A 144,179-nucleotide genomic window follows, 5' to 3' on the forward strand; every position below is an offset into this window, starting at 1 on the left:
TAGATTTAACAGCATCACCATAGTAAAATTCAGTAGTTAGCAAGAAAGTCCTGCCACTTCAATATGATACATACAGAAAGGCCAGTTCATAACACAGAACACAGTGGGGTTTGCATTACAACCTTAAGGCCTATGCTACATAAACAGTGTAAAGTCGATTCACAGTTGCCTTGTTCTTTGTCTCCTTCTTGCAGAGCCTTACCGCCTTCTTTCTTCTTGACAACCCCCACCCCAAGTTCTGACTTGTTCTCCATGCTTTCCACACATCGACTCCTGTGCCTATACCTGTAGCTGTTTTCACCCATGCCTCAGCCTGCACACTTCTTTGAAAGTCCTCCACATTTTCCCCCCACCCTCTACTGTCCTCCACTGCAACATTTTCACCATTGCACCCACAAATCAGCTTTGTTCCTGGTGCTTCTTATCTGCAGGTAGCCGACAAGAAGGATGCCTACCTCATGGGAGATCTGCTTCTCACTACTGCACTGCATCTCCTGCTTCTCCGGGCATCCCTGCAGGCTGAAACACCAAAAATGCTCTCCCCCAAATCACTCATACACCCTCGCTCATGGATGGAGAATTTGGTCCAAGAACCCATTTTACAGATCTGCTCATCATAGCATTTCCTTCCTCACATATCAAACTGCACTTCATTCCAGTATTAAACTCATAAATGCTCCGCTAGCTTGTGAGGGACTGATCTAGCCATCGAACACAGGCCCCAGAATGTCCATTTGCGTAACTGCGTCCTCCGTTCTTCCCACCTATTCTATAATTGACCACCCTTCTCAAAATGGACTTGCCTGATCTCATCATGGTTGCCCAGTCTGCGCTCCCTGACTGGTGGTTCCTGCTCCCACTTCCTGCTGAGTAATGGCAACAGATGTTTTCACTCCAGATCACCTTCCACTGTCCCCAAAACTGTCTGTGCCCGTTCCATGCTGGGCCCCAGTAACATACCCCTTAAGGAAAACCTATTATATTTTGAGGAGCACCTGTACCCGCGTGTCCACCCCTCCACCCTCACTTGCACCCTATCATGTCTAACATTTCTGTCTGATGCCCCATGTGCCCTACACCCAAGGCATATGGTGGAGTAATGTTGACCCAGTTGTCCATGCATTGTTAATTTCCACCATCACCTGGATGTGAGTGTTGACACCGCAAAGCTCCCTGCACAACCGTCTGTTAAGTGAGCATAAAATAACTGTCTGCAGTGCTTTAAATGGGCAGGGACTGTCCGGAACTGAGTACCTGCACTTCTTTAATTTTAAAGGGAGAGTACCTGCACTTCTAAGCGCTGCTGCAATACATTTAAAGGGAGAGTACCATCAGTTCCCAGGAGCAAACAGGTACTAAGGGCTAGCGAGTACTAGCACTTTGTTTCCATTTTAAGCACTGATGCCCATATTTATACTTTTTGACGCAAACCTGCATTAGCGCAGGCTTGCGTCAAAAAGTATAGCACCATTCCAGGACGCCAGCCGGGCGCCATATTTAAGGAATGGCCCAAGCCAGCGCTAAGGCCTGGTTAGTGTCAAAATACATGACACTAACTGGGTAGGGGAGGCAAAGGGAAAACTGAAGGTTGTGCGGGAAAGAATGGTGCTAGTCAGGTTAAAGTTTAAAAAATGACTCTACCCTGACTAGCATCATTTTTTTGATGCACAACCCCCATTGACATGACTCCTGTCTTAGTAAAGACAGGAGTCATGCCCCCTAGCCCAATGGCCATGCCCAGGGTACTTATGTCCCCTTGGCATGGCCACTGGGCACAGTGCCCTGTAGGGGGACCCAAGTTAGGTCCCCCTATGGCACATTTAAAAAAATATATATATACTTACCTGGACTTACCTAGGATGGGTCCTCCCATCCTTAGGTGTCCTCCAGGTGTGGGTGCGGGTGGGTGGGGGTGTCCCTGGGGGCAGGGAAGGGCACTTGGGGGCTGTTTCCATGGTCTGTGACCATGGAAAAAGGTCCCCAGGTCCCCTAACATCTGCCCTGACCCAGGTGTTAAATTGTGGTGCTAAGGAGGCTTAGCGCCATTATTTAAGGCAACCCTCCTCCTGTGCGTCATTTTTGCACGGGAGGATAAGGCTCTAGGGCCTTTGAGTCATTTTTTGCCCAGGAATGCCTACCTTGCATCTCATTGACGCAAGGTAGTTTTCCACAGGCAAAAAAATACGTTAACTCCAATATTTTGCCGCTAGACATGTCTAGTGCCAAAATATAAATATGGAGTCAAGTTTGTGCTCGATTTGCGTAAAATACAATTACGCAAATCCGGCGCAAACAGTGTATAAATATGCCCTGAGTATCCGGCAAGAAATCCTGCAAGTGCGGCAATCTTCTAAAATCCCTTAAAGCACCTCCACCGCAAAAACTCAGCCCTATCGACCTCCAATGGGAACCACATAGCTGCTTCCACAAACTTTGGACACCATAGCACTGAGCCATAAATGTCATTTTCCCTCTGTGTTCTACCTATATGCAAAAGTTCCAACTCAACCTACATGTCTCATTAACACAAATAAAAGGGAAAAGGTCAGAAATCGGAAAGGACCTTATATGCAAACCCATGACAAACCAGTCTGCCTACAAAGCTCCTCAGCCAGTCTCCTTTGGTCTCCACCCCCCAACCATCCACCCATACGCTCGTGGAGAGGAAAAGTGCAGTTGTCATGTCAGAAAGCATATCCTGTGCGCAGAGCATCGCTCGGTATGACATCACCGCGTGTCACCTCCGGCTCACTCCAGACACAAAGGACGCGCTGTTGTATTATTAACCCCATGGCAGCTGGCACACATTTTGTGGATTACCTGCAGAAACTATCCGGGCCTCGAAGCCTTATCTGCTAATCTAGGAGTTCTCGTAGCTCATAATGACAGCTTTATGGAGTTTGGCTGGGTTACAGCGGCGGCTCTCTATTAAGCCCCTCGGTCTTTAGATGTAAAGTAGCTACGCAGGGAGATAAAGTCTTCACCATGGTGACACTGATAAATATTGAACACATGCAAAATTATTTATGGGTCTGCCGAGATGCCTCCTTTAATGAATATTTCACGAGCTGCTGGCTTTATTGTAAGCCTCCAAGGGAAAGAATAACAAAGGCGGTGGTCCCCAAAGAGTTAGAGAATATTAAAAATGAATAAGGGTTATGAGAATTTTACAACTTCTATATCATCAATTTAAATTCTGAACACGTGTAAACAGGGATGGGACGAATAGGATGTAATTGGTTAGCACAGCGCTTTCCTGTGCGCCTTGAAAGGTCACATGGCTGTGCCTGCTATTGTCTTATCCACCATGATGGAGAGAAGAAACAAATCTCCCTCCAAGATGTAGAGTCTCATCCGGGCTCTCTCCTACAATGTAGCAGCGTTTTCACCCTGGAGGCCGGGCTTGGTCCCAGGTTATAAATAAAGGAGTGTGCGACTGCTCGTGGCTTGCGGCTCAAGTATAGTGTGTGGTGTACATAGTCGTTCGCGCAGAAATTCCCTGCTGCGCGGCGGCCTGCGCTTAAAGGGCCAGCACCCCTCGACATTGGCGATTAGGGTGGAGCACCCGCATCGCCACTGCCACCTCAGCAGACCCTGGTGCGCTGCGACATCATGCCTGCACTCGCTAACCTATTGGAGGTGTGGTATATCACCTGATCCCGACACAACAAACCGAAATACTGTGATGACAACCCAGAGGCTGCGCGCCGGGCCGCACATGTCACCGCACCAGGTTACGACTGCTCCCTGTGTGCGCAAGCCACGCGCCACCACAGCTCTGCCACTCTACGGGGCACGCAAGGCCTCCAACTCAGCTTGTGCCCCCGCCATGTATCCTGCGGCCCCGCCCTCATCATCGCTGCTCATAGTGGGAGCGGAGTGGTCATGCTATGAAGCGGCACCTCAGCTCAGGCCCCCGATGGCCGATAGCCTGTAGCGTGCACTCCTCCACGGACTGCCTCTGAACCGTAGGCTCCCAGGGCTGCCCTTAGCTGCGCCTTCCTGAATGATGGTACGTGAGACGTGAAAAGAAAAACATAATCAACTACTGCATTTCAAAAGAGACAATCATAATGTGAAGTGATACAACGAGTGGGTGAAAGGGGCAGTCTAGGCTGAGGGGAAAGAAGCCAGAGACCCACCCTTCGACGCGTCTGTTGAAAAAAAAAAAAGATAATAATGAAAAAGAAACAAGAACAACAAAGGGGATGTAGAAACAAAACAAGTAAAGCAACGCACAGACAAGCAAGGACACGCCACCATGAGCTCATCAACCCAGCACGACCAACCACGCCTGGCACCCAACCCAGGAGCCCACTCATCTGTCACAGCGCTACCCCCATTCAATCAACTGGCAGACCCTGCCAAAGCTGCGCCATGATGGTGGCATTGGCTCGGCAGGCTGGGACCCTACTTTCACAAGGGAGACAGATGGCACCGTTCAAAGGTCCCTCATGATACATTTTGGTGGCGACGAGCTCTATGAGCTATTCAAGACTTTACCAAACGCCGGCAACAATGACAAATTCGACACAGCAGTGGCTTCCCCTTAACCAGTACTTTGACCCCCAGCTCAATCCAGGCTATGAGTGATTCAAACTGCATCAGGCCAAACAGACAGACACCGAGTCAGTGGACATGTTCTACGTGTGGCTGAGACAGCTAGTGAGTACCTGCATGGGTCTCAACCAGCACAAAGAAATACGCGCCCAGATCATCCAGGGGTGCTGCTCCAATCAGCTGCGCAAGCTCCTGCTGCATCAGCCTGGCATCTCACTTGATGAAATCCTGATCTTGGCCAGATCACAAGAGCTATCAAACAGCTCTTCAGAGGACATGGCCGCTGCGCTAGGACAACTCTCCTCGGCCCCAGGAACTTCAAAACAGGCTACAGTAAAACAGGAGCAGGTGGACGCCCTTCAGGGCCTCCAGAATCCCATGCATGCGCCACACTCCCAAAAACGGGAAGGGCCAGGGGTCTGTCAAGTGAAGGGAAAAACCTGCTCCAGGTGTGGAAAGCTAAACCACTTTGCCATGGCCTGCAGAGGGGGGAAGCCCAGGCCTGGTGCAGGACAAGCTAGGAAGGCAGTAGTACAGCAAATCGTGTCTGATGACAGCACCAGAGCAGTAGCCTCGGAGGTCTGCCCAGGGGGTGCCCAGTATGAGTATGAAGAAAACAAAGACATCTTTGTTATCTCCTTCACAGGGAGACCAGAGCAGAAGTGGCGGCTGCCACCCATGTGCACAGTGAGCATTAATGGTGCCCCAGTGTCAGCACTCATCGATACAGGTGCTTCCCTGAATGTAAAGGACACTGAGCATTATAACAAGCTGTTACCCGACTTTCCCTTGTACCATGCAACACCAAGCCACATCAAGATCTACACTTATGGGGGCCAAGAACCATTGCCCCTTCAGGGGCGATGGAAGTGAACGTCAACAGCACGAACCGCTCGATGAAGGGCAAATTCCACATTGCCGAGGGAGACAAATGAACTGTGTTGGGGTGACCCACCGAGAACCTGGAGCTCATATTCTTTGCATGGCAAGTCCACGACTCACCATCTTGACCCTGCAGTGAGGCTGATCGCGCTGAGACACAGGCGAGTACTGTTCCACCTGAGACCTTTGGTGGAGTGAGAACTACAGACCCTTGAAGAGCAGGGAGTCATTGGAAAGGACCCTTCACATGACTGTCTCCCCTTGTGATCTCTCCGAAGCAACCTGGCACTATCTGCCTGTGTGTGGACATGTGATGCCCAACGGCGCCATCAAGCTGGAGTGGCACATCACCTCCACTATGGACAACATCATTGCGAACCTCAACGGGGCCCAGTGGTTCTCTGAGCTGGACCTCAACTCCGGCTATCATCAACTGGAGCTGGCACCAGAGAGCCACAACATCACCACGTTCTCCACCCATGGGGGCCTCTGGCATCTCAACCAGCTCAGCTTTGGGGGTCTCGTCATCTGCAGAGGTATTCCAGAACACGATCTGCAAAACGTTGTCAGGCCTGGTGGGCATTCTAAATCTAAGGAACAACATCTTCATCTTCTCGGAAACACTTGAAGATCACAACCAACATTTGGGAGAAAGACTCCAATGGCTCTCTGAGGCCAACCTCACCCTGCACAAGAAGATTTCTGCCTTCTATCACAACTCTGCTGACTTCTTCAGCTACAAATTCTCCCAAAAGGGTTGTAGGTTGACCCAAAAAATGGGGATGCCACCAGGAATGCACTGATCCCGTACAACCCCACTGAAAAAAGAAGCTTTGTGGGTAGGGCAAGGTACTGCAGTAGACTCATTCCCTGTCTTGCCACCATGGTGGACCCCCTGGTAGCTCACACGGACAGACGCGAAGTGGAAATCGGGCCTGAGGCCGACAGGGCGTTCCACACCATCAAAGGGGCACTACTAGACAAAGTCACAATGGCTTACTCCCACCCACGGAAAATAACTGAAGTTGTGGTTGATGCCAGCCTCGTCGGGCTCGGAGCAATCCTGCTGCTAGAACTATATAACGAAGAATGGACGCCTGTGTCCTATGTGAGCAGGATCCTCTCTGTGACCGAGGCACGCTATGCCCAGATCGAGCGCGTGGCCCTCACCATCCGATGGATCTGCCAGCACTTCCACTTGTACCTGCATGGACACGAATTCCGGGTGTTGACTGACCACAAACCACTAGTCTCTCTCTTTGTTGGCACCGCCCGACTCGCTCCCCCTAGGATAGGATGCTGTGCAGTGTTACTTCAACTGTACCGATTTCAGATCCTCTATCGCCTAGGGTTCAACAACCAGGCTATCTTTCACGTCATCCCCTGCTGCAACCTCTGTATGGAGCCATGGAGGAGGAAGAGGAATGAACAGAGAGTTTTGTTAACATGGTAGTCCAGGTAATCTGCCCCATGGCTGTGACGGTATCCAAAATTGTGGAGGCCACCAGCCACAACACTGTCATTCAGAAGGCAAAAGAAGCACTGCCGAAGAGGCAGTGGAAGCTCTTCCTGGAAGGAGCAAAGGCACTCAACCCTGAGGAGCGCATTGCCATGCAGCTATAGTGGAGGGTGAGGAGTGAACTGTCAGAGAGCAACTAAGGTCTCCTGTTCTGCGGACAGAGGATAGTTATACCGCGCAGTCTGTTGGATCGCGTGGCCAAGCTTACTCACCAAGGGCACCAAGGAGCAGCAAAAATGAAGGCTTGCCTCAGGAGCAAAGCCTGGTTGAAGGGGATGGATGCTATAGCTGATGAGGGAGTGAGGAGGTGCCATTCCTGTGAAATCATCGCCCAGGACCTCCTTCCAGCCCCTGTGATAACCTAGCCGCCAAGCACTCTGCCCTGGTCCAGGCTGAACATGGACTTCTGGAGTTTCCCTGACAGCCGGTTGATGGCGGTGTTGATTGACGACTGCACTCGTTTTCCTGTAGTCGAGCTGTTCACGTCCACGGTGTTTGAACATGTCAAGCCAGTGCTGGAGAAGATGTTTGCCCTGATGGGCTTCCCTGAGGAGTTTCAAACTGACACTGGTCCACCCTTCCACGGGCAGGAGTTTCAAGAGTAAATGGCCTCACTAGCCATACAACATCACAAGATCACCCTGCACTGGCCCAGGCAAAGGGGGACGTGGAAAGGTTCATGAGGACACTTAACTGTGCCTTACGGATAGGAGTAGACCAAAGGGGCGATACAGAGTTGTACCTTCACAAATTTCTGCGGGTCTACCAGCAAACACCCCATAGCATGACGGGTTGTGCTCCAGCCGTGTTCCTGTTCAAGCAGTCCCCGTGTGATTGCATTGTGGCTGATGCGCACTGGCAGCCACATACCCTGGAGGACAAAGCACCCCAGGAGAAAAGATGGCAAACTAATCTAAAAGCCAGCAAGAAATGGCAGACGAAGCACCCTAACCTACGAGTAGGAGATTCTGTCATCCTGAAGGACCGCAACACAGGGTGGAAGTTTCGGACACCTTATGAACTGGGCGTGTGGGAGGTAGCCCGAGTGGATGGGACTATGGTCACCCTCCAGAGGAACAGGTTATATGTCACCCTCAATGCTTCCTGGTTCAAGCGAGTAGTGTCGGGGGATGAGGGATGCAGAATACACTCCTGAGGGGTGAGAGTAAGGTGAGACCTTTTGGCAACCGTCACTGTTGGACGAGACCCGGCCATGGCTCATTGTCTCGCTGCCACCCAGGAGTCATGCCAGGCAGGACCCCGAGAACCCCTCAGCGGGGTATAGGAGGAACCAGTTGGCTGCAGTGAGAAGTACAATCTGTGTCCCAATCCGACTCCGGGTCAACGACTCAGAGACTTTGGCCCTCATTATGAACATGGCGGGTTGGCCCGCCATGCTGGCATTGGCGGCTGAAACCGCCAGCCGGCATGGCGGGCAAACCCGCCATATTCTGAACATGGTGAGGGCCGCCATCGGCAGCCTGGCGGTGAGTGGAAACACTATCTGCCAGGGTAGCTGCGCTACCCTGAGGATAATGTTCCCATTTCCACCTGCCTTTTCCTGGCGGGTTCACCCGCCAGGGAAAGGCTGGCGGAGGGGGTGCCCCTGCACTGCCCATGCACTTTGCATGTGCAGTGCAGGGGCCCCGGTGCAGTGCCCCGTCGCGCAGGTCGGGCAGTGATCTGCGCGAGGGGTGCAACTGCACCTGCCACACAGAGGCATTGACGGTCAATGTCCTGGCCTGGCCTTTCTGTGAGCCGGCGGGCGGAATTTCCGCCCGCCAGCCCACAGAAATGTTCATAATGTGGCTAGCAGGGTTCCGGGGTCGGTGACGGTCAGTGTTTTGACCACCAGCATGAACACAGCGGTTGTTACTGCCGTGGTCATAATGACCACCTTTGTTGCAATAAAAACGCTGCACAATGTGTTTGGTCTGTTATGAATTTCTCCTTCATCGCTCCCTCCATCTGTTTGCTAAAATGTGTGTGTTGTTTTTTCAACTAAAACAAGGGAGGGATGTAGAGGGCCACCCGGACTCTCTCCTACAATGTTGTACATTTTCCACCCTGGAGGCCAGGCTTGGCCACAGGTTATGAATAAAGCAGCGCCCTGCCACTCGTAGCTTGCGGCCCAAGTATACCAAGTGTGTGTTTTTTGAAGTGTTTGCACAGCAATTCCCCGCCACGTGTACGGCCTGCACTTTGAGGGCTAGCACCCTTTGACACAAATCTTCTGGAAAATGTGACAACTATGAGGGCCTTGCGCCTGACTTCACCAGCTGCTCTTCAACTGGCCTCCATACAGGACCAATTTATATGTCCTTTGGCAGGAATAAGTATTATCCACCTGATTATGGAAACCTCATATATAAAATTCAAAACTATGGCCCTCATTTTGACTTTGACGGCCTTTTGCAAAGATCGCCAATGCTGTGTGCGCCAGAAGACCGCCAGTGCTGGTGCTCTCCCGCCCACCAGATCACGAATACTGAAGGACTTCCTCCACATTTTGGGTGGAAATCCTCCAGTAATCGGAATGTATGTCGCAACAACGCATGCTGGAACCACGCATGCCTAAACAACGCGGTCGGAACAATGACGCGTTGTTACCACTAATGCCTTTACCACCATTCCTGGTAAAGGCATTAGTGAACGGCATGCGTGGTTCCAGCATGCAACCCCCTGCCCCCACCCCTAAAAATTACTGCGACCCCCCACAGCCTGCCCCTAAAACCACTCCAACCTCCCACCCCGCCCCTAAAATTACCCTGACCCTGACCCTCGCCCCTGAAACCTAAAACCACCCCAACCCCCGCCCCTAAAATTACCGCAAACCCCCACCCCACCCCTAAAACTTAAAACCACTCCAACCCCCACCCCGCCCCTAAAATCACCCTAACCCCAATTGCCACCCCTAAAATTACAGCGGTCCCCACCCCTGCCCCTAAAACCACCCCAACCCCAACCCCCACCCCGAAAACCTAAACTACCCCAACCCTCCACCCCAAAAAGTAAAAATACCCCAGAACCCCACCCCGCCCCTAAAACTAAAAATACCCCGACCCCTCACCCCGCCCCTAAAACTAAAAATGCCCCGACCCCCCCTAAACCTAAACCACCCCCACCCCCAAAAACTAAAAATACCCCAACCCCCCACCCCTAAAACTAAAAATGCCCCGACCCCACTCCCCCGGCCCTAAACCACCCGACCCCCAAAACAAAAAATTCCTCGAGCCCCCTCCCCTGCCCCTAACTCACCCGACCCCCATCCCCCAAAACTAAAAATACCCTGACCCCCCACCCCCGCCCCTAAACCACTCTGACCCCCACCCCCTAAAACGAAAAATACCCCGACTCCCCCACCCAGCCGCTAAAACAGCCCCAGTCCCAGCCCCACTTACCTCCTTATTGATCGCATCCTCCTCCTCATCTGACTCCCTTCTTCTGTGCCTTATCCACGCATGTGCATGGTTAAGCACAAGCGTGGTTAAGGCCCCGAACAAGGAAGTCGTGGATAACGAAAGCGTTGATCCGCTTTCGTTTCCACGACTTCGTTGATCGGAAGGTGTGCTTCAGGCTGCTTCCCCCAGTAATCGCGCTGGCTGTCGGAGGCGCATGAGTGTTTCCACCACCAGCCCCGCCCAAAGTCTCCACCAGCCATATTACGAGCAGTAATAGGGCCTGGAGGTGTCTTGATGGTGGGGCGCTGCTGGCAGTGGAAGCTCCCGTTCCCTGCCGGCCGCCCTCCTTGCCGGACAAGGTAAGTCGGGTGTCCAAAAGGGGAGGGGGGCGGGAGGGTGGGGGGGTGTTGAGTTTGCATGTGTGACTGCGTGTTGTCTGCATGTGTGCATGTATGTGTGTGTGTGTGTGTGTGTATGCATGTGTGTATGAGTGTTGTCTGCATGTGTGTATGACTGTGTGGGTGTGTGAATGCATGTGTGCATGAGTGTTTGAATGTATGTGTGTATTCATGGTTAAATGCGTGTATGGATGTTGAAGTGAGTGCGTAAATGGATGCTTGTGAGTGAATGTGTGTATGTCAGTGTTGGTGTATGAGTGCATGCGGGGTGCGTGTGGGTGTCTGTGTCCGTACATGCGAGGGGCTCTGTACTAAAGGGTGTGGGGTGCTGTTCTGGTGGGGGGGTGGGGTGTTCTGGTATGGAGGAGGGTGGGGGTATTGGGCTTGCAGGGGGAGGGGGTGCGGGAATCATATGCCAGTGACAGAAAGAAATTTCCTGTCACCTGTAGCCTTTCTGCCAGGGTTACTGTGGCAGTGCTACTCCCGCGGAAACCCTGGTGGAAAGCCGGCTCCTAATACCGCTAGCGGTCTTCATTGGACGCCAGTTCAGAGATGCTATAAATTCCAGCCCGGCAGGTCCAACCGCCCTGGCGGTACAAGTGGGGTTGTGGTGGGTTGGCAGAGGCCAACCCGTCACACTCATAATGTGGCAGTCTTTACCGCCAGCCCATTGGCGGTGAAACGACCACCTTAGCCCTGGCGGACAGAAGACCGCCAGGGTCATCCTGAGGGCCTATATGTCCCCCAGCAAAATAAACTGAATCAGAATAAAACATGTTCTCATTACTGCCTCATGCTGGCCTACTCATCCTAGTCCTAAACAAATAAGATGCCCCACCTCCCAGACAGTTTATTTACACGCTTTATATGTATCTACATTTTCTTCCAGTAGGTTGTGTGCATATGTTTTCTATCTCTATTACATGCACCATATAAATGATTCCTCCCTGTACCTACCCTCCTCCTGTTGCTTTTCTGTCTCTGAGCCACAGGGGTGGGGTGGAGATTGGAAGAGGAGAGAGTGCACCTAAGTGTGCATGTGTGTTTGTCCGTCCGTCTCAGCCCGGCCAAACACACATGCACACTTAGGTTTCTCCAAGCTGGCTGTGTTGAACAGTAGGGTTGGAGAAACTGCACAGACCTCGGGCCGTGTCTGAGCGGCAGTCCAAGCCATACAGACCAATCTTGAAGCTGCTTTCATGCCAGGATTGCTGGGGAGCCTGTGCTGGTGTCTCAGTGAATGGAATCTCCAAGTCAGCATCTGCTGCCCTTCCCAGCTCCTCTGGCTGCTGCTGCCTTTTGCCTGGGACGAATTGAGAGCCTTCTGACGCTCAGTTCGAGGCCCTCCTCCACCCGCAGGCTCGTCCCTGCGCCTCACCCCTGGTGGTCTAGTGGCCATCACAAGTAAGCATTTTTTCTCTGTCTCTCTGCCACTCTTGCTTTTCTGCCTTTTTTCACTTGTTTTTCCTTTTCTTGTCCATCTTCCCTCCTTTCCTCCCCCTCCTCCCTGCAAAGCACCTTTTGCCCTCCCACCTCCCAGCTGACCGCTCCCCTGCACTCCTCCCCTTCTTAATGGCGGCTGCAGTGCATTTGCGCCGCTGGTGCCCCAAAGACGTACCAAAGGGAAGCCCGTCTGCGCCCGTCTGCCCCCAGACCGCACCCGGCGCCAGGAACCCTGGATCTCTGTTAAACCACCCCCTGGCCTGCCTCTTTAACAACGCCAAGACCCTCCTCTACCTCAACACCAGACATCTCAGCAACTGCTGCATCATCTCCCACAAGGACACCCACAGACCTTTCACCTGCAGGAACTGCAACTTCAGTGTCAGCCTCAACAAGCTGAAGGTACTCGCCACACATAGAGATACCAACAACCTCCACAACCCCATCAACTGCCTGCTCCTGAACATCCGCTCCCTCGACAAGCAAGCCACCGATTTCTGGGATTTGATTGACACTTGGGCCAACCCCACCTCAGGACCAGATATCGCCATTCCCGACGATACAGCATCCTAATGAGGGACCAGCCCTCCTGCCCATGCGGAGGACTCGCCATCGTACACAAGTCCTCACTACGTGTCAAGGCGTCCCAGAAGAACAATGCATATACCTTCACTTCCTGGTCCACTCCAACCACAACTCCTCCAACCATGGCATTCTGGTGTACAGGCCATCCGGCCCCCTCCCAGCTTACATAGATGATGTTCGCTACCCCCCCGGGCCCTGGCGTCAGATGACTAGCTGTTTCTCAGCAACCTGAATTTCCACCTCGAGGACCGCGACGATCCAAACACCACTGCTCTACTCGACAACCTCGCCACCCTCGGCCTCAGACAGCTGGTCTCCGCACCCACACACATCGCATGACACACACTGGACCCCATCTTCACCTCAAGCAGCCATTTCACCATCAAGATCATCTCCACCTCAGACTGGACCGACCACTGCTGCATGCACTTCACAATCATCAAACCCAGCAGCCGCACCCATGCCCCAGGACCCCCTACAGGAAATGGAACGAAATCACCAACGAGCAACTCACCTCATCACTTGCCAAAACTCTCCCTCCTTCTTCTGAGGACGCCAACACAGTAGCACGCAATCTCAATGCATGGATCACCGAATGCGCCAGTACTATAGCCCGCTCCGGCTGATGTTGGCCAAATGCCAACCTAAGAAAGCCAGCTGGTTCACAATGAACTGCTCCATCAACACTAGCACCTTCCAAGAGGACTGAAAAAAACACACCGAAATACGCCCTCTCCTGAAGAAACCTTCGACCCATCAGAACTAAAGAATTTCTGGCCCATCTTGCTGCTACCCTACCCCATCAAAGTACTGGAGAAAGCAATCAACGCACAACTAGGGAATTTCATCAAGGCCAACAACTCCCTGGACAGTTCCCAGTCTGGCTACCGCAGCAACCACAGCACGGAGACAGCCCTCCTGGCAGCCACCGACGACATCCGATTACTCCTAAACCACGGCCACACCACAGCGCTCACACTCCTCGACCTCTCAGCAGCCTTCAACACGGTCTCTCACAGCACTCTACACACCAGACTCCACAACATTGGAATCCGCAGAAGAGCCCTGTGATGGATCCACTCCTTCCTCTCTGGGAGGACACAGAGGGTCAGACTCCCTCCCTACATGTCCAGACCAACAGGAGTCAACTGGAATGGATCCACTCCTTCTCTGGGAGGACACAGTGGGTCAGACTCCCGCCCTACACGTCCAGACCCACAGGAGTCAACTGCAGAGTCTCCCAAGCATCCCTACTGAGTCCCACACTGTTCAACGTATACATGGCCCCTCTCGCAGCCATCATCAGAAGCCACGGTATCAACATTGTGTCATATGCCGATAACACACAACTCATAATTTCCCTCACCGAAGTCCCAGACATGGCCAAAAGGAACTTCTACTCAGGATTGGAAGCCATTGTCACCTGGATGAGAAAAAGCTGCCTCAAGCTCAACTCCAACAAGACTGAGCTCATCATCTTCGCAAACTCCACCTTCGCTTGGGACGACTCCTGGTGGCCCACATCCCTCAGCTCCCCCCCCTGCACCAACTGAGCACACCCGCAACCTAGGCATCATCCTCGACTCCTCCCTATCAATGACCCACCAGGTAAACTCAGTCGCCTTCTCCTGCTGGCACACACTCCGCAAACTTCGGAAGATCTTCAAATGGATCCCAGCAGACTGTCGCAGGACAGTCATCCACGCCTTAGTCACAAGCAAGCTTGACTACGGCAACACCCTCTATGCTGACACCTCGAATAGAAACATAAAAAAACTACAACTTATTCAGAACGCCGGCGCCAGACTCATCCTGGACCTCCCACGCAAGAATACATTTCCCAACACCTGAGGACCCTCCACTGGCTCCTGGTCGAGAAACGAATCATTATCAAGCTACTCACCCACACGTACAAGGCCATACACAACGCAGGACCAGCCTACCTGAACCACCCTGTCTCCTTCCACACACCCACCAGATCCCTCTGCTCCACCCAGATTGCCCTGGCCACCATCCCTCGCATTTGTAAAACCACTGCTAGAGGACAATCCTTCACCTACATCGCAGCAAAGAGTTGGAACAACCTCCCCCTGCACCTCAGACAAAGCCCATCACTCACCGTCTGCAGGAAGAACCTCAAGTTGTGGCTTTTCAGATGAGGCCCTTCCCTTCCTTCCCAGCACCTTGAGACCTCACGGGTGAGTAGCCGTGCTTTGCAGAAACTGATAGATTGATTGAATGCTGGGACACCAGAAGAGGAGCGAGGTGGCAGGAAGCAGCGGCGGCAGCGACAAGAACGATAAGTGTTTTTTTTTTTGTTTCCCCCATCCCCATTGCCCCCCCCCCCTTTGACATTTGCGGCAGCGGCAGCTACATCACAACCCATGACTTCAGAGGAAGTGACATCACAAGAAGTAGTATCAGATCTTAAGATCACACACATATGTTTAGCAGATCTATCATGAGTACATATGAGCAACATTTGAGCATGTTACAATATTTAACAAATTGAGATATTGCATTGCGGTTTTGCCAAAAAAGTGATGCATCCCCAACACAATCTGGGTCTTATACATTTTTTAAAACCTTTTTTTTTTAAAGTGACCACAAGCAGAAACATCCCATTAAATCTGTTCCAACAAAATAGTAGTATTTAAATTGTTATTTGTGTAAATGCTGGGACAGACCAACACATCTGATATTGTTACAGTGTATGCATATCTCTTATATACAGGGACTAAACAAAGTGATAAGCGGGGTGCCTTTGTTTCCACTCCGCTGCATTTAGGTGTGAGGATCCCAATTGCTCCTAGCCAGGATACTCTCTCAGAAGGAGGCCTGATAGCCCCTTAACTTTGTCAATTGTTATGGGCCCAGCTGAAAACTGATAAGCTCTCTCCCTGCCTGCATGGCGCTGCTTGAAACAAAAGCAGACAATGTGCTGGCACTGCTGAATGTGTCCTCGTATTTGAAAATTACACTGGGACAAGTTTACCTTCGTGGCATTGTAGACGGTGTTCATCTGTGAAAAGGGAAGGTAGATGCTGTATACCCTTGTGTACCCTCGACTTGTTCCCTGGATTTAGCATTTCTGAGGCTCCGTAGTATGTGGCATTCACGTGTGAGATGGAGGAAGCAACAGAGATTGTTGGGCAGCCAGATCTTGTGGGGCAAGATTTGGTTGCCCAGCAACTGTATTTAAACAGGAACTGATCGCTGCTTTAGCATGTGTCTGATTCCTAATGGTGGCCACAAAAAGGGTATCGGCTAAGCAGCATAATCTGCAGTTTTCTGAACATAAGGAGGAGGAGGTACTGCACATTTCTTTAGCAGATCTCCAGCCTCTTATTAAAGACGCAGTTGATACTGCCATGGCAGAGGCCCAGACAAAAAGACCAGCAGCTGCCCATCCTTTAGGGAGGAGGGCCACCCCCCCCCCCACCTTCTGCCCCTCATGAAGAGTGTCTGTCAGGCTGAGCAAAGGTCAGCCTGGCAGACACTCTTCATGTTTAGCTCAGGAAGCCAGGAGTGAGACATGCACATTTTACGCAGACTCCTGGCTGTCGGAGCTGAACTTTGCTGGGCTGAAGAGGTCACAGCTCCTATAGGCGTGACCTCCTCAGCTCAGCAAAGGTGCCTTGAGGCTCTTCCCCTCGGTGACATTGACTTCAACCTTGGCGCTTCAGGTTTAAGCAGTGCTTAATTTGTGCTTGTTGTTTCCGGTGCTGAGCACCAGCACTTATTTTTGAGGGCCGGGGCTTATTCTTTAGCCTCAAGCATTTTCTGCGAGCAAAAGACTCATATGGGAAAGACGGAGGAAGGGAAAAACAAACAAGCGTCAAAATGGGAGAAAGCAGAAAGCTGCAGGAGTGAGCTGAATGGGCAGGGATTGGCTTTATATGGATTGAAGATGCTCGAGGTGGCTTCAAGATTACTCCGCCTCAATATTCCGTGCTGGCAGATTTAATTGCAGCAGCCGCATGTTTAGGAGGAAGGCTTTGGGCACCGGCACATTTTTATTTACAAATTAAGCACTGGGTTTAAGCCCTGAAGCGCCCAGGGCGAGTGTCAATCAGTGACACCTCGTCACAAAGTGGGGTGGGGTCAGAAGTCTCACTGACCCAATCCCACTCTGTGATGAAGTTGGGACTGCTGCCTTCCCTCACTGGCTGACCCAGGGTCAGCCAGTGAGGGAAGGCAGCAGTCCCAACCCTCCTGGGACCTTGGAGCGGAAGGTAAGTGTGTGTGTGTTTTTCTTAAATGAATGTTTGGTGCGTGTGTGTATGTTTGAATGTTGGTGAGTGTTGTGAATAGATTTGAGTGCATGAATGTGTGAATGAATAAGTGTGGGTGTGAGTGTGCTTCTCGTCCGCCCCCTCCCTCCTAAAATTACCGGCTGCCACTGAAAACGACTGAGAGTGCATGTGAGTGAGTGAGGTTCTAAAGAACATACGGTACATGATTGGCTTTGAGGAAACATCACAGAATGAGGCACTGCACATAACAATTGTCTTCCTCTTCATTTTTTAAACCAATTTTTATTGTTTTTTTTTTTAGCAGTGCAAAACACAGTATAGCCAGGACAATATACTTATGTACCAAACGTCTATGCATGCGTTCCCAAAAGGCCCAATTATGCTATACAACAGCATTTGCCGTAGGAGGAGGCATTGGTTCAGTTTTTACATAATCAGCAAACATTACTTGAAACATATGAAACTGGCAGGTCATAAAAGAGCCAATCAGACAAGATCTTTGCATATACCACATTAAAGCAGTTCAGCACCGGTAGAGAGCATCCAAGCAAACAATTCTAAGATGCAGAAGCGTAGTTCTGCATCCATGGGAGGGAATGACTGACAGAGGAACTTAGTCAATTCTCAATGGGCATATATTATGGTAGAGAGACAATGGGGGGGCACAGTGGGGAGAGAAAGGGAGTATCAATCATTGCTCTAAGCAGATTGCACAGTGTTATTCGGTCACGGATACACGGCCAATGAGGCAGCTCAGTGTTCTTCAGAGAGCACCTGCATCTCGTGCAGGAGCGTGTCCCACTCCAATGTAGTGGGGGATCTGCAAAAGCCTCTAACCTCCCCTCTCCAGAAGGCTAATAACTCAGCCTTGCCCCACTTCAGAGTGGCTGCAAACCAATCAGATAGGTCAGGAAGATGAATATCCTTCCACTTTATGGTGATGGGTCTTCAGGCTATGAGTAGGACCAAATCTATAAATTGATTGGTGGCACTTCCCACCTTATTACTCTTAAATAATCCCAGGAGGCCAATTTCCAAACAGCATAATTTTTCCTAAAGCGTGACAGTTGTCATGGTATCTGTGACCACCTTCCATAGTGATTGTGCTTCTGAGCAGGTCCAGTACATTTGTGCCATATCGGTCCCTGGGAGCCACATCTGTGGCAATTTGTTACAGTGCCATATATTCTATTCAAGAGCCCAGGTGTATGGTACGCTGTGTGTAAAATGTTGTGCTGAATATACTGGAATTTTGCATTGAGTGAAACTTTGCATGGGTATATAAGGATCTTGTACCACTCTTTCTGCATTAGGTCATGACTAATGTCGTGTTCCCATTGTTGCCTGATGGACTGTAGCACGACATACAGCCTTTGAGCCATCGCGGGCATGAACCACATGATTAGGTGTCTCTAATCTGCCATTTGTGCTGCAGTTCGGCCAGCAGAGCCCAATAAGCTGAGAAGTGGCCCAATGGCAGATTATGGTCCACACTAAGCTGCTCGAAAGACATTAAGCCAGTGTTTTGGAACAGTGCTCCTAGGGTGTCTACTCCGTCCGTATCCCAGGGCTGTATCCCTTCCCTTCCAAGAAGTTCCCTGAGGGGGCGTATAGAAGTAACAATGCTCTCTGGAGAGTACGGTGTCTGTGTTGTGGAGAGCCAGAGACTTCTTGTTTAGCTGGTATATGCAATGGTCAGGAGTTGGTTGGATAGTGGAGGGAGCTTCCCAGTTGCAGCAACAGCTCATGGATCATACGGCTTACACGGTTGGACGTGGGAAGACCCAATTCTGTTAAGTGTCATCTCGTTAGCCACCGGGCTGCGCTGCCAAATAATGTTCAAAGTTAGGAGCTCCTAGTACACTGCCCCATTCCAGATAAAGATCCATAGCATACTATGTAGTGTGCAGACGGTGGCTTTCGGTATGAAAACCAGTAAAATATGAAAATAATAAAAGAGCCGGGGAGCATTACCATTTTAGACTACAAGACCCGGCCCTGTACTATAAGTGGGAGGGTGCTCCAGAATGCCAGTTACAGTCTCTGGGAGGCAATGGCCCAAGTGAGATTACCATCTATCAAATCCCAGGAATCATGATAGATTTGAATCCAAAGGTAATGAAATGTGTGAGGCTCCCATCTCACTATGTGGGGTCCCACCATTAGATGGTGGTGGGGCAATCTGGGTACACAGCGAACAGGCACATCTTTGGCCAGTTCACGCCCAATCCACAAGCCTCTTGAAACTCAGCAAGGGCTGTACCTATTCTATCAAGTCCCTGCCTGATGTCGCAGATGTCAATTAGGACATTGTATGCATATAGGCAGACAACGTGCAATTCACCCCCTAATCAGATACCCCAGTCCTCTCCATCGCGCTGCAAGCACTGGGCTACTGGCTCCACTGCCAGCGCAACTATGAGCAGGGACAATGGGCATCCTTGATGCGTACCCCGCCTTATCCCTTTCGAGGCAAAAATGAGTCGACCTATCCTAACTTGGGCTGTAGCGGCTATGTAAAATAAGCGAATGAGGCGCCGCAAGTTCACTGGGATACCAAACCATGAGCACACTGTGAACATATAGGGCCAGTTCATGGTATCAAACACTCACTTCAGGTTGATCACTAAGCAAGTAGCCTATGGCCAGTAGGGCGGGGCAAGTTCCAACACTCTATGGAGCCCACTGATTTTAAGAGTAGTGGCCACCTGATCCCACTCCAGCAATTTTTGGCACTACAATATCTTCATAAGCCTGATAAAACTCAACAGGAAGTCCATCCAGGATGGGAGTTTTACCTGTGGCCAACCCCCTGATAGATGCCCTAAGCTCCTGTTCTCTAAGGAGCAGCAGCAGGTCCTTTCGGGCTGACTGGTCTAAAGTGGGCAACACTAGGTCCCCTAAGAAGGTCTGTATGTTGATAGTCTGATCAGTAGCAGGTGGGTCATAGAGTGCCTTATGGTATGATATGAAGGTGGCATGAATATCCGACTGACTAGTGACGGTGCAGATCGGGGATTGATGAATTATAGTGACTGGTGCAATTGAGCACACACTACGGAGCAGCCAGTCCAATAGTCGAATAGACTTGTCTCTCTCGGCATGCATATTAGCCTGATAGGCCCCGAAATCAAAACATCACAGTTTGGCTAATAGTTGGACATGTTGTTCCCTGGCATTCGCAAGTGTGCGGTGACCTGCTTAGGTTGCCTGAGATTCCATATCTATTGTCCTGAGAGACTGCTCTATGGTTGTTAATTCTCTGTGTACATCAGCCCGCACTCCCACCACAGCATTAATGCAGTGTCCGTGGAACACCACTTTAAGTGCCTCCCATTCTATGGGCCTGGACGTTGCTGTACCCCAATTTTCTGCCATATATCAAGTCAGTATTTCCCATGTTGAGGCTCGAAACACACTGTCCTCTAACAGCACTGACTGAAATGGCCATATAGGAACAGGCGGATGAGGGGTTTCCCTGCCCAAATGCAGCTGCAACAGGTTATGGTCGGAAAAGGTCTGACAAAGATATTCTCCATTCTTCAACCTTGCATGAATGACTGGGTGGCACAGAATATGGTCCAGTCTCACATATAAGTCGTGGGGTGGGGAATAGCAGGAGTAGTCCACCCGGATATAATACATGCTAGAAGTCCAGAAGCAACCAATGGGCAAGCCACTGTGTGAGTCTCGCCTCAGTCGCTACTACAGAGGAGGTCAGCAGTGGGGGTTGTGAACGGTCGAGGACAAGGTCAAGTATGCTGTTAAAGCCTCCGCCAATGAGCTATGGAATATGTTCCCACTTCATCAGGATAACTGTAAGGTGGGTCAGGAAGGCTTGCTGGGCTACATTTGGTACATAGATGCTGCCCAATAGGAGCAGGCGGCATCAAGCTGTCCCTCAACAAATACATACCTATCATCAGGGTCTATTTCTGTGGCAGTGCATTTGAAGGGGACAGCGGGATGTACACAAACAAAAGCCCCATGAGCACACTCAGAATGTGTAGTGCAGTAACACTGCCTGTGCCATCTCTTTTGTAACCGGATAGCTTCACCCCCCCACATATGTCTTGTGAAGAAATGAAATTTAAGTGTTATGCCGTCAAATGTATTGCTAGACTGAATGTTGATTGCGTGCTTCCCCATTCCCTGTATATTTAATTAAGTACTTGTAATTTAACCTTGACGCATTAGAAGTGCAGGGTACATGCAGTGCCAATAAAGTGTGTTGTTCATGACCTGCAAACAGAAGCAAAATTAACATTATCCCCAACTCCCCTCCCAGGGTAAACAAATACACAAACATTGACCAAACAGACCCATAACATGGGAGCTCGAATACCAGGACCTCATACAGGTCTTCAGCTAACAAAAGAGAAAAGTAGTCTAGTGAGGGGTGGTGACCGATAACGTGAGCCAATACTCAATCTATCAATATGGTAGAGTAGAGATTTAGAGCTCAATAAACAGGTGGGCGCCTCTAGGCCTGACTGACCCATTCATACTATATGGAAAGAAGGTTGAAATGTGTGCCAGTGTTAGTGTATAGGTAAGCAGCCCAGAGGGAGGGACCGGAGTGCATTCTCATTTGGCTCACAAGAACGTTTCTGTTGTTTGTCACAAAGCTATAAGAACAGCCAGGGTTGTTCTCTGCCCGTGCAACAGCAATATTGCATGATATTGATCCTGAGGCATTGTCCTATGTGGATCACATCTATCTCACAGATGAGGACATCAACATTCATCTTGCCAGGGTCGATGGGATCGTTCTGGGTTCGCAGCCCTTGGCTAACTATTTAATTTTAGGAATACTAAAATAGCCTTTCTCAGTGTATTGTTCATAGCATACGAGCTATCAAATGAAGGCAAGTTCCTGGCCCCACAATTTTTATAAAAATTTGCTCAACTGCAACCACCAAACACTGTCAAAAGACTGCAGTCATTACTTGGTTTCTTTAACTTTGATAGAACTTACATTCCAGACTATGCACAACGCATCAAGCCACTCTATGATTTAATTTGCCCAGATTTCTCAAGCAGACAATGGACAGTTGAACACACATGCATCCTTAAAGGATTGCAGCAAGACATGCTAGAAGCAAAACATACACATGTAACAACAAAACAAATTTGGTCATCAGAATAATTGCTGGTCCCATTGGGTTCACCTACGTCACCATTAATGAGGGCACATTTATACTCCAACACAAAACAACGCTTTGCACCAACAGAAAACACCAACAGAAAAAATCAAAGAGAGACCACTTGCCCAAGAGAAATACATTATTGTTGTTACCCTGGTGCCAGCCTTAGGGGCTGTCACCAAAGCAAGCATTCCCAACACTAAAGCATTACATCCACATTTGATTCAATGGGCAACATCCCTGACTGTCACGGATGTTGATTACATCTTTGACCCAAAACTTAAAACACAGAATTTCTCTAATATGAACAGGAGAACCCCGCACCTCTTAACATCTTGCCACTTGACAGATATCAAACTGTAATTTACCCTGATGGTTAAGCACAACCAGCTGTAGGTACAAAACATCAATACTCAGCTGCTCGCGCAGTCATGTGTGGAGTCATGATGATTGGTGTATTCTACTCTCAGAATACCTACACGCAGACCCCAGGGGACTGCACAGCACAGTTGGCTGAGCTTAAAGCTCTTATTCTGGCACTGGAACACATGGATCCAGAACAGCTCACATTGATTGTGTGTGATTCGTACTACTGGGTCCAGTCCTACAAACATTATCTTAATCATTGATGGTTGAACAGGATCAGAGACTCAAAGGGGAATACCATTAAACATAGAACTCAGTGGGGAGGGTGGCTGATCTTAAGGATAAGCTACATGTAGTCCATGCTTTGGGCCACCAATGTGTAGGTGTACATGTTATTGGTAACACCTTGACTGATGAAGCATGCAAATCTGCAGTAGCTATGGCTTCTGTGGCTGCAGTGACTTGTTCCCACACGAGATTGGATAATGAAATTCTGGCTGCCGTGAAAGCTTCGGTTGAAGGCAAGCCACCCCCAAAAGCATATCCTACTAAATATTCATATCATTCATACCATTCGTTTTAAATCAGTGATCCCCAACCAGGACCAGAGATTAGATCTCATCAAAGCAGCACATGAAGTGTTGTGGCCACATGCCATTGTCGTGGCCACAATAACACTCTTACAGAAACGCTTCTGGTGGCCGGGTCTATACAAACAGACCAAGTAATATGTCCTTTGCTGTGACATTTGCTAGCAGATAAAGTGCTCAATCATCAAACACTCACTGCAGACATCCCTCTTACTGTCCAATAGGCCACTACAATATGTGTAAGTGGACCATTGTGGTCCCTTACAACCTGATGGTGCACACAAATACATCTCAGTCGCTGTTGATTCTTGTTCTAGATTCCTGTGGTTATGGCCACAGTGGTCAGCTGATGCTCGAACTGTTATGAAAGACTTGCTGGTCTTTATCCGAACACAGGCAGTTGCAGCATTCCACTCAGACCAGGGACACCATGAGGATGATGGGTGTTGAACTCTATTACTCTTCCCCATATCATCCAGAGGGAAATTCTTTTGTGGAGAGGAGGAATCGTGGCCTAAAACAGTCCTTAACAGCTACAGCAGTGGTTTCCAACCTTTTGACTTCTGTGGACCTCCACTTTACAATAACTGGTGCCCAGAGATCCCCACTGAGTCTTTACTGGAATCTGGGGGCCCCCACTGAGTCATTACTGAAAGATGGGGACCTAAACAGTTAATATTATCTCATTTTGAAAGCAGTCGCAGAACCCCTGCGGAGGCTTTGCGGACACCCAGGGGCTCCCAGATCACAGGTTGGGAACCACTGAGCTAGAGTATTAGGTTCAGGTTTCATTTGGCCTCTTCACCTATATGGGGTCCAGAGAGCACTGAATAATTTGCAAAGGCGTTCCTAGGGAGGACGCAGTCCCTACGAGTTCCTCTTTGGGATACCAATGTATGTCCCAGATCTAGAGGGCACTGGTATGGTGGAAGCAGACACACTTTTTGACATAAATGAACATCTCATTGTCTTACAGGAGCTTTAGTAATTTTTTGATGATAATTCATCTGCCAGTGCTGCCACCTTAGGAATAAGGGATTTGCCAATGACTTCTACAGGCTGCATTCCTAAAGTTGGAGATCTGGTTAGTGAGAAGATTGCTGTGAAGCGGGAATTCGGACCATCTTACGGAGCACCGGTTCCAGTCCTCGAAATACAAGGCACCAAAACTGGCATTCTACCATCGTTGCCAGGTTCCAAAGGAAACAGATCTATCTCCATCAACAACATCAAATTGCATCATGTGGCCAATCCTGTAAGGTAGACCCAGAAGTCCCTTGGGTAGTCCCCAGTCCCCTCTCACTACCCAACAGGACATACCTCTACAAAGAAGAAACAACAACACTTCTGAATACTCAATCATCGACAACAATGCTACAAATGCCTCCTCGAGCATGGGGAGGGTGGAAAATGAGCTCTTGCTGATTCCTTTTACCACTTCACAGACAAGAACTGTCCAAGATGTGGCTGTTTTCTACTCCAATGCAACTCATACTGATGACACTGTCTAATATGAACCTCCACGTGAAGTGTATCCATCTGCCAGTAATGCACTGGCTCCTGTGTTCGCACAGACAGCTTCTAATAACATCCTCGACCAAGGTGACTTCTCTACAACTAAGTCTACATCTGCAACATAAACTGTTTCAAAGACACGTAAACTGTACATATGGCTTACAAATTACTATTTGGTTTACCCATGGTATTATCTGTGGATATTTCTGACATTGCTAGCCTTTCTGTTATGGATTGGTTTTGTGACTGTTTTCGTTCTCTTGAAAAATGGTCATTATCTTCCTGAACACTCCTCTCTCAAGCCAGTCAATTAAGTTTTAATGCCCTATCTTTCCTCACATAAGGTCTGAAGAGACTTGTCCCTTGTGAACATTTTAGCAATGGCAATTGCAGATGGGATTGTTTGGGATAAAGTTTTGAGGTTATACAAATTCAATTTGTCTTAAAAATTTCAATGACTGATGTAATTTCACCTGGTGTTGTTTCTGATGGCTGGGATGTTCAAACAGTTGATTCTATGGTTGCTGAGCTGCAGGATTACATTATATTTGAAAGAGATGATGTATATATGACCACAGCGATTTATAGGGAAATGTTCTGTTATAATCATTGGGGACATTACTATCTGCACTAAGCAAATAGTCATAGATCAGTATTTACCTACACTCAGTGGGAACACTCTTCAACTCCACCTCTGGGGAGCCCCAAAACATATGTCGACAAATTTGCATGCTTTTCCGGGCTTGACACTACAAATGCAGTCATATTACTTCAAATGAATACCATCCATAATGCAGAAAATGTTGCTAACGGACACCAAATTAATCTATTCAGATTCCTTTGTTTCCTGACTTTCTGTAGATGGTTATGAATACTGGAAGAGCACTATCGCTGTGAAAGGTGTATGTGGAACACAAGATTGGCAAATTCATGGTAGGGATGCTTTGTTTAGAGCATGCCTTATTTCTGCCCAGATGATATTTTTTAAATGACACAGTTCAACAAACATCGTGCCTAGGGTTAGCAAAAATAAAGGAAATTAATGCACCCAGTATCCCCACACCACCCAAATTCACCAATTGGCAATCATTCCTAAATGTTACTGAGGGAGAACTAAATGCTTGGTTTCAAGATGGTACCTATAATTCCATACTTTCAAGACCTGGCGGGTGATTATTGTGGCCAATAGACCCAAAACAGTGTCAGGCGTGTTTTGTGAATTCCTCAGGGGATTTCAAGATTGGCCGGCCGGACCCTTGCTATATCTCGGGTCAACACTCAGGTATAGTTACCATGTACAGTGTGGGTAGACTGTGCCAACAATGGTTACAGACTAACACCTTAGCAGCAGTTAAGGAACATTTTAATCTCATATCAGATGAAGTAGACTTGCAAGTTTTTTTGCTAGGTCCTAGAAAGCCATGCTCTAAACAATTCCTGAATGCCATATATAATGAAATATGGAAGCTTTCTCAAATGGAAGCAGCTGCACATTTAAGGCAGGTAGATAAGAAAATATGGAAAAGGATTTACCTGTTGTTGATAATGGCATGAATACTCTGTCCAACAGAATATGCGCACTTAATAACAATGTGTCTTCGGCAATTGATATCATACAGAATGACTTGTCCCTATTACAACATGGGTAAAGTCAGCTAAGTTCTATCATGCAGTTGGGTTGGACACTGCAGATTCTAAAAAATGGCCACGTCCCATGGAAATACATTAACAGTAGTGACTTTTTTGCTGCTTTTAATTTGTCCAGGGAGCAACTGACAAAGACTAAAAGGGAAACAAGTTACACCATGCTCGAAAGGGAAAACATTAGAAACACTGCCTTTCACAGTAGCAAAAAGTCCTTCAACAGTATAGCTTGTACATGGCGTTATAAATCTGCCAATATCCACCTTTCATTTCACAAAATGTTTGAAATATTTAGCTGTAGGCAGGTACAAGTGCCTGGGAGATAGCTTTGTTAATGAAGAGTGGGAGTTGCCTTTCAAGTTCAAATGTCTTAACAGTGAAAAAGAGGTCTTTCTGAGTGGAAGTGAATGTGAGACCACTGTTAGTCATTCCATCATTTGCAAGCAGGTGTCACTTCAATGCAATGCGGGGCTCATGATCTTGGCATGCTTTCTGAAGGGTACTCCCGCCCCCTTGATTCGTCCAGCATTTCATATACTTTTGAATGGAAGTTATGTGGTCCTGAATGATCAGAGCTGTTGCGGAATTGCAGACGCAATTTTGGTGTCTCAAATTGTAACTTGTTGTGGACATGTTCTATTCCTTCCACACAAGAGATAAGAGTACCAGAAATGTGGCTTCACATTGATACTACTACTGTTAATTATGACAAGCTGAGCAGACTAAAGACGCTACTGTTCTAAAAACAAGTGCCGTTGACATTTGCCAGAGAGATGTATTTTCTCCAGATAGCAAGATCATCAGCTGAGATACAATTTCTATTGAATACCAACTTCCCCAAGCACTTTGGAGAGCTGGTTTCCAGAATATTTAACACTTTGAGCAATACTGGGATTGTACATTTCTTTAAGGCTGTTGAGTCAGGATTTATTTCCATCTTCCAGACTGTCTTCGGAGCAATTCCATCAGCTATCCATTCACTCTTTTCAAGTGTGTTTGGCAGCTTTCCTGATAGGTGAGATATTGCTGCTGCTGTTCATAATACCCAGTAGCTGTGCCTCCTCAGATAAGCAGAGTGATGGAGCTTCTACCACCAGCTTTGGTACAGTTCTTTGGTGCACAGTTGCTGGAGGAATTGGAGCAACTGGTCATTATCATTCTGACCAGTCCTGTGATGTGTGCGACCTGTCTTTCATGCACCTGGTACCTCTTCGAGTGTCTACCATCAATGTGTCCTGCTGTCCTCCTGTGGACAAGGAACTGCTGATGTTCCTGATGAGGGCTCATTCATGGTCGTGCCCCATGAGACTGAGGCTGATTCGCGAGGCCACCTATGAGCCACCTCTTGTGAACTATTTGGCTCCACCAGGCACTATGGATGATGATGCCTTCATGGGTGATCCTGTGCTTGAGACTTCTGCTCACTTCTGCTCCGTGGATCCGTCTGCTAATCCTGTCATCGATCTGACGATGTGGAGTTATTCCTGGATGCACTCCCATTCGATGACTTCGGATACATTCTTCAAGATCGCGATTATTGTTAACTGATTTGACCATTGGCTTTACTCAAAAGTGAAAAGTTCTCGCCAAATTGCCTTATTAGTTCAATTCGCATTTGGCCTGCTGTGCTTGTCACAGTCTACATTTTATCACTTTGTATGTTTTCAGCTAATTTTGTATTAGATTTTAGCATGTTTTTAGCTCAGAGCATTTTCAGCTTGGACATGTGCACCTTCTATGGCATCATCTTTATGGTATTATCCTTGTTCCGGCAATGTTGAGGATGTAGTGGATCCTGTTCATTTTATTGGGTCTCAGGAGGTTATCTTAACCTTTTGGCTTGCAGTTCTGTGCCTCCGTCACCTAGTGACTTTTAACCTACTTAGTTTGCTCCGTTTTAGCCCATTTATTTTATTATTTATTTTAAATGACTGCCATTTTATAGTTAGAAAAATGTTTTGATTTTGCATTATCAGTGGCACTCTGTGAAGGCGTCACTATCAGTATCATAATCAAGTAATGTACGTAGGTAGGCACATCATGTCCCCTTCTCACTTATGGGTGACAGGAACATAATGTACACTTGTCTGGGATTGATTACATAATTGCCGCCACAAGTATGCCTCCTTATGTATTGTTTTGAAACATACCTGCATCAGGGGTCCTACATAGTCTGTATAAATACACCTCACACAGACGGGGTTATCAGAGGGATTCCTACCAGATGCCATCAATGCCATCTATGCTGCACGTCACCTTGCTGCAGAACTCCACTTCGTGCCCCCACGGAGTCTGACCTAGAGACCTAATTCCAAGGTTACGAGGGTGGGGGCGCTTCTCATGGACATAGTACTGGCAGATTAGGTTTATCACACCTAGCTCTCATTAGGTTAGGGGTTAGGTTCTCTATGCTAGGGATTTTACATTTCATATTTATTGCATTATGGTGGGGGGGTCTTCATATTCACGACTCTCATCTTTACAATCATGCTTCTTTTACTATGTGTTATCCTAATCATTGCAGCTCATGCATTTTATATAGATTGCAGTCTTTTCAATAAACCTATTGAAAACTTTCATGCATCTCCTTCATTGCCTGTGTGTAACTGAACCCTATTCCTAACATGAGAAAAGGGTAATTTCCATTCCACCAAGATTCCCCTGAGATGTTGCATTCTACAGTCCATGCGTAAGGCTGCCAGAAGTCACCTTTTACTGTTTGGGTTTTTGGTGAGGTACTGCTTGTGAGTTGGGAGGGTTGGGCCTACAGTTGTGACTTGTTGTAGGACTGGCTTTATCGCCTACAAACAAAAGTGCTGTCATCCCTAAACTACCGGTTTTGCCTAGGAGTGAGGGTCCAAATATGACCCTACTCCCTAGTCACGTAAGAAAGACTCTGCCAGCCATTTCAGGGCCCCATGTCAATACAGAGTGACCAGGGGGTGGGCAGGAACACTTCTGACAGACATTTTCTCACCTCTCCGCACTGGCTAAAGGTTCACTTCTGGGAGGGGGGCATGAGCAGTCCGGTCTCCCCCCATAGTCCAATGAGGAGGAATATTATTTTTAGATAATCTCCCTTCCGAGGGGTGTGTTTGCTTCTGCTGCACGTTGCCTCCCACCTGCTGTCTCCTCACTGTATGTGTCCCCTCTGCCATGCAGGTCTAGCCCCAGGAGATGAGGCCTACACCCAAAATAGGGGGGGTGTTCTTTGAGCCCCCCACTATGGAAGTGGGGCCTCTCTTCCCTGCCGCTGTTGTGATACAGGGAGTACGAAGTTCAGCCACAGTCCTCCTTCGCTCCTCAATCAGCATCTCCAGCGCATATCTGCCAGTACTCACCACCACTACCATGTCCTAGTCCACCCAGACCTACTGGGGAATCCAGCACTAGTGAGCAGCTCCTTGTCGCAGGTACTGAGATCATCACCAGCAACGGATCAGATGCGCAAACAGGGCAGGGCATCAGGCGACCTCCGCCCAGGTCCACAGTCCCACCTGGCAAGGTCCCACACCCGGCTCTCCATGCGGGCTCGCTCACCTCCTGAACAGTCAGCAGGTTGTAGCAGTTTGCTGCGGCTCTTTGGACGGCAAAAAAGATTCCCAGAGTCCTTAGGCTCCACTCACTCCTCCTGTCCTACAATGGCGGTAACTCAATGCCAGGATATGGCAACGGATCATGGGTCGGGGCTAGGAGCTACCCTAATTTGCATCCGCCATCTTGCCACGCCCCTATTACTTCCCTCTTTATAATATGATGAAGGCATTCATTGTGAAAGAGTGGAAGGAAGTGGACAAATTGGCAGTTCTAAGATTTTGCAACAAGAAATATGCTATTGATGGCTTTGAGTAGAGATTTCCGCAAACTCCCAAAGTGATTACTTTATTAGCATCATTGGCCTCTTCATCATCACTAGCATTGGAGGATTCAACTTTGACGGATGGAGTGGATAAAATGGTGGACACTTTGCTAAAGTAGTGCAGTGCTGCATTTTGTTATGCAACTAGAACCAATACGTGCACAGCTCACCCTACACAAGTCCTAATGAAATACTTCCATGTTCTTTCTGAATGTTTACAGGCAAGCACTATCAAATGGCTCCTTAGCCAATATGAATTCTAAGTTTGAAAGTCTGTAGGCTTCTACTTTGCTGGCACAGTCATTGATTGCTGGAAGAAGAGCTTTATGGTTAAAGTCATGGAAACTGGAAAGAGATTTACTTATAAGCTGCCTTTCTTGTGTTAAAAATGACTTGGACCTGAGCTTGATGAGATAGTCCAAAAGGCAGTGGATGAGAAGACAATATTATAACCACTTAAGCTCATTTTGAATAAGAAATCGTCCTTTCCAAAGAAATGTGCTTTTAATAACCAAGATAAGTCGTTCTTTCGTGGATGGACCCGGGTCAGGGGCTGCGTTTTATAATAATCACAGACCAAATACCTCTCAAGCTTAAGACCACACACAGCAGAGATGACTATATGAAGGTGGGAGGGTGGTTTACACTTTTCTTTCATCAGTGGACTAAAAAAATAACTGATCTATTGGTCCTTTCAAAAGTTCATCATTTTTATTAGATCAAGTAAAAGAACCTCCCTGCCCTCTTTAATTCAAAAGTACTCCTTTAAAAAGGACATTCTAAAACATCTATATCTCATTACAAGAGTATAAGCTCTGCTAGCCATAGGTACTGTACTAATACTGGTACAGCAAAGAAATACTGGATTTTATTTGATTCAGTTTTTTTGGACTGAAACCAGATAAAAGCTATTGTCCAATCCTCGATCTGATGCCTTTGAACAAGTTGGTCCTGGTGGAACCATTCAGATGTCATGTTACAGTCCATCATCTCTCTGGCCAGGAAGGGCAACCTCCTGGTGACGTTTAACTTCCAGGATACCTACTTTCATGTGTCAATACAAATCAACAGTCAACCCTTCCTGAGATTTGTAGTGAATGGCTACAATTTTCAATTTCAGGCTCCCGTGTTTGCTCTGGAGACACCACTTCAGATATTTACAAAGGTATTGGTACCTGTTTGTTGCAGTCTTACATCTAAAAGGTATTGCTATATTTCCATACTTGGATGAGCAGTTCAAGAAGACGTTTCCAAGGTAACCATTGTGCTTCAAGACCTGGGGTTACTATCGGATCTTCAAAAATCACAACTGTATTTTTGTCAGGCCAAGACCTGATTGGAGCCCCCTTTAACACACATGTGGGGGACGTTTTACTATCACACAACAGGATGTTGTCAATAGAGGCCTTTGTTTGGAGACTAGCAGGACATTCTAGGGTAACAACGTCATTTTTTCCCAGGACACAGGGGCTATTAGCGGCATATACCACTCTGGTGCCTTAGGCAAGATTTCACCTAAAGCTTTTGGTGAATCATATTCTGTCACATTGATGCCCTAGCGCTGCAGATTATGAGCTGTGGGTTCCAGTGACTCCTCAAATAGTCTAGGACCTGGCATAGTGATTGGAAGAGCACAACTTGACAAAGGAAGTTCCATTTCAATATCACAATCCAGTTCTACTTATCACAGATTCCAGTCTTTGGGGCTGGTTGGGCAATCCTGGAGGATCAAGAACAGAAAGCTCTGTGCCCCCCCCCTCCTGAGAGAACATTCCATCCTCAAACTGGAGGGAGTTGTATGTGGTGTTAGGATCCCTCTTGGTGTTCCAACCTCAATTGAAAGGGAGAATGTGGTAGTCATAATCAAGTGGCAGGGTGCTATTTGAATCATCGGGTGGGGCGAAGAGCGAGTCTCTGAATCAGGTTGCATCTCAAATATTTGCATGGGTGGAGACACCTCTCCTAGCTCTGTGAGTTGTTCACATTTAAAAAAAAAAAAACAATTTTATTAACATTTTATTATTTAATAAACAGTATTATGTTTACAGCACCATCTTGTTTGCTTCGTGTTAGTGTATAACAGTGTTAATATCACTACTGTCTACATTGTTTGAATGTTCTACTTCATTAATTATTCGATAACCTTTATACTTTAACCTTATGCAAGAATAGAACATCAGTGGCGCTTCTTCTCGTATGGGTTGCCCAATTGGCCTGGTGTAGCAGAGTCATGGTTTCCTAGCTAGTATACAACACCTTTAACTCGTTTCAAACATTAATCAACTTAAACTTAAACACGATGGCAATGTGGGGGGTGGAGGCTGCTAATGCAGGGGGATGCCATTTCTTGGCTTTTCCAGTATGTATGGTGTCATTACTCATAGACTTGTCTAGTTTCAGGTGGGTGGGGCGTCTACCGGGTCCAACCTGTCTGTTACTCAATGTCCTGGGCTCTGTCCCCTGTTGTCCGCCTTTTGTTCAATCTCAGCCTTATCGTGTCTTCCCTTATCATGCCCTAGAGGGCGAGGCAACATCTCCTCCCTTCCTATGTTTGTCCAGTCTCCACTCCTGTTGGTGTGTCTGCGTCCGCTGTTCTCAATATATTGTCCCAGCTTGTCATTGCTACTTCCCATTTCTGTGCTATAGGGTGGCGACGCAGTCCCCTCCCCTCCTCGCTCTTCAGGACCTGGAGTTCGGCTCTAGCCCATGTTGTAACGTCTTGTCTCCACCCAACCCGGGGGGGCCGAAACTGTGCCTTCCAGTTCTTTGTGATCTGTCTCCTATATAATACCAGTGCCAGACTCAGAAATCGGGTCTCCACTCTTCCCCGCGGCAACCCATCCCCAAAGCCCATCAAACATCTGTCAGGGGTCGGAGTCAGGTTCATATTAAGGAGTCTCGATAGGTCGGACATCACCTCTTCCCACCCCAGTTGGATCTCTGGACAGGTCCATACCATGTGGTCAAAATTTGCATCTACATTTTTACATCTGGGGCACACCCTAGGAACTCCCCCATAGATTACTGTTAGCCGATGTGGGGTGAGGTACGTTCTGTGGAGGTAATTATATTGTATATATCTCAGTCGCGTGCTGCGAGCGACGGTCCGGGGGTAAGCCAAAGCTCTGTTCCATTCCGCATCTGACGGTTCCCTACCGACTGTCCTCCCCCATCTCTCTCTCAGTGGCCGCAGGGAATCTAGTGCATCCTCAACTTGAACTCGGTATAATTTAGATATCAGATGGGACTCATCTCCTGATGTCAATAGGAGATGCAGCACCCTGTGGGTGGCTGGTTCCGCGTTGACCGTGATCCAGTGCGTTTTCAGCACATGTATCAGTTTATGATACATAAGGAACTGACCCGGGGAGACTCCACTGTCAACAAGATTAGTGAAAGACCTCAACACTCCCTCCTGAAACAGGTCTCCCACCGTTTCTATTCCTGCTCTCCTCCAGGTTCCGAGGCTCATGCCTCCCAGGTTCCTCTCACCAGCCTCGATCGTAAGTACCGCCAGGGGTAGGGCCGGAGAGTACGGGGGGACAGTGCCATCCCTTTTCACGCACCTCTTCCAACATGCTGACGCCACTTTTGTCATCGGGCTGTGCATGTGGGGATTAAGCTTCCTATTTGTCATTCGAGCAATGAACTGATTTATGTCCTCCTCTACTTGGTCGGTGTACCTCTCCAGGTGACCCTTACCTGTGAGCCACCCGGCAACCCATTGCAGCTGGGATGCCAGGTAGTAGGCTTCAAAATCTGGCGCTCCTAGACCCCCCTTGTTAGTTGGCCTGCATAGTATCTGGAGCGAGGTGCGTCTACGACCATCATCCCATATAAGTTCTCTGAGTAGGGTGTTTAGTTCACGAAACCACGCTGTTGGAATCAGAAGGGGCAGGTTAGCGAAGTAGTATAGAAGCCGGGGCAGCATGACCATTTTGGACAATGCTACTCTGGCCATTATCGTCAATTTCAGCGATCGCCAGAACCCCACCGAGGACTTTAGAGATCGTAGAGCTCTGCACCAGGTTACCCTCGCGCAAGTCTGCCCTGTCGTGAAACACCTGTATGCCCAAGTACTTAAAGGTTCGAGGGGCCCAAATCATATCCCCAGGGCATGTTGTCAGGCGTTCGCCGCCCGGAGCCATAGGGAACACGCATGTCTTGCTACGGTTGAGGCAAAGTCCAGATATGTTCCCATAGTTCTCCAGCACTCCCAGCGCCCATGGAAGATCCTTCTCTCCGTCCCTAAGGTAGACAAGTATATCATCAGCATATAGCGAGATGATATGTTCTTGGTGTCCCCATTCCACTCCTCTACCCACGCCCTCCTGCCGCATCTGGGACGCCAGCGGCTCGATGGCCAGGGCGAATAACAGTGGGGACAATGGGCAACCTTGTCTGGTTCCCCTGTGAATTGGGTAAGTTCCGGCCACTGTTTTACCTGTTCTCACTCTTGCCAGCGGTGACGTGTACAACAAGTCCACCCATTTGACCCAATCTTCACCCATTCCCATACGGAGCATCACTGCTCTCAAGTAGTCCCATCTGATCGAGTCAAATGCCTTCTCAAAATCCACCGCGAGCAACACCCCTGCTGCAGGTTTCGTGTCGCTAGGCATATTCAGGACCGCAAAGAGACGTCTCAGGTTTAAGGAGGTGCTGCGATTCGGGACGAAACCATTCTGATCTACATGTATCAGAGTTGGTACAAGAGGGAGTAAACGGTTGGCCAAGATCTTGCTTAGTATTTTAAAATCACTGTTTAGCATTGACAGGGGGTGGAAGTCAGTCACCAAAGGTTGCCTAGATTTTGTCTTAGGGAGTGGGACTACCATTGCCTCTCTCATGGTGCACGGCAGTATCCCATTCTGTAGCGATTCTGTATACATCTCTACCAACTGGGGGGTCAGTTGCTTCTCGAATTTTTTATAAAAGTCCATGGGGAGGCCGTCTGTTCCCGGGGTCTTCCCTGAGGCTAATTGAGCTATAGCTTCACTGACCTCCGCCACCGTCACTGGGCCCCCCAGCCTATCCCTGTCTCCGGCCATCCAGCTCGTTATAGGTATATGTTGTAGGTAATTATCAAAGACCTCCGTACTGATTTCAGCCGGTTTTCCATATAAAAAGGTGTAATATTCCTTGAATGCATCATTTACAGGGCCTGGTCTACTTCTGCATGACCCTTCCTTATCCAGCACATTTGTGATGGGCTCAGCCTCTCCACCCGGCCTCACCAACCAGGCTAACATTTTCCCAGACCTACCCTCTTCAGATTGTAGGGAGGCAAAGTATTTTTGTGTGCTGTGGCATCTGAGTTGTTCTTCGATCTGGGAATGGTCCCTCTTTGCCTGATTATATTTCTCATTTACTAGTGTGCCAGCCCCCTGAGTAAGTTCTTCCTCATGTATTATCTTCTCTAGCGTAGTCAGCTCCCTTTCAAGTGTGCGTCTCACTCCGGCCGATTGTCCAAGACAAAAACCCCTTGTCACCACCTTGAGGGCCTCCCATTCCGTAGATCTAGAGGTGGTGGATCCACTGTTAAATTGAATATGGTCAGTCAGGTGCTGTCTCAGGGCGTCTCTATATGCTGGGTCCTCAAGTGCTGTAGGGGACAATCTCCAGGCCGGAATGGGGGGCCTAATCTCTGCTGCCATCCATGTTACCAATAGAGGGCTGTGGTCGGACAGTGTACGGCCCAGATATTCTGAGTGAACCATCCCACGTGCAAGGTCTGCCGTACACGCCACCCTGTCGATTCTGGTGTGGAGTCGGTGAAGGCCCGAATAATATGAGTAATCCCTGTCGTGTAGGTGTTGTTCCCGCCATATATCCACCAGCCCCCAGTAGCTCATCCATTCACTAAGTTTCCCAGCTATCTTACTTGACATTGCACCCTGCAGTGGGGGGGAGGATCTATCCAAGTCTACATCTAATATACTATTGATGTCCCCTCCAACCAAAAGCTCTCCTCTCCTCTGGCGGGTGAGGTGGCTCGATAATTTCGTCAAAAAGGGGATCTGGTCTTGATTTGGGGCATACAGGCAGCATAGGACAATCGGTGTGCCGTATAGCCTTCCCTCCAGAATCACGAACCTCCCCTCACGATCTATGTTGGAAGCTTCTATCTCTAGGGGAACCCCTGCACGGATCCAGATCATTACTCCCCTTGCGTACGCTGAGTACTCTGTTGCGAACACCCGCCCCCTCCACCTACGTCTCAATCTCTCAGGTTCACCAGCCGCCAGGTGGGTCTCCTGTAGCATTGCTACCTGTATATTCCTCCTTTTTAAATAAGCCAGTATTTTGTGTCGCTTGGCCGGTGACCCCATCCCTCTAATGTTCCACGTTAAGAAATTGTATTCTGCCATGTTGGTGATTTTTAAATTTACATTGGCTACTCTTTGCTACTCTTACCGTCTGCTGTCCCCTGGTCATTAGTGAAGCACTGTTGTTACGCAACCATTCACCACCCCTTGCCATCCTAACTTGTAACTGCTTATCCCAACTCCCCCTCCCCAGGGCACCTCTCAAACAGTAGGCTGCCCAAAAACAGAAAAAACACCCGTGCAACAGTGCAGCATGTTTCATCTTTTAGTTGCAGTTCTCGCCAGTCCACCTGTACAGGCGAGATTCCAGTAGGGGGGTGGCCCTGCACGGAGGGGCCATTAGTGCACCATTTGCGCCCGCCCCAGGGTGTCCGGTAAGCCTCTGGGCCTCAGAGGTCATCTGCAGTTTGTGGGGTCACTACCGGGGCCTGCACCGAGCTGCTCGAGCCCCCCGCCGATGACATCACAGTCTCGTCAGATTCACCGCCAGAGTCCTCCCGGGGGGTCCCCTCTCCGTTCACATGGGCCGCTGCCTCCAGTGCTGCTCTTCTGCCACTTTCTTTTTGGTTCCGGGATGGCGCCAAGCGTGGGCGACTTCGGGTCCGTCTTCCCCTGGGGGGCCGGCGCGGTCTACCCCCGGTCGGGCCCCCCCTCACTAGCCGCTGTGTCTGGGTCCCATGAGCTTCCAGCCATTCCCATGCCTCCTCCGGGGATTGAAGGAATGTTGTTTTACTGTCAAGCATTACTTTCAGTTTAGCCGGGTACAGCAACGAATATTGTATACCTTCTTCCCTTAGAGCCCTTTTAACTGCCATGTATGAGGCACGCTTACTCTGTACCTCTACTGTAAAGTCCGGGAACAGCGTGACTTCGCCATTTGCTACCTTAAATGGGCCCTCTTCTCGCGCCCTTTGTAGCAAGATGTCCCTGTCTCTATAGTGCAGTAATCTTGCGATCACCACTCGGGGGGGCCTGCCCGGCGCCAGGGGCCTCGCAGGCACGCGGTGTGCTCTTTCCAGAGTATAGAATGAAGTCAGCCGGCCCGGTGCCACCACTGTGCTCAACCATTTTTCCAGGAATTCCACCATATTTGATCCTTCTGCCCCCTCCGGGAGGCCCACCACTCACACGTTATTCCGCCGGCTTCTCCCCTCTGCGTCCTCAGCTCTTCGCTCTAGTCGCATCACTCTATCTCTGAGATGCGACATTTCGGCCTGCAGGTCTTTTTGTTTTGGTGCGATGTCGGCCAGTGTGGTTTCTGTCTCTTTGACTCTGTCCGATAATTTGTGATGGACAGCCCTCAAGAGGCCCAGTTCGACCGCGACCTGATTGATGTCGTGTTGCAGTGTTAACTTAGTGTCTTCTATCGCACCTAATATTTTGTCCAGGGTGTCCTGTACATCGACCTGCAGTGGACCCTGCACGTCCCCCCCCCTGCGCCCGGGGGTCGCTGTGCCGTCCATGACTTTAGCCCTGTGGCGGTTCTTAGGGGACATCGATTGCGTAGGAGATCGTCCCCCCCAGTGGCGAATCTGACCACGGTACGTTAGCTCAGGGGATCCCCCATCTAGAACTTCCGTCTCAAGCGCAGTTCAAAGCCCGCATGGGCCGCCAGGTAGAATCCCAACAGCACCAGAGGCCCGTGCTTTCTCGCTCTGGATCTCCGTGGACTCGGGGCGCGTTGCACCAGGACACGAGGCACCACACCAGTTCAATCACAGTAGTCGTCACTTCAGGGGCCGGACCGGTCCGGTCCGGTCAGGCAAGGCGCCCACTATCGACCATCCCCCGTGGTGGGCCACTGCGCGGGGTACCGCGGACCGCTCCCATCCCGTTTCGGCAGGCGAGCCCTGCTAGGCAGTTCATCCACTCTTAAGGAGGTGCCGCGTCGCTGTGCCTTACCCCCGGGCCATCGGCCGTCCGCCGATACTCAGTTCCTCAATTGGCATGCCCCAGTCGGGGTCACCCCGGGATTCCCGTCTCCCCAGATGCAGCCGGGCGATCCTTCATGCTCTGTGGCCCGGGGCCCACCATGCTAGTCCCAAGCTCAGGGGCCAGCGCTCCGTTCACGCAGTAGGCCACCACGGGCACGACCATCCAACAGGTGGCCCCTCTATCCGATCTCGCTCGGCCGAGGGTCCGGTACTTTCCTCCCTCAGGGCGGCCCTCCCGGGGCCCGGCCTGTTCCGCAGGTGTGTGCCGGTGTTCAAAGTGGGTGTCCGCTACACTAGAGGCCCCTTCCGCCAGACACACCGTGCCGCATGCAGGGTCGGCGCCACAGCAAGGCTCCCGGCAGCCGGGCCCCCGTTCTTGTTGCTTCTCCTTACTTGCGAGGATGGGGACGGAGGGCCCGCACGCACCCCCGGTCACCGTCACACCGTCCTCCGCGGACTCGGAAACACAAGGCTTTCCACGATCAGCCCTGCAGCAACCCCCAGGCAGGAGGGGGGGGGCCCCCGTCTCCCCAGCCGCGGTCGGCTGGCTCCCCGTCAAACGGCGCGTGGTCCAATGCCCAGCCACGTGCCCGCTCACTCGCTCAGTCCGGCTCCCGGCATTAACGCGGCGACAGGCCCCAGGCCGTGGGGCTCGCCGGCCGTAACCGACGGGCTCCGCCAAGCTCGCTCTGGGCTCCACTGGTGCTCGGGTCACCCACACGGGTCCCTGCACTCGCTCCCCGTCAATTTGCCCCGGGGGGTGGCCCAGGATAACAGGAGAAGTTTAGGCCCCTCCGGAGCAGACGGATCAAGCGTGCGCCATCTATGGCTTCGTGGCCACGCCCCCCTGTGAGTTGTTCACATTAACATTGATTTTTTGTTCAGACAGTCTCAGTCGCAATTTTACGCCTTCAGTGATGTATCCTCTGTTACAACAAATCATTCAGATATATATCAGGTTCAGGACCCCATCGTTGGATCTGTTCTCTTCCTTGACCAATGCACTGCGTCCATACTTCCGCACTGAAATGTGGTCTCCCCAACCATGTGCAGTGGATTCCACATCAGTACTTTAGCCCCTGAGGTTTGCTTTATGTATTACCTCTGATCCCTCTTCTCCTGACAGTCCTTCAGAAGGTTTATGAGAGGGTGTACTCGTAATTCTGATTGCTCCTTATTGGCCAAGACGTCCTTGGGTCTCTCTTCTCCTGGCAATGTTCAAAGGCGGATACTTTCACCTACTATTCAGTGCATCTTTGTTGCAGTTCCCGAGTTTGACACATTCTCACTACCAGCATCTCAGGCTGACGGCTTGGTTTTTGAGAGGTTAGGTCTGGAGAGTTTGGGTTGCTCAGCATAGGAGTCTCTAGAGCTCAATCTTCAAGAAAAAAATCAACCCTGATCTCATATAAAAAACAGTGGTCTACCATTTCTAAGTGGTGTATGTCTAAGTCAGAAGATCCTACTTCAATTGACCTCTTTCAGATTTTGGATTTTCTGAGAGATCGTTTTGTTAAAGGGTTGGCTTCATCCAAGTTAAATACCCATTGGGCCCTGATAAAAGTATTTCACCAATTTTCAAGTGTTCTCTCTAAGATTTGTCTCTTGGCCACAAGAGTTTTAAAGAGTTTTAGATTACAGAAACCCACCGTTCATAGCCATTAACCTTTGTAGTTATCTTGTACTTAAGGGTTTGCAGGGGAATCCCTCAAAGCCTGTAGAGGAGGCAAGTTTTGATTGGCTACCAGCGAAGACACTTTTTTAGTTGCTATACCTTCAGCCTGGAGATTGGGTGAGCTGTGAGCATTAACTATTTGTCATCCATGCCATAAGGTTTTTCCCTCATCAAGTTGCTTTACAACTAAATCCTAAACATATTCCTATGGCTTAATCCCCTTTTCATTTTGCTCAAGATGTTGTTTTATCACTCTTGCAGGATGACACAATTTTTCCATTCCTTCTTGTTTGAATGTTAAAAGAGCTTTACTCATTTATTTGGAACATACAGAACCTTTCAGATCCTCAAATTCTATCTTTATTTTTCATGGATCAGTAACAAAGGGTACAAAGGTGTATCCGGTAATATGAGTGGTGGATTCACCAGGTGATTTCACAGGCATACACCACTGAAGATGAATCTCTTCCTGGTAATGTCCTAGGAATCCAAGGTCGTTAACAGAGTGGCATAACAAAGGCCCCCACAGCTCCTGGCCTGTGAGCTCCTGACTGAGTTCAGAGGAGGATCTCCTCCGTGTACTTTGCAGGGTAGCCTCCTCAAGTTTCATTACACCACTGGTTCAACAAGAGAAGTATCAGCCTCGATGACTGAAGCAGAGGCTGTCCTTTACTAGAAATATGTAGAGCAGCCACCTGGATGTCACATCACACCTTTTTTTTAATCACTACCACCTTCATGTTTCTGATTTTGTGCACAAAGGTTCTGGCTCTGGAGTTCTTTCTTCAACAACGAAGTAATTGTTGAATGGAAATAAACATATCTTGCATCTTGAGTTGTTGGTGTACAATTTTTAACTTCGGGAATGCCCATTTCTTTATGACTGTGATGAGGGGTAATGAACCAATTAAATCTTTAATCCCCCGATTAGGAGTATTCCTTGTCCCAGAACCTTTTCCTTTCTCCCTCCTATAATGCACCTTCATATATTAAGGCTTGGTAAAGTGACAGGAGGAGTGTCTGGGAGGGATCACTTATATGGTGTGTCTAATAGAGAGAAAATATACTCACTCAACCTACTGGAGTATGTAAAAAAAACAATATGTAGATATATCCACAGTGGGTAAATAAACTGTGGGGGGGCAAGGTGCCTCATTTCATTAGGACTGGGGAAAGGTTGACTCCTAATCAGGGTAATGAAGTTCACCGATAAGTCATACCTTCACTCCAGCCTTGACCCTAACTCCGGAGTTTCTTATTTTCAGCAATGCTCAAGTTCAGGGAGAGCCAATTCCACAGGGATGTGCCTTCCACACAAAACCTCTGCCCCCAAAGGAAGGATCTCTTAAGAATCAGAGAGTCAATCAAATTCTTCTGGGATGAATGTAATCATTTGCATATAGAATTAATGTATAGATCATCTCATATATATATTTTTGGATCTTTTTTCTGTAGGATTTGTGGATGCAATTGAATACATTCAACTAGCATCACTTTTCAATGTGGATCCCAGTGGAGGTTTTAGGGCTATTCTCATGCGCAGTTTTAGGAGTTACAAACTAATCTTGAAGAAAATGTTTGCAGTATCTAGATTATTTTAATGTGGATACTCTCACAGCCAATTATTATGAAGCTATACTACTACAGTTCAAGAGTGACTGTTCTGAGAGAGAAGCTGGAAAAGCCTTGTTTCATATTACAATTTGGCTCAGTCTGAGTTTTGTGGATGAAATTGTCATATTGATACTAGAGCCAAATGATAACTGTATGTTTAATAATACATTAAGGGCCTTATTTAGAGTTTGGCATACAGTGTACTTCATCACAAACTTGACCAAGTACCCTATCTACTAAAACCTTGCTCTGCCTGCCTTGTTTAGAGTTGGGTAGATCATATCTGGTTTTGGCTCCATCGACTGAATACTTCCACCGATGTCCCAATGTAGTAGGAGTCATTCAGAGGAAGGTCTTTACACCATCTATCCTGATTAGAGTGGATGGTGCAAAATCTTCTTTTCCTGCCCATCACTGCTAGGAGAAATCTGGTAGTAAGCATAAGGAAAACACTATCATACACCCCACGACCTGGAAAAATGCTCAGTGAGCATTACTGTTCTCTTACGCTGTGCTGGTGTACAATTGGCTGCTGTGCGTCAAGGTAGGTATGGTGCAAGGGTGTCTGCGTTGTAGGTATGATTGTTTTTGTGTAGGAAGGGACACCATCCTGCACAAAAACAATTAATGGAGGTGATTGTTTTGTAGGATACTATGTGTTGCAGAATGCAGCACACATAGTAAGAGGAAAGAATGAGGAGTACTAATGTTATTTCTCCTTGTTGTGCCTCCCTTATGCCTCCCCTGGGAGGCCCAGGGTTTTGACACATTCCCAGGTTTACAGCATGTTGTAAATCAGGGAATGTGTCAAATGCCATGGTTGTTGAGTGGGAACACCCACTGCAACGCCCATGGTACATCTCCCTATTACAGTGTGAGGCAACGCAGCGACTTGCGTTGCGTTGACTCACTCCATATCTACAAAGCCATGAAGAGCCACACAGGGTGACTATGTGGCTTTGTAGATATGACTCTGCAGTGTGTGCCACAGGAGCATCTGTGCCTGCAGCCTAAGGAGATGGAGGAGCGGTGTCGTGGAAGATTTTGAAAAATATATATTTATTTTATTTTACTAATCATGAGCCCCCACCCACCCCGCTGGATGCCCGTCCCCTCCCTCTGTACCCCCGTGAGCCAGCTCACGACTGATATCTGGGTGTATGCACTACTGCTGGTACTGGGCCACCTTATTGCCTTTGTCTTTACACTCCATTGTCAGTTTTACAAAATTAAGTTTATTTCTGATTTCAGGTCATGAGTGAGCGCGGGATGGGGGCAGATGGTTTTGCCCAACATCTACCCAAAAAAGGCCGATTTCTAGGTCTTGCCTGCATGCAGCGTACACGCGCTGTCGCTATGACAACGATCTTTTGAGTTCAATTTAAAAGAGAACTCTAAAAAGGGGATTTTAGCCCACCCATTTCTTACCATTCATCCTCTCTATTATAAATCTTCTTTGCTGCCTTCTAACTCACAGGCGTCACTTCCTGCGTCACTTTCTTTTGTTTCAGAGGCATATGGACCAGTACAGGGAGTGCAGAATTATTAGGCAAGTTGTATTTTTGAGGATTAATGTTATTATTGAACAACAACCATGTTCTCGATGAACCCAAAAAACTCATTAATATCAAAGCTGAATATTTTTGGAAGTAGTTTTTAGTTTGTTTTTAGTTTTAGCTATGTTAGGGGGATATCTGTGTGTGCAGGTGACTATTACTGTGCATAATTATTAGGCAACTTAACAAAAAAAATATATATACCCATTTCAATTATTTATTATTACCAGTGAAACCAATATAACATCTCAACATTCACAAATATACATTTCTGACATTCAAAAACAAAACAAAAACAAATCAGTGACCAATATAGCCACCTTTCTTTGCAAGGACACTCAAAAGCCTGCCATCCATGGATTCTGTCAGTGTTTTGATCTGTTCACCATCAACATTGCGTGCAGCAGCAACCACAGCCTCCCAGACACTGTTCAGAGAGGTGTACTGTTTTCCCTCCTTGTAAATCTCACATTTGATGATGGACCACAGGTTCTCAATGGGGTTCAGATCAGGTGAACAAGGAGGCCATGTCATTAGATTTCCTTCTTTTATACCCTTTCTTGCCAGCCACGCTGTGGAGTACTTGGACGTGTGTGATGGAGCATTGTCCTGCATGAAAATCATGTTTTTCTTGAAGGATGCAGACTTCTTTCTGTACCACTGCTTGAAGAAGGTGTCTTCCAGGAACTGGCAGTAGGACTGGGAGTTGAGCTTGACTCCATCCTCAACCCGAAAAGGCCCCACAAGCTCATCTTTGATGATACCAGCCCAAACCAGTACTCCACCTCCACCTTGCTGGCGTCTGAGTCGGACTGGAGCTCTCTGCCCTTTACCAATCCAGCCACGGGCCCATCCATCTGGCCCATCAAGACTCACTCTCATTTCATCAGTCCATAAAACCTTAGAAAAATCAGTCTTGAGATATTTATTGGCCCAGTCTTGACGTTTCAGCTTGTGTGTCTTGTTCAGTGGTGGTCGTCTTTCAGCCTTTCTTACCTTGGCCATGTCTCTGAGTATTGCACACCTTGTGCTTTTGGGCACTCCAGTGATGTTGCAGCTCTGAAATATGGCCAAAATGGTGGCAAGTGGCATCGTGGCAGCTGCACGCTTGACTTTTCTCAGTTCATGGGCAGTTATTTTGCGCCTTGGTTTTTCCACACGCTTCTTGCGACCCTGTTGACTATTTTGAATGAAACGCTTGATTGTTCGATGATCACGCTTCAGAAGCTTTGCAATTTTAAGAGTGCTGCATCCCTCTGCAAGATATCTCACTATTTTTGACTTTTCTGAGCCTGTCAAGTCCTTCTTTTGACCCATTTTGCCAAAGGAAAGGAAGTTGCCTAATAATTATGCACACCTGATATAGGGTGTTGATGTCATTAGACCACACCCCTTCTCATTACAGAGATGCACATCACCTAATATGCTTAATTGGTAGTAGGCTTTCGAGCCTATACAGCTTGGAGTAAGACAACATGCATAAAGAGGATGATGTGGTCAAAATACTCATTTGCCTAATAATTCTGCACTCCCTGTACAGATTAATTTCTCTTAATTGTCTCCCTCTGCCGATCGCGCTGGGATCGAGGTACTATTCTTTCCTTTTTTCAACATTTGTTATGTAGTAGCACTCGAACCGAAGGTAGCAAAGCTATCTGCAAAAGCGACAGTAACATTATATAAATTCACATGCACTTAGGCATGAGAAGATTACTTGTTTTACCCGTAGGATGCTGCATATTCTGCAGTGGTCTCTCTTGTACAGCACGAGGGTGCAGAGAAGCACACGGTGCTTCAGAGTGACACAGGGAGAGTGGTGGATGGAAGCATACAAGTGAGACCACTGCAAAACATGCGACATCCTATGGGCAAAACACGTTGAGGGGGGAACGAACACTAAGCAATGGGGCAGCTTGACAGAGAAGGTATTTGATGAGCGGGAAAGGCTTTTGCTAACCAGCATCGGCAAAGCCAACAAGTCTCGCCTTTGTAAAAATCTATTGGTTATGTCGGTGTTTTGTTTAGCCATGTTGCACAGCAGTCGCACTGCTGTACAACATGGCTGGAAGTAAAGGAAAAGAAAGTACTATGGAGTGGCCACTGCTGACCGCGTCATAGCGCTTTTTATTTTCTTTACTTTCAGCCACTTTGTACAGCAGTGCTACGGCTGTAAAACGTATCTAAAACACATTGACAAAGACAATAGCTATTGCCTAGGCGAGACCTATTAGCTTTGCCAATGCTTGTTTCTTTTCTGTTTACAAGTGCAGTACAAACTGTTGGAGTGTGCCTGGATGAGGAATGGCATTAGGCGGCTATTTATGATTGGATTAGGCGGCTCCCCTTCTGCACATGTGGCTGCACCACTCTCACCCAAAAGTGCTTTCCACACCCATAGTTATCTTGTTTTTCCTTTTGCCATCGGTGAATGGGAATAATTATTATTTGTGAGCACGGGTAGATCAGCTCTTTGCCATGAATTTATCCTCTCACTTTTTTGTCTTGAAATGTTTGGTGAAACCATGTAGGACCTTTTCAAATCAGTTAATTGGGTAAGGGTGCTAGGATTTGCCATGTCTTGGGTGACGGTGGTTTGGGGTTTGTGAGTGGCTCACGCCCACCAATTGCCAACTGAGAAATCTGTGAGAGAGGATGACGACATAGAGGGTGATGGAAGAGTGATGGTTCTGGCCTTCGTCTACTTTTGGTTCTTACCAACGAAACTACATCACATACTTCAGTATTTCCTTCTTTCGTGATGTCAGATTGTTTTACATCCGTTTACTTTTCGGCCGAACTTCTCCCCCCGTCCCCGACATAATTCCATGCTAAAATATCTAATTATGTGAATTTTTATTTCTGTGTGGATCACAACAGATAGTTGATGCAACTATTTCCAAATGATCACTTTTATGACATTAGTATCCTTGGCTGGCATGAACCATGTAAGCCCCTGGTTCTCCGCTGGTGTCAAACGTGGCTAAATCCACACCTGCTCTCTCTCCTGCCACTTGTCGCGAGATTTTCCTAAATCCCGGATGGTCTGTTAGTTTGCTGCTGGAAGAGAGCAGCTCTTTGTTTTACACAATCGCAGGGATAAAACAGCAAATCTCTTATTACATGAACAAAAGAAAAGGCAGCTGTACGGCAGCCCTCAGCTGCTGTCATGCAGCGCAAGCAGTCTCGTGCAGGTCAAAGGGCAAGCCCATCGGAAGGTCGATTTGTTCATGGGATTACTATCAAATAAACCGAGAATAAGAGAGTTTGTCTGCAGCAGCGACACACTTGTCAAACCTGTTTCGGGAGCATGTTCGAAAAAGCAGAATCCTTTGTGAGTCTCACCTGTCCTGGCCCAATTTTGGAGCTCCTAATTGGGAGCCTCAACTGTTGATTACGCTTTTTGCTCTCGCTAAACTTGTTTCTGATCTATTAATTTCAGAGGCTCCGCTTTCTGATAGAAATTCTCTTCCCTTTGCTTTCTCCTGTTGGGGAATGAGATACCATCGGATGATCCAGCTCAGGCAACAGCAGGGGCAGACTGCCCCCCTACAGAACAATCTGGCAGTGATCGAAAGGCTGGTCTGACAGACAAGTTTTTGGGCTTGTTTTATGGTTTTGTGGGCCGTTTTCAGGTCGAGCATAGGCAGAGCACAAACGCTGTCTCTCTACATGTTGTAATCTACACATGTGGGCTTTAACCACGCCCATCTGAGACCCATCACTTTCATTCTTCCTTGGCCTGCCTTTCAAAATTTCCTTGATTTTGTTGCTTCGTGTTTGTCCTGCCTTGAGGCTGCTTTGTTAATGCCTTGCAGACTCACCCTGTTACTTGGATGATTGCACAATCGGCCATGTAGCTTAGTGTGGCGCACTCTTTTTTCTTTTGCTTCGCTCTGCGTAGCTGTATTTTGTTTCTTCCTCTTCCTTGTTTTTGGAATGCCGCTGTTTTTGTGTGGCATCGGTGCACTTTAAATGAGGATGTGAAGTTTCATATAGCGCGAACTCGATCAGAAGAGCGCTTTACATGACTACACATGTAGCGCAAACTTGATTGGAAAAATGCTTTAAATCACCAAGTGAAGTTAGATATAGCACAACCTCATACTTATTTTTATTTTCAAACAGCATATTACTCTTGTCTCCACTCCCTCATAACCTGAATGCACATCATAAAACTTTTATCAAAATGGGAGGCACGCATAATTTTTCAACATGGTGCCTGAAAGTCATTGGGGATGTGTTTAATTCAAGATTGCAGGGTGCAGTACTTTATGTGGCCAAAAGCGGTCCCAAGGGACACCTAGAGACAGTCTGTGGTACTGCACCCTTTCCCTGCTTCGTGCACATTACAACAGTAAATGCTGCAGGCTTTTTGCAGCCAGCATTGAGAAGTCAGAGGGCGCCACTGGGTAAGTAGGCAAAAGCGCCCACAGTGTATTCTGCAAACGTAGGAGGACAAAATGATCCATGTATGTGGCAGATTCAAAACAACTGTCCTCAGTTCGCGAGAATATATGATCTTGCAGGAAGAGATCACCAATAGTGGAAAGTGAAGGGAGCACAGTGTATGTTGCACCAGCTTCTCCGTCGTATGGGGGAGCCATGAATTGTTGCCCAGCGGGAGTGCTGCCGAGTATAACAAGTTACAACACAGAAGGCCGGCCAGTTGACGCCAAGCCCAGCACGTCGTGGCCAACGCCTGGCCATCTGCAAAATCCAACAGATGGCCGAGTGGTAACAGCGACTGTAAACGGATAGGGAACACAGAATCCCTTTCTGGTATTGTATATGGCAGCCGGGCATCCAGATGATACCAACAGTATGCATAGAGGCATTGGGCAGCTAGGTAGTATAACTGAAAATGGTGGACCCCAAAACTTCCACGCTCATACGGAAGTGTCAGTACTTCCCAACACACACAGGGGTGGGCTTCCCGACCTAATAAACTGCGTCAAAGAACTCTGTATAGTAGTAAAAAATGTATTGGTGAGTGGGATCAATATGTTAACAAAGAGAGATAGAAAACGCAGCAGTACCACCATTTTAATTAATGCAGTGTGACCAGCCATTGATAAGGGGGAGGCAGATCCAGCGGTCTATCTATATATTTAGTCTTTCCACTGCAGGTCCAGAATTTGTGCTTCTTCTCCCGATGTATATGGATACCCAGATACTTAACCTAGTGCTCACGCCAGGAGAGAGGGAACTCACAGTTAACTAGGGTAGTTACCTCTGTGAGGGGAAACAGCTCAAACTTATGCCAGTTAATCTGCAAGCCAGAAAATTCACCAAACCGAGCAATCTCCGCCATCAGTGGGCTCAGATTGGTGATGGGGTGGTGGAAAAACAAGTGGATGTCATCCGGGAGGCCAATAAAGGTCCGGTCTTGAATTGCAAACCTCTTTGTATGTGTTTTTTCTGAAGGTGTCGTACCAAAGGGTCCATCGCAATTATGAAAAGGAGGGGTGACAGGGGTCACCCCTGCCGAGTTCCCCTGGTGATGGGAAAGGTCTGTGACAGTGTGCCGTTAACTTGAATATGGGCAGTAGGAGAGGAGTACAGCAGCATTATCAAAGAGTCGAATCCCCGGGGCATACCAGGCTTATGGAGAGTGGCTTCCAAAAAGGGCCACTCTAAAGAATCAAAAGCCTTCTCTGCGTCCAGTAAGGCAACTGCAGCCGGTATCTTAGGGGAAACTCTATGAAGGGACGCAAACACTGAATGCAAATTCAGCGACGTGGACCTGTGCGGCACAAATCCCGATTGAGCTGGTGAGATTATCTGGTCCAGCAATAGAGACAGCCAATAAGCCACCATCTTCGCCAGAACTTTATTATCAAAATTCAGAAGTGACAGCAGTCGGTGTGAGCCACAGAGGGTGGGGTCCTTGTCCGGTTTTAATAACAAAGTGACCACAGCCTTCCGGAGGGTGGGTGGGAGCACTCCCTCATCCATGGCCTCCTGGTACATGTCCAGAAGGTGGGGGGCCAGGATGTGTTTATATGCCTTATAAAAGACACCCGTAAACCCATCCATGCCTGGCGCCTTAGAGCCATTTAATGAATTGATTGCCAGCATAACCTCCTCGGACGTGAAGGGTTCGCTTAGATACTGCTGCTATGGCGGACTCAGCCACACTATGGCCACCTCTTCCAAAGACTGCACCATCTCGGGGGAGTGGCTCTGTACGCGGGTGGTATAAAGTTGCTTATAATAGTTCAGTAGTAGTGTCTGAACATCAGAGGGTGTCGAGGTCTTCGAGCCGCAGGGCCCTTGCAGCTCAGGGATATAAGAGATCGACCTAGTGGGGCGCATAAAGCATGCCAGGGTGCGGCTGGGCCTCTCGCGCTCACCATACCGGCGTGTCCTGGTATATTTACCCAAGAAGTTGGCCTTGCGTTCTGCCAAGTCCCGAAATATGTCCAGCAATTTAGCTCGGGCAAGCAGATCTGCTCCCGCAGGTTGCGAGGCCGCCCGCTGTCCGCCTCTGCCAATGCAGCTTCAATATGGCTAATATACCGGCGGATAGCTCGCAGGACACGTGAGTGCTTAGCTATAGTGATCCCTCTAATGTACGCCTTGAACGCCTCCCATAGTGTAGCTTTGGATGTAACCGAAGCCACGTTAATGGCAAAGCATTCTATAATAGCGGTGCGGAGATCCGAGCGAAACACCTCATCATGTAGGGCCACAGTTGGGAAGAGCCATGGGTGTTCAAAATAGTCCGTGCAAGGGATGCATAGGTCGAGGCAGACTGGAGAGTGGTCTGAAAGAGTCCGAGAAGGTGGGATACAGAGCAAAGCCAGAGCAATGTCTGTGGTGACATAAGCCAAAAATCAGTGCAGGACCTGGTATCATGAGGAACAGGATAAAATGTATAGAGTAGTGTGGCAGTGGACGAGATCCACCAGGGGTCCCTCAAGGAGTGGCCATGACATATCATATATCGTGTAGTGCTTTCAAAGATTAGGCTTTATTTGCAGGATGCGAGGATGTGGTGTCCAGGTTTGTATCTTGGAATAGATTAAATTCACCCCAAGTATCAGGTGGTCCGCGGGTTCCCTGTCTATGTGCATTTGGAGCGTGGACAAGAAGTTGGGGTTGTCTATATTATGGGCATATATATTAAGTAGTGCGATCCTACGGCCGGCCAGCTTAGATACACCAAAATGAATCTGCCCTGCGGGTCTGCAAAAGTATGCTGATGATGGAAGGGTAACATTTTATGGATCAATATGCAGACTCCTCGGGAATAGGAACTGTAGTTTGAATAAAATCTTTGGGTGCCCCATTGTTTAGCAAATGCACAGCTAGAAGAGGGCGCTAAATGAGTCTCCTGCAGGACAACTATCTGTGAGCCCTATCTGGTTAAATATTGTAAACTTGGTTTCCTTTGCGTGGGTTATTTAAACCTCTAATATTACAGGACATAAATGTAACATTTAAAGGCGGTCGCTCTGTAGTTTGTGTAACAGTCATCGATTTGAGGTGATAAGGTACAAATGCGTCCCGTGGGCGTGCACATAAAAACAAACTAACAACAGTCGAACAATATCAAAATTACCTATATACCAACTGTCCCATGTCCCCCCACCTGGCAGAAGTTTCCAAGTGGCCCCCTTGGTGAAACAAAAACAAAACCACCCCATTACAACATACAATGTGGTATCAACCATGCAGGGGTGACAACGCATCTGCTGGAGGACCCCCTATGGCATAGGTACATAAGCATTGTAACCATTATTGAGGAGTCTGAAGTTCTGGCCAGCCTTTACAGTGCCTCTAGGGGGGAGGAAGTCTGTCGGAGCAGAGCCATGACACACAGTGAATTAGGAGGCCTCAGCGCTGACAGTGTAGTAATGCCACCCAAGGAGCCGGACTGCTGTCATGTCTCCGAGAACAGGTGACTGGATGCCCCCTGGGTTTGGGTCGGGGACCGCTGAGGCGATGAGTGAGCCGAGCATGATCTATCCCTAGAATGTTTCTTACAAACATCAGATATCTCTGCAGGCTTGCCCTGGACATCGACACTGAATCTAGCTGGGTACAGCATACCATATCGGAGACCCAGGCTCGGAAGGGGGGCATTAGCGTCCTGAAACCTCCATCAGGCCTCCTGCACCGCCATTGTAAAGTCTAGATAGATGGAGATTGTGGCTCCTTAGTACGCAGGGGAGTCTTTTTACGAGCACTGTATCACGATCTCTGTAATTTGGAAGCCGTGCAACAATAGGTCGCAGGGGGGCTCTCGACAGGTCGCACCAAGAGGGATCTGTGTGCCCGCCCCACCACGAACGTGGGGGTAATGCTAGCATGATCAAACAGCTCTGTTCGATAAAGAGATCCATGCGCCCTGTGTTAGTCGTTTCCGCCACTCCCAAGATTAGAAGATTATTACGTCTTCCCCGCGCCTCAAGGTCCTCATTTTTTATGGCGACTGTGCGTAGACGGGTCTCCAGTATCTCCAACCTCTTGGCCATTTTGGCAGTAGTATCCTCCATTTTTGAGATTCGGTCACGCGAATGTGTCATTCGCGCACCATGCTGGTCAAGATGTTATCCCATCCGATCCAAGCGGCTAGCTATTGCATCAATCCAGGCGCATCAGTCCGGCGCATCAGTCCGGCGCGCAACTTCATCAGTATTGCTGTCCCATCCGCGGAGGCCCCCATCTCAGACATGGTAGGCACGTTATGTTGAGGTGTCTGCTTCTGCTTGTCAAACGCATGTTTCTGCTCTTTAGGATCTCCTTTGCCCATTGTCCATGTGGGGCTGGGGGAGGCCCAGGGGCCGTGAAGGAGGAGTCGCCAATGCCAAGAACCAATCCTCCATGAGGCCTCCAATGCATCAGGCCTAGCCCAACACAAGCCATAGCAGGCCCCCGCACCGGCCAGCAGGGGGGACGAGAACAAAGGCCCACCAGCAGGCCACAGCGCAGCTGCTCCCTCAAAGTGCCCCGCCCCAGAGGGGAGTGTGAGCAAGATGATCAGGAAGGCCCATCAAGGTCCAAGGCCTGGCAACGGCTGTCTGACCAACTGCCAGCCAACCAAAACTGGAAGAAATTGAGGGGAGAGGCAGGTGCAAGCTGTATTTCTCGAACCGCACCGTGCGGCTCAGCCGACCTGCGCCTCAGGCCTGCCCGCAGCCCCTCTTGCTGCGGGGCTTCCAAAACGCAAGGCCGACGTGCAGAGCGGTGCATGCTCTGGGGCACTACAGGTCCCAGCGCTCACTTCAGTGGTGCCACTGCCCCCCAGCCCTCCTGTAGCTGCACCCACCACGTCACCAGGCGGTCCAGATCACATAACTCCGCTGCATCAGGGGTCTGACCTGACAGAGCTCTAACGCAACGTGGCCTTCTTGGTCACCAGAGTAGCCACGCCCCATGCAGGTCTGTTGGTTGGTGGTAGGTAAGTAGCTCCCAGGCTCTTTGGGCTTGATGAAGCACACTTGGGACTTCAATAGCAGCCCCACATTCAACCCAGTCTCCCTCCCCTGGCAGATGGGTGAGGGGTCCCTGATAGTTCACTTGGTTCTCTGGGCACTGGCCTCGATGAAGCACTTTGACTGTGGTCCGGTTATCCAACAACAACTGCTCCCACTCAATGCTACATGGTGATGGCCCCAATGATGTCCTTGAATGATGGCCTGCAATGCACAGGTAAATGTCTCCCCAGTGCACTGCGATGGTCCCACAATGTATTCGGTCCTAATGCAATTCCAGCCTCACACTTCGTTCATCGGGATCCTCATTCCCAGGTCCCTGCTGGGCCTCACTTGCTCCAGATCCTTCTCCTCCCCAGAGGGTACATTGGGCTTGACAGGCAGTCTGGTGTTCCAGGCTCAGGGCAAATGTTCTTGGCATCACTGGCAGTGTCCTTCTGCTCAACTGGGAGACCATCTGACTTCAATCCCTGTTTCTGGTTGCAGACGTTGTGGTGATCTTGTCACACCTCTGAATAACAAGTGGGTTTTCAGCTTCTACTTTTATACAGCCTCTCCTAACACAAATGTGATGTAGTCCATGGCCCTTTGAAATTTGTGTTATGGGTTTTTGGCTCTTTGAAGTGCCTACATATGTGTTCTTTTCTTTGTCCAGGGGCCTGTCTCCCCCTGCAGAGGTGACACTAGAGATGATATTCCCACAATGAAAGTCACAGATGCAGCAAAGGGATTACACCTGAGTGTCAGCCACCAGTGACATATGCCTCATGAAGGCTCAAATGATTAAGCATCCCATCTTTTATGATTCTTTGTTCAAGTAGTGTGTGCCTTATGAATGCCACCATCTAACATAAACACTGTGCTCTGGCAACCCTGGGCACCACCCTTCCTGAATCATAAGATACCTTTGATGTGTACAGGGGATGCTCCGCTCCACTTCCAATGTAGCTCTCCCCCAGCCCCAGGAATATCTGTTATCCACATCTCCAGTATGGGTCTGCAGTTCACACCTCCAGCTTAGGATTTTCTAAGCCCTGGCTTCCCAAGATGGAGCTGATGGGGCTCCATGTTGTGCACTCTCTCAGGCACATATACATGCAGTGTTTAATACACACAAACATGCTTCACAGAGCTACATTGCTCTCGTGGAGGCCAAGCAAGTTTAGAATACAGCTGCGGACCTTTAAATGAGTGGTCTGTAGGCTCCACTCCTATGAAACGGGAAACCGCCTAGCCATTCTAGTTTTCATCAGTCACGTATGCTGCCACCACCACACTTGTATTCTGCAGCTCTGTGTGTGGGCAGTAGCCCAACCAAATCTCAGAGAAGTGCTTTTGGTGCCCCTCCTGGTCTATGGCAGACTGCAGTTGATCAAGGTAGGCCCAGGTCATGGCAACAACACATGATCCATTCAAGTCGCATGACCCATTTGAAAACCAATGTTTCATATCCACATGCAGCTAGGGCATGCCGGGCTGAGGTGCACTTCCATTATCATGCAGGGGACTTTTCCGTCCATCATTCAGAGCCATGATTCAGAGCGGGGTGTTAAACCCCTAACGTGGTCATAATATTAAAACAGACAAGAGGTGCTGCATGACCCTTGGATTCCGCCTTTCTAAATACAAATGGCATGTGTCACATACTGATATGTCCCACATTCTGTACTGATATGTCTCATATTCTGCCATTGTATGGCTCTTATTTTAGTACCTACCTCCTCAAATTTTGAGGATTCTTTTTCAGGTCAGACTATATTTGTGAGTTGTAGTAGGGAATGTGTGGATATTTGTTCTCAATAAATATGTTTCTTAAATTGGTTGTTTTTAGGTGGAGGTTTGACTAGGTGCTTATAGGACAAATGTGTTAATTTGCTTGCTTCTTGCCCCGCAACTTTGTATGTTTTCGACTTGATTGGAGGAAATATTGGGTGCTGCCTTGATATACCTGCTGGCTTCTCTAGAGAGATCGGTATGTGTTAACATATATGTTTAGACATGTTATATTATGCAGTGTTATATGGTGAAGATTTGGGTGAATGCTATTGTTAGTACACTTACATCCACCTAAATAGCGTATCTGTACCATGTTGGATCTGTATACATTTTTCTGTCCAATATATTGTGTTGGAAGTTAGCGTGTGTAGTTATATGTTAAATGCTTGTTGAGAGCACCTTGACACCCAATTTCCTGGCATGTCTGCTCTTTGTTATTTGCTTGTTCAGAGTTTAATCTAATACATTCTGTCCGAGGCTGTGTTTTGTTTTTTTGGAGGGGGTGGCAATACAGCTTTTGAAGGTATATGTGAGCTCTATTTGATGCGTGTGTGATGTTCTTTTTCATGTGTACTGCTGGACTAACCCGTGGAGCAACGCAAGAGAAAATGACAGCTATCCTTCACAATCAAAAATTAACATGGTGCATTTCAGTGGTTACAGTGAGAGAAGTCTGTGAATTAGAAAAAAGGAAAGTAATTCCAGCATGCAAGCCCTAATATACTTTTGACTTCTTATTCCTTCCCATCACTCCTGTTAGCGCATCAGATCTTGATAAGTAAACTTACAAGGGGACGCGAATAGGTCAATGAACCTTTTGACTCGTAATTAAGAAGTTCTTACCATAGCTTCAGTACATAAATTAATACACAATAATCAATGGAGCCAGTAAATGTCACGCACCATGACCTTTTCAGCCATAAATAGCCACACCTTTAATGAAAGATTTCCCTTATATTAATAATGCTAAAGTCATGTAGATTAATCTCAAAATCAAATGAATCACATATAAAAACAATACTGGTTGTCCAAAGCGGCGGAAGAAACACAATCTAATCAAAGCTTGAACCACAACACATTCCAGAGCTACAGTGCAAATCAATAGCAGAGTCAGTTGCAACAAAGTTATAATGTACATGGAATTCAGCATTGTAATTCATCAATCATTAATCCCTGTAATCGTCTGTCATTTATGAGGGCACTTAACTAACATCAGATTAGCATCAGCATGTTGGGCTTCATGCAAAACAATTTAGAAACGCAAATTTAGAAAAACATCTAACTATGGATCTGTCAAAACAGTGCAGTTGGTACCTAGAAAGAAAGGCATAAAATGCATAACAGTCATGTTTCATCATATCTACCTGTCCTCTGTATGGGTCAGCAAAGCAGAATCAGTCTTCATCCTCAGATCATCAGTCGATCAGCAAAGCATCAGGCTCTCAGTCAGAGAGTATGAGCCCAATGACAAAATTAATCTTGAACCTCTCCAAAGTCTCTTCTCTAGTCTCTAGTCTCAGATCTTGAATTCTCAAATCTCCTAAAGTATCTCTGATTCATTCTCCTCTGTCGCGTTGTTATATCACAGTCACCTAAACTATCCCCTAATTCTCCATTGGTCAGTTAATCGGATGATTATACTTTATCCAATAATGTTTCTACACCAAATCTATGAATTCTACTATTTCACTCTTCACATGAAGTTGATTGGTTCACTTTGCAATGTCATCATCATCCGGCTCGTCAGGTAACAATATTGTTGCATCTTCAGCCCCAGTAAGTATCTTCATTGTTCTCGTCCTGGAAAAGTACATCTCACACACATTACACATAAGTTGTTACACTAGCAGGAACATCATCTCCTTGCAGTCGGTTCTCAAGGAAAGCTTCTGTTAAGCACTTCTACGAAGACAGTGGACATTTCACAGTTTAATTCATTCGGTCAGCATTTTTATTAACCGCTAAGAAATACAGCTTTTGCACGAGGCCTGGCAAGACTAGGCCAAGACACTGGCTAAGCTAAGGCCTCCAATTAATAAATCTAGAGCACACTCCATAACCCTTAATATGACATATTACTACATTAATACAATACATTTTCAATATTTCATAAGTATTAATCATTAATTAGTACACTTCGTGAACACTGGTGGCCATTCTTCAAGGTCACATTTTCAATGCGTGCATTATTTTTCTACGTTATTCATTTTTCTACATAAACTCATTATTCAAAATACATAAACACTCATTAATACATTTCTAATTAAGATACCTGTACTAGCACTCCCTCTCACCTTAACGTACAGAAGTCATGCAGCAGCTCAGCTCTGATTCCTCAGTATACTCACAGTTGATCTCTTTTTCGAGGCCCAGACAAGTGTCTCTTTGAATTAAGTTTTGGTGTGGATACCTAATCAAAATGGAGCTTCAACATGGTCCTTATGACAAACCAGGCTGTGATACTGGGTATCATTGCATTTTGTGGGGCTGCTCGAGTCAGCGGGCTTCTAATTCCCGGCTGTCTAAGTTAAAATTTTGACCCCAACAAAGCATTAAGGGGCTCATTTACAAGCAGTCCCCCACTCCGCGCAGTATTTACAAACTAGCCCAATGGGACCATTGCACCAGTTTGTAAACACTTGCGCCACATTATACCTGTGTCAGGTATAATGTGTGCAAGGAAGGCCATTCCCCCACAAGCAGGCCCTTAGGAATGGTGCAGTGAAATCTACAAGATTTTACTGCGTAATTCTAGCATAATCTTTTAACGCCTGCTCAGGGAGGCATTAAAGTGATGCTTTTCTTTGTTCTATGGGCCTCCCCGCACTTTGCTGGACTAACGTCAAGATTTTTGACGCTGGTCCAGCTAAGCACCACAACTGCGTCATAAATTCTGACGCAGCTCTGCTAATGAACGCCATGGTGCACTGTATTCACCATGGTGTCGTTAGGGGTGCAGGGTGGCACAAGCAAACTGGCGCATCGTGATCATTGCACCAGTTTGTAGTAAATGAGGCCGTAAGGGCCTGATTCAACTGAAAACTACTACGCACATGATTCTCTCTAGGTGTGTTAGGCACCTAGTGCTCTTGTCTAGCATGCAGTTGCCATAGATTGAACTGCATTGGACGAGGTTAGACTTTAAATGGTATGTCTACAGTTTTTGCCACTGTGGAAAACGTGACATGCCGCCTACACACAGAAAGTGCATGTTTTGTTGAAGTTCATTCATCTACGTGCTGGAAAGGCTCCCTCAAGTTGTATGGGCTCTTCCTTTACAGTAACTCAGTTACTAAGACTTTTTAGCTCTGCTCGTACTAGCCAGATGATGAAAAAAACAAGAGCCCCTGACTGGTACTCTAAAGAAAGAAATCCCTTCTCCATGTACAGTTATTTCACTTTGAGTTTGAATTGGCTCCTATTTGACAAAGTTCTTTGAAGCATGTTGTAACAGTGGTTTTAATTAGTAGCCTCTATGCATGCTACGATCTGCACTTACCGTTTGAGCCATTGTAATTTCTGCAGTTATTGCCAAACAGTAACATTAAGCAGACATCACTAATCCATGCCTTCGCCCTGCAATTACCTTTTTTAGGTCGAAGCCTACCAGACAGCACAGACATTTAGAGACATTTGGAAAGGCGACTTCAGAATGCATTCCGCCCATTGCTTACCGTTTGCTTTGTAACTTACATTTGCTTGCTTTCTATATGCTGCTTTATCTGTTTTAAGCTCTCCACCATGTCTTTGTCCTTCCTGTGGAGTATAGCCTGTTTATCATCGCTTCTTGTAATCTTCCAGGAGTGCTTGTTTTCTGTAAACACACCTTTACATTTTGTTCTTATCTTGTCATATCTTCTGCGCATTCAGATACAGAGGTTAAATGATATGCTCTGTCTTCCGAGGGAGCTTGGTCTTTACTTTTCTTTCTCTGACTTCAAAGAGTGAGGCTTTATCTGACAATCGGGTTGTATGAAAGAGAGTGGCTTCTTTCCTTTCGTTCTGTGTAGGGTTTTCTCATCTTTTTCATGTACTTTCCCTGCCTCTGTAGCAGTTTCTCGGTTTTCCTAGCACCGTGACACCTTTGGGTACTGTGAGTTCTACAGATGTATTTTATTTAATTAGAAAAGTTTTTTTTCTAGCACACAACAAAATGTAAATGTGTCCAAGTAAACTGTACAAATACTACAGAATATATCAGAATTAGGAAATCACAAATGAAATAAAAAAAATTGTAATGTTGAAGTGTGCTGGAAAAAATACTTGAATACGATCAAAGCAAATCAATACATTTGGTGATGCCATTTCCATACATTATCCTGCATAGGTTTATCAGTGAAACTGTGGGGCATATTTATACTCCGTCTGCGCCGAATGTGCGTCAAAAAGTTTGACTCACATTCAGCGCAAACCTTGCCCCATATTTAAACTTTGACGCCCGAGCCCGTGGACGTCAAAATCCCGCCGTGTGCGTCATTTTTGGGATGCGGTAATCATATGCAAGGTAGGTGTTCCCGTCCCAAAAATTACTTAAACGGCGTGCGTCGTATTTATGCTTTGGAGCAAAAATGACGCACAGCCAGGAGGCGGAGCCGTAAAATGACGCACAGCCCGATTTGCGTCAAAATTTAACGCCTGGGTCAGGGCAGGCGTTAAAATGGGGCAAACACACCTGTATTTAATCAGAACACACAGAAGCAACAGCAGAGCAGCAGAGCAGCAAAAGGGAGACATGGAGGTGCTTCTCATCCAGCGTGCAGGCAGACGCAGAGCCCAGCAACAACAACAGCAGCTACCACAACACCAGCAGGGACCACAAAGTCAGCACAGAAGGCAGTAGAGGATATTCCGCCCCAGAACAACCCTTCATGGCATCAGAGAACATGACATCATCCAGAGGTACAGGTTGAACTGGCAGGCCATTCAGCAGCTGCTGCGAACCATTGAGCCACAGTTGGCACCCACCTTGCTGACACCCCACACCACCCCAACAGAAACCAAGCTGCTTGCCGTACTTCACATGCTGGCAAGTGGCTCTTTTCAAACAACTGGTGCCCTGGTTGCCGGAATATCACAGCCATCATTCTCTGCCTTTTTGGCCAAAGTACTGGATGTCATCATTGGACTTACACCCCGCCACATCTGCTTCCCTAACACACTGCAGAAGCAGCAGGAAACAAAACAGGGGTTCTACCTCATTAGTGGCTTCCCACACGTCCTTGGTGCAATCGACTGCACACATGTATGCCTTGTGCCACCTGCTGCAACTGAACACCTCTACCGCAACAGGAAGCACACACATTCCATCAATGTGCAGGCCATTGTCGATCACCAAGGATTGATCACCAACATCGTGGCCAAATATCCTGGGAGTGTCAATGACTCATTCATCTTCCATCACAGCACCATCAATCAACACTTCCAGGATGGACGGTATGGCAATGGACTACTTGCTGGTAAGTACAAAAACCTACTTATATACACACTGCACAGCAACCCTCTAGGACACACAACACATACACCACAACAGCAACATGTCGACAGGAACACACTGAGGTTGTGACATCGCTAACCATGTTTCATAGGTCACCATTGAACCTGTCACACATGTGAAATTACTGTACAGCCTAATGTTAAGCCGTCAATGATCACAACTTTTGGAGTGTGTTGCCTAAATGTCACCTTGCAAATTGTAAGCGTCTCAATTATGTGTACATTCATCCATTGCATAAGTCTAAAGGTATGTGATGTCCAGGGTACATTGATATGAACGTGTTAACAACACTGTCAATTTAAATCTGTGTATGGAACTATCATCTCACCCCCAGTGAAGACACAGGGACACCTGTATCACAAGTCACAATGCTAGGGAGGGCACACTGTACTGCAAATCCCAAAACATACTGCTGGCAACCGGTCAGCAGCCAAACACTCGTTCAGCCAAGGAAACAACACAATGCAGATGGTACATCCTACAAGCCTAGGATGCAACACAATAACACAAAAGAGTCACAGACAACACAAGACAACTACTGCCCTGCAAGGTGATATCAATGGGGCAAGCTACATCAACATGATCCTATTCATTTTCTCTTCCAGCTGATCAGGGGTATGGGATCCAGTCATGGATAATGACACCTATTGGCAACCCAAGTACTGCAGCAGAGTGTGCCTACAATGACGCACATAGGAGGACACGCACCATAGTCGAGAGGACCTTCGGCATCCTCAAGTCAAGATTCAGATGCCTCGACATCACTGGTGGTAGCCTCCTATATTCCCCTGAAATGGTCTGTAAAATCATTCTAACATGTGCCATCCTTCACAACATTTGCATAAGAAGGAACATTCCCCTCCTGGAATCAGAGCCACACATGCCTGAAGAGGAGGAAGAGGAGGATGCTGGCCTGCAACATGAGGGGGAACAACAAAACACGGCCGCTGGATTGCGTAGGCGCCAACATATCGTGAACAATTTCTTTTAAATATAATCACCATCACCACTTTATTAACTAATGTAAATAAACACCGATAATAATCACCATAACATGGTCTGGCTAATCATTTTTGCTCACCTTTATCTCTAACTATCAGAATAAGAGTGTTGCCTCATGAAGCTTTGCTGATATACCGATCAGGACGCAGAAAATCCCAGAGCAATTGTGATGCGTATCATACAACGGTCACATACACACACACCGTAAATGACATAGATCCTGTACATTTCACCTTTGAAGGCCAATAGCAGAGAACCACACCTATTTCACACATACATGTTGGAAACATGGTTCATCGCAGTATATGGCACACAACTAAGACACCATCACTCAATAAGGGGAAAACAAGCCTCATACATGAGGCAGTTGATGTACTTTTGCATCAGTAACAGGAATGTATGACCAGACCCTTGACAGCAGTAAGTCAAACTGCATCCAGTCTTTGCAAGGACTATCTGTGACTAGAGTTCCATATAAGCAGAACATAGACAGCACAAGTGCCACACATATGACAAGCATTGTGCACATGACATTCCATGTACATTTCAGCCCATTTCCTAATTCCTGACACACCCATGCACCTGGTCACAACCCACCTGTCTGAAGAGGTCCCTGGAATAGTAATATGTGTACCCCGATATACCCTCCTCTACACACACAGACTAACAATAGTAATCCAGTGTGCTACACCCTTTCCTATGGTATACCATTGTCATAGTACATCTGACTGCATTGACGTCAGGTCAATTAATACACTGGCTTGTAGTTTCTAAGCCCTGTTAGCACCTGTAGATTGCTTCCTGTGTGAAAGGTACTGTTGGCCATTTGAATGCAAATCTCACCTACAGGACTGATGCAGTCCTGTAGGTGAGAAACTGATGCAGCCCACACCTGTGATCACCTCCATGCACACCACCCATTTCAACATGCACTGCCTCTGCTGATGCCTGGAACAGCATAGAAGTTGCCATTTCGTCAAATACACCGTTAAGCATTGCTAGTAATGAAGCCGTGTAACACAGCCCTTGGGTTCATGTGTCACCTTCAAAAACACAGGACATACACAGTTTTACATGTCAACTGTCTAGTTCGTCCTCCAAACAGTCTTAGTCAGACCACTGATTATGTAACTTGTGAAATTGCTGGATCCTGATTCACCCTGCATCCTGTCAGCCTGACTGGCATCTGTCTGTGTGTCACCCTAAATATTTCCTGTGGCTACATATGTACCACACTTGCTTTACCAAACCTCTCATTCCCCAGAGGATATTTTGTCATGTGCTTCATCAATACATACCCAAATACATTGTATAGCATCATCTGCCTTTTAATTGTACCATATTTCTTAGATTGTCTTTGAATACAAAAATCATGGCCCATCCCTTGTCTGAGTCTCATTTATGCATGAACGACAAAGTGTGACAGTGTCCCAGGGCCATATGCAGGGATTGGGTACGGGGCCTTCAGCAGAACCAGCAACCTCTGATAATGTCCATGAAAAGTCCACACATGTTAGGACCCTGACAGTTCACACGCTGAATTACATTGCTCACAACATATTGATGGGCCATTCGTGGAGAATAGCTGCGAGAATAATCAGCACAGAGGCTATGGTGTTCCCAGATGCAGTGGGAATTTCAGAGGCCAACCTTTGTACAAATGTTGTAATGACACCTGCCAGAATATGACACCTGCGACATGATCTCACTCAGCCCACCAAGGTTGCCCTGTTGACAGTCTCATTACACGTCTTCAGTGACAGGGTGGGACCATCCCCATGTAGGTTCTCATGTCCTCATTGACTTTGCTCACATTGATCTCCGAAGGATACTCAGTAGATACAGGAATAGCCTCCACTGACTCATGATGAGATCTGGACGTAACTGTGACAACATACACCCCTAAAAATATACAGGATCAACATTGGAGCAGTCCTTTGGCTGTCTGGGCCAATTACATGATACCCACTTCGTCAATGCATGTGCCTGACTCACTGTGAGATTCACCAACAAGTGCCTAGGAAGCAGTTACCAAAGATCTAGGACATGGGATGGTGAAATTGTGGACCATTGACATGAGCAAGCGTCCGCCATCTATCTGGTGCATGCTTTATCATTTGTGGTGTCTATGTTACCCAAAATCATGGAAGTGCACACAACGGATGTTGCTACATGTATGACTAACACATGTCCTCTCTCATTTCCACAATGGCTTGCATCTAAGGTATGGGCACATTGACTTCACATTCATACAAGCATATTTTCAATTATGCATCTTGTGATGCACACACACTAGGTCAGCAACTACATTAGTTGCCACTGCACACACATTGAGCCATAGGCATTGAGGTATTGTACTTATGTACGTCACCTTGCTATCCTCTCCTGATGCCAAACATGCCCAAATTGTGCAATGCATATATGTAGGCCACACATATGGCCATCTAGTGCGTCAGCCAACCGCCAAAATCCTATTAAGGAAGTAGCGGCTCATGGTCCGCTGCAGTATGATGTCTCACATGTGAACATACACCATCAACACCATAGTGGGTGCAATCAGCCTATCTCAGTTGTGTCCCAAATGTAACATAACATAAAAATTGAAAAAATCCCCAAAACCAGTTCATGCACTGAAATTTTGATGTTACTAGCGTTATGCGTCATTTTTTCCCACCAATACAGATTTTGCGTCATATTTTTCGACGCACAGGAGTGAAAATTAGGCCGCATCCAAATAATTGTAAAGACTATTTACTATTATTTGGATGCGGCCTAATTTTCACTCCTGTGCGTCGAAAAATATGACACACATTCTGTATGCGTGAAAAAATATGACGCATAACGGTAAAAATGGCTGCCATTTTATGCAGGATGTGATGTAATAGGATATCCTGTTTACAGATTATGTACAGTGGGTGTACTTTCACTTTCACTTTGCAGTCTGTGAATCTTCTAGACTGTGTGGCTGTGTTCAGAGTGTTGTCCAGTGATTTTGTGCTTTGGTGTCCTGTGTGCTATCTTACTTGTTACTTTGTGAAATAAATATTGTTGTTGTATACTGTCTGAGTGTGTTTTGTTTACAATTGTCCAGTATTGTAGCGTATTTGTTGTTTGTGGGAGTCTGTTGTGGGTAGTGCTAGTTTGTGGATAGTTGGGCTCTTTTAGTTGTTAAGTTTACTTTTCTTTTTTTTTGTACTCCTACTTTCCCCCTTTTCTCCTTTCTTCTTCTTTCTCCTCTATTCCCCTTTTCATTGCCGAGATGTTGGGTAGGCCACGTCTTGGCAGGAAGGGTGAGAAGGAGTGGGGGGGTTTATATGGCTGGTGTGCCATTTCCTCCTACTCATGATCGAGGCAGGGTGATACAGGGGTATCACACTGAGGCGCGAAGAATCCGGTGGGGAAAGGTGCTGCATCACGTGCAGCGTGTGTATGGGAGCCAGAGGAATGACCACCAGCTGAAGCACCGCTGGGCTGACCTCATCACCAGGGAGCAAGATCTGCTGGACCACCTGGGAATAGTGATTGGTGGCCCTGTTGGTGAGTACAAATCATGTAAATGTGTCCGATTAAATGCTCTGTAGTGACATCAGATGATTTGTACAATATCTGCCAGCTAAGTTGCCGAATGTGTGGAATGCTGCAGAAACATACAGGGTAATTGATGCACAATGTGAAGGATCACAATTGCTAGCTGTCAGGAAGCACATACTCTGCAAACTTACAATATACTTTTGCTTAATGTAATTTGGTGCCGCCTTTGTGTCAGACACCAAAACAAAATAGGAGCCATCATGTCTATATAGGTCACATTTGCCAGTGAAGTATAGATGTACTAATATATTGCAAGCTTTGTTGACGCAATAGATAGACTGACTTTAGAAACACTACATGATGCAGAAAATGAATGCTGGCTTCACGTCAATTGATGATAGCAATGTGGCCCAGACATATGTCTCATGTGAGTCTGGTGAGTGTGTAAGGAAAGCGTTCACGAAAGTTCTATGAATGTTAGGGATTATTGTGGTCCTTCATCTTTTTGGATACATGTCAGATCTGGATTTGAAAACATTGGGAAAAGGTGTAAGGTGCCCTCAGCTAACATCTTAGACTGGTATTTGGAGTTTGTTGTGCCACATTCCAATTAGGGATGGCAGTCCAAAGGTATGCACATGGGTTCATATCTCTATGTTTGGTGCAAATCACCATTGCTGGGCCACATCAAATGAAGAAACTGTAACAACATGAGGGCTTACAAAACTCCCTGTCCCTCTATACATTGTACCTATGTGTGATAAATGTGTCATGGCCACATAGGCTGTTTGACTGGTAATGCAGTCCTCAAGTAACCAGGCTTTGGATGTCTCTCTTGGATGCACATGATGAGACGATTACACACCATTATTATTTCTGGTCACTAATGAAGGAGCATGTTTGCCACCACATGATAGTTAGGGCCACTGCATGTGTGTAGATATGTGTGTAACTGTCACAGGAGACCCATGCTATGTACATGTTGGCCGTTATATATCAGATGCAGTATCATCATGTCTGAATGGCTTTCATTACTTTAGTCAGCTTCCACATTGTTTTTGTCTTTGAAATTGTTGGTCAGTCCACAGATTCTGAGCACATTTCTTCCTTCCATGCCTTACAGGTGGACCGGCAACCTACACTGTGGGAGAGGTGGCTACATTTGAGGACCCCGACCACTCCAGTAAGTCTGTTATGTGTTGTGTTTGTTGGTGATGTGTGATGGACACTTGTGTGTTGAACACATAGCAAGGTGTGATGCGCTTGCCAATCATTTGTCTTGTTCCATGAGTGGGATTTCAGTTTTTCAAAATTTTTGAGTTGGCCAATGCTTATCCTATTGTATTATCTAGGGATTGTAGGTCATTCCTGTAGGCCCCGCAATGAGAACTGGGGTGAGTCATGTGGATAACACTTGTATCAACAAGAGTCGCACTGGAACTCATCTCCGATTTAGGGGGTCATTCCGACTTTGGCGGGTGGCGGAGGCCGCCCGCCAAAGTAACCCCGTCGGAAGACCGCTCCGCGGTCAAGAGACCGCGGGGGTCATTCCGACTTTCCCGCTGGGTCGGCGGGCGACCGCCGGCCCAGCGCGAAAGACCCTGCAACCAGGAAGCCGGCTCCGAATGGAGCAGGCGGAGTTGCAGGGGTGCGACGGGTGCAGTGGCACCCGTCGCGATTTTCACTGCTTTGCAGACAGTAAAAATCCTGCTGGGGCCCTGTTAGGGGGCCCCTGCACTGCCCATGCCACTGGCATGGGCAGTGCAGGGGCCCCCAGGGGCCCCACAACAACCGTTCCCGCCATCCTGTTTCTGGCGGTGAAAACCGCCAGAAACAGGCTGGCGGGAAGGGGGTCGGAATCCCCATGGCGGCGCTGCAAGCAGCGCCGCCATGGAGGATTCCCCCTGCCGGGGGAAATCCGGCGGGAAACCGCCGGACCCGGCTGGGAGACCGCGGCTTTACAGCCGCGGTCAGAATGCCATCTGAAGCACCGCCAGCCTGTTGGCGGTGCTTCCGGCATCCTCCACGCGTTGGAATGAGGCCCTTAGTCTGCCTGTCAGACCCACATTCTCCCAGATTGGTACTGCAAATCGCTTTCCAAAAGACTTCTGCTTCCCTATTCACCAAAGTACTTATTAAACTGTAGGTTGAACTTCCTAGCAGCATGTACTTCCACATGTAGTGCTACAAGTATGTGGAACTTGAGTGCAATGGCCTAGGTGTGCATGCAAATCATGATAATGGGTGTTCTTGCAACTCTGTGTCTGTTGTAAGTCATGCCTTACTGGAAGTATATGATGTGGACCAAGCTCTGCATTTCCTGACATGTGTGGCGCCAGGATTGGTCAAGGGTTTGCAGACTCCTAATTGCTGATAGACCTTACCTGTGGTGTGTGTGTGGAGCCAAACATGTGTTGAGCTTTCTATACACTCCTTGGTGTCCATGTTGTTTGGAATTGGTCGTTGTTTCTCCCCCCCTCAAACACAGGCATGGGTTTGTGAATAGGGTACCTAGGACTGATGCTACCAGTATGTTACACATACATGTGAATAAGTGAATGTTTGATCAGAACCTAGTATACACACTCAGGTATGGCACATGAGTACTATACTAGCAAGTCCAATTACGACTTGCAGACCATGTGGCTTTAGTTTTTCATCCCGTACACTGACATCTGTAGCCCAGACATTGGCGGAGCATGTGCAGCATGGTTGTTAGCTGACAACTGGCAGAACTCAGATGGCAAGTTAATGCCAGTTGCTACCCATCTTGTAGGCTTTGGATGTGCTATGTGTGATATGACCTTTGTAGACTGGCCTGCCATGTACTTCCTCAGGGACATTCAATGATCTGTATGGTGATATGAGCTGTTACAAGTACAGTAGATGTATTGTCTGATTTACTTCTTGTGCCATTTCACACAATGCAGTTCCTAATGTAAATTGTTTGCCTTTGTCTTCACAGCTGTGAACATGACACCCATCCAGGTCTGTGAGTTCCAGAGGCGGGCCATGAGATATCAACATATCCTGCTGGTAGAGTCGGGGTTCAGGAGGACGGCCCGTAGATACCGCAATGAATAGCCTCTGGAGCATGGAGGGCTTTCCCAAAGGTTGGCCCTACTTCGCCCACCACAGCCACCATCAGCACAACCACCAGTTCCACCCAGGTGGCACCACCCACAGCTGGGACTGTTGTCCCAAGGTCTGCTGTTGTTCCAGGCCCCAGCAGTGTAACACCTTCAGGGCAGCCCACAGGCATTGGCTCTACACACCCACAAACCTCCTCCACCGGCACCCAGACTGCCCCAGCTGCTACAGTTGACCTGCAGCTTTCCAGGCAATGGAACGTAAGATGGACCCCGTGCTAAGAAAAATTAGTAATCTGAGCCGGGATGTTCGCCATATGAACAGGCGTGTGCGGTCCATAAAGCGGACCCTCCGGAGGGCCAACCTCTAGACTTTGGTATATGGACATGATTCCCTCCCTCCTCTTTCCTTGTTCTCATACTTAGTGGGCTTAGGGGGCTTAGTATAGGCTGTTAGTTTAGTTAGTGTTAGTGGGTGGGGGGGTCCTGAATCGTTCTATTTTACTTATTAAGTGTGTGGGTGTGTGTGTGTATGGCTATGTTGGGGTTCTTGATGTGTTTAAAAAAAAATATATATATATAAAAATATGCAAAAAATATATATTTGTTTAGCTTAGTATAGTATGTGTTTAGGTTAGTATCTGTTGTCCTCCATGTGTCCCGTCTCATAAGGGGGGGTGGGGGATTGATGTTTAGAATGTTTCGTTACATGTGATAAGTAAGCTTAGGTTAGGTTAGTTAGGGACAGTTGTGGGTAATGAGTAGTGAGGGTAGATTAGGGTAGGTAAGACTTTTCCCTCAGTTTCCTCTTCTGTGATTACCATTTAATAAATATATAGTGAACCCTTTACAGTATGTGTTAAATGCTTGTTGATCATGGCCTTGGCATTAGTGTACCTGAATTTTGTACTATTACATTTGTATCCTATGCTACGAACAAATCCCACCTGAGCTGTAAGATTGGCAGCTACCCCAGAGCTACCTTGCAAAGATTCCACCATTCGTTGCAACCAGCAATCACAGTTAATATGGATCCCAACGTGTTTTTGTCGATAAGTATGTTTTCTAAGTCACAAACAGTGCTTCCAGACTTGGTATTGGGGGAGCAGTTTTAGGTCTGACTGCAGTGTGATGTTCAAGGACACCCTTATAAGGTGAGTTGTCGTAAGCACTCTTGTATTATCGTCTTCATGACTCACATAGATCATTTGTGACACTGATTCAGTATGATTACCTATTTGGATGTAAACTCAGACACCTTAATTCATGCAGTTTTTGGAGTGTTTGCTTAGATTTGTGTGCACTGTTCCATGTGTTAGTATTGCATGGTGACAACATTTTGCTGCCACTATTTGATGACTTAGATATCCCTTGTGGAAGCATTATTCTGTCCAACACAGCATGATGGTGTATGGTTTCTCACTTCATCAGATATTACCCTCAGAAAGGGCAGAGTATGATGCAATCCTGGCCACTGTGCAGATTTATCTGACTACATAATTTCAGAACAGTTGTATTGACAAGCTACGTTATTTGACAGGAGGCACATTTCAGTTATCTACTGCACAGTTGATGTGTCACATTACACAGAGACAGATTTGTTGTGTAAGTGCTATTTATTGAAAAGTGCTGTAGTGCTATATGTACATTTTCCATGATTGTGAGTCCATTATAGTGACATCTTTCATTGTGATCCTACACAAGGGGTAAAGGGAAATGCTTTTGATATGCTGGGGTGATGTTTAAGACAGTGCAGAGGGACAGGATTTGCCAATGAGTAAGAGAGAGACAAGCACTGGGCAGGCTGACAAGATATACAGTGGTTAGCAGAACAGTCATTGAGTAGAGTTGTTGTAAGACTGGCATGTTACAAAATGCAGGACCTTGGTAATAGTTGGCCATGTGGCAGGGACTAGTGCTTCCGGGTACTTTTCCGTGTGAATGTGATCTGTTCCATGTCTTCTTCTTCTGATGTGTGTGTTGCCTCCTCTGTCCTTGGTGGTGGTGGTTGTGAAGGGGCAACACACACCTCAGTGTTAGAAGACGTGGAGTCAGACATCCCGGTCACTGCTACCTGTGAAGGTCTTAAGGGCAGTACTGCAGCAAGGAGGATCTGCTGATTCTTAAGAATAGCAGCCACATCACGATGGTAGGCAGCCAGGTCGGCCCTGAGGGGGTCATGATTGCATTCGTGCATGCAGTGGAAGGTTTGGGGTGCAAGGTGTTGTGGCAACTCCCTTACTGCAGTGGTGAATTCCTTGACAGTTTCTTGTAGTCCTTGCAGGATGGATTGTAGGGCTTGCATTGCTGCTGCCTGATCTGCAGATGACATCATGCACGAACGCACCCCCTCTAGGCTGGCTGCCATAGTTTGCATCCCCACCCGCACCTCATTGGCCAGCTCCCGCTGTACCCCAACTACAGTTCTCTCAAAGCTGGTGCCTGTGTCGTCTGAGTCCTCAGCTGTTTTGGAGCTGGCAGGTCTTACAATTGGGGTGGTGGGTGGATCCTCTGCGATGGCTGCTTGTTCTGTGCTCCTCCTTGTGACTGAAGGTGGGGTCTGGGGGGTTCCAAGGACATCTTGGATGGTCTGCTGGGGAATGTTTGTCAGCTCATCATCCATGTCATCAGGGTATTCTGGGGCAGACATATCCGCAGGAGATCCATCGTCCTCTGCAATGAAATGGGGTACAATTAGTGTGTCTGTGTTGTGGCATTTGTGATGTGACATGCCTGCCTTGTGATGCTTTTCACATTGTGATTTTGGTTCCTGTTCATTGTTCCAGTCTTTCAGATGGGCATTCTCCCAGGCCTGTGCCCCACCTGCATGTCACATGTATTGTGGTCAGTTTGTGGACTTGTCAACATCATCTCCTTTAGGTGTTGGTTCTGGCCAAATAGTGAATTGCCACCTTCTTGTCCTACTCAACCCTACCTTTACTTCCATTCTCATGGTGAGGCCTTTCACTGGCTGTGGGTGCTCTGATGGCACTAGCAGCACACTTAACAATCTGGACCTGCCCCAGTCTCTGATCTTTCACATCCACTTATATGTAGTTGACATGTAGCATATCGTATGCATAGCATTGTTATGGCACGATATGGATGTTGGCATTGGTAATGTGTACAGTTGATGTTAGGGAATGTGTGGTACATTGGATTGCCCTGATAGTCTTAGCAGTGTCCCATTTCCTCCTCTGACTGTGCAGGTGTATTTCTTTCACCAGTTACATGTGTCCTCCCCCTCAGTGCTGTTGTCTGAGCAGTATGCCATTTGGGATGTTACATTGTGACCCAGGCACCGGATGGACCCTGACATATGCAGCATGGGTGTGACCTTAGTGCTGTGTAGCTCCTAATGTTGATAACATTGGCTGATGTTTGAGACAACTATGGGCATTGACGTTTGACAGGACTGGAGCCTTTGTCTTGTTTCAGGGGATTATTGGAGTTGTCATCCTCAACCCTCTAATTTGGGTGTGTATGATCCATGGGGAAGTTACTGCCATTGGCTACTTGAGCTGCACACAGAGTGGAGGTGGTAGTGGCAACTGTTGTCACTGTTACATTACAGTTGTCGGTATGGCTAGAGGTTGTTAATTGGGCCCTAGTTAATGTAGGGGGTACAGTGGCTGACGTGTGCCAGGATGTCAGTTTGACGTTGTGCCCTTCCCTCCTGGCGTGGCTTTACCTTTGCTCCATCGTTGGCATGGCAGCATGCCCCCATGGGACTGTTGTTGGTGTAGTGTTATGGTGTGCCCTAGCTTCTCTCTGTGCAGGCCATGCCCCCATGCCATACCCTTTTACCCATGCCACTCCATGTATATGATGACTTCCATGCATTTTGTGGTCCGTATCCCCCCGCTTACAGTTGACATTAGTGCATTATAATTCCCCATGCGGCTTACCGTGCATGTGTGTTGTCTCCTGGTAGTCTGCGCTGTCCTGTCCTTGAATCCCTGTGACGATCTCCGCAGGGATGACGGCTGCGACCATCTCCTCCATGTGGTCCAGGGCCTCCTGGTGTGCTGGACTCCCACCTCCAGTCTGCAGTGCTGCCTTCCTGTTCCTGGCCATCTTTTCCTTGGTCCTGCGCTTGCAGTCATGCCAGCGTTTCTTGCACTCGATGACTGTTCTGCGTACTTCTGCCACACTGTTGATCTTGTCAACAATTTGTTGCCATATTGCCTCTCTCCAACTGATTGGAAACTTTGAGGTGACAAACAGTTGGTGCTGGTATTCCGTCACCTCTTTAACCAGAATTTCCTGTTCCTCTGCACTGAAGCAACACTTTCTTTTCTTCTTAAAAGTGTCCTGGTTCTTGTTTGGGTCCCCCTGGCTGGTTCCTGGTCTGTTGTCATCTTCCTGGGGTCTGTACAGGCATCTGGGATCCATTTTGGCTCTCCTCTGCTGAAATGGCTGTGTTTGCGGGGGAATTTTGACGCTATTGCGTCAACAAACGCTGCATATCCGGTGTGCGGTGTCGTAAATCGACCCACAGTCATTTCTACCTCCTTAACGTCGTTTTGCTTTATGACTTGACGCTGCGGTGTGCGTAAAAAAAAATTACTTACACCTGTGGATTGCGCCGCCGGGCGTCAAAGTATAAATTTGACACCCGCACGGCGCACCAAAATGGCGTTAGCCGGCGGTGATATTTTTAAAGCAAAACTGCGCTGGCGCAGTTTTGCGTCAAAAAGTGTAAATATGGGCCTGTATGTCTGTGCAGATGTAATGGTCATTTCAGTTGGCAATGTGTTGTTTGTGATGGCAGTGCACTACAAAACCATGCAAACTCCACTCTGTGCCACACTACTTTACGGCACTCTAAGCCATTCTACACTGGTCCACTCTACGCCACACCACTCTACTCCGCTCTACACTATTTCACACTACGACACTCTACTATACGCCGCTCCACTTTACATCACTCTAGGTCACTCTGCTCCACTATACGATACTCTACTCTATCCCTCTCCTCTCCATTTCACTCTATGACACTCTAAACCACTCTACGCCACTCCACTCTGCGACATTCTACGCCACGCTACTCTCCGCTACTCTAGTTCATGATACTTCACGCGACTTCAGTCTAGGCCCTGCTTCTAGTCCTCTCCACGACACTCTACTCTACAGCACTCCACTCTATTCTACACCACTTCACACCACTCTATGCTACTCCACTCTAGTACACCCCAAGCCTCTTTACTCCGCTTTATGACACTCCACGCTACACCACTCCACTTTTTTAACCCAAACTATGTTGTATTTTATTATACAAATACAATATTTTGGGATTAGCAGTGTTCATATAATGCATAGAATCATCATATTGTCAGTTTCATACAGCCACTGTAAGGTTAATGAATATCAAGAATATGAATAAGTTCCTGTTACATGCAATAAAATAACTGTAAATCCCCAGCACCCTCCCCTCTTGAAGTAAGTGGGACGTGTCACCTATTGAGTGAGCAAAATTAGTATTTTGCGGGGTACACGTGCAAGATTGTTTAAGTATGTGAACTATATAGGGGTGTGCAGCTAGTTCAGTGTGGGAGGTAGGTGGCATTCCAGGAGCGTGAGCCGGCACCACTGGGGCCGAGTTGAAATCAGGCTGAGATGTGCATACCTCATGGGTAAGCAGCACTGATTTGAGGTCCTATACCTAGCGGTAACCCGGCAGTGAGACGTCATCGCTGCACTCTTGCATGTACAGTTATCCCTCTGCTTCATCATCTAGTGTCTGAGCTTTAAATCTCTCCAATAAAGTGTCCCATTCCATTGGAATGGGCGTCTAATGCAGGCCCCTATATTCTTCTCGCCGTATTGCTTCACTCTCCGCCTGACTCCAGTGTGATACCTCTTTGCTCCTTGCATCCACCCTTGGAGTAAGTGGAGATTTCCAGCATTTTGTGATTAATATTTTCTCCAGTAATAGTGGTAGATTTGTGAAGCCTGCAACTAACTTTGGGCAATTGGGCCTTGGATATAACTCTAGTATTCATCTGGTGTGTCCCATTGTGCAAACCTGTGAGGCCCACAAATGTGTCAGACACCCCCCCCAGTAACCAGACAGCGGAGGGCAACCCCACAACACGTGCATTAGATCATCCTCTTGGGAGTGACACTGGGCTATGCTGTGGATAATGTAGGGAACATTTTATGAATTCTGTACAACGTTAAATAAGCTCAGTGTAGTATAGAAAATTGGATTAACGTTATTCTCGAACTAAGCAATATTTTCTTGGCGTATTCTAATAAACCTGCCCACTTCTTATCAGTGAACACCTTGGCCAGGTAGGTTTCCCATTCAGCTTTGAGTGGAGCAAGTGGCGTTAAAAGGGGGACCAACAACACTCAGTAGAGTCACTGTATATCCCATCTGCCATGTACTATAGTATGAAGCGCCCGTAGGAATTCAGCTGTTTTAGGTTCTTGCCCATCCGCTGTCCCGTGTTTACAAACATACCTGAGCACACTAGCATGTGTGAAGAATAATGGCCCTCATTATGACATTGGCAGTAAATCCCGCTTACCGCCACAGTGACGGCCGCCAAAATACTGCTGTGATAGTGAATATCCGTTCCCCATATTATGACACACACACACCAATCCAACAGAATACAGCCACATACACATATCTGCCAGCCCAAAGGTCAGTGCTAAAGTGGCAGAACCAACCCCCATACCGTTACGCCAACAGAACAACACCCACCACATTATGACCCACGAATCACTACGGCGGACCTTCAATGGCGGTAAACCATTGACAGTACATACCGCTGCGCTCAGAATGGACACCCACATACAAAACAACTCTACATTGGCCAATACTAAAAAGACACACCTGACACCCATACACACAACACACCCATCCACCCACAGCACCAAAAAACACATACCCACATTACCCACAACCCTTTACGAACAACAATTACTGCCAGGAGATTGACACGAACAGCACAGAGCCAACTAGACACACACACCATATACACCCATACATCTCTCACGCCCCACATCACATACACCACTACATTACTCAACACACTCTCACCAACACACACCACACAAGACCCATGTCCCTACTAAGGCACCCCCATTTCACTGATGAGAGTTAAGGGTCATGGTGGAAGAAATTGTCAGGGTAGAGCCACAGCTGTTTGGAGCACAGGTCCAGCAGATATCCATTGCAAGGAAGATGGAGCTGTGGCGCAGAATCATGGACAGGGTGAACGCCATGGGACAACATCCAAGAACAAGGGATGACATTAGGAAGAGGTGGAAGGACCTATGGTGTAAAGTACGTTCCGTGGCTGCAAGGCACCAGCTTGCCATACAGAGGGCTGGCGGTGGACCCCACCTCCTCCCCCACAGCTCACAGCATGGGAGGAGCATGTCTTAGCATTACTGCATCCTGAGGGACTCGCTGGAGAAGCCGGAGGACTGGACACTGGTGAGTCAACATTTACCACTTATAACCCCCATACCTGCATGCCATCACACCCCATCACTCTCACTCCCATCACTCCAATCCATCCCAAACACTGCACCTACACATATGACTAACCCCAATGCCTAGCCCTGCATGATATACCAATGCATGGACAGCCGTGCATGGACACCAATCACTAAAGCATGCACAGCATATGGAAACTAACAATCCCGCAATACATCACCATACACAAACAAAGGTGGCAGGGCAACATCAACAATAAAGGGGAAGCCAGGGATGTACAATATGTCACACGCGAAGCATAATACAGCACTTACATCCCCACAGGTGCCCCAGCCAATCCCAGTGGAGAGGAGGTGCCTCGACTATCCAGTCCCCCAACAGAAGATGCCCCCATTGATGACAGTAACTGGACTTCAGGATCTGGACCAACAACCTGGCCCATCAGGGACCACTGGACAGTCGGTCACCCAAGCCCACTCACAGTCCACCACAGAGCTTCCCCCATCAGTATCCAACACCACAGCACCCACCCAGTATACCCACACCTCTGTCCCCAGAACACGTCAATCAGCAGTGTGCCCACCTGTGCAGAGACCCCAGGCCACATCTCATCCCCAAGACAATCAGGGACCTGGGGTCAGTGGCAGTGGGCACACCGTTCAGGGGACAGTGGCACAGGGCAACAGGGACACTTGGAGGACCGCTGTGGCCAGGGTGAGGACAGGCCCAGGGAACTGACTCTCCAGGAGGAACTCACTGAGATCCTGGTTGCCTGCCAGCATTCCCAGGACACGATGGGCCAGATCCTTGACAACGTGCAGGAGAACAGACGGCAGCAGGAGGAACAGTATCGGGGATCAGGAGGACTTGCAGGCCATCAACACCACCTTGATCTCCATAGCAGCACACCACCGGGCCCCTACCACTAGCCAGTCCATTGACCAGCCCTCCACTTCTGCTGCAGCTAGTGGGCAGGAGGCCCCGCCACAGGACCCACAGGCCACCAGCACCCCTCCCCTGCAGAAGGTGAACCACCCCCCAGATGTTCCCTGCGAACCAGACAGAAGCCAGAGACACTTGCGAAGACCACCACCAGGAAATGAGACTCACCTGATTGTCCCCCTTGTGTCCCATCCTGTCACCTTGTCCACTTTGAACTGCCTTTGCTCCCCTTCCTATGGCCCCTTGGACACTGCACCTGTGCTACAAACAGACTGGAACAATACCCTCGACTTTCCTCCATCATCACCCCATTCCATTGCACTTTTCCCTCAATTTCATAGCACTACAATAAACACCCTTGAAACCAACTTGACTACTAATATTTTATGTGTTGAAAAAGTGCATTTATGGAAACAGTCACATCTAGTACAAATGATCTGAACATTGTGAGAGCATAGAAATAATGACCTGTAGCTGTCTGTACTTATCACATTAGTACACAGTTGTTATCTCACCAACATCTGTAAAATAACGAGCCATAGGTGACTGTAAGTTGAGATGCAATGGAAGTTAATGCCATCTTGCTACAGCCACACAGAAAACACCAATAGTCAGAGGAATGGTCAGTTGCACTGTCTCATCTGTGTGTCATTGGAAGTATTGATGTATAACTTATGTTCGGTTGTCCTCATCCTCATCCTCTGCCTCCTCATCCTCACTGTCCTCAGGGTCCACTGCTGCCACAGGGGCATCTCCAGTCTCCTCATCCTGCAGAAAAGGTACATTCCATCTGAGGGCCAGGTTGTGCAACATGCAGCATGCTACTACTATCTGGCAGACCTTCCTGGGTGAGTAGCACATGGATCCACTAGTCAGATGGAGGTACCTGAACCTGGCCTTCAGGGGCCCAAAGGTCCTCCCGATGATCCTTATGGTTCGCCCACGTGCCTCATTATAACGTTCCTCAGCCCCTGTCCTGACATCCCTCACAGGGGTCAGCAGCCACAATAGGTTTGGGTAGCTAGAGGTACCTGCAAGTATTGAGGGGCAACATTTATCCTCACACAATGATATGGGGATGGCACCTGGAGGCATACACTTACATGTAGTGGGTGGGGACCATGGTTCACCCATTAGCCACACCTGTACCTCTGTAGTTGGGCCATCACATTTGGGATGCTGCTATTCCTCAGAACAAAGGCGTCATGCACCGTCCCAGGATACTTTGCATTGACGTGGGAGATGTACTGGTCCGCCAGGCACACCACTTGCACATTCAGTGAGTGGAAACTCTTACAGTTCCTGAACACCTGTTCATTTTGGCAGGGGGGCTAACGCAATATGTGTCCCATCAGTGGCCCCAACAATATTGGGTATATGTCCCATTGCATAGAAGCCAACCTTCACAGTGGCCAGATCTTCCACCTGGGGGAAAGCCATTTAGCTGCACATGTGTTTCACCAGGGCAGACAAAACTCTTGCCAGCACGATTGAGAACAATGGCTGTGACATTCCTGCTGCCAAGCCCACTGTCATTCGGAAAGAACCAATTGCCAGGAAATTGAGCACTGATAGCACTTGCACAAGAGGGGGGATCCCAGTCGGATGACGGATAGCAGATATCAGGTCAGGCTCTAATTGGGCACACAGCTCTGTTATTGTGGCCCTGTCCAGTCTATAGATGAGTATAATGTGCCTGTCCTACAGTGTAGCCAAGTCCACAAGGGTCTATACATGGGTTTTTTTCTCCTCCTCCTATTTATCTGCAGCGGTAGGTATCTAAGGGACACAAGAATGAGTAGGCTGTCACAATTTGAACAATGGAATCCCAACCTCAGTGTACATAGTGCATTTATGTGATGGGACAGTGTGAATGGCGAGGTATGTGCTAATCTAGGCTGTGACGTAGTTAAGGTTGATATGGCCATTGTCCGCCACCATGAAATGGCGACCGCCTGGCATGTATGTAGGGACAGGTGGAAGTGAGGGAACTCTGCCAACGTTGAGCGTAAGGCGGACTTGCACCGCCGTGCAATTCCTCATTGGATATTATGGGGCTCTATGGAGTACAGTGGCCAATGGGGATCTGCGCCGGCGATGACAGTGTACACCGCCGTGGACGTGACTGCCATTTTCTGTCTGATTCCTCACTTGTTTCTTGACCTTCAGCAGGAGAACACCTACACTGCGTGTGCTGCTGTGACCTGTGTCTGGAACCAACCATGGCCGTGTGACCAGGGAAAGGGCCCCTGCCTTCATTTCGGAGGAGTTGGATCGTTTGGTGGATGGGGTCCTACCCCAGTACGGACTGCTGTATGGGCCTCCAGACCAACAGTTGAGTACACCTTGGGCATGATGCATGTGGTAAGGATGCATGGAGATGTATGTGCAAGCATCATGTCATCGAGGGGGATGTCTTGTGGTGGTGTACATTGTGTGCGCCGGCAGATATGTGTGCCAATGGTGATGGAAATGGGATTGGTGGGCCATATCCGTGACAGGCTGGATTGTATGTGTAATGGTGTCCTCCTGTCTGTATTACCTATGCAGGTCAGCGCCCATCAAGAGAAGGAATTATGGCGTGCCATCGCCAAACTCTTGAGGACCCTGGGGGTCTATCAGAGGCGGACACCCACTGGCAGAAACAGTGGTAGGACCTGAGACACTGGGCATGGCAGACCACGGAGGCCCAGCTTGGGATGGCCTTCCACCGAGGAAGGGGTGCCCGTGTCTGAACCTGACCCCCCCTGATGGCCTGCATACTGGTGGTGGCCTACCCAGAGCTGGATGGGTGCTTGAGGGCATCACAGCAGCCAAAAGGGGGTGAGTACAATGGGCATTACTACAATAATTGCCAAATAGCATGGGATCCGGGTGGTGGGTGTGAGTTAGTGGTTGCCCATAATGCCAGGCCAGACATTGCAGCGTGATTCAGCTCAAGGGTAAAGGGTGTATGGCTAATGCAGGTAACCTAGCTTGTTAGCATTCCATGTCAGTCAGGGCTTTGTGGGTCCCAGGAGGGGTGCAGTTGGTGGTGTGTGGCCCTCATCCTGCCGTGGCATCTAGCCAAATCACTGGCAGTGCAATGCATAGTGCTCAATCGTGATCCCTGTGTGTTACGGTGCTGTGCATGCCAACTGTGGTGTTGGTGCAGTAATTGACCCAGTGTTTCCTTTCTCTCTCTTTCCCCCTTTTTCTTCTGCCATCCTGTCCATGTGTGCATTAGCATCATCTGGCGGAGGAGCAGGGGCACCGGTGACAGAGGGAGCTGCTTCCCACAGGATCCTGGAGGCAAAGTCCACTGACGCCGAGGGAACCAGTGGGATGGAGGGCAAGGGGAGCACCACGGCGGAGACTGGAGGCGACAACACAGACTCAGATACCTCCTCCGATGGAAGCTCCCTGGTGGTGGCGGACACCTCTGTGACCACCCCAGCTGCAGGTACATCCGCCACCCCTGTACCAGCACTGCCCTCCCAGTAGCCCCTCAGCGAGTTGTCCGTGCCCACTCACCCAGGAGGGTGGGCATCTCCTTCACCCCAGGCACCTCAGGCCCTGCCCCAGTGACCCCTGCTGCCCTGAGGGAGGAGGCTATTGACCTCCTGAGATCCATCTCTGTATGGCAGTCAACCATTGTGAATGCCATCCAGGGGCTGGCATCCCAGATGCAGCACAGCAATGCATTCCTGGAGGGCATCCACGGTGGATTGGCGGCCCAACAGAGATCGATTCAGGCTCTGGCCTCCTCTTTGATGGCAGCCATTGTCCCTGTTCTGTCGAAGTAAGCCTCAGCAAGGCCTACTAGTGCAAGGGGTTTTCCCTTATCTGCACAAAGTCCTCAGACCATATAGGAAGAAGTTGGCACAGAAACTGAAATAAAAGACAAAGTTTATTAAACCTCATGAGGTGGTACTACAGTTCAAACAGCACCCTTCGGTAATGTTTGAAGTAGCACACTGAACTAAGAGAGCATGGTCCTTTTATACCTATGCAGGGGCTAAAAGAAGGTGGTACAATTATAGAAGCAAGACTTATATACATATAAGGTCATATGGAAATGCACAGTCAACAGGTAGGAGGGGCTAACAGTTTTCAAGGACTAGTTGGCACATTACTGTCTGTTACTGATTACTAACAACTGCAGATCATACTGGGCATGTGGGAAAGTGGGAGATGCTAAATATAACTTGTCACTAGACAGATTTTCAAGAGTAGTTAACAGAAAGGTAGGACAGAGCACATGGCGAGCACATGGCAGCATGTGGCAGAGAAAATGGCTGCCATGAATACAAAATGGATTCCGCAAAATGTTCCCAATAGTTGCTAAATACAAGATGTCTTCTGCTAATGCTTAATCTAATCGCTACTGATTTACAACAGACGACCGTTTCAGCATTAGCTGAAGACATTCATCTTTCTGGGATAATCTAAATATTCATCTTGTATATTTATGCTCATCATTTCAGCTATTTCCTTATCTAACATGTGTTGTGCTTTCATTTCTGTAATATTTCTTTTGGTAGGCATACAAGCAGTAATACACATGGAGCAGAACATTGGACCACACTGAATACAGATACAGCATGTGAAAAATATTGCAATCATTACACACAGGATAGTCAGTAGTTTCCAGCCCCAAGCGGAAACGAGAGCCCAAAACCATCCAGAAAAAGTCCAAGTACCAGTCTCTGTATGGATTTCTGCAGCAATTTTATGCAATTTAGATATTGCATCATATACTGAAGGTGAGTGATCTGGAATGAAAACGCAGCAACTACTACCGATGATGCGACATGCACCACCTCGATCAGCTAATATCACATCTAGTACCATACGATTTTGGAGCGCTACAATCCTCGCATTTTGGAGCTCCTCAGTAATATTCCCAAATGCCAGAGCTGCCTGATTGGTAACAGCTTCCACAACCCTTGTCAATCATCTCACTTTCCTACTGTTTAACGCAGCACCCACAAAGGAGATCAACCCTAAATTAAAATCAACATATTGTTGTAGGCTAGTGTCCATTTGGTCTACCTCATTTGTACTTATTGTCCTTTTATATCTATTTTTAATGATGTCATTGAACAGTTTAAAATCTCAGTGATATGATGCAGGGGCCAAAAACACAGGGGGTAATAGAAAAGATACATAACACACACCTGACCACCCAACAGGTAGTTGGTAATATCCATAGTTACCACACACAAAATATGTATTATGTGAAGCTGTAAAACTACTATTATTTACACCCTCAATAGTTAAAATCAAGGTACAATCGCTTATCCCCACTGGAATTCGCCCAATGCTACGTATACATAAATCTGCTTTAGTTTTTGTAACAGAAATAACAAATTGTTCTTTCTTGTCAGAGTCTCTTATATTTGTGAAGACATATGGTATTGAAACATTGTCCAGTTGATACTCTTCCCATTCCCATTTAGTTCCTTTGGCTTGGGGATACCCATCTTTGTCTTGGTAGCATACTTTATTAAGGCGAAAAAGAAGTCCGCCCTCTGTACGTTTTCCAGATGCAAACAAAAGCGTATACCAAGCTTGACAAGAACCATTGTGTGAAAAAGGAAGAGGAATGAAAGGTGTTCCTCCTTTCTTTTGATGCGCAGGTATCATTCCACATATCCAACAGTTAGTAGTATTTGTAGCATTATAAGTATGATGCAACATCTGAATGAAAGTATTATTGAAGTACGATTGACGGTGCTTCTGCTCCTGATAGGGAAGCGTAAAGTAATAGTGATCCTCTGGTACTGAATTAGTGGCAACAAAAAACTCACGAGCAGGAGCCTTCTTTTCAACAAACCAGGTGATTATTGCTATAACCACCAAAACAACAACAAACCCCATAGTACTAATGATCAGTTTGTTATTCATTTTAGCAACAGTGATAATCTACCCTTTCAGAAATTACTTAAAAACAATAGTTGGAGCTCTTGTCCCTTGACAGCCGCTGATTTCTTCACCACGGGCCAAGACGGGTGTCACTACTCTAATGCATGGCTGATCCCCCCCCCCCCCTTGCCACACTGGCTCTCCGTTTCACTAATCCAGGCCGGTAGCTCAACCAGTTTTCTCCAGCACTACGGGGTCTTTCCTCGGTCTCAAATTATATCGCGACACTCCAGAAATCGTATGGTCCGGGAAGAACTCTGCAGATTCGTCAGGTGATATAGCACGGCCTTTCTCCGTAGTCAAAATCTCTCGATGATCGGTCAGCACAGCAGGTTCCACCAAGGTAAGTAGCACTCTCTTGCAGTGAGTACTATGGACCCAATTCTTTTGGCTTGTCAGTCGAACTGCTGTTCTTGTCGCAAGGAGCACCTGCTCTGGGCCTCGCCACCTTGGTTCCAAGCTGCTTGATCTTTCAAAGGACTTAATCATCACCTGGTCACCAGGTCGGAGTTAATGGCCTTCACCTGTAGATCTGTCAGGAAGTGCTTCTCGAACCTGTTGATGAATAGAAACCAAATTGTCGGTTAACTGTGCCAAATAATCATTCATCAGGACACAAGGTACATCATATACAGAATTTGGCTTAGGAACTCCCCAAATGTTCAGTGGCCTTCCAAATACTATTTCATAGGGGGTAAGGCCTGTTCGAGAGTGTAGCACTGACCTCATAGACAATAATGCCAACGGTAATGCATCCGGCCAAGTTTAAGATGTGGAAGCCTGTATCTTCGCTAACTTCAGCTTCAAAGTAGCATTAGACCTTTCCACCAACCCTGCTGATTGTGGGTGGAAAACCGCATGAAACTTCTGTTTGATCCCTAATCCTTTCAGGACCTACTTAATAACTTCCCCAACAAAATGAGGTCCGTTATCATTCCTTAAAAGTTTGCAAACACCAAACCTAGGGAAAAATTCTTTCAAAAGTACCTTTGCTGTGGTAATGGAAGTATTATCCTTTGTGGGGTACGCCTCTATCTATTTACTGAAGGCACATACCACCACCAAGACATACTTTAAATTGTTGCAGCGTTCAAGCTGAATATAATCCATTTGTAGAACTTCGAAAGGTGCAGTTGGTGTAGCAAACCCTCCTGTAGGAGTTTGTGTCCCTTTTCCAGGATTGTATTGTAAACAGATCAAACAAGACTGTACTACTCTCTTAGCTGTACTGGAAATTTCTGGATGCTCCCAAACTTGCATAAGCAACTTCGTTATTGTTGAAGCTCCAACATGTGCCAGCCCATGTGCCATCTGAACCATAGGTTGTACAAAAGCTACAGGCAATTTCCATTTATCCATCTGCTTATTCCGCCAACAGCCCTCATCATCCAATTCTCCTTCTTCAGACCATTACTCATGTTCTTTCACAGAAGCAGATTTCTGTATATCTAATACGTCTTGTCTAGCATTATGCCAGCGTTCAGCTTGTGACTTCACTACATACATAGAAGTAGTACTTTGCTGCATCGCAGTCTCACGTGCTATGCAGTCCGCAAGGGCATTACCTTGCCCTATCTTATCGGTCACTTTCTTGTGTGCACTACATTTCACAATAGCTAGTTTCTTTGGATATGTGAATGCAGTCAAGAGGTTATGCACTAATTCTCCATGCATTATCTGTATCCCGTGGGATGTGAGAAAGCCTCTCTCCTTCCAAAGCAAACCAAAATCATGAGCTACTCCAAAAGCATAGCGGCTGTCTGTATAAATGTTCACACATAAGTCAGTACTAAGCTCACATGCTAGTGTCAAAGCTATTAGTTCAGCTGCTTGAGCTGACTTCTGTGGTATACGAGCTGTCTCCACTACAGTGTGTATTGTGGTGATTGCATATGCACCTGAGGTCGTACCGTCTGGTAACTTCAAACAAGACCCATCAACCCACAATTCCCCGTCTACATCTGGAAGGGGCGTATCTTGTAAATCAATACGACCCTTTGTCTGTTCTTCGGTAAGGAATATCCAATCATGTGTTTCTTGTGACTGAGGTTGAGTCACCGGATATGGCAACAAAGTGGCTGGATTTAGTGTTGCACATCTCTTCAGTGTAATGTGAGGAGCCAGCAATGTCAATTCATATCCTGTCAGGCGAGCGCTAGTTAAATGTTGCGTCTTTGTTTGATTTAAAAGAGCATCAACCGCATGGGGTACTAACACCAACAGCTTATGTGACAAAACTATCCCTTCACTCTGACGTATTGACACAGCTGTTGCGGCAACTGAACGAAAACACCCAGGCAACGCTCGGGCGACAGGATCAAGTATTGCTGAAAAATATGCACAGGAACGCTGCTTATCGCCATGTGTCTGTACTAAAACTGACAATGCACATCCATCTTTCTCATGTACGTAAAGTGCAAACAGCTTCGTGTAATCTGGAGTACCTAACACTGGTGCTGAACAAAGGGCTTGTCATAGCTGCCGGAAAGCAGTCTCACATTCATCTGTCCATGGGAGGGCCATTGGAGTATCTTTAGTCAAAAGTGCTAGCAAAGGTTTGACAATGTGTGAAAACCCTAATATCCATTGCCTACAAAAAGAAGTAAGACCAAGGAATGCATGAACATCTTTCTGAGTAGAGGGTACTGGTGTGTCTAAAATTGCTTGAATACGATCTGATGTAAGTGCACGGCCCTCCGTAGACAAAAGGTGACCTAAATAGGTTACCTTTGGTCTACAATATTGCAATTTCTTTCGTGACACTTTATGATGGTGTGAAGCAAGAAAAGAAAGTAAGGACAAAGTGCACTTTTCACATTGCTTAGGGGTATCAGCTGCCAACAAAATATCATCAACATATTGTATGAGAGCCACACCTTCAGGCAAAACAAAAGAATCAAGTTGTCATTTTAACGCTTGACTATAAATACTAGGACTCTCAGTATAGCCTTGAGGAACTCTGCAAAATCTACATGATTGTTTATTCAAAGTAAAACCAAACAAATATCGGCTGTCAGGATGAATAGGGATCGAAAAGAAAGCATTCTTCAAGTCTATCACAGAGAACGTAGTTGCTGTCGGGGGAACCAAAGTAAGAAGTGTTGTGATGTCAGATACCACAGGATATTGTGGTACCACAATCTTATTGACTTCTTGTAAATCAATAATGAATCGGTAAATCCTAGTATCAGTATCTTTTTTCAGAATAGGAAGAATCGGACTGTTACAAACATTATACAGAACTTCCTCAACAACTCCAACTGCAATAAGATCATGCACAATTCGTGTGAGTGCTTCTTCGCCCTCTTGTGAAATTTTGTATTGAGGCAAACGTGGCAATATAGCTCCCTCCTTTACACTAATATGTACCAGTGGAATAATCATTTGTCCCACAAAGTACTAGGGAGTGAAGCTAATGCAATATCCTCTTTAACAAGACAAACTCTTTCCATCACAGGATGATTATCATTCAAAATAACACTCACCCCTTCAGGAGAGCATCGTATTGTAGCCCTGAAATACTTGACCATATCAAGACCCCCAATATTGTCTGGTGTATTTGGAGAAAGCAAAAATGGATATGGAGCAGTAAATTTATCAACATGGAATGCAAGTGGTTGTGACAATGGGCTAGGGGAAGGTGTTCCATCAAAACCTATCGATGTAATGGTTAAGCCAGACAGGGGAGCCCTTGGAATCAATTGTTTAGACAAGGCGCTACAAGTAGCTCCTGTATCAACCAGAAACTGATCAGTAGAACCCAAAACATGTGCTGTAACATAGGGACCCCTCTGATCTACTGGAACTTCAACTGATTCCTTACCCCATCCTAGGCAATCCTATACATAAGCAGAATCTTGGAAATCAGGCTGCACATAGTTAGACATCTGGTATTGGTTCCATCTATCAAAAGTGTTAAACCTGCCCTTGTACATTAGCATTAACCCTAGCATGATCATTCGTGCTTCTTCTAGGCCCTGAATATCCTGAGCGATTTCTCATTTGTCCCCGACCACATGAACACTGCTGAACACGTAGTGCTGGACAATCGGCAGCCCAATGCCCAAATTTCTTACAATACGCACTCTGATCAACAGACAAATTCGAACGAGTGTAAGAAGAACCATAAGATCCACGTCCACCTCTATCACTACCTCTAAAAGGCAGACCATAAGCTTGAGCCAACATAACCTTTGTCTTTAATTCTTTAATCTTTTTATCCTCGCTACCTTTTGCTTCTAATTCCTGACGTTCATAATACTGAGCCATAGTCAAAAGAGAAACCGGAGTAGAGGTAGTCCATGAACTTTCACTAGCTTTAGATGACTAGCTATTCCTGGTAACAGATTTGCAACATATTTATCGACAAACAAATGTCTGCCCGTATCATCTGACAATAACTGGCCGCTAAAATCATGAAATGCTTCTTCAAAGTGTGTAAAGAAATCAGAGACCGATTCATCTGCCTTTTGTTTACAAGATGCTAAAACAGTCCAATCTATCTTTTTAGGGGGAATAATCGTTTTTAACTTAACTAATATGGCTGCGGGAAGATCTAGAATCAACTGATACGGCTTTTTCGCAGGTTCCCTATCCCCGTCCATCTGTTCTAATTCTTTCCATGATGTCCCAAAAACTACACGATCATCAACTTTACGAACAGTTCTCCACATATCTGGCGGTAATATCAATCTGAAAAATAAATCAATGTCAGCCAAAGTCATAGTACAAGAACTAATTGCTCCCTCAACTTCCTCATAAAAGGCAGCTGGATTTTTCCGCGGGTCAGGTAATGCTGTTTTAAGTGCCATTACATCTGCCCTATTCCAAGGAGTATACACCCAATTATAAATAAAATAACCCTTAGCATCAACAGAAGTTTTATCATCACTTGTACCCAATCTTTTAGGAGGAACATACAATGGTGCGGCCTTCCGCATTGGTTTCACGTGAACTATCATAGTCTTATCTGTTCCAAAGATGGAAGCTTGCACCCCGCCGGTCTGAGATGTCCATGCAACTACGTCCACGGCCCTTTTCTCCTCTTGGAAACGGACTGCCACAACACATAATTTCACCAAACGCCTGATTGCATCAGCCACCTGAGAGAAAACAAAAAGACCATCACGCATTTGCTTATGATCAGCTGCTACATCTTTGGGCTCTAACTTATCAGAATATTTCTGAAATAGTTCAATAACTTCTGTGGCAAATGCCTCAGTAAAATATAGCTGCTCCTTTTCCGTCCACCCTTTCATGTTGTCTAAAAGTTCAGAAGCAGAGACAACGCTACGAATTGTTTTACGAGCAATAGATCTAAGCTCAGACGCACGGTCAGCAGGCAACATAGAGCGACTGTCTCGTATCTTCTGTTGCTCCGAACCGGAGACCTCAGCTAACTCATGAGGGGCAGAAGGAACGACATACGGAGGTGGAGGGTGATCTAGTAATAAAAAATAATCGTGTGGTTTATTAAGGATAGGATAGAGAGGTTGCCTAACAGTGTATTGGCCAATTACCTGTAATTTACGTTCTTTCTCTTCTATCTCCTTTAAGTCATTTATTTCTTTTTTCTCATTTCCAATGCTTTCACATATACATTCGTCTGCTGCTCTTTCTCAAGCAAGGCTTGCTCACGCTTCACTCGTCCACGCACTTCTTTCTGCCACATTCATACACAGTCAAACATATCTTGCGTAGACCTTCGCTTACACATACATTGTTCCACATACTCAATCTTTTGCATATCAAATGACCCATGCATAGGCCAACGTAACTCAGGATCCGCACAAGTGTATTTATTCCATAATGTGCTGTACATTATAGAAGAAAGACCATGTTTAACATACATATCTCTATTGGGCGTCCCCTCTGGGGGTGCCGCTTGCGATTCTTCCAGTCTAAAATTGGTACCATTACAAAAGCAACACATCCTACGAAGTGCGCTAAAAACAGCCATGCCAAAAGTAGTGCAGAATATGCAATATTATAATCAAAGTAACACTTAAGGTGCAGTTCAAATCAAAATTAAATTGGAGAAAATTCTCCTATCAATTCAAAGGACACATATTGACTAGTCACCCAAAACACGAGAGCCACAGTAAGTGGTGCTAAACTTCATTAGCAAACAAAGGCATCAAAACCCACAGCAAGTGCCGTAAAATGGCTCTTACAAATCACAGGGGGTCCAGGTTCCAACTGCCAAGTTCTAAAATCGACCAAATGGTCACTGCATGGCGAATGAACAAAAAGGATCTCATTCGAGGACCGGCGCCACCTGGATGGTCAAATCAGAAAGAAGGGAAAAGCGCCGTGGTTGCCAAGACTCGGGTCTCCTCTGGCATTGATCGTCCGCAGCGAGATCCCAGTCCTTCGTCGCGACCAATCCGTCGGGCGTCCGAGTCGCCGATGAGTCCCTGTTCAGGCACCAATTTGTCGAAGTAAGCCTCAGCAAGGCCTACTAGTGCAAGGGGTTCGCCCTTCTCTGCACAAAGTCCTCAGACCATATAGGAAGAAGTTGGCACAGAAACTGAAATAAAAGACAAAGTTTATTAAACCTCATGAGGTGGTACTACAGTTCAAACAGCACCATTCGGTAATGTTTGAAGTAGCACACTGAACTAAGAGAGCATGGTCCTTTTATACCCACGCAGGGGCTAAAAGAAGGTGGTACAATTATAGAAGCAAGGCCTATATACATATAAGGTCATATGGAAATGCACAGTCGACAGGTAGGAGGGGCTAACAGTTTTCAAGGACTAGTTGACACATTACTGTCTGTTACTGATTACTAACAGCTGCAGATCTTACTGGACATGTGCGAAAGTGGGAGATGCTGAATATAACTTGTCACTAGAAAGATTTTCAAGAGTAGTTAACAGAAAGGTAGGACAGCACCTACAGCACATGGCGAGCACATGGCAGCATGTGGCAGAGAAAATGGCTGCCATGAATACAAAATGGATTCCGCAAAATGTTCACAATAGTTGCTAAATACAAGATGTCTTCTGCTAATGCTAAATCTAATCGCTACTGATTTACAACAGTTCCTACCGTCCCCCCTCCAACTACCACTTCCCAGTCCCAGTCTCCTCAACCCCAACCCATTCCATGCACACATATAGACGAGCATGCACACACGACAACACACAAGAGTGACACAGTCAAACACAGGCACCACACTTCATCCCACAAGCACTCACGCAAACACCAGTCAGTTGTAGACACAACCACATCCACTGGCTCCACTGTCTCCCCCTCCTCCTCCACCTTCCTCACAGTCATGTCCACACTCACACCTGCATGCACTGCATCAACATCCACCACCAGCATCACCACACCAAGAAGCACACACACCTTACTAGCAGACACCTCCACAACATCCATGCATGCGTCCCCTGTGTCCTTTCCCATCCTGTCTGTCCCCCCCTTACAGGACACAAACGCAAGCAATCACACACCCAACAGCCATCCACCTTACATCAGCACACTGGCCATGCTCCTGCACCCAAATCCAGCAGACATACACCTGCAACAACCACTCCTTCAACCTCCACTCCCATCCCTCCTCCCTCATCCCACCTCACCGTCCCTAAGAATCATTTTCTTGTGCAAATTGACCTCTTCCCTCTTCCCCCCTTCCTGCTCATAAGAGCAGGGACCCAACGACCCAGTCCAGCACTTCAGCCAAACAGTCCACGCGGACAGTGGTGGCACCACCTAGTCGTGGTGATAAGTCAGTGAAGGATCCCACTCCACCAGCCAGCAAAGTTAAGGATCCCACACCTCCGGAGCCCGCACCTTCTGTCATGAAGGGGAAGAAGCTCTCGACTCCGCCAGGAAGGCTAAGGAACCAGCACATCCTGCCATGAAGGGGAAGAAGCCCTCAACCCCTGCCAGGAATGGTAAGGATCCAATTCATCCTGCCATGAAGGGGAAGAAGCCCTCGACTCCAGCGGAGGCTAACAGGGTGACACCACCACCACCCGTGGTCACGGGGCCCTCACTGCCAGCTGAGGAAGTTCAGCCCTCACCTCCAGCAGAGGCTGCCCAGGAGGCTCCTCCACCTGCCAACACAGTGCAGCCCTCACCTCCAGCAGAGGCTGCCCAGGAGGCACCTCCACCTGCCAACACAGTGCATCCCTCACCTCCAGCAGAGGCTGTCAGGGTGACACCACCACCAGTGGTCACGGGGCCCTCAACGCCAGCTGAGGAAGTGCAGCCCTCACCTCCAGCAGCGGCTGCCCAGGAGGCACCTCCACCTACCAACACAGGGCAGCCCTCACCTCCAGGAGAGGCTGATCTGGAGGTACCTTCACCTTCTGAGACAGTGCAGCCCTCACCTACAGATGACACATTGCAACCATCACCACCAGCGGAAGCTATGTAGGCCACCCTCCAGGGACTGCTGTACAAGGGGCCCCCTCCAGAAGCAATGGGCATGTTCCCCACCTGAGAGACTGTGGCCGTGCACTCCCCAGCAGAGAGAAATGGGCATGGAGCCCTCTTCAGAACCAGTAGGAAAGTCACCCACTCCAGAGACTGCGACCTTGCACTCCCCAGCAGAGATAAATGGGCATGGAACCCCCTCCAGAACCAGTGGGAAAGTCACCCACTCCAGAGACTGTGTCCTTGCACTCCCCAGCGGAGAAAAATGGGCATGGAACACCCTCCAGAACCAGTGGGAAAGTCACCTGGCAATGGAACCCCCTCCAGAACCAGTGGGAAAGTCACCCACTCCAGAGACTCCAGTGGGTTTGTTCCCGTATTTGGCTCAGTTTCCCCCCACCCTCCATCCCCCTGAGGTGCCTGCCCACTTACAAACTGATGCCCCTGCAGAGTTCTATCCGGAAGAAGTCAGGATTCGAGTTGGGCCTTGGACTGTGCCCTGTGGCCACGTGGGCCCTTAGTACTTTGGACTGGCCATTGGCCCTTTGTGTACATTTGTACATATGTTTTTCGTACAATTGGCTCTTTTGGTAGCTGTTTACAATCAATATATTCTCATTACTGCATTCTTGTTGTCCTTGCATTATTCTGCTGTGTCTCGTGTGCCATTGTTTTTAGTCTGCAGCTGGTTGTGTGTGTGTCGGGTGTGTGTCGTGCGTGTGTGTGTGTCACTCTTGTTTTCCTCCGTCCCTCCCTTATGTGTTAGATGGCTGTACACACCGTCGGCGTTGGTGTTCCAGGTGGAGCATGACGTAGAATAGCATTGGGAAGACTTGCAGTTCCGTTTCCATGGTGGCGTTGTTCTTCCCTGTGTCTCTGATAGTGAGTCTTTGCTCTTCTGTGATGTGTTTCCACAAGGCTTTGATGGCGTTGGTACTGCCCCAGAAATCCTGGCGGATTGCAGGGTCAAAATATGGTGGGCGGTACTTTGTCTTCTGCCTGGCTGTTGTTGGCTACCGCCGTGGTCAGTGTTGTTAACGCACTGGCGGTTGGCGTGGTACATTGGCTGTCTATGGTAGTTATCTCCGCCATGGTCATAATTTGATGGTAATGACCACCAGCCTGGTGGTGGTATTACAGCCACTTTATCACTCACCGCCAGGGTCATAATGAGGGCCAATGTCTCTGCTAGTCTGTGTCATGTACTAAATCATTGTGTAACAATAATGTGCCCTCCCGTAATGGTGCGCCCACCGTAGACACCCCTGTATTGTCAGGATACTGGAAGATGTGGTTAGAACACTCTCACAAGGACAGTGAGGACAGACTTATTGAGGACAACAGAGTGGATGATTCTCCTTGGCTTATAGGCCGCTGCTGAACCTAATATTATCTATTTGCAGCCATTCCCAGAGGCTCAGCTGATTGGACCAGCGTGAAGGAAGAAAGTGGAAGCGTGCCCTTTAAAAGATCCGAAACGTTGGGAAGGCATGTGTGAAGTCTCAGGAGATGCAGAAAAACGCCAAAGCAGGAGGACAAGACGCAGGAGACACAGAAGGATTCCGATAGGGAAGACGAGATGCAAGAGGCAGGGACGAAACAAGAGTCACAGACGCAGGACAAAGATGCCAGGAGGCCACTATCGAAACAAGTCTTCCTGCCACAATCCTGGTGGAATGTGGCTTGCTCAGGTACGCGATCTGCTCCTGGGTCGAGGTGGGAGGTGGAGAAAGGAATTAGTGGGATAGAATAAGAGAATGGGCCCATAAAGGCAAAAAAGGCTGCACTTAGGATATGAGAAAAATACCTCCTAAATATATGTTTGGCTAAAAATTAACAATACAAGAAATTAACAGATACAAGATATTTATAACAGGTTATTTGGCGCATAAGGTGTTGGGGAAGCAGTATATTTCATCATCAGCTTCCAGTATGAGAATTTGCATCAGAAGTGGACTAGTGAGCAGAGGTGAGGCAACGGGGCAGAGCAATCTGTTTAGCAGACCTCTATTAAGTTGGGCTGTCGTGTTACCTATTTCTAATAGGTTTTGTCCAGCCAGCCAGCCAGCAGGCCAGCCACTATAATTGTCCATCTATACAATAGGCCTTAAAGTAGTGTGTCCCATACCACCTCCATCCATAGGTAGTTGCAGTCATGCCAAAAAAACTCTACGCCCCTTGCCCCAGATAAGGTCGAGCAATTCAGTATTTAACAATTTGAACACCCATGGTGGTATCAAGATAGGTAAGTGCACAAAGTAATATAGTAAGCAAGGTACACTACCATTTTCGCCAGAGCTAGGCGACTTGCCATCTTCAGGGGTAATGTAATTCAGGCGGCCTCCTGGCATTTAATTACATTGATTATACATATAAAGTTGCCCTCTAAGAGGTCTTGACTGTCGCAATATATCTGAATTCCCAGGTAACAGAAGGTACGGGGCCATTTGGATTTGATAATCTCCAAATTGTAGTTTGGGTTCAGTATATGTGCCTGCAAAGGAATAAGCTGATGATTTATCTGCATTAATTTGGAGTACTGAAAGGGTCTTGAATATCGTTAACAGCTGTGCAATCTCTACCTGTCCTCCCTGATATTCTTGAAGTATAAGATCATATAGTCTGCATAAAGTGAAATTGTATGTACCACATTATGTGATGGAATTCCCCCTATGCCCGCCCTCCTGAAGTATCCATTGTGCTATGGGTTCAACTGCCAGTATAAAGAGGAGTGGAGAGAGGGTGCAGCCTTGTTGTGTGGCACGCCACACCTGAGAGGAGTCGGAGATGTATGGGCTGGTTTGAGCTATCTCACCAGGTCTGTGTACAGCAACTTCATCGATAGGATGTAGGCAGCCGGTATTCTATAACTAGCCATTGCTATGAATATGGAGTTAAATGTTTGCCTGAGGTCCAGCAAAAGGCATCCGGCATATAAATAGTCTTCGCAGGCTGCCTCTATGGCACTAAGTAGCCACCGTATATTGAGGGAGCTATTGCTACGAGGGACAAAAGTGCAATGGTCTGTATGTAGCAGGCATGGTAGCAACAGGGGTGACCAGCGGGCCAGGAGTTTGCTAAGTATTTTGCATTCTGTATTGAGCAGTGACAATGGGCTATATGAGGGTAGCTCCATAGGGGGTTTAATAGGTTTTAACAGGAAGGTGACTAGTGCCTCTGTAGTGGAGGGGGGCAATCTGTCTTCCTTCAAAGAAGTGTTGTAAAACTTCTCACATTGTTGTACTAGTCTGGTAGCGAAAGGGGAATAGGATTCTACCAGAAGCTTGGTGTTTATTGCAGTCTAACTCCTTAATAGCACCTCTGATTTAAATCACGGTGATTGGTGGCGGTGAGGGACTCCTTTTCAGTAGCTGATACCCTCTGTAGTTTTGCCCGCTGTATAAATGTTGAGATTTCTGCAGGGGCTGAGGGCAAAGTGCTGTGTATAATACCAAGTAGACGTCACAGAAAGCCATGTTATTCCCCAGTTATATTACATGTCTCTGATCAGGTGTATTAACTGCCTGGATTGGCGTGGGGGATTGGTCCGGTCAGATTAAACGTGTCAATAGTGTGCCCGATTACTCCGTGTCTGTGTGAACTTTGTGCGTAAATTCTATAATCTATCATGCAGAGGCATTCTAATAGCTCAGAATGCGTTATTCTGGCATCCTGTAGTTGAATTGTGGCATCAGCATTCCCAACTGCTGCGCTCTCCAGGGTGCCTAATGTATTTTCTACATGTGCAAGTTCCCAAGCAAACTCCTGCTGTACACCCACAACTGTGTTAATCGTGGTGCCGTACATCACCACTTTGAATGCTTCCCACTCCTCTAATAGAGTGGAAGCAATTCCAGCATTTTCAGTGAAATACGCAGCAATAGCCTTACCCAGTGTCTCTCTAAAGACTACGTCTTCTAGAAGGTGTGGTTGTAGATGCCAGATTGGATTTGGAGCTGGCACTCTGCCCCAAGACAGTATGAATTCCAGTGGGCAGTGGTCTGATATTGTTTTTCGTAGGTACATGGCATGTAAAATATTCACTTGTAATTGCGGAGGGCAAAGGAATCTGTCTAGGAGGGAATGAAGCTATTGTTGATAAAAATAGAAGGTATATTCCCTCATACCCATGTTACGACTCCGCCATATGTCTCCAAGACCCCAGTGCTCCACCCATCATTGAAGCTCTCAAGCTTGACATTGCGAGCTTACACCTAGGGGGTGTGAACAATCTAGTGTTGTATCTTATACTGCATTTAACCCTCCCCCTAAAACCCATGGATACGGAGTCCAATCTGATAAGGCAGCCAATAGGTGGGTAAAAAAGGTGTCCTGTTCAGTATTGGTAGCATAAATACATCCCAGTATTATCTGCTCCCCATCTAGTGTGCCTTGCAATAAAACATAATGGCCTGTGCACTGATTTTAGTATCAAGTGTCTGAAAGGGTGCCCGCTCTGAGCCAGAGCACAGCCCCTCGTGAATAAGCAGAATAGCATGCATAGAATAGTTGCCCACACCACCGTTTGCGTAAGTTTCTGTGTCTCAGAAGTTACCAGATGGGTTTCTTGTAGGAAAATTATTTGGGCCCAGCACCTATGCAGTTGGGTTAATATTCTATGCCTTTTGAGTGCAAATCCCATACCTTGCACTTTCCAAGTGACTATGTTATATGTATTTGCTAATCGACATTTATATAAGCGATAGTCAGTGGGCATTATTGACTCCCGCACACCGTTCCTGCCCCTTCTCAGCAACATTCTAGGTGACATTGTGATTGAATTAGTGTTAGGATGTGCTGCAGTTAGTGACGTAATCTTGTATGTTAGCATGAAATAACCATGTACACCGTGAGAGTGTCTGTAGCCCACCTGTGGAACCAGATAGGGGACTTGTTATCCCAGAAGATCATTGGCAGTTTGCGGGGTAATTTCTGGAAACAGTACCATGCTGCCAGTGGATTCAGGACCCGATGTGCTGAACTGGAACCTATGTGTAGCTTGTTCACTCTCAAATTGGTAGCCGATTGGCTCGCATCACGTAGTCCCTTCACTGTCTGTTGTGGGGAGGGCCCCCCAGCGACAGCAGGGTGACTGGTCCGCACACCCCAAGAAAGTGGGGCGTGCGACCCCTCGACATGGAGGGAATCCCGGAACATTGGGAATCAGAGAAATGTTACTCAATCTAGTCCCAAGCCATTTCCAGAGTATAAAAAAAGTGAACAGTTTGGTCATGCATCACTTTTAGTTTGACTGGGAATAGCAGGGTGTATGTGAGGTCAGCGGAACGAAGATGTTTCGTAACTTCCTGAAAGAAATCACACCCATATTGTACTGTAATCGTATCATCAGGAAAGAGAGAGATCCCGTATTATCCATTAGGAGTGGGACGTTGTCACGAGCGGCTTGGAGCAGTACATCCCGGTCTTTGAAGCTGAGGATTTTGGCCACTATAGGTCGTGGGGGTGCTTCCGGGATAGGCTTCCTTATGGGGACGTGGTGCGCCCTCTCTACCATGAAAAACTTGGAGAGACCAGTTAGGGCCATCACACTCGGGAGCAAATCTTCTACATAATGCATAACTCGGGGACTTCGGTTTCTTCAGGGATACCGACAATCCTCACTTTGTTCCTGCACACTCTTCATTCAGCATCCTCTGCCTTTTCCTTGAGATGATCCACCTGATGTCACAACTGTGCAGTTTCTGTAGTGTGGTCCTGATGGCCAGGGGTTAAGACGGAGAGTGGCTATCCATTGGTCTTGACCCTATCAGAGAGTGTACATTGGCCATCTTTCAAAAGGCTGATGTCTGTGATGATAACCCCCAACCATAGTTCAATTGGTGCTTTGGAGTCTTGAATTTCTTTTAGAATGAAATCCAGTTTGTCGTCAGGGGGGTTCCCCTGCAGATAGGTGCAGAGTCACTTGGGGTTTGGACTGGTGAGCAGTCCAAAGGATTTGAGCGGGAGTGTGAGTGGGCTGTTAAAATTTAATACTTCTAGCAAAAGAATCTCTTACAAGAAATTATTTGTACATAATTGCATTGAAGATTGTTCTCCGACAAATCACAGTTCATAAACATAACTTGTTGCTGATCACCTGAAAAATGGCTTCTTTGGTTTTAGTGCGCCCCCATCCGCACTGTTCCAGTTTGGTAGGTTATTGCGCTTTGTGAGATGGTGGGACCGTTGTTGTCACTATAACCGATAGAGCTGTTCCTATCCACTACACCAGGAATCACCAACCAGGCTCCACCCACCTCTGCTAGATTGTTGTCATCTCTAGGGAAGAGTAGTGCAGGGGGTCCCAACCGGTAAGGTAAAAGTTGATGCCACATTAGGCATGGCTGTGGATCTAGCAGGCCTTACCATTTGCTTGTTGAGCGATGAGGGGGAACCACCCGTGTCATGCAAGAGACTTGTGGAGTAAACCCCAGGCATTCGGTACAGTATCCCTGAGCCTAAGCAAGGCACAAGCTATGTCCACATCCTCATCTCTATAATTGATCCTGCAAGTCCTCACCTAAGCATGTGGACTAATTTGGTTGTATGAGGCTAAGGGGGGGTCACCAGTTTCCTGGCCAACATGGAAACTCCAACAGTATACTGGGGCAATGTATTGTTGAAGAGCACCATGTGGGACTTAGTCTAACCAGAGTATACCAACACTTTTGATCTGGCTCCCAAAGCATAGACCCATACCTGGATCAGTGCAGTGGCCCTCAGTATCCAAGTCCAGGTGCTGGGGCTGGCGCACAGCCTTCAACTATCCACAGGACACAACCACCTGCTGCAAGGTTGGTTCAGGCAGGTTAGTATGCAGTTGTGCTCTCTGCGGTCTCAGGGGCCATTGCAGGCAATACAGCACCCCAGCTGCGCAGCTGCCAGTACAGGCTGTCCAGCCCCACCTCAGGGTCCAGTCCACTCGTCTCATCACTGCCCCCACGTATCCTCACCAGTGCCCTTTGCAGGTGGTGCCCCCTCACCTCACATGTGGAGTCGGCAGTTATGGTTGAGGCAAAGAAGTGATTTCAGGCAGCACGGCCTGTTGGCTCTGCTGCACCGCTCTCCGGTGCGCCGCGTGGTCTGAAAAGCAGATCACCCAGACCCACCTCACAAGTGTGGAACCTCGGTGTTTGACACTCCGCAGCAATATTGCTCAGACCCCACCGCCCGTTGAACAGCAGGATCTCCCACTATGGGCATCATAGGTCCAGGGTCAGCCAGGCGCTGCTGCCATTTTCTACTTCAGCTGCCCAGAGAATGGCAATGCTGCCTTTCCAGCCACCCCTCGAGCCACCCCAGTATTTTGGGTGCCTGCCGTGAGGCTGCTGCTTTGTGGTCCGTTGAGGGCAGAGCTTGATGCTGTAGTCTGGTGCACAGTATGAAAAGATAGTGGGGCCCGAGTCCAGGAGCCCGTTATGTAGATGTCCTCCATTTTAGGCTGCTGGCCATGCCCTCTCCATGCCACTTACCTCTAGGCCGCTCCAGTCTAGGCCACTCAGATCTAGACCAGTTCAGTCTATGAAACTCCACTCCATGACACTTCCCTCCACCACCTACGCCACTCCACTCAATGGTATTTTACTCCACTCTTCTCCTTTCTGCCATACACCCCTCCGCTCTACACCTTTCCTTTCTATGTCCCTCCAATCTATGACACTCCACTCTATGACCTATATTCTACAACATTGTAGTCCACTCTATCACCCTCCACTCTACAACAGTTTACTCCAATCCACAATACACCCCTCCACTCTACACTCTTCCAGTCTTGATCCCTCAACTTTACACCACCCTCTGAAACTCATGCCACTCTACAATACTCCATGCCACTCTGTTACACTTTACACCACTTTATTCCACACAACAGCACTCTGCGACACTCCACACCACTCTGCTTCACTCTACTCAACTCTACTTACTCCACTCTACAACACTTTAATCCACTCTATGACTCTTTACTCCACTCTATGCTAAACCACTCCTCTCTACTCCAAAACATGTCACTCCACTCTGCAACACTCCACTTTTTGACACTCCACTCTATGACATGCCACTCTATGCCATCCTGCTCTACTACTCTCTATGTCACCCTACTCCTTGACACTATACGACCCTACACACCACCCTACGGCACTCTACTCTACCACACTCCACTGTATGACACCCCACTCTACAACACTCCACTTTCTCCATGATACTCCATTCTGCTTCATGACACTCTACTCCACAATATTCCACTCTACGACACTCCACTTTATGGCACTACAATATACTCCTCTCCACTATATGGAACTCCCCACTTCACTCAACGCCACACTACAACACTTTACGCCACTCAATGACACTCCCCTCTGCGACACTCTTCTCCACTCTATACCACGTAACGTTCTCTCCTCTCAATGCACTCCACAACGCTCCACTCACTGTCACTCCACGACACTCTACGCCACTCCACACCACTTTACAAAACTCTTCTCCACTCTGCACCACTCCACTCTATGCCATTCTTCTCCACTCTGCACCACTCCATTCTACGACACTCAACTCCACGCCATTCTCGTCTACACCTCTAACTTTTAGCCATGATGAACAGCAGCAGCAGCCACACTGGTGTGCAGTTTGGCTAAGACACATTGGCAAAGGCAATAGTTCTTGCATAGGCGAGACCTGTTAGCATTGTCAATGTTTTTTCTGTCATATTGAGAGCAGTCCCTGATAAACAGTAGCAGTACTATTCTTCCATACATTTTGTACATCGGTATTTTATGAAATAGTACCAGTAAGAACTGACTACAACATGTTTCTAAATAATGAGATGCTTACCTTAAGCAGAATATAGAGCCTCGATGTATCTTACATAGATATTTTGTGGGAGTAAACTAGACATTATAACTTTGCAATTTCGTATTTTATATACAAATTAGAAAATATTTAATCAAGCAGCTAAACTGAGACACATCTTTTTTAGAGTTGTTGTCATCTTTCTTATTTCATCGGAAGACCCCCATTATGTTGATAGACGCACGAATCTTTAAAGGACATTGGAGAGATAAGGCATTGTGTCATAAAAATCATAAACGTGAAGTGAAAATACTGCTGGGAGGGTTCAAGTCCTGAGTACAGTGATATTAATTGGTCTCTTCTATTCCCAGTGAATTCTAGCATACTAGAGGCTAAAAGGAGCCATTCCATTAGCTCCAGGTTTCAGTTTCAGCGAGTTAACCTGTCGGTTACACATATTTCTCAGAACCGTTACTGAGGGTTGTCCCAGTCCAGTGCATTATTGTTTTTTCCATAACATTTGGCAAGTTGAGTGCTTGTATGCAATATCTATATCCATTTTGTTGCTTATTTTAGCCTATGGGTGTGTGGGGGCCAGAGAGAGAGAGGGGGAGATTGTGCATGCCTGTGTGTTTGTGTGTGTGTTTGTTTGTGTGTGTGTGTGTGTGTGTGTGTGTGTGTGTGTGTGCTTCATTAGACTACATAATAACAGTAGTTCAGCCCCACTAACATTTCAATATGTCATCTACTTAGGTGCGCTTACAAAGGTTTCTTCCTAATATGGTATATCTACATTAGACAGTAAAACCATGTTTGCGATAAAAAGGCTTGCTTTATGGCAGTACCAATCTCTAGAGTGATGCTAGAATTGGCGCAATATTGATAACATTTGTCATTTTAAACATCACCTCTCTCTCTGAGGCCACAATCTGTAGGACAGTATACACACTACACCTCGATCCCCGCCGTGGTTCACCCATTCATCTGTCCACCCTCCCAGCACTGTGCTCACTTTCCAAACTTTCACACTTGCATACGCCTTGCCAAGCTCTGACGCTCACTCATTTATCCATCCATGTGCTCGCTCTTTACTTCAAATAGAGACTCATTCTCACATTCTCCCACTAACCTAACCACCCAACTACATACACAAACCCAACAATCAATGAGGGAGCACGGTTACATAAAATAGGGAAAAATAGCCAGAGCTTTGCCAGTACTTGTTCAAATATATTTGTCCGCGGGGCTCCGGGTTATTTGGCCCGAAGATCGATTGTGTGTTGTGTGGATCAGGGGCCCTGGTGCCTTATGAGAGCATGACACAGTGGGACTCTCAAGCCCTGACTGTTATATAGTCTGTATTTACATCATTTTCTATCAGATAGTTAAAGTTTCGAGTTCCTCGGAATTTGGAGTCAGGGGCATGATTATGGAAAAGACACCAGTGTGTGCAGCAAGTCATCTTGCTGCGTTGCACTGCGTGACAGGGAAAGGGCAGAAATGCCCCGTATTTAAGTCATTTTTAAGCATTCCTGCCTTTTCCCCTGTGCTGGCGCCCTTTTGGCTGCCTAGTGACAACACAGGCACCCTTGCACCATGATACAAGGGTGTCTTTGTTGCACGCAAGATTGCTTTTGAGCAGGAAGGGACACCTTCCTGCACAAAAACGATGCTCTGAGGCATATTCCTCAGTCTATGGGGCCTATTTATGGAAAAGACGCAGTGTAGCCCATCGTGATGAGTAAAGAGCAGGAATGGGCTGTGTTTAAGTCAATACAGTACATTCCTGTTTTTTCCCCTGCGCTGGCCCCTAATTGGCTGCCTAGCGTTAACGCAAGCACCGTTGCTCCATGGTGCAAGGGTGTGTCCATTGCATGTAGGATTCCTTTTGTGCAGGTGGAGACACCCTCCTACCCCAAAATAATCCTTTGAGGCATATTCCTCTGTCTATGTGTGCTACAGTCTGCACACATGGAAAGAGGAAGTACCAGGAAGAATAAAAATATTTTTCCTCGTTACACCTTGCCTGGGAAGACGTAGCATTTTGGCACATTCCCAGGTTTACCAGGTCTAGTAAATCTAGGAAAGCTTCAAAATTCATGGGAGTTGTGCAGGAACATCCACACAATGCAGAGTAAGGCAATGCAGAGATTTGCACTGCGTTGCTTTACTCCAGATTTATGAAAGTGGCCTTTTGTGGCTTCATAAATTGCCTTAGGGGTTTGCATCGTGCATGTACCACATTGCATGGTGCAAACGCAACGCAAAACCGCTCACAAATATGCCCCTCAGTGTTTACTTCCTACTTTGTTAAAACCATTTCCTGAAGTTGTTTCACAACCCACCTTGTTATTTACGTTTTTTTACTCTGAACACAGCTGCAGATTGTGATTTTGAAGCAGATGTTGTTTGCTGCATTTCAACTATTTAGCGGTTCTTATGCCTCAAAATGTAAGCATGGTGGCTCAGATCTATTTGATGGGCTTTTGAAGTTGCTGGTGTTCAGCCCGGAAAGTATGGGCAAAGTGTACTGCTGCTGGCCCATTCTCTATTTTCAACACTACAGTGACCACACTTCAAAGCAGAATTAGGTTATCCTCTGGTTTAGCAATGTGGTGGTATTGTGTGTGGAATTTTGTCCCATACTCTTCCACTTTTGAGTTATCCGCGCCACCTCTCCTCCCCTCCCTTCCATGTTCGGAATTATCGGTGCCACCCCCACTCCCTGCCCTTCCACGTTCTGAATTTGTTGGGTGCGATAACTATCAGCCATTCCAAGTTTGACCTGCAAAAGGGGGGCCCAACATACAACTTTTGGTGTTTTATGCGTCAACTTTGTAGTAGCCTCCAGTAGCACAATAACGTGTGTTTTGGTTGGCCTTCCAACTTTAGCACAAAAATTCAGGGCATGCAAAACACAGCTGTCCGGATTACTTGCCCTACATTAATTAACACAATCAAGTCACCACATCTCTTGGATCACTAATTTACCTAGATAAATTGTGAACTTTTCAAATCATGTTGAATTACATTTATCCACTACCTCAGCAAGGCTGTAATTTTTCTAAAAAAAATAAATGTAGGTGAAATGCACCCTAATGTGAATCGAGGTCTGCCTCATGCAAACTGCTTGAAGTCTTTTGGTGCAAAATTCCCCTTGGTGTCAAGGCCTTCTGGGTCAATGCAAAACATAGATTCTCACAATTACAACTATTTAAAATAATTTCAGAGCTTGTGAGCACTGAAGCCCTGGCTCTTCCCGTAGTGATTCTCAACTAGACCTTCCTGTAGTGTCCTCTATGATTTGTAAGGATAAGAGGTCATTCAGGTGCATACAGGTGGCTGGAAAGGATTTTAAACAAGCTATTAGGGACTTTGGCACTATAGAAGTAGTTTGTGAGGTTAGTTGGAAGGAGATAGTAACAGATGAATGCCAGGGGGTAGACATTTCGTTTTATGTTTTAAGTCTTGGTGTACCATACTGAGGAATTCTTGAGTGGGAATGTGTGTCTTCTTTGCTGGTGGTAGCAATCAGTGTTGCTTAGTCAGTAATAATTTGATTCATGGTGCAACTTAATATATATCTGACTTCCTCTATGCAATTTCTTCTTGCTTTTATATACAAAGTTGCTTCCTCCAATCAGTTGATTTCACACAGCAAATAAATCCCTTTTCTTGGTACTTCCTATTTGCAGAAGATGGCCTCCAAATTGAGGCCTATAGTTTGGTTTTGAAATTCATTGTTTGCATTACATATTACATCAATAAGACACTAGTGTTCTCATCTAGTTTCCAAGCCAAATGCCAAAATTAGCTAGTTAATATATGTAAATGGTTACTGCAGTTACATGCAAATCCACCATAATATTTCTCATACCAAACCAAAGGCTCTGAGACATTGATGAGAATCTGAAATCATGGATATTACCAGTACTGCTCACCTGCCCATGGCAGGGTTGACTTGGGAATCAAACGCAGCACTGGCAAAAATGTTCATAAAATATAAGGACCAGTCTCCCATTCTTTCTTACTTTCTTCCTCTTTCTAACAGTGTAGTATTAGCAAGTCCTTCATTCATAGTTATCAAGTGAAAAACAGCCCAGCTTTTTTTTCCTCAAGGATATGACTGTGTTCTAATTAACTGCTTGTTCACTCATTTATTTAGATCTCACCTGAGGCAGGTCATGCACCATCTATTGTAAGAAATTTTGTTAGCTTCAAGTAGGCTTAAAGCCCATCCATTGCTTAAATGTCACTCTAATTTGTGTGCTTCTTGTTTGATGGTTTGTGTGGGCTTTACTTCCCCATCATGAGTGTGTCCCTCCCCTGGAGCATGGATGTATTACTTTATTCTTACACTGCTATTTTTTTTAATGCTACCTCTTTCTTTTCAGTTAAACACTCTACGAAAGTGCACGTTTCCGGTGTGTGAGGAAATTGGGTGTATTAAATGGTGTGTTGACTGATCTCACTATGTAATACACTTACCCACCCCTTTAGGACCAATAGGTTTTGTTTGAAAAATCCTTAGCTCAATCCTGGATAACCGTGGCTTTGAGCAGTCAGGCTTACATAAAGGAGCAAGTGTTAGCATTTAAACAGTGCCAAAAGAAATGAAGAAAAAATACACAAAAGACTCAAGAAATCCTACACCAACTTATAAAAATAGCTTGCATTCCTATGTATAAAACCAAAAAGATCTACCAGAAGGCTCTGGAGACGCAGAACTTACAAGGTACAATACATTTTACTTAACCGCAAACTAGCACTGGCAAATTCAACAAATGTGTCGCTTTGAAACTTTTAAAAGAAAACTTAAGTATCAATGCAGTGCCTTCAACTTACTATAGACAACCAACTCCAGCAGGGAGCTGGTTGATGGGACCAGCAAGGTCCGCAGAATCAGTTAGCTCAGAAGGAAAAGAAGTCTTCAGTCTCTTGCTATAGGTTCCTAGGGATGTGGTCATAATGCAAGGGATGCAGGTTGCTAAAGGTTTTCAAAGATGGTGTGGATGCAGTGGGGATCTTCCTGCGGCTACTTTTCGGTCCACAAACTTGGTGAGGCATTTCTGGCCACAGGTGTCGACGTCCCTCAAGTCCACTAGGTCCTTGCAAAGTCCATTCACTACTGGGCTACCAGTTACATAATATTTTGGTTACAGCAGAATCCTTCTTTGGGCAATATCTGCCTTCTGTGCAATCAAGCTGCACTCTGATGACTCTCCTGTGTCTAGCAGATTTGGGCGCAACTTTGAGGGTCGAGTCTTGATCTCTGGTGCTGCATGGCGGTGAGCGGCAGCGATGTGAAGATATAGGCTACCAACTTGCCCCAGCAGGCTTCTTCAGCTGTTGGGCCCTGTGCTACAAATAGGAGGTCAGCCAGCTGACCGTTGGTGTCTTGGGGAACGATTTCTCCACAAGCAGAACACAGCAGGCACTGTTCCTTTTCCTTTGCTAGCCACCAGGTTCAACCGGTGCACTACACATTGGTGCAGCCTCTCTTCCCTAAGTGCTAGATGCAGCAGGGAAGTCTGTGTTCAGTCATCTTCTCCAGTCCATTGAGATCTGAGGTCTAGGTGCCAGTGTAGTCCTTTTCATGCCTAGAAACTGCCCTTGGGGGGAACCAATCAGTAGTCCCTCCCTCCTGATGATCAGTTCCTGTGAAGTGTGGAATCTGGCTATCCCATAATTCACGATTCTGCCCACGCTCAAGATGGCAGAATCCCTCTTCCAGCATGTACAGCTCCCTAGCCCAACCCAGTGGTGTTGCTACCAAGGGTGCTACACACCTCTGAAAAAATTGTTTAGCAACTAGTTTCCCCCATCATTCCCCAGTACTCACCTGTCTACATGAACTGTGGAGCAGCCCCTCTTCCAAGTGTTCAACATTTGCCCTTGCCTGGCTTAAATACACAACGTTTGGGTCCAACACCCATGTGGCCTACTGCTAGAGAGAGGTAACTCCTCTCTTCCAAACAGGCTATTGTTGCCTTCCCCTGGAGTCGTTTAATCCTCTCCCCAGGAGTGCAGAAAGCTGTCTCAAGGTTAAACCACATGTGCAGTTGTATTTACAAAAGTTGCACACTGTGACAAATTACATTAATTTCAACTTTGGCATCACGTCGGGCTAAATACAACAAGCTGTTTGATATCTTACAGTATCAAATTTAATTGTTCCTGCCAGAAGTTAGCAAAGTTGAGGTGTCAGCTTGCAGCTCTGCACTTGCCAGCGGGCCACTAGCCATTTCCAAAGTACAAATGACAACTGCTTTTACTGCTGGAACTTGTTTCACTATCTAATATACCACACCCTGTCTTATATTTCGTGAGGCCTGCCTTAAGGGTGACTTACTTATATGAAAACGGGAAGATTGGGCTTTGTCATTCTTTTGAAAGGCATTGTTGACTTAGCAGTTTGAAAAACTGTCCTTCCAGCCTGTATTAGCAGAATGTTGACCCTCTAAATTACACGGCCTGGACACCTGAGCATCATATACTAGGGACTTACAAGCAACTTAATTTATGCCAATTGGGTAAAAGCCAATCAAACATAGTTTAGGGTTAGGGCACAGGCACAGGCACTGAAGTCTGGTTAGCAGGACACTGTGTACTTCCAGAGCTAAAAGACCAAGAGCATCAGTCCAAAATTTTGGGAGTGACCATACAAAAAGAGAAATTTCCTTCCACAGCTGTCTCCCTAGTGTGCTTCTTTGCACCCTTGATCTTTGAGTTGCTCTGTCTCGCCACGTGCTTCTGTTTTCCCTCAACACCAGGTTACTTTGTGTGACCCAATGCTTCTGTGCAACCTCCCAGTCTCTGTGTAGCTCTGTTTTAGCCTGTGCTTCTCTGCCTCTCCCTTGAAAATTTATTTTCCCTGTGTTGCTTCCTCCCAGTTTCTATGTTGCTCTGTTTCAACCTGTGCTTTTGTGCTCCCTCATCTCCATATTGCTGTGTCTCGCTGTGTGCTTCTATGCTACCAGTGTTGCTTAGACTTAAGGTGTGCTTCTCTGTCCCTCTGTGTTGTTGCTTGCCCTCACCGGTGTCCTCAGTTGTGTTTCCCCACCAATGCATTTCTTCCATTTTGCTACCATGCTCTGCCCGGCATTTTTTTCCATGGACCTAGCGCATCTGCTTCATTTTGTATGGGCGTACGTGTGTCCCTATAAAATGATGTGGCAGTCTGCATCAAAAGTTTTTTTATATTCTTTCGACATGCTGCACAGCATCTTGATTGCAGTCCTCAGTGGACTTCCAGAGTTGAAAGACCAGCTGCATCAGTCCAAACTTTTGGGGTGACCATACAAAAAGGGACATTTTGATACTCACCTGTTTCCCTCACATGGTTCTCTACCCTACACAGTCTCTGTGTTGCTCTGTCTCTCCATGTGCTTCTGTATTGCCCTGACACCTGGTTGCTTTGTCTGGCCCAATGATTCTGTACAACCTCCCAGTCTCTGTGTTGCTCTGCTTTACCGTGTGCTTCTCTGTTTCTCCCTTGTTGTTTCCATTCCTCCTATCTCCATGTTGCTCGGCCTGTGTTTCAGTGCTCCATCATCTCTATATTGCTGTGCATCACCATGTGACACTGTGCTACCCATGTTCCCTTGTCTCAAGGTGTGCTTCTCTCACCCCTTTGTATTGTTTGTGTTTCCCATGGTTTTTCCTCCATCCGTATCCCCAGTAGTGCTTCCCCCCTTGCATTTCTTCCATTTAGCTTCCAGGCCCTCCCGGCATTTTTTCTTTTAGTCATGGATCTAGCTCCTCTGTGTCATTTTGTATGGGTGTGTGTGTGCCTATAATGTGATGTAGTGGTCTGCTTAAAAATGTTTTTTTATTCTTCAGCGATGCTGCATAGCATCTGGTTAGCAGTCTTTAGTGTACTTCCAGAGTTAAAAGACCAGCAGCATCAGTACAAAACTTTGGGTGACCATACAAAAAGAGGCATTTCCTTATACAGCTGTTTCTCTTGTGTGCTTTTCTGTCCCCACCATGTATGCCTTGCTCTGTCTCGCAATGTGCTTCTGTGTTCCCTGACTTCAGGTTGCTACTACTTAGCACAGAGGAAGATTTATTATTTTTTCATAAGTTTTCAAGATTACTGCTGCAAAGCTGATTTCCAGACATACTTTGGGAAATTGTTTTTTAATTCCTGGCTACACCTTTGAATTGGTATTTCATCTGGCCTAACTGTTCATGGTGTACAATTATGACAACTGTAATGCCAGCTCCTCTGTCCAGTGGCACAATTTTCTATTCTCTGCTTTCTGCTCCACAGGGAAAGGAAAATATATTTTCCCATGGAGGGGACCCTTGCCCTGCATCGCCAGGTAGTCAGTGGTTGATTTATTCCCACTCATGAAAGATATTTTAGGGCCATATTTACAAGGCCCTTGAGCCACTGGTGCACCCTGCAGACCAATATCTACAAGGCCACGCAAAGCCACCTTGCATGGCTTTACATGGCGTCCTAGGTATGGAGTAAGGCAAGGCAGTGCAAGCTGCTGCGTTGCTTTACTCTGTTTCAGGGGGGCGTTCCAAGAGCATTGTGGTGGGCGTTCCCATAAAAAGCCCATGGGTTTTGGCACATTTTTAGGCACTGTAAATCTGGGAATGCATCAAAATCTTACACCTCTCAAGGGGAGATGCAAAAAGGAGAAATATCTATATTCCTCCTCTTTTTTTGTCTCTTCCTATGTGTGCTGCATTCCTAGAAAGAGAAAAAAGGCTCCATGGATTCCTGCACAGAAACAATCCTGTCTGCGACACAAGCATCCTTGCACCATGGTGCAAGGGTGCCTGCATTGGCACTAGGCAGCCCATTCTGTGCCAGTGCAGGGAGAGAGGACTGAAATGAGTCATATCTTGTAGATCCAGCGAATTCCTGCCCTTTCCCTGGGGTGCAGGGCAGCGCTGCCAAGCAACACAGGACTTGTAAATAAGCCCCTTACTGTTAATTCTGACAGGAGTAAATCTCTGGCCATTTCCAGGGTTGGAAAGGGTCAGAGAACAACTCACTTGTTTGCTGGTGTTCACAAACATTCAAGGCTAATCAACCCTTAGATTCCCCACTCTCCAACCCTTGCATGAGATTTACTCCTTCCTAGTATTACACAATTCTGAATTAAATTGCACAGGAATAAAAGTACTTACAACTGCAAGATCACCTTTTGAAAATTTTGCAGTTATAAGTCCATACAGTAGCATTTGAATGTGTGACTTACTAGTTCAAATGGCTCTGTTAATCGGATCCAGTATGTGAGACCACTCTCCCAGCCTTAACACAGAGCCTGAGTGGTCTTCAGTTGTTCTTTGACACCCCGAAGACTAACGATTCCTTGTGTGTTTTGTCCAATGTCTTTTTACAAGCCGTACAGAGTTATGCTCTGCTTATTTTCTGAAGGTTGTTTAATGGATCCACCAGTCTTTCTGTGAGGGAGCACTTCTCTTTATTTCTGCTGAGACTTCCCCCACTTTATTTTGCGACCAAGGAAGCCACTTCTTCAAATTGATCTGTCCCTCAAGCCTTATTGGTTCACCTCTTACAAGAACTAACAGGGGTGGCTCCTCCACTAAGCCTGAGGAGCGGCGCCGCGCTGGATTTTCCAAAAAGGAAAGATAAAATGATAATAACATACACTACGTTATTATCATTTTTATTTTTCCTTGTAAGGGATGGGGCAGGGCTAGAAGGAGGTGACCGGAGGAGGGCTATGCACCACAATAAGTGTGCATGTCTGCTTGCCCGGCCGTGTTGGGCTGGCCAAACATACATGCACACTTTGCATGTTCTCTACTTGGCTGTATTGCACAGCCAAGTGGAGAACATGCCCATGCTCCCATTCCCAGTCTGAGCAGCGAAGCAGGCCACTCAGACCAATCATGACGCTGCTGTCATGCTAGTGACAGCAGCGTTGTGATTGGCTGGGAGCCTGTGCAGCCGGGCAGAGGAAGAGGATGGAGGGAAGATGAAAGCATCTCCACCTCAATGGTAAGTGTTTTTTTTTTAATTTATTGTTTTTGAATCCCCCCGTCCTGTCGCACCCATGCTCACACCGCCACCACTGTTCAGTGGCAGCCTCCACTGAGAATTAACATTCCCTGCATTTAGAAATAAACAGGTTAAGAGACGTCCCTGTAGTTGCAAAGCTGTCAAAAGCAATTGGTTTTACTCAGAGGGCAATCGAAGAGAAGTTTCTTCTTTGCTCAGTAAATGTGCTCCCAAACACTACAGCAGTCAGGCAAACACTGATGCAGTCAGCGAGGTCAGCAACTGATGCCACGTAAATGACATAGTAGTTTTGCACTTATAGACTATGCTATACTTTCGGCAGCAGGGTAGATTAATGGAAGCCTCAAATCAAAGGCATCTGAACGACAAGCATATATTTAGTGCTGTATTTCAGTTATTGTTAAACAGAAAACAACAAACGGTTTGTTGCCATGCCAAGGGCCTTGCTCTCAGAGGCAATGGTGTAGATTGGAAAGGGCTCATTTGTACAGAAGGACCTAACTGACATCCAAAGCAGTTGAAGTTAGACGTGGACTTGCCCTAATTAAATTCTAAGGTAAAATACATTGGCCAAGCCAAAAGGCTGGGTGTTGGCTTACAACCTTTAGCCTTTGCCATTGCTGTCCTTTTTTGTCAAAGTTTTTTAATCCCAAAAACACACATAGCCACAGTACTCCCCTTGTGTGGCAGCAGCCATGTGCAGGAGAAGAATGCCATCACTCACTGTGAATTAGCCAGTGGCTGAAGTGGGTTGAGCCTTTGCCCCATATTGTTTACTGTAGTGGATGGAGGAAAAATCTGATTGACACAACAGAACAATAGATGAAGAGGGCAGTTGACTGAAAGCCCTATAATTAACTATTTTATGTAGATAATTGTAGTAAAATCAACAGAGTATGTTGTAGTGATAAGAAAAATGTGAATGACCGAACTACAGACCAGTGTCTAAAGAAGGTTGCCACCCGTCACTGTAAGTAGCTAGATCAGTGTTTACTAAACTTGTTAGTACCATGGCCCAATTTTGAGAACCACTGACTTTTTCAACAAACCTAGCTTTAATAAACATGAGCTGGGCGATTTTTTAAAGTAACTTAGGCATCGTGGGTAGAGCACTGTTATTTACAGACAGCACATTTTCCTTTGAAATGGCCACTAAGGTGGTCATTCCGACCTCGGCGGTCTTTTCAATAGACCGCCGAGGGACCGCCGTACGTAAGACCGCCAGTGCTGGCGGTCTTCCGCATGGGCCATTATGACCGTTGGCAGCGCTCCGCCCGTTTCAGGACGAAGAGCCGCCAACAGCCATACTGGCGGCAGGCGGGGAAGTGGAGGTAGCTCCACCTCCACCGCCACGCCAACAGAACACCGCCCAGCGAATCACGACCTGTGATTCGCTGTGGCGGTGTTCTGTTGGCGTGGCGGTGTCAGCGGAGCTGCCCCCATGGGTCCCGTTCCCTCCCGGAGGATCACAGGAACAGGTAAGGTGATCGTCCGCTAGGGAAGGGGGGTGGGAGGGTGTTGTGAGTTGTGTGCGTGCATGGGGGTGTGCGTGTGTGTATGTAGAGGGGGGCGTGTGAGTGCGTGCATGAATGCGGGGGGGTGTGTGTATGTGCATGAGTGCGTGCATGAATGCGGGGGGTGTGTGTATGTGCATGAGTGCGTGCATGAATGCGTGCATGTATGTATGTGTGTATGTGTGTGTATATGTTAGGGATCGGGGTGGGGACGGGGGTCCTGCAACCTTTTGGGGGTGGCAGGGGTGGTGGGGGGGTAGGGGAGGGAGTCGGGTGGGGGTTGGGGGTGGGGGAGACCCCTATCAGTGCCAGGGAAGGGATTCCCTGGCACTGATAGTGCTTACCGCCATGGATTTCATGGTGGTCCCAAACCGCATGAAATCCATGGTGGTAAGCCGGGGTCAGGCGGGTTGGAATACCGCCGGCGGTATGTGACGACCGCTGGGCTGGAGACCCAGGTCTCCAGCCCGGCGGTCGTTACCGCCGTGGTGGTCGGAACGGTGAAGCGGCGGCTGGCCATGGCGGTAACCGCCATGGTCAGAATTCATGAAAAAAGACCGCCAGCCTGTTGGCGGTCTTACCGCCGCTTCACCGCCGACGGCCATGGTCGGAATGACCGCCTAAATTTGCACAGACATAAAGTTTATTGATATAACTATAGTGCATACAAAAAATAATGTATGCAAATCGGGTTTCAGTGAATATTTATCCTCTGTGCACAACCAAGTAAAGTGTCTTAATTCCTTTCGATCCTATTAAAATCTTTGTTTCCATCACACTTCCTAATTATAAAAAAACTATGCTCCGTTTTTGCTTTCCTAACTGCTTCCTGCATGTGTTCCGTTAGGGCGGAGGAGCGTTGCCCTCCCACCAGCGGCAGAAGCTGCAAACCCTATAACAAACAAAACAATAATAAACCATGTTTATTATTGTTTCATTTGTTAAAGGGGTTGGGCCACGGGGGTGATGAGCAGTAAGGGGAGTGCACAGCACTCCCCTCAGGGCGCATGTATGTTTGGCTGGCAGTCTTGGGCCGGCCAAACACACATGCGCAGTGTGCTTTCTGCAGCCCGGCACTGTAAAATGTAAAATACCAGATTCATAATATCATCTCCTAAAATTTCACCAATGTGTATAGATTTTCTATGATTAAAGCCACAGTGATCGTCTCAACCGGAAGTGACTCCGTATACGCAGTCTATTATTTTGTGCCAAACCCACCTCTTCATCCCCTGTATGGTTGTTTCTCTCACATTGCTAAAATATGAATGCCCGCCCTGTTCTGCCTATCACTAGCGGAATTGTGACCTCCTGCTTCATGGATGTCCCTTCAGTGCCTACCCTGCTGAAGGTCTGCTGCTGTCACCCATGGACACCAGCCTACCACTATTTGCCTTTGTCACGGGATTTCGCCAGCTGTACACACTGCAGACACTAAGCGATGTCCCACTTGACACAATATGTGGGATGGTTCGCGACTGGAGATCTTCACATCACTCCCCCACAAGCAGACCACCTGGCTGATCCCTTAAATCATTTTACCACATGGTTTGGGTAGACACTGTTGTTGTGCACCGCTCTAATTGTATGTGTTCTGTTAAGTGTTATCATCACTGCTGATTTGTTCTTGTTCTCCAATGTGTACTTATTTTATTCAGCCCCACATGGACTACATGTCAGGATAGATTGATCTTCACTGTAGACCTTACCCCTTCTATTACTAACACAGACTACTTAGGTCGCATCCATTCAGATCTCAATCCCCAATACTTACAACACACATGGGACACTGGCCCTCCCCATCCCTAACTGGAGCCTACAACCTGCCGTACTTAAGGACCCGATGTACCGTGCCTCTGTTGGCCAGATGATAAGCAACTACTTGGAGGTTAACAGTGGCTCAATAGACACGTTTCACTGAGTGGGATGCCTTTAAGGTAACACTTTGAAGACTCTGTCTGGGATGTGTGCCGGCAGATGGATAGAGAGGTATCACACATAGAGGATAGGCTGATGCATCTTGAAAACAGGCTGGCCCAAAAACCAACTAGTAGACCTCTACTGGTCGAGGCGCAGCAGGAGCATTCCAAACTCCTTGAAACTTTGTGCTGCTTGAATTAAGCAGCCCACTGTGCTAAAACACATTGCAGCAGATGAGGCGGGATCTCGATTGGCATGGTTGATAAGGCAGGACCAGTCCCATCACCCAATTGCAGCACTGCAGTCAGCGTCAGGCACCCTACTCAAAACACGCCGTGAGATACATGGCAATCAGGTACTTCATTACACATCCCTGTATCAAGAAGTCACTGTTACCACTCCAGGGGCTATAGACTCCTTTCTTTCCACGATCAGCCTCCCCCAAATCACGCATGATCTAAAGATGGAGCTAGAAGAGCCTATCACACCTCCAGAGATACAGGAGGCCATCTGTGCTCTTGCCACTGGGAAAAACCCAGGCCACAATGGATTGCTGGCAGAATTTTACAAAGCACATGCATCTCTACTGATGCCCCGCCAGCAAGCCCTTTACAAGGAGGCTGTAACAACCACATGCCTTCCAGCCACCATTTACAATGGCTTCTTATTCCCCCTGCATTCATATCGACCACTGGCACTGCTTAATTCTGATGATAAGATACTTGTGAAAATCCTAGCAAACCGTTTGGCTCCCTTGATCCCAACCTTGGTCCATTCGAATCAGAATGGGTTTGTGCTGGCTTGAACCACATGCCTCAACTTATAACGGTTTTTTTCATGTTCTTGAATACGGGCTGTCTCTCTAGCCTAGTGCCTGCTTAGTATTAGACCTGGAGAAGTCATTTGATTCCCTTGAATGGCCTTTTTGTTTGAGATACTTCCGCAGTATAGGCTTGACCCTCACTTCCTCAAGCTAGTGTGAATGTTGTACACTCTACCAATGGCCTGAGTCATGTTGAGCTCCCTCATACCTGACCCCAATTACAATAGGCAGAAGGACTCAGCAGGGTTGTCCTTTCAACACCCCACCTTTTTTCCCTGACCATGGAACCACTGGTGGCTGCTTTGCATGCACAGGGATATGATTTAGGTGTATCCTTAGGAGACTGCATACACTCAGTGCCCCTGTATGCAAATGACCTGCTCATCTACCTTAGGGATGTCTCCTGACCCCTACTGGTAGAGTCAACAACCTTTACACTTATACCACGCCTCCTGCTTGTGAATTAATTGGTCTAAGTTGTGTCTTTTTCCACTGGCCCCTACTACACCCAACCCCAGCTTGACCCTAGCTGCTGCCCTCCTGGCAGTCAGTCACATTTTGATATCTAGACAATGAAGTCATCACTCACCCTTGAGCATATTTGACAGTAATCAACACGAGCTGCTACATCTCTCAGAACTCAGAGGGCATTCTGGAAGATGCTGTCCTTGCCGATAGAGGGACGAGTGGCTTTACGCAAGATGGTCGTCCTTCCTTGTCTTCTGTGCTACTTCACCAACCCCCACTATATGTCCCTACTTCGTCCTTCTGCTCATTTAAGTGCACCATGAGAGAGTTCATCTGGAACACCTCCCGGTGTCGAGTGGCGCTCACTAAGCTCTATCGACCGACTGACTTACAAAGGCCACAACTCCTTATGCCCTGGAGGTAGCCCTCCTGGGAACTCCGTGTGGACACTCAACCATCTCTGCTGTGGTGTTAACGACCTGGCATACACATTTTAGGGGATCTTTACAGCAACAGGAAGCTTCTCCAGCATGCACCCCTAATGGAGGACACTGGACTGCCTTCTGGTAGCTTTCTCCCCTACTACTCCCTGATTGGGTCACTGGGGTGGACATGGGGGGATCTGAAACAGGAGCCACCCACGCACCTGACTCTGCAATGCCTGCATATGTTTGGCATGGTTAGACACCTGGTATACTGGTTGGATGATTCGCTGCACAAACACGCCTTGTCACCACTCACATCCTTTTGAGGCCATGGGGAAGATGAGCGTGGCGCCCCTTCACAGACAAAGATGGTCTTCTTTGTTGGAAGGTCCTGTCTGTACTCCACGAAATGCCTGATTCCCCCTGATTCTGTCTTACATAGTTCATAGAGCATACCTTACACTCATCAAAATTAATCTGTACTTCACTAGCGCAGATGCTGATTGTCTCAATGTTGCCTAACAGACGCACACCTATTACACATGCTCTGGACATGCCCTCACTTGCAGCGATAATGGCGAGGGGTGACGCATCGGCAAACCTACTGTATGAACAAAAATGTCCTATCCACGTGGGAGGCCTGCATACCGGGACACCTTCGCAGGTGTAAGAAATGCCAGGTCACCTCCATATTTCTTGACCTGGGACTCCTATTGGCTGATAACCCGTAGACGGAAGTCACTCAACCCACCACGCAAAGAGGCATGGCTGCAATCCATGATTGTCTGGGTGCAAGCAGAGAGCGTACCTCTCCACAGGGAAGAAAATCTGGGTCTCCGCAACTGTCTAATAACCACTAACTGGGACACCATTATCGCAGACCTACACAGTGAAATACTTGCCTCCCCTGGGCTGACAAACATGCGGCCCCTGGAGGGCGCCATGTTGGTAGGAGAGGTGCACCCGGAGCATGCCCCAACAGACGGGGCCCACAACACACTGTACCATTACCCCACACATGCCACCCCAGGACACACTTGAATACCAAGCTCATGACACCCCCGAGCGCCTGTCGTGGAATACCTATTATTGCATTTGCTCGCATGGAGCAACACTATGCCCTCATGTCCCGTCTGAGCGATATGCTGATTATAGTTCCAGACCCTTTTTCTTCTTTTCTTTTTACTACTGGTTAATGTTGTTGTTTACTGCAATACTAAACTTGATTCTGTCACTGTCCCTTACTCCTGATGTTTATTGGAACGCAACAAATGCCAACTTGCTCCTGTTGGTACGGCGACTTTCCCCACTTCAGGACCTGGTGGTAATTCCCACTGAAGACCCCCACACTCTACATTCAACGACAACTACGCCCTACTATTGTTATTTTGCTTTGTCACTTACACTATGAAATGTACACCATAACATGTGTCTATGAGTAGCTGCTTATTATGTCTAACACGCCAGTATGTACACTCTGAAAACATTGAATAAAAATGCAATAAACAGATTCTAATAAAAAAATAATGCCACTGTGATAATGGTCCCAATTAAGTAGAAATCAATATTTAATCTTTGATATTATGGTAGAACACTGACGTGACCCGTTGGGGCAACAGAGTTTACCTTGATAAACTGGACTCTCTGCACTCCACCGCCCCTTTTTTTATTATACAAGCGTAAAACAGTATTAGGTAAAACTTTAAAAAGACGTGGAATTCCTAAGACCAAGGATCTGGCTTACCTCTCTGTGGTACAAAACAGAACACACACCTTAGGAACTCAAAGTCAGATACTGTAACTGGACATACTTATGTAACAACACGGGTAGCCAAATTGGATTACAATACCAGTCAAACAGTCGCCTACGACTATCTGTTGACTGAGTTAGACTCTCAGTTTCGCTACTTACATTACGTATTTCTTATTTTTCAGAAAAGTATAAAACGATCAGCCAGCCCTATTAGGTTTGTGACATTCCAATTCTTTCAGTGTAAAACACACATGGAGTGCCATAGCCGCGACAAATGAGTCATCCTTCGGACAAACCATCCTTGACTAAATACCTCCCATTTCGACCAACCAGGTTTAAAAAACACATTTACAGAAAGTATGAATTTCATCCTTCATGTTCCCTATTCACCCATTTCTAATGGAAGTATTTGATCAAGCTGACTTGGGATGTAAAATTATGTCCGTGCCTTTGGAATCATGGAACCCAACTGCGACGCTGCTGTCTCAGGATCAACCTCACAGTAATATTGGGTTCTATACCACCAGGGATGGTAATTCTCCATGCAAAAGGTACAGGACTCAGCAGCCGTATCGCAGAGCAGCATGTGGAGGTCCCCAGAGCAACTGGGATATAGGTACTTTGATTGATGGGCTAGCTTCCTAATCAGAAGTGCTAGGGCAGGGAGGGGGGCACGCCAGTGCACGAGCTAGCTTCAATATACTTCTACTTCCGGCTTCAAATACACACAAACTATTACTCCGCAACGTTCTATCATCATGTATTTATTTATTTTGGTTTTTTTACAGCTTTAGTTTGTGAACAGTCGCCACTTCACAGCGCTGGTGTGATGTTATTGGAATTGTAAGGTAGCAATATAGAAAATCTGGGAGACGGGTGGTCTAAGCTTTTTCAAAGCATTACCTCGAACTGGTAAGATTGCATTATCAGGCTTTAGCCATCATAAAAGGAGGGCAGTATTCCCAGAAACAACTGGAAGGAATAAGAAAGACTCATTCCACCAAGGACATCTGTCTGTAAGAAATATTGTTAGCAATTCTTTAAAATACATGTAGAGTGAAGTGCAGTTTATGCTGGAAAAGTATTTCTCTCTCAAGTCTTACTATTGGCTGTTTAGTGTATCATTCCGACTTATATGAAATGCTTCTGGTTGTATGTAGGAATATCGTCTATGCAAATGTGATCCAAAAATTTTGTGGGCAAAATATTATGGATGAAAGAACTTAATTGCAGTACGTATGATGGTTAAGTATAATCAACAGCAAAAAATATTGTGATTAAAAATATGGGGTGTGACTAAGCGCCAATGGAGTAAGTTGAAAGCAGTGTCCTTCCAGCCGAACTCCACCTTCCAAGACCATCTGTAGCTGCTATTGCCCTAATTTTCCAAAGAGTGTCCTGCATCTAAGGGGGGCATGACTGACTGCACTCAGCAGGAACGCTGACACGGGACTGCATACTGGGATGAGACTGGGGTTCTTGGACTGTGCGGCTCCCGGACAGAGCCCGCAGCCCCTGCTGCCCCTATGAGGTAAGCCGGAGATGCTCTTCAAGCCTATACTGGCTCTTCTGCAGTGGGGACCCTCCCTGTTTCTCCAGATAGCTGTCTTGGCCCTGGGATAGAGCACGTGAAGACACCTGAGGCCTCTGCGCCCTCTTTTTGTCTCTTGCTTACATTCCTACTGCACTGGGAAGAGTGTTGACTGATGTTACCCCAGTAGTCGGAGGCTGGGGCTGAAGATGGGCCCAAGGATCCAGTGGTCTATCTTCCCTGCCTGCTATCTGGCTCGTGCCCACGCCCATAGGGCCTGGAGGAGGCAATACGCTTATGTGGCTAAACTGCTGTGCCTGAGGTTCACTACGAGCATATCCCATGAACACTGGTGACAAGGGGTAATCATAAATTGACCCAGAATGAGCCCAGGCGGGGAACACTGCAGGATATAGTGCTGCCGGAGAGCGCACAACTGACCAGAGTGAGACTGAGCCTATGCAGTGTTGCATGTCACCCTTGGTCATTACTGGACACACAGCGGCCCAGAGGAAACTGGAGGAGCTGGCATTGGGACAATTATGAATGCAAGCAGGCAGTTTCTTGTCCACACTAGTACTATCAACACTGCAACTTCCCGGGGTCTTCAAATTGGCAGGTGTATAGCCTAGCATTGCCTGCGCCCATAACTGGGGGGCCTTATCTGATTATACTTCTCCAGCTGACTTGGGGCCGTGCACGGTCTCCTGTAGATGGGGTGGCCATGGTGGGGCTCTGCGTCTAGATTTGAAGGCCTAGAGCATGGCCCAAGAGTGCGTCTGGCCCTTCGCTGACGGTGCAGCACTACGGATGAGGGCACCGATGTTGCTGGACCATTGCGAACTGTGAATTGTCTACCCCCCATGCCACAATTTGCCAGTGTTGCGGCTGGAAGGCAATGGGTAAATACTCGATAAAACAAGACACAGGCCACTCACAAGATCTGACTCCATCTACTATGGCAAGAAACCAACTCAAGAGTAGAACCCCTGCCTGGAGGACTGCAAAAGTCATGCTAGACACTTCTACAAGCCACTGCTGCGTCCTGGAAGAAACAGGAGCTCAAAATTGAGACTGTGGCAACCAATATTGGTCTCTTAATTGACAACTTTTTCGCTTAGCCAAAAGGGTCATGGCTACTGAAATTACCTTGGAAGAGACCTCACCTGAAATGGCATCCATGAGAGAAAGAATGACGCAGGTGGAGCACAAAGTAAAAGTACTATAGGTAAGAGCTGAGGATGTAGAAAACAGGCCCAGACTAAACGACCTTCGGATAATAGGCTAACCTGAACGTATTAAGGGCTCACCAAAACATGATCAACTACCTGGAACAGTGCTTCTGGGACATGATGGCCTAAGAGGGCCTATCGGCATTCTTTGCTTTAGAATGTGCCCACTGTGTTCCGGCACACCCACCGCCCCCAGGGACAGCCCCCAGACCAGTTGTGGCTAAGTTACTACATGACAGAGATAGAGAGCACATCTTTGGACAAGTCAGACAGTGGGGAGACATAATGGTGAAAAACCATAAAGTCATGCTCTTCTTGACATTCACTAGAGAGGCCCAAAAACAGCGAGCATCATTCCTCGATACCAAGGACATTCTTCGAGAACTGGGCATAAGCTATGCAATGTTATTCCCCACAGGATTACGAGTGGCTTATGAGAATGCAGTACACTTCTTCACTTCTCTGTCACTGCTTTGGGACTGGAATGACCAAATATCTAGAATGGCGAGATACCCACCAACTGGCAGACAGAAGTCGCCACATAGGCCACCTAGAAAGATGAAGAAGAAAAGGGTTTTATTGCTCTATCTAGATCTCAAGCGCTACATGAACTACAGAACGCGGTGGAAGTTTTGGGGGCCTTAGTTGGGGCAGGCTCTGCTCTCCCCTCAGTGTTGGGGGATGACAACCTGGGGGACTCTGACTCTGACCATGCATTGGCCTCGACCTGCGACTCTAGCCTTTCACTGCCACTAATTCCCCCACACATGCACTGTACAACACAGTAGTGGTCGGCCTTTAATTGCGGATATCACCCACCATTGAGGGATTTCCCAGTCCACCGCCTGGTGCAGATTTCTCAACCTGGCAACGGAGTTGGGGAATGCTGGCTACTGGAGCGGCCTTCAACCAGAGACCAGGGATTACTCATTTTTTTCCAGCATCCATGAATTGCACATGACATACACTTTCCGGTGCTCCAGTGGAGTTCACAGAGTGGCCCAGAATGTAGAATACCTGTGTCACACGATATCAGATCATGGTACTGGTATCTTTGAACTGGCATAGGGAGTGACCCAAGATTCCTGACTGGCGATTGCGAGTAGAAACCCTGGAAGACCCAGTGTTTTTACATACCATAGGGAAGCATTATGCCAATACTTTGCAGACAATGTGGACACAACTGCATCACCTTTAGTGGAATGGGGTGCATTCAAAGCAGTCACCAGGCTGCACTGTAACCCAGAGGTAGTAGGGGTCCAGTGCATGTTGGTGAGCGAAATTGACAATCAAGAAATAATGTTATAGGCCCTAGAGCTAGCATGGCCAAGAAACCCAGCATTAAAACACCAGATCCTGGATGCTAAGGAGCTGTTGGCTGTTCTTATAGAAAAACTCTGCTGCTTTGATCACCGGAATATATGGCCCGGGCACATGCTGAACGTGACAGGGTGGGCAACCTTCTGACTTGGCTAGAGAATCCCACATTTAGAAGCTCTGTTATCCATGAAACTAAATCTGAAACAGAAAATTTTCTTTACACACAAAAGGGTATTAACAGTCTATTTGCCAGATACAGTACCACATTATAAGCCTCCCACCAGCGTTGCACCCCTCGTGGGTGGGTGATGTTCTGCATTCTATGATACTCCCGATGTTAAAAAAGGAGGAAGTGTACAACATAGGAGGAGATGTGACTCTTCAGGAGATGCATGGAGCCAGTAAGGCTATGGCACGTGGTAAGATTGCTGGTACCAATGGCCTTCTGGTGGAATTCTATGCTACCTTCACTGACGAATTGGCACACAGCTGGTCACATTTTATGCATCATCCTGGGTGGTAGGTCGTATCCCTACACCCACTTGCAAGGCCTTGGAGTCTTGATCGTAGGGATAGTAATTGAAAAGGCTTTTGATAGCCTCCGGTTGGACTTCCTGTACCAGACAATGCTGAAAATGGACTTTTAGCAGAGTTTTGTACAATGGACCCAGTTGCTCTATTCGGCACCCACTTCCTCAGTCTGGACTGGGAAATGCATCTCTGATTCATATGAAGTAGGGAGGATCACTAGACGGAGGTGCCTGCTTTTCCCATTTTTATTTGCCATTGCTTGGAGCCGCTTGCAAGCAAGGTGTGATCTGGTACATTAGTCTGCCCTCTATGCTGATGATATGATATTGTTTCTGTGGCGGGTGGTCGAAGGCCTCCCAAAAGCAGTGGAACTACTGGAATGTTTTGGGAGTGTCTTGGGTCTTAGCTTAAATTGACAAAAGTCACACCTCATCCGTTATATAAGCATATACCCCAGCCCCCGGATTTCCATTGTCTTACTTGTGAGGGTTTTTGTCTGAAATACCTGGGAGTTAAAATATATCATGTCCCCCCTGATCTCCTGGAGGGTAATATCAGGGCGGCCCTTAGAAGGTTGTGTGCCTTGCTGGATTTTTGGAAAATCCTACCACTGTCAGTACCAGGGAGGAAAGCAGTGGTAAAGATGGTAGCACTCCCTTGGCTTTTGTACTTTTTTGACAGCCTGCCCTTTGTTCTACCCCGCCAAATTTCTTGAGAGCTGAATTCACTGCTAATTGAAGTAGTATGAGGTTGGGCAGATGCAGGGGGGCACTGGCCATACTGCAGCACCCGATGTTGGATGGAGGCTTAGCAGGACCACACTTTGAAGTATATTATTTCGCCGAGCAACGCTAGTGGTTTAACCAATGGATCGCCACCAGATTGTGACCGGAAGGCGGTGTTGTTCAGACCGTACCGAGCTCGCCTGCGTTACTGCAGATCCTACTGAAGCCGAGACGAGCCCTGCATAATTGAGATAGGGTCTTATAGATCAACCGTCACTGTTGGAGACATTCTCTCCATCTTACTCAAACCAATAAGCACTACTCGCCTGACATCCGACTGAAAGAACTGATGCAGCTGGCCCTGGGCGCAGCACTGAGGGGGCCTTGAAGACTGGTCCTAATGTGAGGTTGCTTGAGTGGGCAGCTCTACTGAGATGGGGAACTTATGTCATTTGCAGATTTTGGCACCACTTTTCAAATAACAGGGTCAACTCCTCCTGTGATGGTGACCCTGTGGGCCCACTGGCATTCTGGATCAGTGGAGCCCCCGGCACACAGGGGTTGCCATGGCCTGTTTTCCACAAGAGGCCATATTAAAGTGATGACATGCCTGTACCAGTCTTTGCAACAGAGTATGATGCACCTCCTGGAAGACTTAGGAGTGAAATGGGAGGAAGACTTGGTGTTACCAATCTCCGACGCGTGCTAATCCAGGATCCTGGCTCATACCTATACAGTCTCAGGGAACACTTGTTTCAAGCTGATCAATTATTTTTTTCCATAGAGCGTACCTCATCCCAAGTAAGATTGTTTGCCTTTTTCCAGCAGCTACAGCAGCCTGCCCTAGATGGGATGAAGAGAGGCCGAAATGCTCCACATGGTGTGGTCCTCCACAGACTTAACAGATTTTTGGTATGGGTGAAGGGATGCATTAACGAGATCACCCAGAGCTCCATAAAGCCCATTCCGTTAGCATGCCTTTTGAGGGGTTCCCACGCCCAACTAACTGCAAGACCACCACCAGGTTTGCATACCTTGCAATGGTGTTGACAAAGCGTGAGATCACCCTGCACTGGAAGGCCTCAAGCCCCAAGTGGAACGAACTGTAACAAATGGCAGAACCTTCTTAGATGGGCTGATTATGAAAGTATGGTACTGTTCCGGGAGGCTAGGAAAGGGAAGGGAGTGACGGACAAAGCCAAAGCATGGAACCATCTAGTAGACTGCCTAAAAACCCAGACCTGGATACCCCTGCACAGTTCCCTGAACTGATTGTTGAACCTGCTGAGGACTCTGTTTGAATGACTATAGCTCACAGGGAGGGTAGCGAGAGAACGGTACAACATGCCTGGGGATTTTGCCTACTACCAGGAGACAGACATTATGGAATGGGCTGATTCGTGTATATGAGTGGGGTCACAAGCTGGGGAGGGCTCGGGAGCGGAGGCTATTTGTTGTGTTGAGAGGAAAGGTCAGCAGTGGTTTTCATATGGCCTCTATCGTTTTAAATATATGTATCATGCCTATTGCCATGGTAAACAAACAATAATATAATGCTCATATGATTGAATGATACTGTACCACTCTGACTTGGTATAAGGTGTAGTGTTTTACAAACAATTACGATTAAAAATATAATAAATAGAAAAATGTTGAACACTAAAATATAGACAACAAAATAAAGTATTTTAAAAGTTAAGGTAGGCTTTATACAAATATCGACTAAATAACATAGTATGCACAATCAAATCAAATAAATCCTAAAATAAAATGTTATATATATGTAAGTATTTTAATTTATAAACATATCTAACTTTTTTCCAAAGAAACAATAGCAAGTTATTTATAGTTCTAAATATCAAATTATGATAAAACATCGAAATATGTAACACACTAGAATATCGTTTTTTCTAAAACAATTATCTTAGAAAAGAAAAAAGTGTATTTATAATTACAAAGAAATTCATATGAAGTTATAGACTATTTCATTTTTTAGATTAATAAATGTATATTAAGTTCACATTATAAACTGTATTTTAAAATTACAACATAATTGCAGTACAAATGACGTACAGTTATTTAAATAGTATACATATTATTTTAATGTCTAAAATTGAAATACATTTATCTTTCTCATGTACAATTTTAGAATGTTTTGAAATATGTTTTAAATATCTTTAACAACTTTTAATTATATTTATTAAATAATTGTAAAATGTGAACACATAACTTAAAAAACCTAAAATTATTCGAATAAGAATTAACGTAACATAATAACTTAAATAAAACAAATATTAGAAAAGTCGAGAAACCAATGAGTAAAATATGCTATTCTAGCTAGAGTCTACAAACATTGGGGAGACTGCATATATTTAGGTGAGTTGGATTTACTAATCTAATGCTAGATCCTACTAACATTTGGAGAAGTACTTATACTTGGTGGGGGTCCGCTTTACCTTTCTTACTCCAGTCCCTCAAAGATTGGGCAGAGTGCATATATTTGTGGGAGGTGATTCATTTCCCTTTCTAACTCCATTCCCTCAAACATGAAGAAAAAAAGCACACATACATTCAGGGTGCTCAGATTTACGCTAGTCTAACTCCAACCGCGGAAAATGTTCCAAAATAAGTAAAGTCTAAGAAAAATAATAAAAACTAAGCAATTTTAATCCAAATTTAATTCAATGGATAGCCAAAGTCTTAAAATGAATACTTATAATAAATTGATTGTTTTCAATAGAGGAATATAATATTAAATGTTGTATTTGTTCATATTTTCTTTGCATTGTTAAAATCCAAGCATAAAATATTAAATATTTAATATCTTTATATATTTTATGACAACAAAAAATTAAAACTAAGAAACATACGAACCTTTATCATGGTTCCTTTTAAAGAAACAATTATGCATCAATGTAAACATGGAGTCCCAAAATATATTCTTTACATAACAATTGTCAAAATTACAATACTAATTAGAAAATATTCAGCAATTAAATCCACAAATCTTTAAAAATTAATATTACTAGAAATATTAAACTGCCCACCTAAGTCACTAAGAAAAAGGAAACTTATTTTCTTATTTTTCACAATGTATAAAACAAATAAATGAACCCGAATATTTGTTTAACTAAGTTTCTAATTTATTTTAAATTAGTAAGTTAACTATTGAACTTTTAAATGAAGTAAATGATTTAGCAATCATTATTTTAATAGTAATTAATATATTCATTAAAATAAAACAATGCTCACCAAATGCCCTAATAACACCACAAGCCGAAAAAAGGTTTTACAATAATAGTATCATCATTATAAATATTTGATGTGCACACTTCTGAAAAATATTAATATAATTCAATAATAATGCTATTTAATTAGAATACAAATGAATAAAAAAAAAGTTAAAGAACAAGATATCCAACAAATTCCTTAATAAACGTAGACACCACAGAAAATGTTAACTGCAAAAAATAAAATATAATCAAACAACAATTTAACATATATTTATAAATAACTACAACTCATAAACAACAACATTTAGGGCGTCAGTATGACTTTGGTGGGCTGACCATTGGACTGCCAAAGCCACAGGCATAAGCCCATGGACATCCCGGCGTCCTCACCTCATGTCGCATTACGATATCTCCACCAGGCTGACCGGCTGAAAGGTCCTATTACGACGTTTCCGCCGGTCAGTCCCGCAGAAACGGTGTGGTGGCATTGGCCTCGGCTTCCGGAGCCGTCACACACGAGCACCCTCAGAATGCACACAAGGGAGGTGGTAGGGGGGACGCTGCACTGGCCACGACATGGTCGTGGGTAGTACAGATGACCCCTGTGGCCCCCAGCACTGGCTTTCCACCAGCCTTTCCATGGCAGTGAAACCGTCATGGAAAGGTTGGCGGAAAAGGAAGTCGTGATCAGCACAGCAGTGCTTTCAAGGGCACCACTGTGGCTGACCATGACTTTGACCACCTCCACCCCATCGGGATCCGTAATCCCAGCGGTGGTGGCGGTCTTCTGACGGGCTGACCACCAGGGTCATAATCTGGTGGTGGGACCGCCAGGAGTGTGGCAGTCGGACTGCCAAGAGTGCGGCGGTCGGACTGCCAGTAGTGTGGCAGTCTGACCTCCACTGGGAGTTTGGCAGTCTGAAGACTGCCAAACTCCTATTGAGTCCCTTAGTGTTCTTTTTTTGTGGTATACTTTAAACATCAATATTTTTTTTTTTAAAGGATATACAAATGATATACTCAGTGTTCTGCCCCATGATAATGATAATTTTTTGTTGTTGATATTTTGTTCCAAAATATGGTCATACGATATTTTGAACTCGATATTCAGGTACCACACCAGTGCTTCCATTGGAATAAAGGGGGATCTATGTTACATTGGAAAGTAACCCACTTATCACACTGTCTGTAACATTCCTTCTTTAGCTAATAAATGAATTTTGTACAGAAACCAGTCACTTTTTTGCTTTCTCCCCCTACCCTCAGCATTAGCAAAAAAAACTGTTTTTAATGTGCTAAACAGCATTTATTTTTATTCAAGCTAGGCAACTTTTGAGAATGCTGACGTTTTCATGAGTTGGCATAGTAGATCCAGTCCTATTGGGTTTGCCAGTGCTTGTTTTTCTTTACAGGAACTAAGCACTGGCTTACTTTGAGCGCTTGCTAGGGTCATTTTTAGACACAAGACCTCTGACTGAGCGTATACAATGAGGAATTAATGCGCATTATTATGCATCAGAAACCGAAGACATCGGGTTAAACTCATCAGTGAAGAATTGTGTCCACGTTGTAAATTACAAAAGTAAAACTGAAACAAATATGAATATGCAAAACGCAGTCCGTGTGTTTCTCTCTCAACATGACGTTGGCGTGGCAGGACGAGCGCGGAGTTGGTCTGTAGATTTCAGCACCTTCCTTTATAAACCTGGATAAAAAATCACACACACGCCTGCTCCACAGCGTGTAGAATGGACTTGTAAATAACGAGGGCTTGTCATGACCAAATATTCGTATACATGGCAGTGGGGGAAACAATGGCATGTGTGTGTATAATAGGGACAAACCATGTGCATGCCAAACATCGGCATTTCGAAGCATATCTTTATGAATAAAAAACCCGAAAAACATAGCGCTGCCCATAACGAAGAGAATGCAAACAATCCCAATTTGCATATGTGACAAACGGTCCACTATCTAAACGCTGACGTATGCAATGTTTTCCAGCATCTTCTCAAACGCTGTCGGAATTAAATTTGAATTTCGTATGTTTTTTCAAAAATGTGATAAATGGAGAGGCGGGGGTTGCAGTTATGTAGTTTAAAAACAAGAAGGGGGCAGCTCAGGTTTCATCTATCCCCATGACACACTGTGTGTGCTTTGAAGGAAATAACTATGTTACCTAAATCTGGGTTTCTCTGATTTCTGTTGGATCCCTTAGAAGTTGGGATTTTCTACATAAAAAATACATTACTTTTCCGCGGTTCTCCATTCAGTGTGTGAGCTGAGCAAAATACAACAGCCTCTGGAAAGCTGGAAATGTTTTGCTTTTCCACATTCTTGCTGAGTCATTTTCCTCCATGTTATGATGGTGCCCAGTTGCACACCAACAGTAGAGGGCTATAATAATCTTTTCTTTTCTGCTTTGCTTCCTTACCTGAACCATCAACAGATTATTCTGTATTTGCACTGCATATACCATGTTGACAGTATGCTTCCATCGCAACAAATGAAGCATTGCTAAAGCTAATAGGTATTGCTTGTATTTTGAGTTGAAAAAAGCCAGAACACTTGGCTTGAAAATGCTTACTAGCTTTGGCCAAGAAGAAGGATCAAAATGAGCCGTTAGGTGCTCTGAACAAAAGCAGCTGCTTCTTTTTAGTTCGAAGCCCACCGCACAGTGTAACTGTCTGGGTGCAATAAGACTGAACAATTTTCTAGCTATTGCGATTAGACTTTTCAATTATATTAAGGACACGGAGGCGAGGAGTTTGCTTTTCTTTCTATGCTTTAATAAACTCAGCAGCCAATTAGAAAGTACTTCAACAAAAAACTACAAATCCCATGAACCCACCATAGCACCATAACAGCCATAGAGTCCAACCCTATAAAACCTTCCTGACACGAAGACTCTTCCTCTTTCTTTGCACAAAGTCAGATAAACAGCACTAATGCTGAAAAGTCACAAAAGAACCTGGAGTCCAGAACTGAAGAACAACAAACTTCCGAACCAGAAGGACGAATAACCCATCCACATGTGGGAGGAGGAGAAAATCTTTTGAGGAAACCAAACAAAGGACTCTGAACCATTTATCCTCTTGACCTAGGATAAGGAAAAAAGATAATGAGCCATAAACACTGTCTCAAATATGATAGCACAGAAAAACAATCAACACACATTTTGTTTAATGTTATATAATGACAGGGTGGGAAATTCAAATTTATTTGTTACAAAACATAACAACATTATGAAAACAAAGTATAAACATATCAGAAATATAAAAACCATGGGCGGGATAATCCTCGCCTCTGTGTCCTTAATAGAATTGAAAATTCTAATTGCGGTAGCTAGAAAATGTTTCATTCTATGTCAGAACTGGAGGCTCAGAATATGCTAGTTTAAAGTCCTGTCAGTACCACAGAAGACACATCCAAAATAGGCTTATAATAAAACCTTTTAAATGTGGAATCAGAGGACCAATCTGCTGCGTTCAAAATATCTTCCAAACGAGAACCAAGAGCAAAAGATTTTGACGCCATAGCACCCCTAACAGAGGGTGCTCCAAATCTGGAAGTGTCAATGCCCGCTTCAGACAAAATCCATTTCACCCATCTAGCCAGAGTAGCAGAAGAAACCGGTCTAAATGGCTTTTGGAGAGAAATAAGCAGCTGACCCAACATGTCAGATCGAAATTCTAATGTACTTACCTCATAATCCTTTAGGCATTGAACTACACAAAGTTTGTGATTATCCGAAAAAGCTGGATAGGACACCAATCTGGTATTGCACTTAGTCCTTCCACCTATGACAAAAGAAACACCTTCAGGAGAGAAACGTCTCCCTGCTAAATGCAAGGCTTTATCGTCAGAAACATGTTTGCAAGAAATGAGACAAAAGAAGGATGGTCAATTTAGCAGAAAGTTGTTTTCTGGAGAGGTACTTATTAGAAGGCCAGGAGTATAAGAATCGAAGAATGATGTTAACATCCCAGAGCTCTGAGTACTTGGGAAAAGAGGGATTTAACATCCTAATACCTCAAATTAGTTTACAAACGATAGGTATCTGACCTACAGGTCTACCGTCGATAAAGACATGACAGGCAGAAATGGCTGAACGAAAATTGTTAATGGAATTATAAGCCATCCCAGAGGTGGCTAAAGAAGCCAGAAAATTCAAGATGAGAGTACAATCCGCATTAAAGGGATCCAAACCCCGTGAAGAACACCAACTACACCATCGTCTCCAAGCGGAGGCAAAACATTTATGTGTGTTGGGGGACAGGATTGATCGATTAATTCCTGAACTTCATTCGAAAGGCCTGGGAGGCTCCATTTTTGCGTGAAAGACGCCAAGCTAGAAGAGACAATTGGCCTGACAGGATCAAGGGGTGAGGGGACCCCACTGGATCCAGAAGGAGGTTCCAGCTCCAGGGTAAAAGACTGGGAGGAGCACAGGCTAGCCCCATCAAGATGGGAAACCAAGGCTGGTCTCTCCAATATGGGGCGATCTAGATCATTTCCGCTTCCTGTCGCTGAAGAAACACCAGGACCCTGGGAATCATTACAAAAGGAGGGAATGCATAGGAAAGGAATAGAGTCCAATCCTGGAGGAAAGCATTGGTTGCCCTCACTCCTGGATCCGGACGCCAACTGAAGTACGTGGGAAGCTGAGAATTCAGACGGGAGGCAAAGAGGGCAATTGTGCACGGACCCCACATCATCATTATAGCCCTGAAAACTCGTGGGTGTAACCTCCAGTTGCTAGAATCTGTCAAGTGGCAGGAATGCCAATCCGCAATCACATTCCGCTGACCTGGCAGATACTCAGCTGTCACCGAAATGTGATTGAGAAGACAATAATGCCGAAAGTCTTTGGCAATCTCCTTCAGTAAGGGAGATCGGGTCCCCCCCAACTTGTTCACATACCGAACCACTGACACATTGTCCATCCTGAGAAGAATGCAACATTTTGCCTTGCCCGCGGTGAAGCTGCAAATCGCAAAAGAGCCCGCTAAGTGCTCCAGGCAATTGATATGCAGCGATAGTTCTTGCTGGGACCAGCGACTACCCCGTAGAAATCTGGCCGCAACGAGCCCCCAACCCCAAAGAATGGCATCCGCTTCTATGACCAGGTCCGGGGAGCAGGGAAAAATGTCCTGGATGGCTGCCACAGTTCCCCTGAATCTTCCTCTACGGAAACGGCCCCTGAACGAACGTCTGGAAGGGTAAAAAGAGGAGGCTTGGTCCCCACCTCTACCTCTTTGACCCTGAAAGCTGTCTCCGAATGGATTCTGGTAACCTTGTCGAACGGTCGCCCCCTGAAGCGTCCAGCCCGAGAAAAAAGAGGTCGCAGAGCTCTCATGATGGAGCCTTGAGCCTTGTCCAGGCTAGAGAAGGTTGAGACGAACTTGGAAAGTTCCTTGAGAAAAAGAGCTCCAAATAATAGGCCTTGAGCTGCTGGACCCGATTCGGAGGAAGCTAGGTCAGCCAATTAGGGGTCAAGTTTCATAAGAATAGAACGACGGCGCTCATTAGAAAGGGCCCAGTTAGTATTGCCCAAGAGACATTTTGCGCATTGAGACCAACCAATCAGAGTGTCCGCATCAATAGGAGAGTTAGATGCCTTTGCCTGATATGCCATTTCCAGGATCTTAGTTAGAGGGCCAGATAAGTCTAAAAGTTTGTCCTGACAGGACTTCTAAGCCCTATCAATACCCTTCTTAGGGTCTTTAGTGTATTTCTTCAGGTAGGTTACCATAGATGGGTCTATCTCGGGAGTCTCTGCCACCTTGTCGGGGAGGTCAGGTCTGGGGCATTCAGAATGCAAACCTGCGCGCACCTCCTTATCTAATTCCTGACGAATGTGGCTCTTCACATAATCAGAAACTTCAGGGGAAGGAATCCAGGCTGTGGATCTGGGGTGTATAATCTCACCCGGTTCAAAATTTAGCAGTCTAGCCTGCTTAGGATTGGAGGTATGATGGGTTTTGCTTTACGCTTGTGTGGAGGATGTGAATCAGTTTTTGACGATTCTTGAGAAGAGGAGGCATCAGAGCCATCTGACAACTCTTCAGAGCGGGGTGCAGCAGGCATACTGCAGGGGTGTTTGCTAGACAAAGAAGCTGCGAGTTTTTGAAAGGCTTCAGAGTGAATCTCTTTAGGTGGCAGAGTTGTGGACTCATCACTAAGACCACCGGCGGGAGGAAGCCAGCCTTGCTGCTGAGCAAATCCGTAAAGGTGGTGTTTCAAAGGAGTAATAGCCTTTGCCAAAGCATCATTAACGGTTTGGCGCATGCCTGCGTCCAACGCTTGCACCACATCCTGTTCAAAGGAACCTGTGTGAGCTTCTTCAAAATAGTAATTTTCATCCCCATCTTGATATTCATCATACATGTTGGAAAGAGTGGTGAATGCAACTCAAGTTAAGAAATATGTATATCTCTAAATCTATCTATCTATCTATCTATCTATCTATCTATCTATCTATCTATCTATCTATCTATCTATCTATCTATCTATCTATCTATATACAGCGATACCAAATATTAATCACCACTGAGATCAAGGGGAAGGATCCAAGGGGGAGCTGTAAGATCTGACTACAAAATGCAGCAAGAAATCAAAATAGAGTGAGGAGGGAACATTCAACAGCTCTAGGCAAGCCTCTATAGATTTTACAACCCTGGGAGCAACCAGCAACCACAGGGCGTTCAGGGGGAGCACAGGGGAACAAGGCCCTTAATAACTGAAAGCCCACTGTGTTCAGAGCTCAGAACACACGTGGGTAAATGTGTGCTGAAAGCTAATGAAACGCGCGAGCCGGGAATCCCTTAAAATAGGGAAGAAACATGTCAGCCAGGCCGCGCAGTCCAGGCTCTCAGTAATAATCCCTCCTGTCAATGCGGGCGGCAAGCCGCTCAGTGAAACAATTTAAAAGGAAAAACAACCATGCAGGAATAACAATGGAATACGGCAATGAGAAAAACGTGTGAGGTGCGCGTACAAGGATTAAGAAACAACCACACAGTACACAGAACAATGCTCGTGCTGAGAAAGAAGTATACACTTAACTGGCTGTGAAGCAGCAAAGAAAGAGGAAGAGTCTTCGTGTCAGGAAGGTTTCATAGGGTTGGACTCTAGGGTTGTTATGGTGCTATGGTGGGTTCCTGGGAGTTGTAGTTTTTTGTTGAAGTACTTTTTAACTGGCTGCTGAGTTTATTAAAGCATAGAAAGAGAAGCATAATCTGAACCTCCGGTCCTGACATAGAATTCTTGGGTGCATTCTGAAAGTTGCCTTGTTTTCGTTTTAACCTTAATAAAATGGCGTCTTACGTTTCCTCAACACTGTAGTTCCTGTAATATACTTTAGTAAAATGGCCGCCTACGCGTCATCACGCGAAACAAGCATGACAACATCGCAGCCACCCTCTACGGATGCCTCTGAAGAGCAACACCACTTCTCTGAGACTCTGTGCTCTGCCACTGCATGAGCTTCTCAAGGAAACTCCTTGCGCATGTCCTAACAGCGCGCCGCAAGGGATGCCTTGCGCTGAAACCCTTACCTCCCACAACACCGCAAAAGATAGACGTATTACCCAAACTGCTGGGTATTTTTAACCTACTTAAAAGTAATTCCTACACAATAAAACCCATAAATTGTGTTTGTTTTTCAAAATAAACATTCCGTACCTGTTCCAAAATACATACAAAATGGCTCAGTCACAAAACATTGTTATTCTATTTCATACACCTATATAAACCATTCACACTTAAGCCTTATAGCCACAAAAACAAAATACTGATTAAAGCCTAATAGGTCATCAGTCATTCACACAATACTTAACTGTTAAGGAGCAGCAAATAAAAGAGGGCTTTGGTTTATATAGACTGTAGGGGGGTTCTAATTCTAAAATTTTAAGTCTGGTTGAAGTTTGCTTTAAAGTGCTGCAATTGAGTAGCTGTAAAAGGTTATGCATAATGGTAGCTTCCGGTCTTGACAAGAAATCCATTCCACCCATTGCTTAGCATTGCCTTTGTGGTCTGTAGCTCACATTTTCTGGCTTTCTATTTGCTTTAGGCTGTCCAGCATGTCTTCGTCCCTGAGGTGGAGCAAGGTTTGTTCACCAGACTTCCCTGGATTCTTCCCTGAGTCCTCTCTTTCTGTTAGCAGGACTGTAAATCTTACTCTTGTCTTGTCACTTTTGCTGTGTATTCAAAGGCAGAGGTCAGATTTCAGGCTCTGTCTTCTAAGGGAGCTTGGTGTTTACTTTTCTTTCTCTGATTTCAAAGTGAGAGGATTTATGTGCCAGTTACTGGGAAAGAAAAGTTTTTTTTTTAGCACACAACAAAATGTAAATGTCAGTAAATGAATTGAACAAGTATTTCGCAATATATCTGAATAGGAGATCACAAATGAAACACATTTTTTGTAAGATGGAAGTGTGGTGGAAACAAATATATTAATACGATCAAAACAAATCAGTACACTAGGTGATGCCGTTTCCAGACATTATCGTTTGTGCACTGTATAGTTTTATTAATAAAACTATATGTGCAAATGTAATGGTCATTTCAGTTGAAAATGTGTTGTCTGTAATTGCAATTCAGTAACACACCATGCATACTCCACTCTGCGACACTCCACTCCAGGCTACTCTACTCTACGACACTCCACTCTACTCCACTCTGTGACACTCCAGTCTATGCTACAACAGTCCTCTCTATAGGACTCCGCTCTAGGCCACCCTACTCCACTCTACGACACTCCATGACACTCTGTCCCACTTTACGCCACTCTATGCCATGTCACTTTACTCTATGTCGCTTTACTCAACTCCACTCTGCACCACTCCACTCTGTGCCACTCCTCTCTATGCCCCTCAACTCTACGCCACTCCAGTTTACGCCACTCTACTTTATGACACTCTATGACACTCTACACCAATCCAGTCTATGACACTCTATGCCACTTCACTCTACAACATTCTACTACACTACACTCTGACATTCTACATCAGTCTGTGCCACTATGAGCCACTCTATGCCACTTCACTCTAGAGCACACTACGCCACTCTACTCTATGCCATTCTACTCCACGAGTCTACACGACTCCACTCTACAACTCTACTCCACTCTACGCCACGCCACTCTACTACTCTAATCCACTATGCACCACTCCATGACACTTTACTGTGTGCCACTCTGTGCCACTCCACTCAATTACACTTTATACCACTCTATGCTCCTCACTCTATGCCCGTCCACTCTAAGCCACTCCACTCCACTTCTCAAATGTACTCCGTTCCACATGACACAACAACACTCCAGTCCATGACACTCTAGGACACTTTATGCTACCACATTCTACTCCACTCTTTGCCAATCTACTCCACTCTTCACCACTCTACTCCACTCTTTGCCACTCCACTCTACAACACTCCACGCCACCATTTCTACGCCACTAACTTCTTGCCATGATGTTGTGGAACATGGCTAAAACACATTAGCAAAGGCAACAGCTCTTGCATAGGTGAGACCTATTGGCTTTTGCCAATGCTTGTTAGGTTTTTGCCTACAAAACCCCCCTATTGTTAATTTACAGTCGGCCTATAGCCCACTCCTTGCTTAAAATTGGTTGGCTTTACTGTCCTTCCATTTGCTTACTTCTTATTCAATCGCTTCACTTCCTCTAGTTGTGCTTGTCTCTCCCCTGGAGTATATCCTCTGTGCCATCCTTTTGATTGGCTGATGTGTATACTTCCACTGCTCACTTTTGGGGAGCATTGTTTTTTTTTATGGTTAAGCACTCTATGTGAGTGCATGTGTTTTCAAGCTCTCTCCCTCATGTGCTTTTCCCAAGCCAAATGCTCCTACACCGCCCTCTCTGATGCTCCCTATCCACGTCCTATAAGACCTTCTTCCTCTCTTGTGTGTTTCTCTCCCCAAACTCTACTGTGCTCCTTGTTGGTGACTTCCTCATGCCCATATTCCCTGGCCCCAGTCTTCCACCCTCCCTTATGTACTGCTCACTCTCTCTTGTATGCTTCTCCCCTGCAGAATTCCCAGCTCTGCTCCATGATATCCTCTCTATCAAGTGCTTCTGTCTCCTCTTTCATGTTGTTCTGTCTCTCTCTTTTGTGCTCTCATTTGTGCTGCTTTTCCCTCTCGTATCCCACCCGTTCACACCACCCCCTACCCTAGCCATGCCATTCCCAGCTGTCCTTTTTCATGTTTATTTTTAACACAAAAGATTCATTTTTTAAATTACTGATCCAAATGCTGTCCGCCACCTTGGATTGGTAAATTAAGAAAGGAACATGGTTCCCTGCTCATTCTGAAGGTGTTTGCAATGCATAGTGGAGTATGCACATTTCTACAGAACAATTGGATTGGCAATCTTAGTCGCATCATGCAACAATTTTTCTAAATGATACATAAGCAAAAAGTGCTGTTCAGCATCAGAAAAATGTATAATTGCAGCCAATATATCTATAAAGGCCTACTGGCCTTCCCGGTGCTTGTTTCATCCTGTTGCCGGTCTCGCTGAAGAGCAGTAGCTGCCTGGTTGCAGAGTAAACAAGCAGTGGTAAAGCCAACAGGTCTGTTGTTGGCCGCCAGCCTTTTGGTAATTCTTGTTTTGTCATGGTATTTTCAAAACTTTATTGTTCCGAAAATTGACAGGCCCTCATTAAAAAAAAAAAGGGAAAAAACCTCGGGTAAGGGCAAATATATTTATTTTGGCGCAAAAAGCGCACATACCCACAGTACACCCTGGCAACTAGTTTGTGTGTGGAAGTGCTCCCTGTGAAAGGACAGTGTAGCGTAACCCATAGTGAAGTCAGCCATTGGCTAAATGAGTTGATGCATTGCCCCTTGATGCATGCTGAAATGGTTGGAAGAAAATGTGAGTAGCACAACTTTAGCCTAATGGATGAAGTATGGCTGAAAACCCCCATAGATAACTTTTTGCGTGTTTCCCCTGTCTTTTTGCCTTCTGATCTCCTGTTTTTATGTCATGCTGGACTCTTTTTTTTGTTGGTTTATTGTCTCTCCGCACTTTACCACTGCTGATCAGTGCTAAAGTGCAAGTGCTCCCTATCTAAATTGTATTAGTGATTGGTTTATCCTTGATTGTAATAATTGATTTAGTCATAAGTCCCTAGTAAAGTGCACTATGTGTGCCCAGGGCCTGTAAATCAAATGCTACTAGTGGGCCTGCAGCACTGATTGTGCCACCTACATGAGTAGCCCTGTGAACATGTCTCAGACCTGCCTATGCAGAGTCTGTATATGCAGATTCAAACTGCCAATTCGACCTAGCAAGTGTACCCACTTCCAAGTCCCAAACCTTCCCTTTTACTACATGTAGGTCCCCCCTAAGGTTGGCCTTAGGTAGCGCCATGGGGTGCAGTGTATGTTAAAGGTAGGACATGTACTGATGTGTTGTATCTGTCTTGACAGTGAAATACTGCCAAATTCGCTTTTCATTGTTGCATTGCCTATCTATCTCATACGTTAACATGGGGGCTGCCTTTAAATATCTTTAAGGTACAGTTTTCCATTGGGAGCAGATAGAGCTATGGAGTTTGGGGTCTCTGAACTCACAATTTTAAAATATGCCTTTTAGTCAAGTTGGTTTTTAGATTGTCAGTTTGAAAATGCCACTTTTAGAAAGTGAGCATTGTCTTGCTTAAACCTATCTGTGCCTCTGCCTGCCTGTGTATTCCACATCTGGGTCAGACAGACAGTTAGGCTGTTGTGAATTCCCTCTAGATAGTGACACAGAGGGAGCTGGGATGTAGCCTGAATATCCTGATGAGCCTCCTGGGCTAGAGTGGGGAGGGAGGAGCTGGGGCTGTGCCTGTCCTCACACAATACAGTCTCCAACCCTCTGGTATGTTTCTTGGGCCAGGTCTGGGCAAGGCAGGATCTTGTCAACAACAGGGACATTCCTTTGAAGCTTGCCTACATCAAAGGCAGAAAGGGGTATAAGTAGTGGACCCAAAACCCCAGATCTATCCCTTCTAGAACACGTATGGATCAAGTGGAACCTCTGCCAAGGAAAAGAGCCAAGAACTAAAGGAGGATTTCTGCCCCTTTGCTGTGTGTGCTTTGCTGGGTTGGCCTACAATTGCTGCTTCTACCTTAAAGACAGCAAAGACTGGACTTGCTGTGTATCCTGCTCCAACTTTCTGCAAGGGCTTGGAGCAGAGCTTGTCTACTGTTGGGAGTCTCAGGGATAGCAAAGACTTCTGCTTCATCTGCCTACAGCACTGGGAACTGTGTGTTTTGTGCTGCAACAGCAGTAAAACCACTGTGATGCTGCTAATGACGCAGCTGACTGCACTGTGAGCTGACAAGACCACATGGAGCCGTGCCCTACGTCGCACCGCAACCCTGGTCTCACCATCGCAGCCACCTGATGCCGCCACTGAGCCGCTGTTTGCACCGTGACCTGTGGGCCCGCACTCCACATCGCCTTGCTCACACCGCAGCCTTGGCATCCAAGACAAAGACACTCCACGCAGACACCTACGCCACTGCCTTCACCGTGGCAGAGGACACCACTTGTGAGGTACACAACGCCAGTGTCGTTAACAGATGCCCCTGAGCGCTGCATGGAGCCTGCCCCGTGCCGCATCCCTGCCTTGAGCCTACCAAAGACAGTGCTTCAGCAACGAGGACGCCGCTGTCAGCACCATGACCTGGAGACACCGCACGTCGCACCCCCCTCTTCACACCACAGCCCTGGTCTAACCGACACCACAGGATGCCTGCATCGTGACCTGTGGGCACCGTACGTCGCATCATCCGGCTTCGCACAGCAGCCCGACTCCATCCATGCCGGCGCTCCTGACTTTGTCATCAGCCTGGAGTTTGACCTGCAAAGAGTGTGACTTCAAGGGCCTGACAACCCCCACACCGACCTCTGGAACTGATGCCAGCAATGCCGCACTCTGGATCTCATCGCGAGGATCACAACGCCCTATATTTCCAAGGTAATGTTTGCAGTTCTTCCTGACACCGTAGCTGACCCGCGATGCCGCGGCCGGCCTGAACTTTTGGATGTGTTGTTTATGACGCCGTGATAGCCCCAGATGGAGCTATCGACTTCAAGGGACTGTATTTTTAAGTTAAATCTTGCAAAATTCATATCTTTATTATTGTATGTTAGATTATTCTTATTTTGGTCTTGTTTTCCATAGATAAATATTGGCTATTTTTCTAAAACTGGCATGGTGTCCTTTTGTAGTATTTTCACTATATTACTGCACGTTATGTGCAAATATTTTACACATTGCTTCTGAGATAAGCCTGACTGCTTGTGCCAAGCTACTAAGGGGGCGAGCAGGGGGTATTTGAGCTGAGTATCTCCCTTATCCTGACTAGAGTGAGGGTTCTTACTTGGACAGAGTCCATACCGACTGCCAACTAGAGACCCCATTTCTAACAGTAACTTTGTTATACACATAAATTTAGTAAAATCAAAAGGTTGTGGTTGACACACACTTGAAAAAACGAAATGGTGTGGCATTGGCAGCCAGCCTCTTGCCGTTAATAAAGAAGAAAAGAAAGAAAGAAGGCAAGAAGAAAGGTTGGAAACAAGAAAGAAAGAAGGAAGGAAAAAGAAAGAAGAAGAAAGGAAAAAGAAAGAAAAAAGATTTTAAAAAGGAATATAGAAAAAGAAGGAAAGAGAGAAAGGAGAAAAGAGACAGAATGAGAAAAAGACAGAAGGAAGAAAAGAAGTCAAGAAAGAAACAGGAAGAAATGAAAGAAGGCAAGAAAGAAGGACAGAAAATAAGAAGACAAGAAAGAAGGAGGGGAAAAAAGAAGAATAAAGAAAGAAGGGAGTGAAAAAAGAAGAAAGAAGGAAGTAAAAAAGAAGAAAGAATGAAGAGAAAGTAGAAAGAAGGAAGGAAGAATGAAAAGGAATCAAAAGAAGAAGAAATGAATGATTTAAAAAGGAATAAAAAGGACAAGTAAAATTGCAAGAAAGGAATGCATAATGGTATTGAAAGAATGAAAGAAGCAAAAATCTAGGAAAGAGCAGGGAGGAAAAGGAAAGAAGGCACGAAAGAGGCAAGGAAGGAAAGAAAAAAGGAAACTTGTTGAAAGAAGGGAGGAAAAAGAAAGAAGATAAAGGAAGAACGAAAGAAGGTTAGAAAGAAACAAGAAGGAAAGAAAGAAGAAAAACAAAAAGAGTAGAAAACAAAAAGGGGAGAAAGAAGGTAATAAGGAAAGCTAGACAGACAGGGTTGCAAAGATAGTGCACGCTAGTGAGATTATATTAAGGAGTTTGTGAGCTGCTGATTGTATTATTGTGTTTCAAAATTCTCTGTTCTCCACAATTTTTCAGACTAGAGAAATAAAGACAGCCTGATAAACAAAGGTCACTCAAAACGGAATTTATAACAGCATTGGCAAAAGACAGGAACTAATAAAGCTGGAATGGGCCTTGTAAATCTAAAGCGTCCTGCTATCAGACTCTGAAAACAGGCAACACTAACGTTTTTATAAAGTCAAAACAAAAACATGGGCACTGACCTTGTGTGCCAACGTGCTCATTGTGAGAGAGCAGAATGCAGTCACTTAAAGTGAAGTTAACCAGTAGCTTAAGTAGGCTGACTCACTGCCCCATGCTGTATGCTGGAGTGGGAGGAAGCAAAATGTGAGTGGCACAACTACAGACCAGTGGATGAGCACAGGTGGCTGAAAGCCCCTTCAAGTAAGTATATTGTACACATCATTTTAGCAAAATCGAAAGGTCTTGGCTTAAGCCAGACCTTAAAAAAAACCTCCAGAGTGGTGCACTTCTGCTGCACATCGTAAGGCCTCACCCCATTATGCAAGCAAAATTGCACTTTTGATGCTAGTCTGGTGTGACTTTGGGCATCTGGAGGTAAGGCGGTCCTAATGTAAAAATTGAGATATCGTTGGGGGAATGGGCATCTTAATGTCAGGCTCACGCTTGAATGCTGACAAAAAGAATCTAAAAAATTGATGTTAATTGGCAATGGAAGCTCCCCAGTAGGTTTGTTGTTGTGAGGTCCAAACTGTGGCGGTGCTGTACTTGCTATATTTTGGCCCAGGGTGATGGTCATTAAATAAACCCTACCAATAAGAGACTCATACCTAAGCTACCATAGAGCTGCCAGAATGGCACTATCGAACTGTGTTGCCCTTTTTCCCCATAGGTGATAGAGTTTCAAGACACTGGATGCTGCTGCCAGCAAAATTGGGAACTTGCTTTTAGAAATCAGTGCAATGCCTCTTATTACTCTGGTAATTCCTCCTTCCATAGGGCAAAAGCAGTAATACGGAAGAAATTTTGTATTTTGCAATCTGGAACTACTGAGGCCAGCGATGTAGGTTTGTCATCAAACAGTGTGTACCCGATGAACTAGTGATGACTCTATCTTGTGATGCACATACTCTTTGTGTACACCTGCACGGGTATTATAGAACTGGACCAAAGCAGTCAGATGGGAACTGCAGTGCAGAGCAGACATGTTCGCTGGAGAATTTATTAAAAAGGGACCTCATGATTTCAGAGTCCTACCTGGTTTGCTGTAAATAATTTAAAATATGTCTACAGCTGTTTACCAGCATTCCACTGTCAACTTTTTACTAAGATTTTACATGCAACATTAGTAATTCTAAGTGCAACATTTCTGATGCAAGAATTCTGTATTAGACTGAACAAGAGTCTCATAATTTGGGTGTCATAGATGGGTGTATGTGTAATGATTTAGAGTTAATGGATAAAGGGATAAGGATTAGAGGCAATGAGTTTAAGGAAGTGACTTTACAGACGTTAGTGGGAATGGGTTAATCATTGCGAGTTTGGGAATAGTAGTTATCACTACAAACACTAGAACCGAAGAGCTCCAGGTGTCCTGTGTCAAGAGCGTATCACATCCAGTCATATTACCAGGCAAAGTTCTTGTTCTTGACTTATAAAGAGCAATGAGGATTGTAAAATCCAGAATGCAAAAAACAAACAAAATCAAAAAAGATCTAAATTCGCCTGACATGGGTTCCTTTCAGATGTGCTCGACAATTGTATGCCCAATATTGTGTGTGGGCAGCAAGAGTCAATACACACGATTTCCAAAATAACCTGAATAACTTCTCCCCTGGGAAATGTCTGAAGACACTTTTGTGTCTTCACAGTAATGTTTAGAGTGCTACCAGTTGTATTTTTAGGGGCGAGCGCACAGCGCTCCGTCCCCTGTTGTAATCTCTCTTTGGGCTTCTAACCACGCCTATGTCACGCCAGTCACTTTCATTGGTCCGGGGGCTTGCCTTTTAAAATCTGCTTGCGTTCATTAGTGAAAGGCATGCGTCCGTCATGCCTTTTCTGGTATTTAGCCCTCAAGTGCACCAACCAATTACTGAAAACATACGAGGCTTGATGTTTTCCGTCTGGTTTCTGGACTACCTTTTTCACTTTATTTCGCTGCGCAGTCTCGCTGGGCAGTAGTTGAGCGCTTTGCATGACATGGATCCTGTTACATAGCTAGTTGCACTTTTGCCGGTTACATAGATAATTGCACTTTTGCCGGTTACATGGATAATTGCACTTTTGCCGATAGGTTTCACTGCGAGCAAACTTTTATTTCCCTTGTGTGTCTGCGTTGCGCTGATGGCGTCCGTCGGCTTGCTTATGTAAAACTTTTACTTTTCAGTTAATATGTCAAAAAAAGTCCGGTAAGTTATGTGAAACTGTTTTACTTTTCATTTTCAATTTATGTGGAAAAGAAAACAAAAAGTCCGGTTATGAGTTTAAAATGCTAATAGCTCTAACTCGAGCAAACGCGAGCCCCATTGCATTGCAAATGCTTGTTTTCCCTAAGTGCAATATGTTTTGTATTCACAAGTAGTTTAAGCACAAACATGACGAACATGGCAAGAAGGTCAGCCAGGTAAGCATTTTGATACCAACAGTTTCTGCCATTGAAAATCTTATAGCCGCAGACGTAAAGTGGAAACCCTAAAGACCAGTCCTCGATACGAATTTTAGACGACAAACTACTAGAAATCACAAGTCAGGGTTAGAACCACAGTTCAAAGCTCGCACACCATGCAAGCCATACGTTGTGCACCAAATTAAATGCTTATGACCTCACTCTATTTATACGTAAAAACAAAACGTAGACAAAGAGCAACACATAAACCACTTAATTATACTAAAATCGGAGGTATCTCTGACAACGTGGTAAATAATTCTGTAAAATGATTTACAACATCTGTAAGTGCATTTGTTTAATGAAGGGTGTGGCCATTATCAGTGCCTTTGTGGTGCACTTTATGCTTTGCTTGACTCTTGTGTGAGTTATGTACTGTAGGCCTGACCATTACACGCAAAATTCAGTTTTTTGGCTTTTTTTCAAATCAATAAGCAGACTTTGACTAAAAGCTACTGTACAGGAAAACTGTTCGACGTGAGGTCATGTACACAAAATATTATGGTAACCGGAAATCAATCTAGCAAATTATAGCGGTTGTTGGAAAAGTTTTTGCAGTTATGCCTTGCATCTGAGAGTGAGAACATACTTGTTTCAGATGCTGACTAATCTGATGACTGTGGCTGGTCTCTGAAAGGAGGAAAGTTGACTGTGACGCTGTGACTGGTAGAGGGATGCTGGGAACCAGGAGCGCTGAGAACTGGTGGGGGATATGGAGGGATTAGGAAACTGTTCCACACAGGCCTGAGAGCAGCCTGCTAATTGTTAATCAGCAAGTCCCTAATTGATATGCATTTAAGGCCGTTCCCTGATAAGGCCTATCTGGAACGGTGCCGTCATAGAGTTCTCCAGATAAAGCACTCGAGGCAGACTCCAGGCCCAATGCCTTGTATAGGCAGGGAGGCAGGTCTGCCCTTCTCTCCACGAGATGAGGGCCAAGCACGCAGACAATAGATTACTTCGTGTGGGGCAGGTGGGGCCACCGCCTGCCCTTTCCTCTGATAAGCATATATTGTGTGTCCCCTCTGTAACCCTTTCGGTTAGTGTCAATGTACACTATTCCTCAGAAGATTCTAAAACACAGGTTTAAATGTGCTACATTTCAGTACTACATGCCACACAATTTTGTAGCATTTATTCTTTTGGCCTTCGCAGGCAAAAACATGGAAAAAAACCCAGCAGCACTCGAACCCGTCAGCTGGTGGCTACCTACAGACTTAGGAAACAACTGGAGTAGTCCATTAACCTAGTGGCTCGTATCGTGGGGTTCCACAACGCCCCAGAGGGTACCCGACTGTTCACAAAACTGAATAATAGTACAAGATTAATATAAGTAGAAATACATAAAAAGCAAAAGTGAAAAATAAAATGCCGTATACATTTTTAGGAAATTGAATTCAGAGGCTAAAAATTAAGATGGTATCCTCAAATATGATTGGTGGAGAATTACAAGTACAACAACCTGGTTCTAGCATGGGGTGGCCTCAATTGAAGCACTGACATACTCTGACAAACCAGAGAGTGCACATTAGCAAAAAAAATGAATGACACAATTATATGCTAGAGTCTAGCACATCATTCATCTTTCAGAAACAAAACCACATTCACAAAAGCTCAAAATACCCTTTGAAATTAAAAATTTGATTTTTGTAAATATTTTCGTTTCTGAATTAAAATATTTAATAAAATGAGTATTTGAAGCATAATTGATTTAGTATTTTGTGTATTCTTTTGAGGTAAAATCATAGAAATTGATTAGGCAAGTGTCCCTGGTATCCTGTAGTAACTGAATGGAGACCCACAGAAGTCAAAAGGTTAAGTGACGCTGCACTAGCCTGTACTTCTTGTTTCACATGTCAAATGAGTGTTTCTGCTATGGCATTTCATACACCCATTTTTTATCTTTTTTTCTAAAGAGAATTCCAGGAACTCGCACTTACCTAGAACATATATGGTAATTCAACTCATACTTCGTCAGCCATGTTCTCCTGAATATCAGTTCTGGAAATGGGAAAATCGACTTCAGAAATACACATCCACACGAGGTGGCCATCTTTGAATTACTTTTATTTAAAGCAGAAGTAAAACCATTCAAAGGTGGCCACTCTGCGTGTACAGACATATAATATAAATTCCTTATACGTTATTTTTTACAGTTCAAATCGTTTTTTATGACAAAACAGAAAAGGCACTGTACAAGGACCCACACCCTAAACATTATTCCAGTTAAGAGCCTCCACCTGGTCTGATGTTCAGTGCCCAATCTTTAGTCTTTTAATATTGAAGGCACACCAACAATACAGCACTTTCTTCTGAAGCACCCTAAGTGTAGAGAAGGGGAAAACACACTAGGAATAAAACAATCATTGGAAAAGCTGATAGTTCTTGCTTAGGAGATAACCATTGGCCATGTCAATGTTTTTTAGCCATTTTTTACAGCAGCACGACTACTTTGGACCATGCCGGAAAGTTACAAAAAAGTGCTATGACGTGGCCACCACTGGCTGCGTCATAGAGTATTTTTTTAATTGTTAGCAGGAGAGGGGTGGTGGGAGGCATCAAGGTGTAAGAGAAGGCATGCAACACAGAGGGTTTCAAGGAAAAAAGCACTTTGAGGCAGCCAGCAGTGTCTGCTCATACCACATTTT

This window comes from Pleurodeles waltl, chromosome 7 (genome assembly GCF_031143425.1).
Source record: "Pleurodeles waltl isolate 20211129_DDA chromosome 7, aPleWal1.hap1.20221129, whole genome shotgun sequence".
Lineage (NCBI taxonomy): Eukaryota > Metazoa > Chordata > Amphibia > Caudata > Salamandridae > Pleurodeles > Pleurodeles waltl.